The sequence below is a fragment of the Saccostrea echinata genome, unplaced genomic scaffold (assembly GCF_033153115.1).
Source record: "Saccostrea echinata isolate AGI-Se365-2 ecotype Australia unplaced genomic scaffold, CSIRO_AGI_Sech_v1 ptg000001l, whole genome shotgun sequence".
Lineage (NCBI taxonomy): Eukaryota > Metazoa > Mollusca > Bivalvia > Ostreida > Ostreidae > Saccostrea > Saccostrea echinata.
The window spans coordinates 36,259,474-36,403,652 of NW_026889750.1; the positions used below are offsets into that span (position 1 = coordinate 36,259,474).

General features: G+C 32.7%; 11 protein-coding genes and 1 long non-coding RNA gene across 14 annotated transcripts; 6 read left to right on the plus strand and 6 right to left on the minus strand.

Moving 5' to 3' along the window:
* Nucleotides 1-5,146: 5,146 nt before the first annotated feature.
* Nucleotides 5,147-6,463, minus strand: LOC133197157 (adenylate cyclase, terminal-differentiation specific-like). The gene has a single exon (XM_061333033.1). The coding sequence runs from the start codon at nt 6,461-6,463 to the stop codon at nt 5,147-5,149; it is 1,317 nt and encodes a 438-aa protein (XP_061189017.1).
* Nucleotides 6,464-21,253: 14,790 nt separating this feature from the next.
* Nucleotides 21,254-25,766, minus strand: LOC133190716 (tyrosinase-like protein 1). Its single transcript, XM_061326406.1, has 5 exons — nt 25,706-25,766; nt 24,382-24,810; nt 23,198-23,316; nt 22,855-23,045; nt 21,254-22,640 (listed from the first exon to the last, which is right to left on the minus strand). Exons 2-5 carry the CDS (start codon nt 24,808-24,810, stop codon nt 21,307-21,309), a joined length of 2,073 nt encoding a protein of 690 aa, XP_061182390.1. The 5' UTR covers nt 25,706-25,766; the 3' UTR covers nt 21,254-21,306.
* A 27,319-nt stretch (nt 25,767-53,085) lies between these two features.
* Nucleotides 53,086-54,415, minus strand: LOC133197170 (perlucin-like protein). The gene is made up of 5 exons (XM_061333059.1): nt 54,360-54,415; nt 53,815-53,969; nt 53,534-53,624; nt 53,202-53,431; nt 53,086-53,112 (listed from the first exon to the last, which is right to left on the minus strand). The coding sequence occupies exons 1-5, from the start codon at nt 54,406-54,408 to the stop codon at nt 53,086-53,088; spliced, it is 552 nt and encodes a 183-aa protein (XP_061189043.1). The 5' UTR covers nt 54,409-54,415.
* Nucleotides 54,416-54,790: 375 nt separating this feature from the next.
* Nucleotides 54,791-56,370, plus strand: LOC133197178 (perlucin-like protein). Its single transcript, XM_061333071.1, has 5 exons — nt 54,791-54,836; nt 54,928-55,079; nt 55,252-55,342; nt 55,970-56,199; nt 56,304-56,370. The coding sequence occupies exons 1-5, from the start codon at nt 54,791-54,793 to the stop codon at nt 56,328-56,330; spliced, it is 546 nt and encodes a 181-aa protein (XP_061189055.1). The 3' UTR covers nt 56,331-56,370.
* Nucleotides 56,371-61,904: 5,534 nt separating this feature from the next.
* On the minus strand, nt 61,905-62,565 carry LOC133190946 (uncharacterized). Its single transcript, XR_009721638.1, has 3 exons — nt 62,488-62,565; nt 62,148-62,377; nt 61,905-61,978 (listed from the first exon to the last, which is right to left on the minus strand). It is a non-coding gene; the product is annotated as an uncharacterized LOC133190946 (long non-coding RNA).
* A 979-nt stretch (nt 62,566-63,544) lies between these two features.
* LOC133197184 (perlucin-like protein) lies at nt 63,545-66,554 on the plus strand. Its single transcript, XM_061333085.1, has 5 exons — nt 63,545-63,593; nt 63,844-63,998; nt 64,173-64,263; nt 64,375-64,604; nt 66,381-66,554. The coding sequence occupies exons 1-5, from the start codon at nt 63,545-63,547 to the stop codon at nt 66,552-66,554; spliced, it is 699 nt and encodes a 232-aa protein (XP_061189069.1).
* Nucleotides 66,555-69,145: 2,591 nt separating this feature from the next.
* LOC133190925 (perlucin-like protein) lies at nt 69,146-71,706 on the minus strand. The gene is made up of 5 exons (XM_061326611.1): nt 71,661-71,706; nt 70,348-70,499; nt 69,936-70,026; nt 69,475-69,704; nt 69,146-69,298 (listed from the first exon to the last, which is right to left on the minus strand). The coding sequence occupies exons 1-5, from the start codon at nt 71,704-71,706 to the stop codon at nt 69,272-69,274; spliced, it is 546 nt and encodes a 181-aa protein (XP_061182595.1). The 3' UTR covers nt 69,146-69,271.
* Nucleotides 71,707-71,894: 188 nt separating this feature from the next.
* Nucleotides 71,895-84,147, plus strand: LOC133197192 (hepatic lectin-like). Its single transcript, XM_061333097.1, has 7 exons — nt 71,895-71,901; nt 72,291-72,445; nt 72,570-72,660; nt 82,677-82,831; nt 83,200-83,290; nt 83,755-83,984; nt 84,082-84,147. Exons 1-7 carry the CDS (start codon nt 71,895-71,897, stop codon nt 84,106-84,108), a joined length of 756 nt encoding a protein of 251 aa, XP_061189081.1. The 3' UTR covers nt 84,109-84,147.
* A 4,517-nt stretch (nt 84,148-88,664) lies between these two features.
* LOC133197200 (perlucin-like protein) lies at nt 88,665-90,147 on the minus strand. Its single transcript, XM_061333110.1, has 5 exons — nt 90,099-90,147; nt 89,548-89,699; nt 89,230-89,320; nt 88,902-89,131; nt 88,665-88,691 (listed from the first exon to the last, which is right to left on the minus strand). The coding sequence occupies exons 1-5, from the start codon at nt 90,145-90,147 to the stop codon at nt 88,665-88,667; spliced, it is 549 nt and encodes a 182-aa protein (XP_061189094.1).
* A 309-nt stretch (nt 90,148-90,456) lies between these two features.
* LOC133178850 (perlucin-like protein) lies at nt 90,457-92,486 on the plus strand. Its single transcript, XM_061313527.1, has 5 exons — nt 90,457-90,502; nt 90,678-90,832; nt 90,997-91,087; nt 92,094-92,323; nt 92,425-92,486. The coding sequence occupies exons 1-5, from the start codon at nt 90,457-90,459 to the stop codon at nt 92,449-92,451; spliced, it is 549 nt and encodes a 182-aa protein (XP_061169511.1). The 3' UTR covers nt 92,452-92,486.
* Nucleotides 92,487-95,473: 2,987 nt separating this feature from the next.
* Nucleotides 95,474-101,211, plus strand: LOC133190727 (WD repeat-containing protein 37-like). Of its 2 annotated transcripts, XM_061326417.1 has the most exons (13): nt 95,474-95,530; nt 96,634-96,832; nt 97,488-97,558; nt 97,789-97,896; nt 98,150-98,179; nt 98,285-98,479; nt 98,645-98,832; nt 99,082-99,139; nt 99,287-99,475; nt 99,605-99,743; nt 99,943-100,077; nt 100,459-100,573; nt 100,807-101,211. In XM_061326417.1, the coding sequence occupies exons 2-13, from the start codon at nt 96,699-96,701 to the stop codon at nt 100,927-100,929; spliced, it is 1,485 nt and encodes a 494-aa protein (XP_061182401.1). In that variant the 5' UTR covers nt 95,474-95,530; nt 96,634-96,698; the 3' UTR covers nt 100,930-101,211. The 2 variants fall into 2 exon arrangements, with proteins under 2 accessions (XP_061182401.1, XP_061182409.1); XM_061326425.1 differs by lacking the exon at nt 98,150-98,179.
* A 27,423-nt stretch (nt 101,212-128,634) lies between these two features.
* LOC133190745 (uncharacterized) lies at nt 128,635-141,142 on the plus strand. Of its 2 annotated transcripts, none has more exons than XM_061326436.1 (2): nt 128,635-128,709; nt 138,460-141,142. In XM_061326436.1, the coding sequence occupies exon 2, from the start codon at nt 138,904-138,906 to the stop codon at nt 139,954-139,956; it is 1,053 nt and encodes a 350-aa protein (XP_061182420.1). In that variant the 5' UTR covers nt 128,635-128,709; nt 138,460-138,903; the 3' UTR covers nt 139,957-141,142. The 2 variants fall into 2 exon arrangements, with proteins under 2 accessions (XP_061182420.1, XP_061182428.1); XM_061326444.1 differs by lacking the exon at nt 128,635-128,709 and adding an exon at nt 136,361-136,375.
* The last annotated feature ends 3,037 nt before the right edge of the window (nt 141,143-144,179 follow it).

Here is a 144,179-nt window from a genome sequence, read left to right on the forward strand (position 1 = left end):
CCCTAGTATTTTGTAGCTGCGGCCTGTAACGGGGCTGTTAAAACTGTCTGTGTCAGAGCTGTACTTACAGAGAAGACATCTTCTGTCAGAGCAAGTTTTAAAGCCCCCGTTAGGTAATGGATTGTCCAATCTGGTTCTTACTACCATGTCCTTTAGGTTCCTCGGGCGTCTGTATGCAGCCAATGGGGGCTCCTTAAAGACCTCTGCCATTCGTTTATTTGAGTGGAGAATTGGCAGATTCTTTTGAAGGATACCGCTGAGGTTCTTAAGGACAGGATGGTATGTGGTTACCAGAGGGACCCTGCCGCTATTGTCTTTTTCCTTGTAGCGTAATAGGTTTTGCCTGTCATGTCCCGCCATCTCATCAATAGCAGTTTGTACGGTGCGGGCATTGTAGCCTCTCTTGCATAAGTGGGACTTAAGGAGACCGCTTTGTTCTTGATATAAGGCAGGGGATGAACAGATGCGCCGAATTCTGGTGGCTAGACCCTTAGGCACACCCTTAAATGTGTGTGAGGGATGACAGCTAGTTGGCATAAGATACAGATGGGAATCTGTGGGTTTCGTGTGGAGACTGAACTCGATTTCACCATCAGTCAGGGTAGATGTAGTATCTAGGAATATGTTTTTCGAATTAGATACGTCTACTGTAAATTTGATAGACTGATGAAAGGTGTTGGCAAACGAAATGAATGCCTCGAGGCTCTCGCGACATTCCACTCACTTTATCTCTATATCGTCAATGATACGCAACCAGCTAAGGGGCCTAAATGGTGCTTGAAGTAGCAAGTTGCGTTCCAGTCTGCCCATGAAAATATTGGCATAAGATGGTGCCATTTTCGTACCCATAGCAGTGCCATTAACCTGCAGATAATGTTCTCCATTAAACATGAAGTTGTTATACTTGAGAACATGTTCAAGGAGCTTGGCAAGGGACTCGGTAGAAGGAATTTGTATGGATCTACTATCCCAGACTTCTCTACAGGCTTCGATACCCTCATCGTGCGGAATATTGGTGTACAAAGATGTGACGTCCATAGTCACGAGAAGGGTATGATCTGGAAGGCCAGTAGAGGGTGTCTTGTTAATGTAGTCCGTGGTGTCCTTGAGATAGGATGGCAAATTCTCTACGTGTGGACGGAGATGTAAATCGATGTATTCAGAAATTTTCTCCGTGGGGTGTCCAATAGCGCTAACTATAGGGCGACCTGGCATACCTTCTTTGTGTATCTTAGGAAGCAGATAAAATTGTCCTGGTCTACAGTCAATAGGATTGAGTGTCTCATAGACGTTGATACCAATCTCGTTTTTCTCAAACATTTCGTCAAGAGTTTTGGTGATGGCGGTGGAGAATTCTTTAGTAGGGTTAGAGTCCAGTTTCTTATAGAAACGTTCGTCTGAGAGTTGAACATGTTCTCAAGTATAACAACTTCATGTTTAATGGAGAACATTACCTGCAGGTTAATGGCACTGCTATGGGTACGAAAATGGCACCATCTTATGCCAATATTTTCATGGGCAGACTGGAACGCAACTTGCTACTTCAAGCACCATTTAGGCCCCTTAGCTGGTTGCGTATCATTGACGATATAGAGATAAAGTGGGTGGAATGTCGCGAGAGCCTCGAGGCATTCATTTCGTTTGCCAACACCTTTCATCAGTCTATCAAATTTACAGTAGACGTATCTAATTCGAAAAACATATTCCTAGATACTACATCTACCCTGACTGATGGTGAAATCGAGTTCAGTCTCCACACGAAACCCACAGATTCCCATCTGTATCTTATGCCAACTAGCTGTCATCCTTCACACACATTTAAGGGTGTGCCTAAGGGTCTAGCCACCAGAATTCGGCGCATCTGTTCATCCCCTGCCTTATATCAAGAACAAAGCGGTCTCCTTAAGTCCCACTTATGCAAGAGAGGCTACAATGCCCGCACCGTACAAACTGCTATTGATGAGATGGCGGGACATGACAGGCAAAACCTATTACGCTACAAGGAAAAAGACAATAGCGGCAGGGTCCCTCTGGTAACCACATACCATCCTGTCCTTAAGAACCTCAGCGGTATCCTTCAAAAGAATCTGCCAATTCTCCACTCAAATAAACGAATGGCAGAGGTCTTTAAGGAGCCCCCATTGGCTGCATACAGACGCCCGAGGAACCTAAAGGATATGGTAGTAAGAACCAGATTGGACAATCCATTACCTAACGGGGGCTTTAAAACTTGCTCTGACAGAAGATGTCTTCTCTGTAAGTACAGCTCTGACACAGACAGTTTTAACAGCCCCGTTACAGGCCGCAGCTACAAAATACTAGGGAATTTGTCCTGTCAAACAGACAATTGCATTTATCTCATCAGTTGCAAAGTTTGCTCCAAACAGTATGTTGGTGAAACAGGAGATCTCCGCAGGAGAGTCAATAATCACCGTTCTACCATTAGGACCAAAAAACTCAATGAACCCGTTGGGGAACATTTCAACCTTGAAGGTCACAAATGGGAGGACATGACAGTAGTGGTTATTGACCATAATCCAAGATGGACAGACGCTCAGAGAAAAGGCAAGGAAAAGTTCTGGATGCACAGGCTGAAGTCATTCCGCCCTAATGGTATTAACAAACTTAATGACTTCACCAGGATGAACGTGAACTAGACCCAATCCCGGATTGTAACAAACAAGTTCATTCTCTCTATATAGTGTAAACTTTACCGTTAATTCGTATTAGCAATCCTGGAACAACCTACCCAAATATTTACAGCTTACATTTTTGTTTATTTCTTTTTATTCCGATTTCCAAATTTATAATATATCCAAATTCATATTTCAAAATTGTCCTTCCATATTATCTTTCTTTAATTTCTTTTTATCATGTAGAGTTGCGCTATTTTGAGAGAATAAGACAATGTACGATTTACTGTTGGTCGTAATTAATTAGCGATAATTAATTCGTTCAATTATGTAAATCACACTTCACCAGAGTACACCCGATAGACCGGACGCAATTCATAGCGCTCCGGATTTCTTTGTTCACAACTGTTTATAAACTCCAAATTAAACATGTAACATTGTAAATATTTAGTGTTTGGTAGTTTAGTAGTAGTGCTAGTTGTTTTTGCTTCTCTATTTCCTTTGTTTTTATGACTACTTAACTTTTTCTTTGTCCTGAGGAAGGTACAGGTCGTCCCGAAAATTTGACAATTATTATTGTTCGTGTCGTTGGTCATTTTTAGTGCTTTATATAAATTTCCATCCGTGACCTTGTATCTACTTAGTAGATCCGACACTTAGGATATACAGTGTTGTTGGTTTTTAGTGCTTTATATATATATATATATATATATATATATATATATATATATATATATATATATATATATATATATATATATATATATATATATATATATATTAGGGATGTCAATTCGGTCAATTTATGATAGTCGGTTATTCGGACGTTTTTCCGATATAAATGATGTTCACTGAAAACAATCATTGAAGCCATCCAAAAATTAAGGACCACGACAGGTGCGAACAGTTGTGTACCAGGTGATTACCAGATGACGACACGCTAATTACCGTATGCATATTTAAGTTATTTTTTGATACGTTTTTGATAAAAATATGTACTTTGAAATAAGAAAAAATACACATCCGAGTAACCGAGTACCATTTTTAGTATTCGATACTCGTACGTTCGATCGAGTACCCGGTTAACCGGGTACTCGTTGATATATATATATATATATATATATATATATATATATATATATATATATATATATATATATATATATATATATATATATATATATATATGTAGCGGGTATTCCCGGCAATGATGGAAAACACACTTGTAACTTTTTTTAAATTTTACATTTTATTATGGTGACATGTCTAGTTGATGATAAATGGATAATGGAAAATGGACTAATGGAATATATGGAATAATGGAAAATGGATAATGGATATGTCCTGCAATATACAAATTGCGTCATAAAAATATGTACAAACAATATATCAATTATCTAATATTCTGATCATAAAAATATAACAAATTATCTGTCTTCCCTTTTAACAATTATTTATCATATTTATCAATTTCACTCGATATGATAAAATAGAGAAATTCTATATAAGGGAGTTAACTCTTACAACATAATTACTCTTAACAGTCTTGTGAAGAGTTATCTTTCTTTTATGTTTCTGTACAAATCATAAAAAATATATATACAGATAGACATACCAATTTATGGAATTGAACTTTCTCCAAAGCAATAATTTAATTCTTTACTTATGGTGTTACCTATGTACAATAAATAAAATAATCAGGATTTGTTCTTTACAAATACCTTTCTCATAATCAATAGATATTCAAATTAGTTTGACTATCAAAATATTCACATCAAAATATTTCTAGGTATATATACAAATTAATTAATGAGAAAACTCCATCAGATTTATCTACATCTGATTATACAGACAGATAATTCAATATGTTAACATTTAAAAGTAAAATATTCTGTTTTCCACCTATTTCACATAAGTTATGGAAAACATATCTTAAGGCATAAAAAAAAAGGTAAAACTTACATTTTCAGGAACTGTCTTAGGTCTTTGAATAAATAAAGTCAGCAGCTTATATAAATTATGTCTTATCCATTTGAAATCTTGAGCTAATTCTGAATAAAACTCAGTACCCCACAAAGACTAAACTTTCAACCAATGAAATCTAACCATTTCAAAATCTGACCAATAGATATGTGTGTGGTCATGTAAAAGTATATGTACAGGTGTGGATCCAAAAGGGGTGTATATCTATGTCACTAAATACCCATGTTAGTACAGAATGAACAGAATGAAACTTTAATAGAAAACTTATCATTTATGCATTTATAACATATTTAATAGTTTATTTAATTTATTTAATTTATATCTAATATTTATTTTATTTCATTTAAAATCATTTCAACTTTTATAATTCTTAATAAAAGTACCTCTACTACAAACTCCCCCCCATTAGAAAATGACGTCCCCGTCATTTCTCTAATGGACTTACTGACTGTATTCTGTTCTATTCCTGCTATTCTTCTCGTTTACTGGAATATCTGAAATAAAAATAAATATGTACAATTAAAATCAGATTAGCTTTTCTTTAAAATATCCAGCATGGTTTGAACTATGTCATTCTCATATGACTTCATTTCTGATGCTGCTTTCAAACGATGTAGATAATCGCATTTCTTCATCCATTCATCTTGATGCTGTTGCTGCGCTAAGACATATTCCTGGGGGTTTAACCAATCTGGTTTCCTTCTCTCCCTAGTACTCCTCCTCGGTAACATTGGTTCAGGTTCTTGTTCTTTATCTTCAGATCTGGGACTTGTATCAGCTACAGCATGTTCTTGCTGTTGCTCTGCCTCTATCTGGACTGGCTGTTGTTGTGTTGCATTCTCCTCTGCATCATGATGCTGTATTTCTTCCTCTGCTTTTCTTTCCTGTCTCTGTTCTCTCTGGTCCACAGTCTGCTCTCTAGGGCTCTGTACAGTCTGCTCTATAGGGCTCTGTACTCTCTGCTCTCTAGGGCTCTGTACTGTCTGGTCTTTTGATCTCTGTACTCTCTGCTTTCCTGAGTGCTTACCAACATCTTCTGGGACGTTAACCTCAGGAATCCTTGGTACCGGTACTGGGATAAATTCTATTACTGACTCTTCATCAGAACTTACATCTCTTTCATCTTCTAATTCTTTAGTCTCTGGTGTTTTCTCTTGAACCTGTTCTTGTTTTTTCCACGTTTGCCTTGTCCTGGGTTTAGGAGTAGGTTTGGAAAGTGATGTAGATGATTCTTCTAAATTGGCTTCATATGAATCTAGATGTCCAATAGGGAGTAGTAGGTTTCTGTGTAATGTCCGGGTTTTTCCTTTTGATGTTTCTTTTTGTACTTTATAAACTGGAATTTCTAAGTTTGGTTGGTCAATAACTAGGTAAGGTTCTTCTTCCCACTTATCTGCTATTTTGTGTTTCCCATCAAACGCTACAATCTTTACTAATACTCTGTCTCCTATCTGTATTTCTGCATTTGTAGTTTTCCTATCATAACTTTCTTTCTGTCTTTCCTGCGATTTCTTTGTTATCTTGCTTACTAGTTCATAGGCTGCTTTCATGTTTTCTTTCAAGTTACTGATGTACTTAGATACTGATTTCTTTTCTTCTTTCTTCAAGCCAAACTCTATGTCTATAGGTAATTTTGGTTCACGTCCAAACATAAGGAAATATGGGGAAACTCCTGTTGACTCATTCTTGATGCAGTTGTATGCATGTACTAATGGGTTAATGTACAGCTTCCAGTTCTGTTTCTGTGATGGTTTCAGGGTTCCTAGCATGTTGAGTAAAGTTCTATTATATCTCTCACATTGTCCGTTACCCATAGCATGGTAAGGAGTTGTCCTCGACTTTTTCATTCCTGTGATCTGGCATAATTCTTTTATGATTTGGCTCTCAAAATTAGCTCCCTGGTCTGAGTGTATTCTAGTTGGAATTCCTTAGTAAGTGATGAAATTGTTGTACAATGCCTCTGCTGTTGTCTTTGCAGTCATGTTGCGAGTTGGAACGGCATGCGCAAAACGAGTGAAGTGGTCTGTTATGACGAGCACATGTTGATATCCTCCTTTACTCATCTCTAATGTCAAAAAATCCATGCAGACCAGTTCTAGTGGATAAGATGAATTGATGTTAACCAGTGGTGCTTTTTGATTTGTTGCTTTCCTATGCACACATCTGTTACAGTTCTTTATCCAGTTTTCAATGTCTTGGTGCATTCCTACCCAATAAAATCTGTCTTTGACTAAAGAAGATGTTCTTTCTCTTCCCGGATGTCCAAATTTGTTATGTAATTCCATCAAAACTTTGTCTTTGAATTTTCTTGGTATTACCAATTGCTGATTAGAGTTGTCGAATAAAGTTGTTTCCCTGTAAAGAATATTATTGATTAGTCTAAGTTTGTTGAAATTCCTAACTAATGCTTGTGAGTCAGGCTGAAATGGCAAATCCTCAAGTCTAGGTTTCTTTTTCAGCTTTACATAATGGATCCATGATTTAAGAGTTGGATCATTTCTCTGAACATTGTACCAATCAATCTGCTGGTCGATAACATCCTGTTGAGAAAAATTTTGATCAAAAATTGAGGTATCTAAAGACAAAGATGTTACAAGTGGCTCTGCATGAACTGCTTTACAAACTGCTTTGATGGAATCTGTAGAAATGGATTCAAAATCATTATTAGTAGGTCTTCTTGATAGAGCATCTGCATCTTGGTTCTGATTTCCAGGCCTGTAAATAATATTGAAATCATAAACAGATAAAGCTGCTAGCCACCTATGTCCTGCAGCGTCAAGTCTCGCTGTTGTCAGTACGTATGTCAGAGGATTGTTGTCCGTCAATACTGTAAATTTATGTCCATAAAGATAGTCATGAAATTTTTCACAAATGGACCATTTCAAAGCTAAGAACTCTAATTTGTGTGCTGCATAGTTTTTCTCAGTAGGACTTAGACTGCGACTTGCGTAGCTGATAACTCTTTTTCTTCCTTGTTGTTCCTGATACAACACAGCTCCAAGTCCTAACTTGCTGGCATCTGTGTGCAATTCAAATGGTAGGTTGTAATCTGCAAATCCAAGAATTGGAGGTTCTGTTAAAAGATTTTTAAGGTGTTGGAAGGCTTCTTTCTGTTCTATTCCCCATTTGAATTCCTTTGTTGTATGTTTTCCTTTCTTGTCCTTTTTGATATTGGATTTTGGCATCATCTCTGTCAAGGGTTTTGAGATTTTACTAAAATTTGGAATAAATCTCCTATAATACCCAATGAAACCAATAAACTTTCTTATTTCTTCTGGTGTACTAGGAGTTGGCCAATCTAAGACTTTTTGCACCTTTTCTGGATCCGTTTCTATGCCTTCTTCTGAAACAATGTGGCCTACATACTTAACCTTCTTCATAAATAGGTTGCACTTCTTTGGTGATAGTTTCAGGCCTGATTCTCTAAGTTTATCAAATACTAGTTGTAATCTGTGAATATGCTCTTCATAAGATCTCGAGAAAATGATCAAGTCGTCAAGAAAAATAAAACAAATATTCAGATGCAGGTCTCCTAGACAGCTCTCCATCAACCGTTGGTATGTTGCTGGGCTGTTTGATAGTCCAAATGGAAGTCTGTTAAATTCATAAAAACCGAGAGGTCCCACAGTGAAAGCTGTTCGTTCTTTATGTTCTTCTAAGATCTCAACTTGGTGGTAGCCAGACTTCATGTCCAAAACCGAGAAATACTTATTTCCTGAAAGTGCATTAAGAATTTCTTCAATCCGTGGCAATGCATAGGCATCTTTCTTTGTTCTTTGATTCAGTTGTCTATAATCTACACACATTCTTAGTTTGTTGTCCTTTTTTCTGACTATTACTACATTACTTGAGAATGGTGAACTTGATTTTCTTATGATGTTGGAATTTAGCAGCATCTGTAAATGGTTTCTGATTTCTTCAAACATAGCAGGTGGTATTCGCCTCGTTCTCTGCTTGAAAGGTTGTTCATCTAATAAATCTATTCTGTGCTTCATGGTGTCATTAAACCCGATATCAGTCTCGCCTTTTGAAAATATATCCTTGTAATCTCTGAGTAGTTCATGTACTTCCTGTATCTGACTAGATGATAAGTTGTCAGTAGAAATTTTCACTTCCTGCAAATGAGTTATCTCCTCCTGTTGTAGATGTTGAGGCTGTTCTATGATAGATACTGGGTGAAGTTCACAAAGTATTGCCTTTGGATTAACAGTCACTGTTCTTGTTGTTAAGTTGCTAATATTAACTGGTATGATTTGATTTTCTCTGAAGTTGAAGTTCACCACAGAAGGTTCAATGTCAAGATCAGTTGGAATTCTGGAGTATGTTGTTGATTGCAGTAATGCACAGGTTGTGTGGTATGGGATCTTCTTATCTGCATACCCATTAATGACTACTTGACTATTTGGAAGGATGGTGATTGTCTGTTGTTCAGCTGATTTTACTATGGCTAATCTAAAATTCTGCTTCATCAGTGTTTTTTCTCTCAACTGTAAACTTCTAAAAGCTAAAAACCATGGTGTTTGTAGTGCTGTTTCCTGTAAGAACTTCTCTCCATACTGTTGATGTGTGTTGTTGAGAAATAAATTGATGATGTTGGTTCCTAATAATATTGGAGTTGTTTTGCTGTAATTTGAATCTGGTATAATCAAGAAAAGGCACGGTAAAGGATGACATCTGGGAATTCCTATAGGCTGGATTTCTATTTCAATATACCCTAGGTAAGAGAGAGAATTTCCATCTGCACACTCAATGTTGATGAAATCTTGTATTGGATGGATAGGATTTTCTTGCAGATTGTTATCATAAAATGATTTTGAAATTGTGGATACAGTTGATCCTGTGTCTAGTAAGGCTTTAGCTTTAATCTGTGAAATCAGAATTTCTGTCTCAGTTGATTCACCAATTAATTTTGGCTGGTACATGGGGCTCTGTAGTCTTCGACCTATCGTCGGCCCCTTGCCGAAGGTCGGTATCCGTTTAAATTTCCTCTTGAATGGTCGACTCTAACTCTACATCCAATTTGGAGGTGACCTTGTTGACCGCATCTCCAGCATACAACTTCCTCAGATGCTGTGTGTTGTGAAGTCTGAAATCTATTACTAGTATTTTGCTGGATCTGAGGAGCCTGAAATCTGTAAGACGTTTGACCTCTGAATCTGTTAGGAGCTCTGTATCGTGGAGTGTAATTTCCTCTTGTCATTACTCTGCCTCTGTACTGATCATTTCTCCTTTCTCTCTTCATCTCCTCTAACTCTGTTGATAGTCTGTTGACTATAGATCTTAAATCATTTGTATCCTCCTGTTTTCTTTCCACAGTAACTCTCTTTGATGGTAGAGGCTTTGACTGTTTTTCAGATTCAGTTCTTTTCTCTTTGTCCTGCTCAAGTACTCTCATTGCCATTCGTAACTCATCAAAATCAAGATACTTGTCATGTAAATGGCCTGATATATCTTTAAGACTAGGCTTCATTCCATTCCAGAACATGTTTCTTAACATTTCATTTTCATCACCTTGTTTTACTTGCCCTCGCATGACAGCTTTACTCAATAAATCTTCCAGTCTACATCCCCATGTTGAGATATCCTCACTTTCTCCCTGCTTCGCACTGTAGAAGTTGGCAAGCAATGTTTCCTTTTCCTCAACAATGCCATAAATACTGTCCAGTTTGTTTAAAATTTCCTCCACTGTTGTATTAGGCCCTAGACGCATAAGCACTCTACTTGCTGGAGAACGCAATGATCTCCTGATTGCTAAACAAATAATATTTTCTGAAAAACCATTTGCTTGTAAACACTTTACCTCATATCTCCATTGATCGTATAAAACATCACCCTTTTTGTCACCTGCAAACCCTGATATTTTAGGGACACCACTCAAGGGAATGTGGGTTGAGGAAGTGGTCAGGGTAAGGTCATGGGCAAATGGACCAGGCTTGGGAGGGGTAAGGTCATTGGCAAAGGGGTTAGGACTGGGAGGGACAAGGAATGGGTTAGGACTAGAAGGGGCAAGGTCATGGTCAATACTAGGACTAGCATGAACAGACGGACTGGGTAATTCCTTTTTTAAGGATTCAGCATATTTCAAAACCCAGTTTTTAAATTCTTCAGGAGTACTATATTCAGGCTTGATGTCTAATGCCTGAAATGTAGACGACAAATCAGACATTTCTGTCTCTGTAAGCTCTGCCATAATGGTAATAAATAATAAATACCAAATCATGCAGATATTTGACTAATCAATGCAAAAATTGCAATTGTATAACATGCAAGTAAAAAATGACAACTCAAAGAAACCGACGCGCATCTAACTGACAGATGAAACAAATAAACCGACGCGTTGATTGACTGTCAATAAACTCTTGTTTGATTTAAATTGTTTTAAACAATTTACATTTTGCAATAAACACACAAAATGTTACACGATTTTAAACCATGTTTATATTTTTTTTTTTTTTAATGGAAAGTATCAGAAGCTAATGATGTTAGTAGCTTAACACTAAACTAAGTGGACACCATGACAGACAAACTTCTGATCAGATTCTGTATTTCTAATGTTTGAGATTAATGTGAGAACAAATGTGGTTTTGTATTCACTATATAAACTCAAATTCACTGTATACCTAAACTCTCAACTGCACTAATGTATGACAATCACACCTACCCGAATTTCCTCTATACACTATCCAACACAACCTGCTAACTGTAACTGTGTCAGTCCGTTTTCTCTTGTCTGAGTCAAAATATTTTAAATATTTGTTCTAAATAATTGTTATAATAATGAATGAATAATAATATGGAAAAAAATAAACAATGTGAAACGGCCGAAAAATCCGTCTTTGTTTTTAACAACACGTGTTTTCAAACTCTGAACTCTTTAACTGGCCAGGCAATATTGTATCAAAAGTAAATATTCTCTGCACTTAATATAGTATCTTGTTGAATAAATAAGTAAACAACCACTAAATATAATGTTAATCAAATAAATTTACTTTAATCCAGCGTTGTTATGGTCTGTGGCCTCCACGTGAATGTCAATAGAGAAAATTCGAATGAATTACTCACAGTCACTGATCAGTGTCACAAAAGCGCTTGGTTGATCGGATATTTCCGGAATTAGGCCTACCAGTCTAGTTGCTCATCTATGGAATGGATTTTACGTTGGGCGCCATTTTGTAGCGGGTATTCCCGGCAATGATGGAAAACACACTTGTAACTTTTTTTAAATTTTACATTTTATTATGGTGACATGTCTAGTTGATGATAAATGGATAATGGAAAATGGACTAATGGAATATATGGAATAATGGAAAATGGATAATGGATATGTCCTGCAATATACAAATTGCGTCATAAAAATATGTACAAACAATATATCAATTATCTAATATTCTGATCATAAAAATATAACAAATTATCTGTCTTCCCTTTTAACAATTATTTATCATATTTATCAATTTCACTCGATATGATAAAATAGAGAAATTCTATATAAGGGAGTTAACTCTTACAACATAATTACTCTTAACAGTCTTGTGAAGAGTTATCTTTCTTTTATGTTTCTGTACAAATCATAAAAAATATATATACAGATAGACATACCAATTTATGGAATTGAACTTTCTCCAAAGCAATAATTTAATTCTTTACTTATGGTGTTACCTATGTACAATAAATAAAATAATCAGGATTTGTTCTTTACAAATACCTTTCTCATAATCAATAGATATTCAAATTAGTTTGACTATCAAAATATTCACATCAAAATATTTCTAGGTATATATACAAATTAATTAATGAGAAAACTCCATCAGATTTATCTACATCTGATTATACAGACAGATAATTCAATATGTTAACATTTAAAAGTAAAATATTCTGTTTTCCACCTATTTCACATAAGTTATGGAAAACATATCTTAAGGCATAAAAAAAAAGGTAAAACTTACATTTTCAGGAACTGTCTTAGGTCTTTGAATAAATAAAGTCAGCAGCTTATATAAATTATGTCTTATCCATTTGAAATCTTGAGCTAATTCTGAATAAAACTCAGTACCCCACAAAGACTAAACTTTCAACCAATGAAATCTAACCATTTCAAAATCTGACCAATAGATATGTGTGTGGTCATGTAAAAGTATATGTACAGGTGTGGATCCAAAAGGGGTGTATATCTATGTCACTAAATACCCATGTTAGTACAGAATGAACAGAATGAAACTTTAATAGAAAACTTATCATTTATGCATTTATAACATATTTAATAGTTTATTTAATTTATTTAATTTATATCTAATATTTATTTTATTTCATTTAAAATCATTTCAACTTTTATAATTCTTAATAAAAGTACCTCTACTACATATATATATTAAAAGCATAAAACTCTAGGAGAAAAGACGTACTAGAGTTTCAGACACACACACACAAACCCTTTCAACACATACTACGAAAAACCCCAAGCATTTCTATTTTTTTTAATATGTTTACATATGCTCTCATACCTTAAGATTAAAATCTATTAAAAGAATACATTTTGTAAACAAATTGAAAAAAGTACATGTATTCAAATAAAATATATTTACAATATATGTAGAAAGGTACTTATATAAAATACAGATATCGCAGACCTGCAAAGTACAGTTCCGAGGAAATGCATACTTAACTCCAGCATCAAAAGGAGAGGCGTCTCGAAATTAAAACAATACTTGAAGTGCATTAAAAATCAATCGGACACTGACTTCTTTAAAATCTTCGTTTTAGGTACTTTTTGGTATGGAATGCATTTTCAAAACATAAAAACATACAAAGATAATTTATAGAAAACCCTCTCAAATGACTGGAGTCTTTATCAAAGGAGGAGAGGAAGGGAATTTCCCAGGCACCTGTGATACAGATGCGGTAACATGTCATTGATCCATGGGGGTAATGAGCAGCGTTCGTAATTTTTTTTCGCTGCTTTTCTATAGCTGTATTGTTATCTTTTATAGAAATACCCAGGTCCTGATCAAATCAATAAATATAGAAGCACTTAAAACCTATCAAATTTCAACATGATGTGTCAATCATTCGTGATTCTAATTACGGTTCATTAAAACTGAATTATAAGAGGAAAATATGTCACTTTTCCGCTCTTTCGGTGGCTGCTTGTAATTCTGTAACCTTTACACTCCACAATCAATTAACCCTTCATTATCTAGCCTTATTCGTCGGAATGTATAAAACCACTCTTCTTATTGATGAATAATGGTTTTCATTAAATTGTCAGGTGTGGACTTAAATAGAATTTCCTCGAAATCATGTGACTAATTCATTCTACTAAAGCATATCATTTTTTTTACATTAGATCTAAATTATCAATGGCATCAGAGACAACTCTATCTCTATTTTGTTTATTTCAATAAATCGTTTTTTTTTGTAAAAGATTCTTCAACATTAAAATTTTAACGTTTATAAAAACTACCTTGTACATTATCATACTACTATTCTAGATACACCTATTTTGTAATTTTTCTGTTGAATTGATAATAAATATTTCTTAAGTAACCTTATCTATAATATTTTATAATTTTTTTTTTTCGGGGGGGGGGGGGGGGGGGTTAACTGCTTAGGAGGAAATATATATGTTTTCAAAACCCATCTTCTGAGTTTGATTCTTTTCGATCTACAACTGCACGTATTGCACATTATAATCAAAAAGGAACCTGATATTCATTTTTCTGACGTACATTTAGGTTAAATATTAATAGGAAGTGAATGTGATTAATATTTAGAAAATCATAATTAGAAAATAAGAACAAATATGCCACAAAGTGAACAAAGCACAACCAAACTCATTGAAATAGCGGTGCCTGAGACGTGCATTCTTATTGTTAACCTGTGCACGTCATGTGTCTTACGGTGCTAACAATCGATCATGTTTCGGTGTGGTTCATAAAAGGGACAGTTAAAGACGAGGATAATTAAAAGACACCGCAACTTATCATGGTGACGACCCAGACAGATAAACTGTTTAAAAATGATTTAGCTCATTCAGGAACATAAAATGTTGATAAGTTTTCCAGATCTATTAATCATCTTCAAGAAATATCATCTTGTAAAAAAGCAAAGTTTTTGACATATGAGAGAAAACGTGCAAAAAAAAAAATCTTTTTGGAAAAGACAATCTCGATTTGTAAAATCAAACTCCTAATTACATCCTGAAAGCATATTAATTAAATGTCGAGATGTAAATTGTACAGCAATGTCTATTTGAACTCAACACGGATCAGCAAACTCTTGATTACTCATCAAATAATGCAGGTAGAAAATGAGAAACAGAATGGAATTTTCTTAAAGCTTTTTTCCCGCACAATAAAAATCTGCATTTATGATTTATAGTTCTGTTGATTTTTTACTCTGGAAAATAATATATGTCAGAAAAAAAGTAGGGAAGGAATTTCCAACATTGATTCTTGTGTATATTCGATGATGATTGAACACATTTATCAAAAGTACAATACATGTTATAAATAGGTGAGAAAATTCCTAAAATCTATGATCTATATATTCAGCATTTCCCAAATTCAGTCGTAATAATGGCCTTGTTTGAAGTACAACTTATAGTTTTGTCGTATTTTGACTGACGCATCCCATCAATTCTTAGGCAACTGCTTTTATACAATTTTGAATACGGATTAATCCTTTTATCTGATTAATACAGAGGGCGGAGTAACCGGTGTACAGGGGGCATGTATACTCCTCCTAGGTACCCGATCCCACCTCAGGTGTTAAAAGGGGGTCCAAGTTTATGCACCGGTTACGTTTCTTCAGTGCATTTATGAGATTGATCACTGTTCGTTATCTCCCCTTTTTACATTTTTAGGTTAGATTTTAGGTGCACATTAATTCAGATATACATGTACAAAAATATACTAGTAAGTGGCAATATGATAATGTAGTGGCTTCCAAGTGTTAAGCCTTAAATAACTTTTAGTTGAAATTATCGGATGACAGTTGGGAACCCTTGGTTGGAATGATGTGAAACTTTAGTCTGATTCAAGTGAAAAGACGAATAATACCCGCTATTGTGCAGGCTTTTGAAACTTTAGTATTTTTTTTCTTCTGCTTACTCAAGATTACTCAGAGTATGTGTCTTTATAATTTTCATATATATTACATGTACAACATAAATTTTCATAAATTTTCTCAATTTATTTATTATGACAATCATATTGTATTCATTGTTTGTAGAACAAGGAGAAGATTTATTAAGTTGAAAGAACTTGTATCCAATCCTTTTGTATGTATTATTACAATAAAATATGTTCAAAACAAACAAAACATGTGTCCAGATTTAATCAGGGTCATATCTCAAGATCAAGGCCATGTAATGATAGTCATGAGTAAAAAATAGGAAGGAATTTCCCCCCAAGAGCCATTCCATGCATTAGCAGGGGATATTGAATAAGAGAGGTAGTACCCAAACTCCCTTATCTAATTTTTTATTTATTATTATTACTTGCGTTATTTAAAAATAAATAGTCGGAAAATGAGTTATGTTATACGAGAATTGATCCTGCATAGGACATACCAATTTTTGTTTTTCGGCAGATACATATATATGTTTCTCTTCATTCAATATACTCTTCTTCATAAATCTCTATCCAAATTTTCAATCTGAAAGTTTTTAGCTTTGTATTTTTATTTATTTTTTTTTTTTTTGACGATCCATCATTCAAAAAATATTATAATGAATAATTCTATAAGGAAACAGAAAAAAAAACTAAGCTTACTAAAACTATATTTGTTAATAACCATTGGATGAAATGCAATGAGGTTATTTTAAAATTATGAACTAGTGGACATGTTCGTAAAAGTATCTTAAGACATGTCTGAAGATATATTTTAGGACGCACTAAGATATATCTTAGAATGTAAACCAAAGCAAACTTAGACTATTAAGTAACGACTTCTTATGTTGAGTTATTTATTTCCTTTTCCAAAAATAAGTTAAAAAATATATTCGAAAATGAAATTCTTATATCTTTTAACATAATCTTTTTAAAATGCACACTTAAATACACAATTACATGTCCAAATACGTGTACTGTGTTGATATTTCATTTAATTACTAGTATTTGATTCGCCAGTGATATGGCTTTTGATTCTATTCGCATGCATCGATAGAAACAGCACCGTTCCAATATTCTCTTAGGCAGATAAGCTTCAATATCTATGTAGATTTTGGAGATCAAGTCTTCCAACAATGGGTTCCAAAATGCGCCCCTTTATAAGCAGATCCATTTTTATATTCATATGAAGCAGAATTTATTTTAAAAAAAACTTCTACATGAGAAGAAGAAAACACTTGCTGTCGCCTTCAACTCGATCGACATTAAGATATATCGACGACGTATTTATTTACCAATTAACAATAGTTACTTCCATTCACATGTCGACTCGATATATTCCAGTGAACTTGAAATAAAAAAGAACACAGAATCTGTTTCATATTTGGATAGTTTAATTACTAGAAAAAGATTTTAATGGTAACCTTCCCTTATTTATGTAGCAATATACCATTATCACCAGCATATGGATTTTGTGTCTCCCAGTTGATTCGATACGCAAGAGCATGCTCTACGTACGGACATTTTTTAAAACGAGACAAGCTATTAACCAACAAGTTGATGAAACAAGGATATCAACAGTCTCGTTTGAAGTCAACATTTTCGCAAGTACTATGGTCGATACAATGACCTTGTCAGCAAATACAATCTATCATTAAGTTGAATGCTGACTGACGTTTTATTGTTAGACCATTATTTACACTCTGAATTGTCTACGGATTTTTCCGTTTGCTCGATCATGACAATGAGCACATGGTGGGAGAGACTGGTCGACAGGGGATGCTTACTCGTCCATGACACTGGCCCCACCTCTATAATGCTTTTAGAGGCCTTTGTTTGCTCTGCTCCCGACTTGTATTGTTTCAATGGACTTTTGAGCTTGATTACTGTTCGTTATCTCCATACTTCCTTCAAACACTTCTAAAAGAAGTCGAAAGATGCAAAAGTGTATTTTTTTTCCAAACTCCTGCAATGTCTTAAAATCCTTGCATTATGTACGTATCAATTCGAAAAATTACCTAAAACAAACAAAAATTTCTATCCCATTCAATAATTGTAAAACAACTTATAATAACTTAAATGTAGAGCGAATAGGTCATCAAATATAATTTATGAAAAAAGATAAAGACCCCGGGGTTTTAAGGTGGGTGTCCTCAGGCACTTGTGTTACTTGCAGATGATATCAATGTAATCTAACTATTCTTTGGGTTTATGTATATCCCAAATTACACGTTTGCGATATAGATATCGGTCTTCATCCAAGGCTCTGAAGTTAGGATAAGTGAGGTTATGGCATTTTTAAAAGATATATCGTAAGTTAGGACGACTTTGGGAGACAATCTCAGGACTAAGATGTTCGTAAGATACGTCTGAGACATACCAGTTTTAAAACATGAACATGCCTACAAAGTTAGAGATACACATGTTTTGCTGTTAAAAAAATTGAAGTTGCTCCCCCTGACTTCATTTAAGAAATAAATAACAAGTTTAAAAACTTCAATGGGAATTGAAGTGGGTCGGTCACGTGATCAAATCCTGTGAAGGCCGAAGGCCTTCTCAGAAGATTTGATCACGTACCGACCCACTTCAATTCCCATTGAAGTTTTTAAACTTGTTATTTATTACTTATATATACATTTGAGATGGACAATTGAATGTAATCGAATATAAATATTGCACTAACCGCACGTCGTAGATTTCGACAAATTACGCTAGGTGTAAATCGGCTTGAAAAGCGGTTACGCTTCAAATTCATCTGGCAAAGGATTCTGTTTTGAAGGGAATATTCTGTGAAAGGCTACTTGCGATCAATTATAGTGAGCATATTGGTGTCTGGGAATTTTTGTATTTATGAGAACCCATATTCGATGTTAAAAAACACAAGAAACACGTCCGATGTTTGATAATAAAAAGTTGGAGGAATTTCGGTAGGAAAGGGATGGATGGAGACACTTGTCCGGACCAGATAACTTGAAATCAAGTACAAAATTTGATCAAAACCATAAAATCTACGATTTCAGTAAGGCATATTTACAATGTATATTAATTTATGATGTTGACATGGAGACACTGGTGACAGCTTACATTGTTAAGACAACGTCACAACGATCTCGATGATGGAGGTGTGCCTACCGAACTTCCAAAGTGCAGTGTTTGTCAGCTGTTTGTGGCGTGATTGCATTACATTGATATTTTTCAACAGATTTTCAAATTTATTGTGAGTAAAGTTTAACGAAAAAAAATTATAGCATTCAGAGGTCTGCGAGAAAAATAAGGGTAAACGTTGAGACTATGCAGCTCAGACATGGAACTTATAACATGTAGTTTTCTATTCTCTATGTAAAACCGATCAAAAACTGTATTAAATACTCGTTTACATTGTAAATAAAATGATTATTATAATTTACTAGAGTATTTTGTACATTTTTATGTATGAAAAACATGCTATATTGCTTAGTGGAGTAAGTCTTTTTATGTAGATATTACTGCGCTGTGTGATTGGGTCACGTTATGACCTATGACCTTCGAAAAACTTCATACAGTTATGAAGATATTTGCTCTCTGCATGTTTATATAATAGAGAGATACCACAAATGTATATATTAACTGAAACAGGTGGGAATAGAGTTCTTTTTATATGTTGATAAAATACAGCGATATTTGACGTATTTCATTTTACAACAAATTATGATTAAATAGAATACTGATTAATGACGCTGTATATATTGAATATTTTCATTATATCTCTCGCCAGAAAGTTGTCCCATAACTAAATGCACTAGTATATCTGAGCTCTATACCGATTTTGAACAGCAGCAATAAGATGTCAAACGTGGCTAAAGATGGAGACGAGATCGGAAATACTCTCTGACCCTCTTCCATTTGAATTCTTATATATTATAATATATAGCTGGTAAGATAATGTCCTGTTGTTTTTAATCTTAAGAAAATAATAACACTTCCCTTTAGCAATTTCCCTTCTACATAACTTAACATTTAAAATGACAGTCTGCTGTCCAAAAAGAAAGGACACAGTTCCACAATAGTCGGAAAATCTGCTTGCTTTATAACCACAGAACTGTTACCTCTCATTATTTTTATTTTGTCATGTATGACCTTTAGCATTATTAATTTTCGACACGTATCATAATACACTCAGCTGAAAAAAGGCCACTAAAATATTCACAGTCATCAAATCATTGAGGGAATTCTCGCTCTGTGTAAATCAGGGGAGAAATGTACTTTGTATGCAGAATTATAAGTAGTCTAAATGTTGGAAGGGATTGAACAAAATGTGGACTGTTATGATTTTATCCTCGAAAGAATTCCTTTTTCTTGAGAGAAAGAAAACAAATCAAACAAACAAACAAACAAACAAACAAAAAAAAAAGAAGGACGATTTGACAAATATCAATATCAATACTGTCTCGAATGAAAAGTTTTAATTATTGTATATATACTTATTACTCGCTAAAATTACATGTAAATAAATCAAGTCGTTTTTTCTTATAAATATCTCGGTGTATCCCCGAAATTTTCTAGATAATTACCTTTGTGAACAACGTTTATGATGCCTGGAAATCCACTTTATGAGAATATATATGTCAAGTAAATTATGTAAATGTTTAATTCTTAGTCCGGGTCTGTATCTTTTATGATGAAAGCAGAAATTTATGCAAATATTAAAAAAGCATTGAAAGAAGATGAATACACTTCAGTAGGGTGCAAAATATTTCATTTTATTGCAATTTTATTCAGAAATTTTAAATTTGGTTGTTTTGTCTATATTTATCTAATTTTGGGCATTGACTTCTACTGGATTATAAGCTTACATGTAAATCAGATTCTCAAATCTATTATATACATCATATGGTTTCCCCATATTTATTGATTGATTGTGTGTTTGCATCCATATTGTTCACTGTTATTTTAAGAGGATAACTTGATTTATTCATAAATTATTCCAGGAATATATAAATTGTTCTGTTTGAGAGGATAAAGAAGAAGCTGTTGTCTCTAAACATTGTTGTCCTTAATCTCGTGTAGCCGGGAAATAAACATCCACAACAGAGTCTGCATGTATAAAAATGCAGAACAGAATAACTTGTAATTTTATGTCTCTCAACTAACATATTAAGATTAAAAAGATTTTTATTATGAAAATACAGTGAGATCATTGTACACAAAAACGAAAACAAAAGTAACAAAAATAAATAAAACATATGTATAAAGAAAGGATAAGAACTTCGGGAGGGAATTAAACTTGAATTACATTCAAAATGGCTCAAAACTCGTTGACAGAACACTCAATACTAGTTCAAATCCACGAAGCAATTTACAATTTTGTTCAACACCCAAAATGTAGCACCAAAAGTGTGTTTTCTTGTGGCTTTCATCGATAATTTAGCGATAGATTGAACTCCTCCCCCCCCCCCCCACCTCCCCTTGATTTGCCAAAAGAAATATTTAAAACAATTTGTTCATACTCTCAAAGTCATACAGTTCTTTAAAATCAAAAAATAACAAAAGTACCATTTCCAAATAATTTACTTGTAAGATATAAGGATTTAGCATTGTTTCATTTACTCCCATGGCCACTTATTTTGATGATCACAGACAAATGTTATAGGGTTATTACTAACCCGGTACATCGGGCCTTTGCCTTCTAAGTGGACGCTAAATGCTGCCGATACGGCACTGCCGTACGAGGAACTGTACATAAGCGGATACTCTGTGGTTACCTTGAAGCTACCTGAGCACGACTCGTATGCATTTCCGTTCGTGCCCGCGACAGGACAAGCAACCCGACAAGATCGTCCACAAGTGTCGAAGGCTGTCAAAATGACTTTTGTTGGTTTTTCTGGAGTTGGTTTTCTAATAGCAATGTAACTGACTGATGAATATATGGGTTGTCTTTCATCAACGATAGCATAATCTTTGTATCTTCCAGCATAGTTCAAACCGTCTGACTGAACATAAACCTTTGCGGCACCTGAACCAGAGGAACTACATTTCTTTTTATATTCGACTTGATTATGGATGCCGATTTGCTCGGCAATTTGCCGGAAGTTCTCTATATCGTACATATCTTTGGTGCCGTTCTGGCCAGGAAAAGTGGCATGGAAGTTGAATCCCTTTGGACGTTCAAAAAGAACTTTGATATTTAACCATACCCATTTGTTTAAATCCACTCGTCCATCTATAATAAATGTATTTTGATAAGCCTGGTTCAGAGTAGAGAGGGCTGTCTCACTGGACTGCAGAACGTTCAATGTTTTATTATCGACATTTTCATCAGTTAAAGGTTGTGGACCAGTTGTAGTTTCCACTGGGCTTAATGCTGTTGGAGGAAGTTTTGGGCCGTAAACTGTGCCTTGTGGTTGCTGGCCGACACTTCGCTTTTTCCTCGACATCCAGAAAAAGTTCCTTGTCCTTGGGGCATTAGATCTAGAAACGCACACTTGACTTCGGCAAATCAGATATGGACTTCCATCACAGCTAGGACATCTAGGCATTGGTCTATAGGTGACCATTCTATCATAGGTGTCTGACAGAGCTTCTAAGTTTGAAATGGGGCGGAGGAAGGGTCTGAAATCTGCTCTTTGATAAAATTCGTGGCCATTTGGCACACCATGGCCCATTGGATAATCCCTTTGCGGATCTACTCCCCTTGTTCTCTGAAGACCTTTAAATGCTATCCATATAAGCGTAAAAAATGAATGAATGAAGTAGAAGAGAGGATCAAACCAAGCGGTATTAAGACGAGCCATATGTCCATCTATCCAGTTGTGGACGCCATTATGATGAACCTCCACAGAATAGACAGATAGTCCTCTGACTGGCTCCGATATTTCAACTAGTCTCCTCCTGCTTAACATTGCACGGATTCCCTGTTTTCTTGCCAAAGATTCACCAGCTAAAACGAAACGATTATACTCAGAATATTCATGACTGAAAATTTTTCTTTTGATTTTTCAAAGAAAGAAATATAGGAGGATTAGAGTTCATTAAACAATCACGTTGAGAAACAGGATAATATTTATCCTTAAGGTAAAATATTAACTAAATCATACATTTACAAGTTTACATTCTTCTATTAAAGGTAAACTCATTGAACTCCTATTAAGTACCTGATCCGATATTTCTGATGATCGGAGTGCCGATTACTGTTCTCCAGTGTCCAAATGGGCCATCTCTGACAGCACCATTACCGCTCCCAAAGAACAGAGGAGACCAGAGAATGGAGTTAGTGGGATCGTTCATATCGGCATCCATTGTCATATCCCAGTAAGCCATCGGGGTACGACAGGCTGTTTCCATACTGAAAAAAGTTATAACTGACTCCTTAACAATATGATATATGGGAAGAGAAAATTTGGTTCTGCTAGTCTTGATCCGATTGCATAGTTTGTTAAGGTATGATTTCAGCCAGAGTGGTGGGGTTCTCTTTGGATTTGGAAAAAGTATACTTACATTAACATCATAAGAGCATGTCTTGGAAAGAAACCAGGGCCACCGTGCATATTTCGGGCTGCTCTTCCGGAGTGTAATGAACCAATCAAATCGTAGGTACTCATACTTGAATCAATGGACTGAAAACAGAGAAAGCATAAACAATTAATGGAGAGAGAAAGGGGATTTTTCATGCTGCTGAATTTCTCATATGTGATAGGTGATGCCCTGCACAAGTTCCGTGTCAATGATGTCGTTTTTATGATTGATTAATAAATTGTCAAAATGGGTTCTCCAGCCAAAAAAAAAAAATGATTATAGCTATAAACATTTATCTGATGAGCGATTACGTTTATCTGTTGACACCTGTGGTAAGGTAAAGATGAAATTGAAAATGACAGCTAAATGACTTTTTAAGAAGAACATTAAGTTCCTCATTTGACAATAGTTCAGGCGTTAATGATTGCTATACGATAAGCTATAACTACGATGTATTCTGGGCACTTTATGTCAAAGTGATCTTGACAATTAAAACGTTGATTATAGAGTGACAATTAAAAACAAATTTAAGCTTCAAAAACATGATGTTACCTGGAAATAAAGTTATTGAAATGCGACCCATGTTTCTTTTCTTGAACATATTTTAATATGGGGAATTTGTTAAGTAAAGCTGACACAAAAATTACTTGCTCAATGTAGACAAAATTTGAAAAACTTCTCATTAAATTTGCCATTAAAATTTAGATAATGAAATTAAATTGACTTTGAAAAAAAAATTTACAAACAAAGTTGTGAAGAAGCAAGTTTAAGGAAAAAAACAAGTCTTTTGGTACTATTTTCTGTAACCCATTGTTCTTAGTAATTTAATACTACAGGTTTTACCTTAATCGCTGAACAATTAGTCATCAGAATTAATAACAAATTCCACGACAGAAAAGTTAATAACTTGGATCGGTTTTCGAAGTCAAAATTTTTATTAAAATGACATAAAAAGTTCATCTTCACCCGTTTTGAAATTAAATCTAGAATACTGCTTGGAAGAAAATGAATTAGTTAACACTTCTCATTGTACAGCTGTAAAACTAGGTTTAACATATTCATTTTAAAGATGATTTCAATTGTTTTATTCAGCCACGGTAGATATAATCAGTATGTTTCTATATAATTTTGAATGTAATGAAAAGTTCCTTTTTAGAAAAACTTACATAATCATTCTTAAGTCTATTGAAACAGCCGGTGAGTCTCTGATACTGCGCCCTTGATAGTGTTCTGACTTCCTGTCGAATTCTCCATGTTTGGAAAGTCTGTCGTTTGCTCCTCGGTTGCTCATGGTTCTTCTTAATCTCGTGAATTTCTCCATCCAGTTGTCTGAAAAGGGACTCCAGGTACCTGACGCCTTCTTTTGTGATGTTGTGTTGTAAGACAGGCTCATCCATGTTTAAGGCTAGTTTGGTAAAACAGTAGTTTTGGATGAACTGGCCTGGTGTATCGGACATGCTGACGTTACTGGACTTGTATAAGAAACACTCTTGTAATTCCTTTGGTGTTGGGATCGGTGTAAGTAATCCTGGAACGGTCGGCAGGGCAACGAGTGCCAAAACCATACAAAGCATGGTTGCTCTTCCTCGATTCATCTGGGATTGAGAAGAAAAAAGGGAATAAAGGGAATGTATGTTTGGCATTAGCACGAAGATTAAAATTTTACAAAAAAAATGCAACCTTATATATATATATATATATATATATATATATATATATATATATATATATATATATATATATATATATATATATATATATATAAGCATATGTAAATAGAATAATAGAATGATCATCTTAAATAAAGAGACATCACGTATAAAAAAGTATAGATCACTAAAAAAATGCATTGATTGAATTAGTTAATGGAAAATTCTTTTTGATCAAAGAAGCTCAAATAGCTAAATATGCTAATGTCCTGTTGTGATCGATAGGGAAAAAACTACATGCTTACATAGGAGAATTCGTGACATTCTCTTTTTTTTTTTTTTTAAAGTTCTACTAAAGCTAAAAAAAGAAATCTGATGTAAAACACATTTTCTATTGTTTCTTTAAAAAGCATGTCCGTTACTGCATTACGTTCAATATATTTTTATTAAATTTACTTTACTTGATTATTTAAATAAATAAATGAGAAATATTTACAAAAATCATTATGAAAAGAATTGAAATTTTGCTGCACTCTACGGCAAACGCAACAAAAGTTAACATCTTGACATGCTGAAAAATTGCCCTGAACATTTTTCAAGAGGCGAAAAGTTCAAAATCCAGTGAGGCTTGTATGAGACAATATCTTAATATCCTGTTATCATTCCTTATAAAATGCATCACTTTTAATCTTGACCAAGAATAAGGACACAAAATAAAATCCAGAATGCAACATTCAGATAAAACAAACTTAATTTTAAAGTTTTCTGTTCAAGATCACCATCCATATCACCCTTCTCCAGAAATAAAGATGTAAAATAAAGGTAAGAAAGCAATACTTACCTTCCCCACCGTTCCTTATTTCCAGGTAAAAGTCACGGTCCCTTTCAACTGTTACCTGTAAATATATATAGAATGCCAAGTGAAAATAATGAAATCTGATTGGATTAGGAGATTTGACAAAAAATTTGAATACGAGAATTTAAGAAACATACATTGAAGCTGTCAAAAATTAGAAGTTTAATAAAGTTATTAATAATGAAGGGCGTTTCGTTGTCCTCGCTTGTCGATTGTACAGTACATCTTCCAGGTTACAAACTGACATGCTATTGTTCCGTCATGATTTGATTGCATATTCATTTCATCTTGTATGTTGCAATGATTAGTTTAATTGGAATTCATAGTAATTTTTTTTTATTTTATTATATTATATATATATATATATATATATATATATATATATATATATATATATATATATATATATATATATATATATATATATATATATTAGGGATGTCAATTTTATTCGGACAGCTTAGTCGAATAGTCGGAGGCTTTAGTCGAACGATAGTCGAATATTCGTTGAAATTAAAATTAATTTTTCATGTCATTTTCACTATTTGTCTTTTATAGACTAGTTGTAAAATATTTAACCTACGCTATCACCATTATACAGCGAATTTCTGAATCGTAAACATTTACGTAGTACAATAAATACTGTACATCTACATTTATCCAATGTATTTGATTTCAAAAATTATTATAATATTCACCTCACATTATATCTAAATGCAGGATATCAAACGCTCGCATTTGTCCTTTCATTTCATAACGATTAGTACCCGTAAATTGTAGCCATTTTCTACGTGTCGTTTCAGTGACCTTTGACTGGTAAACAATTAAAGCGTGCCTCTTATAAAAACAGAGAGAGCTTGCGATAAATTTTAATTATGACATTTTGTGCAAATAATCAATACGATCTTTAAATTACTGCATGATATTAATATAAGAAAGAAACACCATTTAATTACGCTCATAACTGTCCCCCAGTTTACATGTATTTACAATTTTGTAACAGCTGTTTAATTATTCTTTATGAATAGTTGCACTACATCAGATCTTATGGAATTTCAGGTGAAACTTTATAATTTGAATCTACAAAACCAAACAATTCTTGAACGTCCTCTCCATTTACAACAATAAGTGGCAGACAATCCTTGATAATAATGTTTGTGATAGCAACATTTTTCTTTCCGGCTCTGCTTTTTTAGCATTTTTTGCGGATAACTTACTTTAGAAAAGTTTCACTTGAAGACTGTGTTTACTACATGTATGTTTGACGGATTCGGCATATGATATTTGATGTTCCACTGCAGAATACAAGTTCAGTTTCACATAACCTTGATAACGTGTTTTTAACTATTTTTCCATCCTGACATCTTTTAAAGTATACAACTGTAGATTTTGGAGGCATATTTGCCGAACATAAATCGTTATACAAATAATTTCCTTTGAACAGTTAAACCATACCCTGAGTTTTACTTACGAGAACACTGATCTGTAAATAGATGAAATGGGCGAATCCAAGTTTATTAACTTGAATTTAAAATTACTTTTAGGTAACACATTTTTAATGAATAACCGACTAAAGAAATTTTAGTCGATAGCCGGTATGATCGAACGATAGTCGAATACTCGAATATTCGTTGACATCCCTAATATATATATATATATATATATATATATATATATATATATATATATATATATATATATATATATATATATATATATATATATATATATATATATATATACACATGTATATGTATATATAAACAAGCATGAAATCTATTTAAATTTATAAATATTGCTTTCATGTTACGTACATGTATATTTGTTCTTATATATGATGTTACATAGTGTATAGTACTGTATCATGGAGAAGAAATATGATCAAATCTTCATTAAAAGGAGTCTAAATTCTATTATAATCGTATATTGTGAAGTTTCTTTTCATACAATTGTTTCTGTTAATTTTTTAACGTTTTTAACGTTACTCTTTCAATATCAATTAGTGCACAAAAATTGATTTGAACAACATTTAGCAGAATGAATTTAAATTAAAGGGAAGTGGTACAAACAATCTACTGTTTTTTTTTCTTTATAAATTCTCATATTAATTGCACTTCGAAGTTTTTTGCCTGCATTCTTCATTAAATTAGTCATTGAATAAGTTACATGTATGATCGATCGTTTTCCAGATTAATCAAGAGTTCCAAAATATTTTGGTTTGACTAAACCCGTATAGCTTTCAGAAGATTTTTTAAGAAAGAAAAAAAAATCGACGTATATTGAATATATTTGGGTCGTATTATTCTTTGATCGGTAAAACATTATCTGAAAAAAAAAAAAAAAACAAAAACAAAAACACTTCTTATTTGAAGTTATTTATATCTACCAGCTTAATAGGGTCATACTGCAAAATCATTCGAAATTCAACAAAAAAGATTTCAGAGTAAGAGAATTGTAGAAAAAAAATCTAAATTTACAAAAGAAATTAACTGTTGGCCAAATCTGGTCAAATTCCCACAAAAATCCATGTAAAATGTTGCTGTATACAACAGTACAATTATTATACATTTAATAAAATCTCGAAATTTAATCCAAATTGTTACAAAAATATGTTTTAAGAATTAAATGACTAAAATTTGGTAATTTATATATTCGAATTCCATTTCAAAAGAAGCAAAATTTTTCTCTGAAATTCTGCGATAAATTATGATATATTAAGTTTGAATATTTCTCACTGTTTTTTAACACAATGTATTTTTAAAAGTCGATTTTAAATCGATACAGTATACAAATTCCTTCAAGTTTTTTTTCTTTTGAAATCCTGTGAAAACCAGTTTGACCTTGGAATCTTTCGTATACAGTTGAACCCTAAATCTCAATGCGGTAAAATTTCATAACAAAGTACTAAAATGCTGTAAAATTTTCAATAATCAAACCTTTTTATCGAAACTTTATTTACTGATACTCTATCTATTTTAACTTTTTCATAACATTTCATTCAGATACATGTATACATGTATATGCAATACTATATAAAATATTAAAATATACATAACGTTAGATTTCGTCTATCGCCGCAGGGCAACAATGTACCGAAGTCGTTATGACTTTTCTATTGGACACTAATTTTGAATCTGATGATACATAAGTTTTGCGGAAAATGGAATGAATTTAGAAATAACAATTGGAATAATTTTAAGATAACAGCTCAGAACAAGAAGGTTAATAGCATTGTGACAGTAAAGATTATTAAAAAGAAGCGCGAGAGAGATTAAAAAGATTTGCTGATGAACTGAAAATGAAAATGAGTACCGAAAAATAACGTCATAACGACGTCGGTAACATTCTTGCCGTGACCTAACGCTGTGTTTATCTTATTATTTTACAAAGTATTTTATATTTTAAATTTTAAGACAATCAGAAAAAAATTGATAGTGGTAATAGTATCTTTTAAATTTGATGATAACTTTCGATTATAAAGATTTTACAGCACTAGTGACACTAGTGGATTAACCCTCGTGTGTGTATATATATATATATATATATATATATATATATATATATATATATATATATATATATATATAGGCAACCTTCAGAATGCTTCATGGTTATAGTTTAAAAGACTAATTTCATCTACATATTTTGTTTTGTTTTGTTTTTTTTTAAATTCGACAAGGACAATTTTTTGTAGAAGTCAATTCAGCATTAAATTTTACAGATCGTTGCTTTAAACATAGCGTTGGGATTCCTTTCAACCAAAGTTACTTATACAGGTAACAGTTTTCTTTCCATTTTAGTATATATTCCATATACCGCTTATTTTTAAAATGGAAATTAATCTAAAACAGATCTGATATATTTTTCTACAAAAGATTATTTGGAAAACCTTATCAAAATAAAACAAATAAAATATTCTTCATTTTAAATAGTTTTATAATATGGCCTTTCAAAAAAAAAACAACATTTGCATATCGTACAGTAAGTTTGCTTTTCATTCGAAGTCAGTTGACGAATACATGAAGTACATCAAATTTGTAAATAGCAAGTACATGTATATAATTCGGATACTCATATACAAATCTTGATTTCATATAATTATTGCTTCAAGAAAAGGGTTAGGTCAATGTTGTAAAATAATTTAGCTTCATTCCAAATGCAAACATTAAATTAAGGGTACATTTATACATACTATGCTTTCATACTTATCATCTAGTTCCATTCATACTACAGACTCGAAAACCACAATAACCATAGGAAATTATAATAAAATTTAAGGACATTCAAGTGATGTTTATTTTACCATATTTTATTCAATACTATGAATATTATATTGAATATGTTTTATAATTATTTCAATATGGCTCTATATGAACAATTTTATTTATTGCCCTACAAAAAAGGAAAAAAAAAACAAAACATTTTTCTATGCATTTATCTTTCATTTATATTGATACGCTTGATAACATTCATGCTAATTTACTGATAGAATTAGGTCAAATTGGTTTCTGAGAATCCATGACTGAACAAAGCCAGACGAGCATTCAAAGCGATGACCAAAAATCTACAGGAAAGAGGAGGAAAACTCAAACAGTAATTATTTTCTTTCTATGTTAGCATTACTTTTTATCCAGTATCCAATATTTTATATCTGTTCTTCGCAAATGTGGTCTTTCTTATATAAAAAATAGTTGATTAAAAAAAATACAATGCATTTAACCACAAAGGCAATCCTAGAAACCAGTAGTTGTGCATATCATTGGTACCTAGATGTTTTCTACGTAACTGCATCTATAAGCACATAACTCAAATGCAACTTAAACTGATTAATTTTACAAGGAACATCCACAAAATTTTCTTCAAAGGCCTTGCAAAATATGCTTAGTATAATTCCCTTTAAAAACATTTACACATTTTTTACCTTGCCAAAACCATGTCTTGACAAATGCTGAATTTCTTATAAGGAAATTTCAAATACTACATTGATGCTTATAAGCAAATATATCGAGGCTTGGAAATTTTACGACAATAATTCTGGACAAAAATATACCATTGAGTTGAATATAAAACCAAAGTTGGGTTGAACACTATTAATATATTCTGATTGATGAAATAAAATAACATTATCCACAATCTACTAAGATAGGTCATGTGTTAATTCTTTGGGGGGGGGGGGGCATCGTCGCAAGCCACGGGTTTTGTGTCCATTCTATTTCCACAAACCCGTGGCTGCCTTCTACCAAATTCTCTCGTTCTCGCGACTGCATCATTGAATATTTATTAAGTGACGCCAGATTTACCTTGACCAATGAAATCACTCTGTAGCAATTTTTGGTACGCTTAAATGGCGGCGCCCATAATGAAATCATGTTTGCTATGCGTGGCAGATTTATTGAAAAAAAATACGATAGATCCTGAAGAACAGAGGTGAGTAACGTATATTCTAAAATACTTAAAAGGTTTTACATTAAAATACAGGGTTTCGAATGTAGACGTTGTGTGAGAACGCTGAATAGCGTTACTCGTTAAGAAAGGAAATTCGAACCGAAGTTGATGTACAACTCGTGGTTATGGTTACATCCAAATACAAGATAGACTGATCATTTTCATTGGTTCTGACTTGATGCGTCAGATGTTATTCCATTGGTTGAATGTATGTTATTAATATTCATCAGAACGAGAGAAATTTGTCGGAGACAGCCACGGGTTGGGCACAAAACCCGTGGCTTGCGACGATGGGGGGGGTATTTTTCTTTTCTTTTTTTTTTTTTGAATCTCTTTTGAGATAAAAGACCATCTCCGGAATTAAACTGATAAGCTCCATTCATTCAACCACAGGAATTAGCAAGAAATAATATGTTCGAATACAATTTAGAAAAGATGGATCTTAGTTTCTCTGTCAATGAGTTTGGCATGTATCCTTTTGTACAATAAAGATTGATTTATTTTCATGTCTGGGTACGAAAGCCCATTTAGGACCTATCAAAAATATTTCTGAATTCGATATAACGAATTGTTGAATTTGTTATAACGAATTAAATTCGTTATAACAATTTTTCTGAATTCTTTTAACAAATTTAATAATTCGTTTCAACGAATTTAATTCGCTATAACAAATTTTATAATTCGTTAAAACGAGTTTAATTCCTTAAAACAATTTTTTGATTTCGTTATAATGAATTCAACAAATATAACAGATTTAAATCGTTATAATGAATTCAAAGACATTGCTATAGCGAATTAAATTCGTTATAACAAATTCGACAATTCGTTATATCGAATTCAGGAATATTTTTTGATGGGTCCTAAATAGGCTTCCGTATCTGGGCATTATTGTTTTACTTATTAAACAAAATGAATCCATGTATTGATAAATATCAGATTATAGGGCCATTTCCCAATACCCAAGTAACTCCTGGATTAAAAAAAAGATTCTCAGCTTATTCGATTTTGATTTTAAAAATACTTTTTTTCGGCTGACATGAGTTGTAGAAATATAATTTTTTCCACTAAGAGAGATATGCGGTGATATATTGAGGACACTCAAATATTTTTTACCTCTTATTTGGGAAAATATTATGTCGTTTGCACGAGAAATTATGTCTTTAACACGGCCTTACAATCTCGTTTGCACGACGTATTATCTCGTTCGCACGAACGAGATAATAAGTTCTGCGATCGAATGAGAATTATGTTGTGCGAACGAGATGATACTTTTCGACATAGGAAGTAAAAAATAATTGAAAGTTCTAAAAAAACACCACCGTAGAGATGTCATATCTAAAACAAAATTGTTCAAGTACAGACATACAGACATTAGTTTAAATGAAGGTTTCTGTGGGCCTAGCTATTCGTTAGACACCCTTCTCCAAAAGATTGGGTGTATAGATGTGAATGAAATTTTCATTTTTAACATTTTAAAATACCCCCACCCCCCCTCTTCCAAAGATTTAAAATACATAAGTCAAGTACTTACAAAACTTGCTAGCAAGGATATTTTCCCGTTGAGGTGAATAGAAGCAGTACTAAACTTATTACATTTTAAGAAAGTTATATACTAGATATACAGGTATAATTTCCATCTTTAAAAATAAACATGTGGAATTTTATTTGGGGAATTCGGAAATGAAATATCACTCGTCATAAATAAAAAGAATACACTTTTTTGAGAACGGAAACTCCATATTTTTATTAAATGCAAATGACAATCACAAATTTCCTACTAAAAAATGTATGAAGATTAATGCATATAAATCAAAAATTAAAAATAGAAACATTATTGAGTTGAACTGAATACAATTAGAAAGAAATCGGTGCTTATATCAAATGATTTTATTGGTATTTTACACTCTACTGCTATACCACACATCCCAGATATCGGACAGCGGGAAAGGAGGAATATATGCCTACGTGCAAATATTAGCGTAATTCTTATTCCATGTGCAAATTTTCACGCATGGACAATTTAACATAATGATTAAAAGGATTTACTTTAATTGTCACATCTCACTTACAATTAAGGAAAAAAAAAGATGTTTAAAAAGCATTTAAAAAGCACCGGTTCTATCAGTACCTATTGATATGAGAAAGTCTCCCCCTCCCCCTAGTATAATAAACCTACGAAGACATGCGTGCAAAATTACTATCCTGTTTCTTTATTAATAAATTTCAATATCTACCTTTTGTATTTCCTGGATGCAGAGTCATCGTATGTACAAAAATTAATTTAAATTACATGGCATAAATTTTCACATTTCTATTGTTGGTAAAAAGTAGTGATCGATCAATATTTGTAAATAGTTTGTTATCCCCCATTAAAATTGAGTGTGATCCTCCTTTGAACCCCTTTTTTGATGTCTTGTAATGTTGCATTGAAACGACCCTTTGGCACTTGAGGAAGAATTTACAAAAAGAAAACAACTATTATACTTTTAATTTTTAAAAGTAATAGTACAGAAATAGAAGGGTATAGCGCTCAATAAGCCAAAAAATATTGAAGGCTTCAGAGCAGAATGCAGAAGTTGACTTTCACAAAGTTCTTTCTCGTGTTGCAGAGAAAAGAGCATGTGTGAACGTAAAATATAAATATTTACTGCAAATAGATTTTAAGTCTACCTACGAACTGTCAAAAGTAAATATCAAAATAATTACTCATTCTTTATTGTGACATGAATAATTATGGGTTTTTGTTGTGAAAATACTTTATAAAAGGTTATAAACAGTGTTGAATATTGGAAAGGCCTACCATATACAAAATGTGAACAAACAGAAATGATATTCAGAAAAAACACATTTCCGTATACTTGTATCTTTTATACATTAACTTTACATTTTGTTTAAAACATATTGATAAATATTTATCTACATTCATACTGTTTGTCGCTAAGGTGAACTCTATAAAAAGAATTACTAATGAGCCAAAAACACCCATCGAGATGCTAAAGTTGCATATTCATGATTTATCTAGCCATGCCCTCTCAGCTGAACTGTATAAAACAGTGCAGGTTTATGTATATTAACATTAACTTTATTGAAAACAACAAACAACAACAACAACAAAAGTAATTTATTGCTTCTCTTTTTGGTTTCATGTGACGATCACTCGGTTTATATAGGAATCTTTATTACACTTCATATTATAAATATGACCAATAAAGTCACATGAAAGACAATCATTTAAATTTGCTGTCAAATAGTTCTATCGATTGTAAATTGTTGAATTGTCATGCAATTTCTTTGTCAAAAAATTAAGGGTTCCAATTTTAAATCTTTCCAGATTTGTAAATTTTCAATGTATAAATCAACCGCTTCTCAGTACAAAGTAGAAATGTTTTGGGACAGTGTGTTAGGACAGATTATGACAGTAATGTACATGTGCGTTTAACGTTTCGTAATGACTGCTGGGTATGTATGGCGTATCCACTTATATATTATGCAAAAATTCATTATTTTATCAAATAAATAGTTCTGTTGTTGTTCGAAACAATATAAAAAATGTTATAAATAAACTATATCGTGTGTAACACTTTTATTTATCCTTTAAAACTGATATTTAATAAATTCTTTATTATAGAAGACATGCTTTAGAAGCTATATTAGCCAGTATATTCGAAAAAATCCAATTTTCATTTATTTCAGCATATTTACACGTTTCAAGGAAGAAAATTTGTTTGAAAGTCTTTAAATTAAAATCAAAAATTTGAATTTAAAATTTTAGTGGGTTTAAACGAAATCAACAAGAGGCAAACATTTTGCTACATGGACGATGTTTAGCTACATCTACTCACGGTCTGCAGAGAAATTTAAGACATGGGATTTATCCATGAAAATTAACGTATACAGTGACAATCATAAAAGAGTCGAGTGTCTTCATAAACCTAATTAATATACCTTAGGTCAAGTTTTGAGTATTTTTGTAATCTATCACATCCTATAATTGTTATTGCTGTAATTACCTTATTTCTGACAAAATGTGATAACTATAAACTAAAAAAGAAACACGAAGTAAAAATAGATCGAACTATAACATGTAAAGAAAATGACATAAGAAAGAAAGAAGAGTAAAAATATTTACATAATTGACTATAAATGTAAGTTGAAAATTTTTAATTAAATAGACTACCAAGAAAGTTTGTCTCTCTGCACGAGAAGACTGTTAACACGCATAAAACCTGAGATTGGGTCATCATTTGTGTTTCTTTAATGCATTCAAACAGTAAAGCCCCCCGACAGCGGTTGTTTCAGTATAAAACATATGTCCTTGCGCCAATTGTCACATGTTTTCGTTTCCTGGAATGTCCTTAACGCTGTAATGAACCTGGAATTTACAAGAAAACGTGATTGAAATAAAAAATATAATTTTCTTGCAGGTGAAATATAACACATTTCGAAAAGTAATAAAATATACACTATAAAACAAATACATATTGATGACATATGCATTACACTTAATTTTTCTTTTTAAAAAGTTATGAAAAGAAAATCAAATTAAGAATATAAACGTGAGAACGATAGGGCACCTTGTCAATTACTCATAACACACCTTAATATGGTATTGTTCTGTGTTTTAAATTTTCATATAAAGATTTTTCACGTTTACCACTATTATTAATTTTTACACGTGACTGACGCAGCAATATGCATTGAGTTATTTTCCAACATAATTAGAAAAAGAGACGATAACGTGTGTAAAATGAAAGTGTAATGAAGGAAGCCTGCATACATAATGTTTGACATTTACATCTATCAGTTAAAGTTAACGCAATTAATAAACAATTGTTTTCAAACCCGGAAGGTTGTACATCTGTAGAAATTACATTACGGTTGACATTAACTCAAACATTGTAACATCTAAGGAACAAAGTCACTATTTTAAGGTAAATATATACTCATACAATAAATCACTTAATGTACTAGAATCCATCTTCATATAACTAAAATGCAAAAAAGCATTCAGATAATGTATTAATCGTTGAATTATTTTTCAAGAGTAGGGTGAATTCAAAAATAATGACCACTAAATTGATCTTTTTTTAAAAACATTCAACTAACCATAACACTTTTTTCACTTCATCATATTGCACATGGATTCTAGTTAAAATTCCTGAACTTGCAATAGAATAAACAACTGGATAAAAGAGTTTCAGAATTTTTATTAGTAAAACTTTATTTGAAAAAAAGAAAACATCACTACATCCTGAAAGACTTTGTAAAATACAAAATGAAAAGAAATTATAGTGTTTTATGCTTCAAAATGGTATCAGGTATATAAATGATTAGATCTAAATCTTGATTGGTTTCTTCTCTTGTATATGTGAAAAAATGGCTTTTTGATTTTTATTTTACACTATATTTTCAATTCTGGTTTGACAAGTTTTAATATGAAAGAAATACATGTATGAAACAACACCCCCCTCTTTATTTTGGTCCATTTAAGTCAATTCTTTAAATGTAAGTCAATAAAGAATTTCGATATATAATTTTTCCTACAAAAATACTAGATTTTGAAGTGACCCTATTTTACATTATTGTGTTGCACCTCTTGACATCTGATATGTATTTTATTTAACATTGTTTAAAAGATTACAACGCACAATAACCCAATTCTTAGTTTGTAAATCTGTTCGTCATTTTGATATTTCTTATCATTTATGGTAAGTTTTTCATATTTTCAAGACTTCAAAGCATGCTTATTTGTAATGTATAACATACATACTTTGTATTTAAAAATATGTGTTAAGTGATGAAAATTATTCTCTGAATTAACTGTAAAAAGTCTGTAATTAGTTAAAAGCCATGATAATGTTTTCAAATCAAATAGTTTCAAACAATTTTTTTTTTCAATTTATTTTTGAGTAGAGATAGATGAAGATCATTGATAATTATAAAACAGTTTTGTTGCACTCCTGACTGCAGTAAAATTAAAAAAAAATAAAACCATAGAACACAAGAACTCATAAAGTGTTGGCAACATCAAATGGTAACGAAATTGTGCAATATTTATAGTCCATTACTTCATAATTAAAACACATGAAAGTATTTAAACCTGGCTTTATATCTTGAATTATTCCCTATTTATGTCAAAATAATAGCTAAAATATATATTGAAGATAAAATATATTTTGTAGTATATTTTTCTTCACTGGACAAACACTGTACGCAACTGAGGTCAACCAGAAACATTCTACTCATCAATTTTTTTTTTATATTCATTCATATTTGATCAGCAATAATAACAACATTTTTGTTGCACTCCTGACCAAGAGTATGGGGGGTCTTTAAAGTAGAATTGTGACGAGAAAATTAGATCAGAACTTGTTCTGTTTTAGTAAAATTGAGGTGAATTACTTGAGTTAAATAACAATTTTTCAGTGTGTTTAATTATGAGATTCATAAAAAAAACCAAAGAAAAGATGAAAACAATCTAAATTGATAAAATTGAAAAAGAGGATATTTATAATAAAACTGTCAATAATTCAATACTAAATTATTCAAATAGATCAGTGTTTATTAAAGAATATTTCTTAGCATGAATAGAAGTCTTTTCATCATATAACTTGAATCTTAAACAAAAACGTGTTGCATTCCTGGCCATAGAAATATAGATCTGAAACACAGACAGACCCTTTAATTGACAGATCCATTTGGTAAATTTGGTAAATATGTTCTTTGTGTCTTTATTTTCCAAAATAAAAACCAGAAATTCATATATTAATAAACAATTTTTCATGCTGGGGAGCAAAACATCAAATGTTGCACTCCTGACATTATTGGGTATGCACAGATACTCAACTCTCATTAATGCTGCTTGTGATTTATATAACACTTATGAGTTTTAAATTGTATATCAGTTATTGTTTTACACTTTGAAAATTCTTTTTTAACCTAATTGTCTTTCAGTTTTTTTTTTTTAAATTGATGTTTTTTTGGCAACACTGCATTTTTTCTGTTGCACTCCTGACATGGTACAACATTTTTTTCAACATCAGCTATGACCACAACTTGGTAAAACAAAAGTTGCTACAGTCTACATTCAATACTTTGAATATTATTAGGAAAGTCTTTATTTCCAACATAAACCATTATTATTTATTTCACAGTTCTTCAAAAAAAAAAAAATGATCAAGACTTTCCAGCTTATTGACTTTATTTTGATATGATGTAAATATGATGTTAATTTAAGAACAACTGGAATATGAGTTGTTTCACAATATGTACGTCGTATTTTACTTATTTCAGCAGATTGAAACAATTCAAAGAAAAAAATTGAGCTATTTACTGCACAAGCGACAAGCTTGACTTAATATTTGACGTTTTCTCTGAAATAACTAATGGCGTGAGAAATTTTTATGGCGTTTTCTTTAACATATCCATAAAAATAACTTGAAATAAAATAATCGTGAATTTATTCAATTGATGCATATAATCTCCAAAGTGATTGTAGTTTTCCAGAAAGTGAGTACAACTGAAATTAATGACAAATCGATAAAAGATTCGATAAGGAGAATCAATCAAAACCACATACAAAAGAAATTTCTAGCTTATTTGAAGTTCGTGTACCTTTTTTAAAAGGAGGTTTGATAACGTGATGTATTTACCATTCCTAAAAATAAGCTTAATGGCATGTAACGAATTTACTTTGCCCTTAATACTGAAGTTGATTTACTCGAAGAACTGTTTAAAATTATCCAAAAAGGAACACAGGAATTGACATTAAAAGTTTGTACAGGCTTAATTTTTGCATAAACAAATATTCATCCCATAGGCTTTTTATTTCTATTACCATGTCAAACCTGATTCCTTGGGGTGGAGGTTGGGGTGTTTGAATCTGTTGTATATGGTGATAACTGTATATCAGATGTGGTCCTGATGTTCTTCAGAAGATTATTTGAGATGTTCTCTAGATTGTATCTCCATGTAAACGTCTATCACCCTAATGAGATCCCAAACTAGCCCAGTGGAGCCCCTTCCCTAGGGAATATGAATTGAAAAAATGAATCTACTTTGCAAGGGGATGCTGGCATATCGATATGACTAACTGTGGCCCTTCTGTCCTTGAGAATAAAATGAAAAAAAAAATTCCCTGTGTATTCCAACGAATACAAGTCTGAGGTCTATGATCTTAACTGAAGTGCTTTATTTACAATATTAACATTCTCTTGATTGACATTGACAATGTTCTTTATATAAACACCCTGACCTTTTTTGAAAGAGTTGAGACATGTTCCTTGTTCAGGGACATTATAAAGTATTTATGGATGTTAAATTAGAAAGTTTGTCACACATAGATTTTTCAATGTATAATGATATAAAGTAAAGGAATTTTAAAACATAGAATATTAAGAAGGAGAAGTACATGAATACGCAATTTTCTTGAAGAGGAAAAAAGTTTTACAAAAAATATTGACCATTGCACTTTTTTGACATTGGTTTCTAGATTTCCTATACAGAATAATAATAAAAAGTCTTTTAAAATTGCATCTGATATTGCTGAAAAATACAATCAATTTGCAGCGAGGAAAAGAAAAGTACCAAAAAAAACATTATTACTGAAACATGATTCTAATAATTATGAGAAAGAGAGTTTGAGGTATAGTGGGAGCAAACTTTGGTCTACTGTTGTTTTCACCCTCACGCTCTTGTTTTCTCGCCTTAGGCAGACGCAGCAATTTGTCATATCAACAATAAGAAATAAATTTCAAAGTTTACAATTGCAATACAATAGGTGTTCTCAAATGTTTCTTCTGTTTCGTAGATCGTATTGTTTATAAACTGTAATGGCTTGAAAGAAGGAAATGGACAATTAAGGCGATATTTTATTGTTATTAATACTACTGTTCATATAATTTTCTCAGTACAAGTGATTCTATTTTAAAAAATTTATAATCAACTCACGTACAGCACCATATATACCTTTCGCAATAAATATATAATGGCACCCTATGGAAAAGGTGTTCACAAACCTTTTCAAGAATCATAAAGCTCACGTATTGTGATATATGGACATTTGTAAGCTTGTTCAGTAGGTCATGTTTATCAAACTTCACACATAAAAAATTAACATGTAGGCATTCCAAATAATTGTTCTTTAAATTATACATGATTTATGTTTAGTACTGTTATATGGTGATATTCTTATTCTTAATTAATATACAGATAATAGTTAGTAAATGACGAGAAAACAGTTAGAGCCACAACCTTGTATATCAAACAAATATGCATTTTTTTCCTTCTGTTACTATAATTTGTTTTTAAATTACACTGATACAAATGATTACATTTTCGAAAAACAAAGCGTGCTATTAAAAGAACATTGCAGATATCTGAACTATCCCCCCACACAAAAGAAACATTTTACATAACCGGCTTCTCTGAAAGAAAATTCCTGTTTTACATTTTCGCGAGTTTCTGTCATACAATATTGGTGACACACGACGAATTTGTATATAATTAATTCATTGCAAATAGAATACAACATTCAGGTTACCTGTGGGTAAATGTTTTACATGTTAAAAATGGTTATCTTTGTCATTCAGGTGTGTTTTAAAATATCTTAATATTAACTGATATGCGAATAAAAGTACAATGTACGTATTAACAAAGTATTTGATTTACATCAGGCATTGCATTTGAATAATGATAGGATAAAGACAAGCTAACCATTTCATATGATTTAATCATCGTCTAGTTGTGCGCCTTATTTCATGAGTAACCCCGATCTGTCAAACTTGGTTTGAAGGTGAAGATTTCACCTGGCCAACAAAGTTAAGTCAGCAGTGCATCAGGACAAATAACTTGTGTTCTACAAAGGTAAATGACGTTTAAAGGCTATTTATTTACATTATTGCCATAATGGTTACTAGTATTGATAAAAAGATTGATTTTTTTCTAAATAGTGGTTATATACTAGTATATCTATAAGAAACAAAAAAATCAATATTCTATAAAGGTAACGTTATAAAATTGAAAAGAAAAGATGAATATTTATTTCACTTCATTAGACAATAGAATTTAAAAAAAATGCCTAGAATTTGTTTTTCATATATACTCGTACATTATGAAAAAAAATAGATTAATTGGCATTAATATCATTTGGGTCTTGCTGGTACTTTTCGCCGAATTTTTGAGTAATTCATCCTTATTTAATGTTTAGAAGCCTGTGAAATTGAAATTTCCAGGAAAGCAATCGCTGTAGAGACAGTGGACAAAGAAAAATAATTTTTGGCTCTCCAGTGATGAACTTTCAGTCATACCTGTATATAAAATTCTTGAAGTAAAATTGAAGGCCAACAATTTTTTTTCTTTGGATAAGGTTATTGAACCTTTATAAAGATCACAAACTCAAACGAATTTGTCTTGTGACAAAAAGAAGGCTTTTAAGGTTTTCCATCCCTACTAGGACCTAATTCTCTATCCTTAAATATCCAGCACGTATATAAAACTCTGATATTAATTCAAAGCATTTTATTTTACATGTACAGTAGAAAAAGATTAACCAAGAGAAAGTTTTAAAAATTTAATTAACTAAGCAGTAATTAATTAACAGAAATTGCATTGAAGTCTATGAAGACAAGCAATTTTTTTTCTTTTAAATTAAAAATTCAGATAGTATGAATATCAAAAATACTGTGGTGGAAAGATGTATTAAATCATTAGAAATAGAATGACAATTAAAAACAATTTTTTACCGTATAGATTTTTTAAAATTGATTTTTATCATTTAAAAAAAGAGGAAGTTAACTCTTCAACAAATGTCAAGGTCATAAATTAGGACACGTTACATTCTTACATGCTAATAGTAATAAATGGGAATTATGTCTTAATATACTGAGTATTCCACCCGTACAAATCTGTTATGTATTCAAATTTTGAATCAGAGGTTATTGAACCTTTACAAAGATGATTAGCATTCTCGCCTACTCTAGTAGTGATTTCTGAGATACACTTTTTCACCAAAATTTTGTCACACAACCTAAGTTTATACACGTGTAATCTTAAATTACACAATAATGATATTTAAACGTAAATAGCACCTTTATATGATAATTATGAAAATCATCGAGTTTGTATGGAGTATATAGTAAATATAAGGTATATAACTAAGCGATGAAAAATGTTGACAAAGACTACACATAACCTGAAAAACAACAAACAAAACAAAACAAACAAAATTTGAAAAAATTATTTGGATATGATTGCACTTCGTTACATTTAAATAATTTTTGTTAAAAGTGGTCTTCATATTGACAATCATGAAAATATATTGTTTTAATTCGTTGATTGTACTATTGCAAAAACTCGCTTTATATAATAAATCAAGGCGTCTGAATACAACTGGCAACAACAACAAAAATCCAATGATATTGGGGTTATAATGTAATATTTGCATTTCACTAAATACTTCAAATTGCATTTTTTATAATGACCTAAAATGTACTAATACATCATGTCAGTATTTTTTGTAATGTAAGATATTTCAAATTCAATTTACATGTACCTATAATATGTACCCACTTACCACGTAAGATAATGGACTCTGTGCACATATACCCCTATCCATGAAACTGAATCGGTACAAGAGTCAATATTTAAACCAAGGCAGGCTACTAGCATATAAGTTGATGTTACAAATTCTATGATCGATATAATGACCTTGTATGCAAATAATCGTTGTGTCGTATTTTGACTTACATATTTCATATCAATTATCAGGCCTATTAAGTCTATGGATCACTCCGTTTACTTGATCAACACGGAGGACTCACGGCGTGTGTGAACGGTCGACAGGGGATGCTTACTCCTCCCAGGCACCTAATTCAACCCTTAGTGTATTCTGGATCCGTGGTTCTTTACTCAATTTAGGAGATTGATCATTATTCCTTATCTTTAACTTTTATATTGTAGATATAATAATATTACAAGGATTCCTGAATGTTTCAGGTGTTCTCTTTTCGATTTTTTTGGTGATATTATACACAAGTCTAGCTTTCATGGTTAACATAACAGTGCAAAGGTATTCAGATCAATCAGTATTTTTATCTACTTGATAAATATTACTCGAAAGACAAGATAACAGCATTTTCAAAATATTTGAAGATATAACATTCCTGAATCTTATAACATTTAAACCTTTGCTTTTGGTTAATTTGACTGACAAGACAAAAGAAAATTTGATTTCAGGTAATGATATTTGGTTGTTTATTGAGGTCATCGGTCGAAGTATTTAGATTTATGTTTTTTATTAAGAATACACAATCTTTTTCTGCGAATATAAAATTTATGGTTTAATGAGACATATGACATTAAAAGAAAACAGAGATTGATAGGCTTGCCAGTTTGCTTTTATTGTAAATTGCACAACAGATTATTTTTATCAAGTGTAGTATATGCGCTCTCTTGTTCACACCAAATAATCTTGTGAGGGTAGGGTGGGGGTTATACTGCTTATGATTTCTTGCAGATTGCAAAAGTAATGATTTAATCAAAAATATAAAATGAATAATGATATATGACAACTCTTAGAATTTGGTGATGATGAGATGAAAAAAAAATCTTTTATTGACCATTGCATTCGATTGATTATTTAAACAAATAAAATTTCTTAGAATAGGAAATGTCAAGGTTACCAAGCTGAACAGAGAGCATATGTCGGCAATGATACCTGTATCTTCCTCAGCTTAAACTTGTATAGATAAATATATGGAATTTGAGAGGGGCTGCATCTATCGATACTTTTAGAATGCATTTATATTACGATTTTACTTTAGAAAAACGATGAATTTAGTAAAAAGATCTCCTTAATCAGCGAAGGACATATGGTTTGTTCAGAAATCCTGAAAGAAAAATATAATCAAAACTTGGTAGTATGATTCTGTTATAACTAGTTATCTAAACATCTTTATGTAGGCGTAATTATGTATCAGGATAAATGACCATATATACTATTTTAATGTCAATTGCGTGATGCTTGGAGTTACTTGAATTAATATTACTTTAAAATAATCTTATACATGTATGCTTACAGAAGTAAAATGTCATTGAAATGTGTCTAAGATTGAAGGGGAATGCTTCATAAGGAAGACTTTAAAAGCGATTCAAAATTAAATGGATCCAGGATTTGTATCAATCTAATTATAATCATACTTCTTAATTTAATTTCTGCAAAGAAAGTTGAAATTAATAAAAATGGGGATTGTAGTAAACGTGATTTTACCTTTAAAAAATGGAATGCAAAGGTCTTTTTCGGTTTGTTCCATTTTTTGACGTTTATTTTCACCATCTTTAAAAGAACCTTTTAACGTTCCATTCAAACTTAATGAAATGGGGAAAAATACAAATATAATAGTCAGATAGTGATATTTACTGAGGTCAACGGTCGAAGTATTAAGTTTTTTAGAATTGACAAACATTGCACTCTTAAAATGTAAGGCCAAATTTTTATGAGACATATGCTATTCATCAAGAACAGAAATTAATCAAGCAAAATGTTAAAAAAGTGTTGGAAAGATGGATGTTACTAGCATCACATGTAATTAAAAAAACATCTCAAGCTACTGGTAAATACTCACCTTTTCATTATATGGATTGCATCGGTATTTCAGGGACTTGATTGCATCGGTATTTCAGGGACTTGCATACATGATTCTATATGCCGAGTGTTCTTTTTTAAAATGAAATGATCTCGATTCTTCTGAAACATTAGTGATTACACCGTGTTACTGCCTCCCATTCAATGGGTCAATTGATAATTATATTATTGTAGAAGCATTTCATTTGCAGTCAATAATATTTTGTCAATTTTTTTTTCAAGAGAAACCCCCCCCCCCCCCCGATGCTACTGTAGTGAGGACCAGATATCATTTAATCAATGCCAAGTTCTTGTTATAACCAAGCCTACCGGTCGTAATTATAATTAATCTCGGACATCCAGATTATTTTTTTTTTTTATCTGGATATAATATATGACTCATACAATACTGCATATTAGAAATTAAAGGAAAAATATATTTGATACAACTTAGCTAAAGCTAATTAGATTGGCTTCATTAATGTCGTGCAATCAGGTTACTAATTATAAAATATTTATTACGTGTACTTAAATTACATTAATTTCCATTATTTGTAGATTAAAATGATAGACTAGATAAACATTTGTTTTAGACGCTGCCACGTAAGGATCGACATTTTTCTTATTTCATTTTATCAGCTTCATCAATTCATTTTTCAATCCATGATTTCCAGGTTGCGCTTTTTATACATTTATCATTAAGGATAGATATAACACTCCATGATATGATTTTGTTTTTCATTATTTATGAAAGAAACTGACATAGAATCTACTCAGATGTATACAGATCTTGGAAAGAAACTCACATCAAATTTTAGCATTTTGCTAGATTATGTTTTTAAAAAAATTTTGATAGGAAAAGGATGTAAGAGGACTAAAATTATGTTGTAAAATCAGTAAAATGTGGCATGCAATCTTTTTAAATTAAATATGGAGATAACAAACAGTATTCAAGCTCATAGTCCATTTAAACAATACAAATCGGGAGCAGTGCAAACACGGATCTAAAAAAAAAAAATTAGGCGGGATCAGGTGCCATGGAGCAGAAGCATCCCTTGTCAACCATAGAACATGCCAAATGATGACTTTAAACGAGACTGTTGATATCCTTGTTTCATCAACTTGCATATGCAGGTGATAAGGGTATATTGCTACATAAGTAAGGGAAGTTGACGATGGAAAAGTTGAAGTCATCACGTTTATCATAAAGTTGTTTTTTTTTTTTTTTTTTTTTTTAAATTTAATTTTATTAACTAATGTCTGGCACGAAAAATATCCTTCAGTGCTCAATGGCTAAAAGTGCCGAGTACAAGTCTAAGTTTGGAGCCCTTCAAATGTTTAAATGTTGTCGTTCCAACAATTCTCAAAGGAATTTTAAGCAAAGAAACACCCAATTTTCAAGGGCCTAGTTAAAGAAAAAAAAACCTGGACGTCTCAGAAAGCTGTATCATTTTAAAACTATTTGGAAAAAGTATGTAAACAATATTTGATTTGAACCTAACCATATCAAAAAATGATAAAATGTATACACAATATCATAGTCACGAAGTTTAACCCATGAGTAAAAGGCATGAAGGAAAGACATCTGAATTCTATTCATCATGATGAAATAAGCAGACATATTTACAATGACTCCTATGGTCCAATATAGTAAACATAGAAACAGACGCACTGTTTATCAGATCAAAACACAAATGAAATAAAATCGGTAAAATTGATTGATGTGTTCACAAGGTGCCCCCCCCCCCTCATTAGGCGGGCCTTGCCATGCTTATTATGTACCTTAATTTTATAAGACAGGTTTGTAAATACCACAGAAACACTCAATTAGCAATGGTATATTTTATTTACGAAATGTTTCAAGAGTGTAGGATTCTCATAAGCTAAAGGCATAAGGTTAATATACGTCGCCCTTGTTTTATAACACGAACTAACCCTACGTGATCACATCTTGTGGGGGCGCCATTTTGTTTCAATCAAACGCTTGAAAATATCGGCCGTTCTGAAAAATAAAACGAATTTTGATAATTTTTTTAAAATGAAAAGTGATGAACAAAAATAAATATTTGAATAATTTTATTTAAAAAAAATTGCTGTCGGGGCGATTTAATTGGGTCGGTGGCTTTAGAGGAAACAAAGGTATTTTTTATTTTGGCCTGGGATATATTTAATCGATATATGATTGAAAGTAACAACTGTTAATTGATAAAACATCGTCGATGTCGAGTTGAACACCACAGCAAACGTTTTCTTCTTTTCATGTACAAGTTTTTGAATAAGTTCTGCTTCAAATGAATTCAAAAATAGGTCTGCTTATAAAGGGGCGCAATCGGTACCTATGGAAATTCCAACAGGTCGTTGGAAGACCTGATCTCCAAACCTACATAGATATTGTCAATCAGAAACTCAAGCATCTTTCTAATATCAACTTCAGAGTACATGTGTGTTCAATCAGAATTTTTAAAAAAAATGAAAATGACTAATGACAAGATATGTTTTATTAACGAGTTTCATTTTTATTGGAAAAGCAGTTGTCTGTGATGTCAAAAAGTCTTGACTTTTATTTATCGTGGGGAATGGCTGTATAAAGTGTTGAAAAGTCGTACATTTTGATGTTATTGATTTTGGTAAAATTTTGTGATTTAAAATTTTCTAAAAGTTCCTTGGAGTTTTTAAGTTTCCACATCTGATGTACACCACTTCTCGAATATGCTGTTGTTCAGTACCCCTGAAGTTTCTCCACTGCTGTAAATAGTTTAGTGAGGAGTAAAGAAAGAGGCTTGAAAGAACATTTACCGGAACCCGTTATGAATCTTTGTTTGTAAAGATTTTTATGGAGTTTTGAAATCCAGTATATAGGTATGGTAATTGGAATTCATTTTGATTGTTGGGAATATAAAAAAATATTTTTAATTGACTTATGGATTTGAAGAAATTTTCTCCTTAGAAAGGGAGTTATGGGTATAAGTTGGATTACCACTTGCAGAATTAAATCATAGTTCTTCTAAAATACAATGCAATATGGAGATAACAAACAGTAGTCAAGCTCAACATTACAAATCGGGAGCAGAGCAAACACGTCTATCGTAAGTAAAACATCAAAATATGAAACAGATGTGGCAAACTATGTGATGTCTTCTTTTTCGAGTTAACTGGGATATATCGAGTTGACATACTCGTATGAAGGAAAATAACTAATGTAAATTGATAAAATGTCGTCGGTATATCTAAATGCTGAAAGTCACAAAAGCGTTTTCTTCTTTTCATGTAGAAGATTTTGAATAGATTCTGCTTCATAGGAATATAAAAACAGGTCAGCTACTAAAGAAGCACAATTAGTGCCCGTCGTTGTTTGATGACCTGGTCTTCAAAGACAACAAAGACGTTGTCAATGAGGAACACCAGCATCTTTTAATACCAACCTCAGAGTACTTAAGTGTAACATTAGAGTGATTTACAATGTAATATTGTAGATGACTAATCAAAAACTTTCCGGGTACCATTTTTTATGAAGAAGCAGTTGTTTATGATATCTTAAAGCCTGACAATGCATCTTTATAAGGAAATTTTATGAATTAAGGAATCCAGGAAAGGTAGGGTAGATATCACTCACTTAAGTTGACTGGAATGTTAAAAGTCTTAAAGACTGAAATATAATCTGAAGAATTTTATCCTTAGAAAGTGAACTATGAGTATAAGTTGCAGATCTAGATGTAAAAACCATGTTCTTCTAAAATACAGTTGTACTAATGGGCCTTGCAAACAGAGACGATATTGTTAAAAGCCTTGTCTGTTAGAACTATAACATATTCTTCATGTAGTCTTTCTAGTTCTTTAATCACTTCCGATTTAGTGAAAAAGAAAGGATATATGGTTCTCATATTGTCTTTTAACTTTCTGACACGATTCTTTCATATTATATTTCCAAAAGATGTAATCCAGTCTGACAAAGTGTTCAGGTCTTCTACCTCATATTTCGTCCATCGCCTCTGGCATAATCCTCGACAGAATTCATAATAGAAATGAATTTCTGTCGCCAATTTAAAGACTTGTATTTAGGATCTATTAAAAATGCTTTTAGGTCGTCATTTTCAACTATATTTACATCACCAGTAATGAAAGGTGTCTCCGTTATATGAGCGAAAAATTCTCAAGAAGGACTGAAACAATAAAGAAACCAGAAATATCGTGTCCAGCGCGACTTTAGTTGAAAGAAGAGAGAGAGCAAAAACACTTTAGAGGATTTTGTATTATGCGGTCGATATCAAGGCACTGTAAAGTTTTTTCTGATTGAAAAGTTTGGAATCATCTGTTGGAAATGCAGGGTGTAGACTTTAACTTTAAATGTGATGGAATGCAAGGCTTAACATTTTTATGATTAAGAATATTACTGATATTCAAGCATCTATCCCTTTGTTGGGAAATTTAGGTTTAAGGAACTGGCGGGTTGAATCGGAATTATTATCTCCCAACTCTCGCGGTGGTTAAAAAAGCCTGTGCTGAGCAATTCCCATAATCGCAAACACTAGCTAGTATTCTGCAGGTGAAGAATTCAAGTATAAACTTGCTTAAGCTTCTTCGCATACTAATCATTCAAAGATTTCAAGGGTAGCGAGTAAATTTTTGTGCGAATTTGATGAAGACTTAATTGAATTTATAGTTCAAATTATTGACCTAACAAGATTTATGTTGTAATTTCAACAAATGATCTGGGGATAAGGCCATGACATACATGTACATTTTAGGGAGCTCTTTACACCACTTTTTGATGACGTACTAATCAAACAAGATGTGTTTGTGAAACACTGATGCCCCCGTATGGCAGCTTATGGCTAAGAATGTTGGTATCCAAAGAAAGGTTTTGTCTCGTGGAATATACCTGTGAAATTTGAAAGACCTAGCTGCAACTGTTCAAAAGTTAAGGTGAAGGTTAATGTCTTTTAAAAGTAAGTAAAACGTCAAGGTTAAGGTCAAAGTTGTTGGTATCCAAAGGAAGGTCTAGTCACAAGGATTACATATGTGTATGAAAGTATGAAAGCCCTAGCTCCAACCGTTCAAAAGTTATGGCCAAGGTTAACGTTTTCCAAAACTAGGTCAAACTCCTAGGTCAAGGTCAAAGGGTCAAAGAGATTGATATCCAGAAGAAGGTCTTGTCACAAGGATAACATATGTAAAGTATGAAAGCACTAGCTCCAACCGTTCAAAAGTTATGGCCAAGGTTAAAGTTTTTCAAAAGTAGGTCAAACCCCTAGGTCAAGGTCAAAGGGTCAAAGAGGTTGACATCCAGAGGAAGGTCTTGCTATAAGGAATATCATGTGAAGTTTGAAACCCCAAGCACCAATTGTACAAAAGTTATGGCCAATGTTAAAGTTTTTCAAAAATGTTGGTCAAACTCCAAGGTTAAGTTCAAAGGTCAAAGTTGGTGGTATCCAAAGAAGGCCTTGTCACAAGGAATACACATGTGAAGTTTGAAATCCTAAGCACCAACTGTTCAGAAGTTATGGCCAAGGTAAAGTCTCATAAAATTTTGAAAAAGTGGGTCAAACTCCAAGGTCAAAAGGTCAAATATGATGGTATCTAAAGAAAGGTTTTGTCACGAGGAATACACATGTGAAATATGAAAGTCATGGCTCCAACCAATCAAAAGTTATGGGCAAGGTTAAAGTTGACAACAGACAGACAGACAAACATACAAACGAACAAACAGACAAGCAGACAGACAGGACAAAAACAATATACCCCCGGGATCTTTCGATTCGGGGGCATAAAAATCAACTTCCATTATTTCGTTTGTTTTCCTGTGGGGACGAATTGTAGAGGTTCCCTCTAGATGATCTATTTAAATCTTTAAAAAGCTTTTAAAAAGAAGACTACTCAACGAGACTACTTCGCAATCTCATAACATTGATAACAAAATAACGGATTCATCATGAATCATAAAAGAAGGTGGATTGTTTTGAAGCAGAGTCCTAAGAGAAGTACTGATCAATGTCATAGCGAACGCGTCGAGATCTACCATTGATCAATGGCCATTGACGGCATGTACTAATGGAGAAAATTCGAGTTGAATTCTGCAATTCTGAAAAAAATAAAAATGGACTCGCGTAATATACAGTATTTTGCTGATTTATGCACTTTCTTTAATTTTTATGCCCCCGGATCGAAAGATCCCGAGGGTATATTGTTTTTGTCCTGTCTGTCTGTTTGTCTGTTTGTCCGTTTGTCTGTTTGTCTGTCTATCTTTTGTGAACTTTAACCTTGCCCATAACTTTTGATTGGTTGGAGCTATGATTTTCATATTTCACATGTATATTCCTTGTGACCTTTCTTTGGGTACCATATTTGACCTTTTGACCTTGACCTTGGAGTTTGACCCACTTTTGCAAAGTTTTATGAGACTTTAACCTTGGCCATATCTTCTGAACAGTTGTTGCTTGGGGTTTCATACTTCACATGTATATTCTTTGTGACAAGGCCTTCCTTTGGATATCAACAATTTTGACCTTTTGACCTTGACCTTGGAGTTTGACCTACTTTTGAAAAACTTTAACCTTGGCCATAACTTTTGGAGCTAGGGCTTTCATACTTCACATATGTAATCCTTGTGACAAGACCTCCCTTTGGACACCAACCACTATGACCCTTTGACCTTGGAGTTTGACCTACTTTTGAAAAACTTTAACATTGGCCATAACTTTTGAATGGTTAGAGCTAGGGCTTTCATGCTTCACATATTTAATCCTTGTGACAAGACCTTTTTTGGGATACCAACCACTTTGACCTTTTGACCTTGACCTAGGTGTTTGACCTACATTTGAAAAACCTTAACCTTGGCCATAACTTTTGAATGGTTGATGCTGGGGCTTTGTTACTTCATATATGTAATCCTTGTGACATAACCTTCCTTTCGATACCAACCACTTTGACCTTGATGTTTTACTTACTTTTAAAAAACTTTAACATTCGCCCTTACTTTTGAACAGTTGCAGCTAGGTCTTTCAATTTTCACAGGTATATTCCTTGAGACAAGACCTTTCTTTAGGTACCAACATTTTTTATCTTTTGGCCTGGATTTTGACTTGCATTTGAGAAACTTTAACCTTTGCCATAAGCTGCCATACGGGGGCATCAGTGTTTCACAAACACATCTTGTTAAGTTATATTTTTAAGAAATTTTAGCTTTAATCTGCTTCTGAGGGTATTGGGAAAGATAACTCCTGCAAGTGGACTTTTTAAACCTTTTTTTAAATTGAAATTTTCATTTTATTAAAACTTCTTTAATTCATTTTTGTCACTTTTTATTCATTCACATACAATTCTTGTTTATTTATAACTGATATTCGAAATTATTTATATGCTTATTAAGATGAAAAGTGCATAAGTTTCTTTGGAGAAAAATACTTTTCTAATAAAACTAATATTGAATATGATGAATATTTGTCATTTTCTTTACATATGTGAACAAGGTGCCCATCACTTTACACTGTGACCTCTGCAATTCTATTGATTTGAAACTTGAAATAAAACATTTAATAAAAAGAAATTGGCAAAATAATTTGAAAATCACGGAAAATAATTCTGATATCGTGATCGTCATTTGGATTTTTGAAATCTACATAATAAGTGGTGCTGTAATGAAATTTGAAATAAACTGTGAGTGTAATGAGCCTCCTTAAGCAATCAGAAGAAACGTTTTTGCAAATTTCTGTCATATTTCCTAACGACCTTAATCTTTTTATAAACCTTAACAAACATAATGACACCATTAGTTCCAAAATCATTGCTTACGCCACATCATAATCTCGTTGGCTAGTGGCCCTTATCTTCAAAAAACACCCAGAACCAAATTTTTTATCACACGTGTAGGTCATTGGTAACACCTCAGTAGGATTTAAATCCATTTTAATTAAGGATTGGAAGCTTTTGAGCTGACACGTTTTAAAATCGTGACATATGTGCGTTTTAACTGGTAAATCTCTTTCATACAGACATAATTCTGCATCAACTTGATTTCTGCTACTTTGTAAAACAGATGGATTCCCCCTAAAAGGCTTTCAAACTCAGTAGATATTGTCTGGGCTATCAAAAATTGAACTTGAACGGGAATACAAAACGATTCATTGACAGTAGAATTATAAAATTCTATATCGCACCTCAGGGTTATATGATTCATATATAGAAGTGCTTCAAATTTACTTGCATTTATTATGATGACAGTACATAGATGAAATATTGGCTGACTTAAATAACACATGGAACGTCGTATCAAATAGAACAAATCTTTATTTCAGAAATATTGCTAATAAGAACAAAGGCATGGTTTTCCCTGCAAAATAAAAAATTTCCATTCAGTTAATAAAATATTAAAAATTGATTTTTTGTCAGTTCAATTCCAAGTATTTTCACGAGACTTACCAGTGGTCTCTCGCAGACGTAATTGTTAACCTGTCCACAGCTGTCAACGTGCCAGTGATATTTGTATGATCTCCAGAAGATACCGCAATTGTAGTCCCCATGTTCATGATAAATTGGTTCCTGACTGTACCAATCAAATTTGTGGCATGGCTTGACGGTGAATCCCCAGCACCACCTATGTTTGTTTGGTCTCAAAACGTCATTTAAAGCCAACCAGGCTCCTCTCCTGTCTGCATTGCATACGTGTAAATAATTATAGATTATTATAGATTTAATAAGTGATCATAGAGATTTCGTATTTGAAATATTCTATTTATGACGTAACGACTTACATCCATAGATACTGCACATGTGTCTGACGTAGGTGTTTTCGTGGGATTGGTCAATGGATACCAGGTATCCTCCCATGGCAACACATCTCATCTGCGATAAAATAAACAAAACTTGAAACCGCCGGTTAGACTAAAATCTGTTAGATTGTGCATGATGTAAAATAAAAAGAATACGGTTTAAATATACATGATCTAGACTTTACATGTTATATGTGTCTTTGAAAAAGATTATTGAGATTCTCCATAGAACAATTGACAAGAATAAGGTACAATTTACTTACAGAAGCCCTGTACCAGTTAAGTTTGTCCCTGCTGAACCAGTAACAACGTTTGTTGTACTGATGCCATCCATAAGGACAACCACCAGAAACAACTCTGGCTGCAGCGTACTTAAAGGCCCTATACCTTGGTGCATTGCCGTAACTGGCCTCAGATACTTTAAAAAGTGAAAAAATAATGTCACAAATAATAATGTTTTTGTAAATAATTGTATAGTAGGGTTTTAAGTAGAAATAATTGTTGTTACTCAAGCTGTAATTTTCATGTGTATTTTTTGAGTGACGTATGGTGAGAATTATCTAGTTTTTTAATTTTAAATAACCATTGCATTCTGAACCTTTGACTTTTTCCCAAAATCAGGATGATATAAAACTTTCAATGTTTTCTCTATTTATCTCTTTTTATTTAGACTGTACATAAGAAAGGGATTTTGAAATAAATAAATAAAAAAAAAAAAGCACAATTCATTGTTTGATCATATTTTTTTCAACTTCGGCAATAATCGATTATGATATTTTTTCAAGAAATCTGGCAGATGAATACATACCAGCTAGGAATGTGGAAACCAGCAAAAGCAAGGCGATAAGTGTGTTCATGATTGAAGCTTTTCTCAATGTCCAATCACACTTCTCATCGTGTATATATACTGAATACAAAAAGAATCAATATCTCATCATTTATTCATACGAACAGTTGCTTAACACAGTGAGACGAACGCCTCTTTCCAGCTTCTTCATTATGAACATTAGTTTCCATGTTTGCTTTTCTATACAGTCATCATACGTTTATAACATCTAATCGTCTTAAGATACAAAAAACAGATGTCAGAATTGTTTTATACATCAGTAATGCATAAAATACCCAAAATCGGACAACTAAAGGGTGTTCCAAAAATACTTAAGGAATGTGCTGAGCATTCAGAAGAATTTTATATATAGGAAGGATTGTTGACTTTGTTTGGAGTACTCTCAAGTCACCATGAACGCCTTCCTTGCACTCTGTCTTCTCGTTAGTGTAATTGCTGGTAAATTATTTCTCAAAATTGCTTCGTTCGATAGTTGAATACATTCAATAATTTTACCGTTTGCCCAAGCTTTATTTTAATTTCTTTTCAGTTGAAGGCAGCTATGACTATGCTCCCAAATACAGCAGTTTTGGATATGTTGCCGCCAAGATCGCTAAAGGGACCTGTCCTTATGGTTGGAGTTTGTATCATGGGAGCTGTTATTATTTTAGCAGAGATAGACTGTCATGGTGGCAGGCTTCTGTAATTATAGCTGATCATTACTTACATTATTTTAAAACGATAGAATTGTTTTAATATTAATTAATACATAGGACTTGGGAGTATGCTGAACAGAGGATATATAACGTGAGATAATCAGCATTTGATAAGAATTCTTGATACGCTTTTTCCTTTTTTCTCTGAAATGTTTCAGATGAAATGTGCTTCTATGGGAGGATTTTTATGCAATGTTGACGAAGCCCATGAAAACACATATATCAGACATCACCTTGCTATGTACGGAGGTACGTTCACAATGACACACCAAAACGGTGTTTTACATTTTAAAAAAAAATGCTTATAATGAAGATAAAGTATTGAATTTTAACAGCAATGTGACAAATTTTGTACTTTTTATTTTCTAAAGGAAATCGATTTATTCTAAAATGCTGATATCTATTTCTCTCAATTTTTCAATAGTTCTGAAGAAATTAGCATATTGTTTCCATGAATCCTAGAAAACGTTCTTATCTAGTGCATAAATAAGAACGATTAATATAACCTGTTTTGTTTTATTGTATCTATTTTGTTTCATAAACAAAACAATTTAGTCGCCCGCGTGGCGCAGTGGTTTGAGAGTTTGCTCTAGAGTCGCGGTGTAAAGAGTTGATCTTTACGTCGCAGGTTCGAATCCCATTACGGGACGAGGAGACCGGTGGTTCTTCGGATGAGACCGTATAAACTGAGGTCCCAGAAGATGCTGACACGAAAAAGATCCCTCACTGCTCAATGGCCCTGAGTGCCGAATATAGGTCTAAATTTGCTACCCTCCACCAGCAATTGGTGGCATCTCCACCAATTCTCGATAGGGACGTTAAACAACAAAGAAACAATTGAGTAACTCGAGTATTTAAACTATTATATACTTACAGTAACTCCTGGAGCATGGATGGCCCTGAACGACTGTCTTTACCCCAACGCTCACAGATGGAGCTGGGGATTCACAAAGAGGCGATGTCACAAGTTTGATTGGTACGGTAACGAGCCCGTGTACCATAAAAAGGGAGACTGGAATTGTGGAGCTTTCTGGTCCAGTTACAAATATCACTGGCATGTCGATAGCTGTGCTCAGAGAAACTACTACGTCTGTGAAATGAAATTGGTAATTTCTTCATTATTTATAGAAGCCGGAGATGATTTAATAGTAATTGCATGAAGGATTCAATATTGAGTAACATCTATTTATACATTATTTTTTTTGTACAGGGAAAACCATGCAGATGCCAGTATTAATTCATTGTGGATTTCTTAATAAATGTTTAAACAAGAATTATTTCTCATTGTTAATTAATGCTGTGTTTATTTTACTGAGTCTTTTGACAAACAACCATGAATATGTTAAAGAATATAGTTAATAAGAGAAGATTCATTTATTTCAATACAACTCAAATTCAATGATAAAGGAAATGCTGAGAACGTTCTTTATCAAGAGCTTGTTTCAAAATGCACCAGGCCAGTCTTGAATATTCCGATGGGAAAAAAAACATCAATGCATCAGACCAGTTGGGATATCTCAGTGGAAAACCATTAAGAATCTCCTTGTTTAAAATGGATCACAGACCAATAAGATTGGGATTGGTTTTAGTCTTTATAAAAAAAAGCTCATCGATATCATTTCTGGTCAATGAATTTAGGTTGAATGTAATTCACTACTCATACTTAGATCATTTAATTTCTATTACAATACAATGATCTTGTCAGCACATACAAGCTATCATTGAGTCAAATGCTGACTGACGTTTTTCATACTAATTGTTGAGCCATTCCATTATTTATGCACTGAACTGTCTACGGATTTTCCTGTTTTTTTCCCGATCATGACAAGGAGCACACGGCGGGTGTGACCGGTCGGCAGGGGATGCTCACTCCTCCATGGCACCTGATCCCACCTCTAAATTTTGAGGTCCGTGTTTGCTCTACTCCAAATTTGTATCATTTCATTGGACTGTTCATTATCTTCATATTTCATTCTAGTCAATGCATGTAGTATGTAAGAATGGGAATCTTTTCATAGACTTCAACAATGTAGCTTTATATTGTTAACGCATTTTGAGTTTATCTCGAAATTTTTTTTATATATTTTTCTTTATTTTTCATTGTAATGATAATGTCTATAGTATTAATTCTCTTCTTAATGCGCGAGTATATTACAACACACTTCCTAGGAAATGATAAAAAAAAATGTCATTGATGTATACCAATTATATACTGTAAACTAACTTTTATTCGCGTGCGAGAAGTATCCGCGAGTTCTGCGACCTTCTTTTACTCGGGAATAACACTAAATCCACTGAATTGATACAATTCTAAGGTATCAAATTAATCAAAAGTATATAAAACACAAATCCATCCCAGCTCATTGCAGACAAAAATACCTGTTTCGAGTAAAATAGAGGGAATAATTCTTGTCCTCGAAGAAAGTATGCTACACTGAGGTATAGTTTCGCTTGACTGCGTTTTAGTTACAAAAAAATACGATTTGCCTTTTCTTTTGAATTAATGTCTTTATATAAAAAAATTAATATGCATCAAACAGAGTTAATTGAAGGAAAATACACAAATCCGATAAGAAAAAATTAAGCAATTAAAACAGATTTTGAAAGGCGAGAATTTAAAACTGGAAAAGTGTGACACCAAGTGGATTCGAACCACGACTCTAAAAGTAACTTCGGCACCATGAGCCAGCGGTCTTTTATTTTTAACATCTTTTAAGAGCCAGCGGTCAAACTTTCTGAGCTAATCTGATCATATAACAAATGGTTACATATATAAATACGAACCAAGTTTCCTTATTTTTTATAGGTTTCTTTTCTTGTTATTTTCGACCCAACGACAGGTGTGCCCTTTAGAAAAAAATCCATTTCAAATTATTTCTTACATCCTACCAAAATATCATAATTTTATTTGGGGACAGGCCTGCCTTAAGGATGCTCCTTATGGTCAATTCTTTTGAATTTCCGAATACATTCTTTCTGCAGTAGAAAACCAGGGATTAATGAACTAGAGGCTGTGTTGACATACATTTTGTAGATCATACATAACTGTCTATTTTCATTTTAGTTCATTTATTTTCACTAAAAGTAAGTTTATTTAATGTCTTGTATATATAAGATAGATGTAAAATGGATCTGTAATATTATTTAAGAATAAGCATTTGAAACAATGTCCTTAATAAAAGATGTATGTATTGAATATTATTTTGTACAAATGTGCCTTGTTTACACTACATTCTGGACTCAATCTGTCAACTGTTAGAGCGACACAAACTGATAACACCTTCATATACAATTACATCAGAATAAATTGGAAGTAAACATGAAACGAAATTTCCTGTTATCAAATAGATACAAAATATTGAAAAGATTGAGTTCACACAATAGTCACTTCTAGTCAATTCTATTATAAGTATACAATGCGATAAGAAATTTTCTTTATGAATTAATATTGATAGTGGTCGATGGTCGGGGGAGGGGGTGTGGCTAGAATATGATAAATCTGTTGTTTTTCTGTACCACAGTGTAGGTATTAGTATACTCTTGTATTAATTTCTTTCGTGTTAGAGTAGTTAAGTGTGTTCTTGAAAACTTCTATACTTCAATCACAGTCCAGATACTCCTATACCTTTTTCTTGTATTATCACCAAAACATAATAGGTGGTTATATCAATAGCAATCTAACTATAAAATTGATAAAAGTCTGAAAAGCTTATGGCAGTGTGTTAAAGTTAAAAAAATATTTTTCTGTCATCCTTGAGCATTGATTCATTTATTTTCCACACAATCACATCCATAACATGCGAAAGCCTGTAAGTATCAAACAAAAAAAAATAAACGCCCATTATCTCGTAATAACGAGATAATTATCTCGTGACTACGAGGAAATTATCTCGTAATTTCGATATCAGGTTCCGGGGCCATGAAACTTAGACGAGCTCATTTTTGATCTCAGTCTCACTTTTCCACTATTAATTAATTCCTTTGGTAAAAGTGAGACTGAGATCAAAAGTGAACTCGTCTAAGTTTTATGGCCCCGGAGCCTGATCTCGAAATTAAGAGAAAAGATCTCGTTATTATGAGAAAATTATCTCTTAGTTACAATGTACAGAAAAATATACACGTACGTAAGCTTTTCTCTTTCCGTCCTTCTTTTTCAATTTTTTTTTTTTTTTTTTTTTTTTTTTTTTTTTTTTTTTTTTTTTTTTGATAATTGCAGGTCGAGGAAATCAAGATTTATTGAAGCAATCTTTTCTACAATGACTTCCACTGGCAGATAAAACGGAATGTTGGAATGAGTGTCCTCCTAAAATAATTTTATATACTAAGAAAGGCACGAGCAAGGACTTAATGCTTTAGGTGTAGGTAGATTAAATTCTAAATGAATTCCTCAGGGTAGGAATCTCTAACCTACCCAAGTAACCGTTTATCAAGTCGTAAAAAATAATTTAAAAGCCTTGATTTGCATGAGTGAGTACAAAAATACTGTTCTACTATACTACATTTTGCAATTAAAATACTTCTTAAAGAACGAAGAGAAAATACTTTTTAAAGAACCGGACGTTATTTTTATTTTTTTTTTTACTTGATACTAATACACATGTAGTTAATAATAACAGCTACATGTATATAACGACGTCCATTTTGATAATAAAACTAAGAATCATTTTTAAGAATCTTCAGACAGGTCAAGTTTACCTTGCTGTGACAAAATATCATAAGATTATGGTCTAGTAATATTTTGACTGAAATTAAACGTAACTTAATAATGTAACCGATAGAAGTAAATTAATAATTGCTGCAGAATATACAGTAAGTGGCACCTCCAATGTTTATTTCGCCTGCGTGCTCACTTATATGACAACAGTTTGATCAACAATGGCTTCTACAATTTATGCATTTTCACTATATGATCAGAGCCCCAACCTAACTCCAGAACCCCTGACCCTGAGGCCTTAAATTTTCAACTAAATTTTATCAGCAGACCAGTGTTCAGAACTGTTCAACAGAAATACTGACAAATCTAATGTAACAATTTTCAGTAGAATCTCCCCTTGGATGGCATTTGGGGATCGAACATGTAAACCTACAAGTAGTATATCCTCGTGTGTAAAATTGTAAATATAACCACCTTTGTTTGATAAATAAAATTTTCATTCGTCTCTAGGAATGTTCATTTGAACAACTTCTCAAAAATTTATTGCAGTGAGCCCGTCCAGTAAAAGAAGACAAACCTATCTTTTTAAAATTTCGTGTTGATACTTATATGTTGATATTTTATGTTCTATCCTCAAAGCTTTCTTTATAAATTAAAAACAAATTGTTCAGACAAAACTGAATAAATGATTACCTCCTATTATATAATAATATGATTATTTCGTTTCCTTTACGTCTGCTGTAATTAAAACAGCATTAGCATTTTGTCATTATTTCTTTTTCCTTTGCTTAGTTAACACCTGCTTTAAAAAGGTGAACGAAACATGCATTTTTCAAAAGTAGGAAACCATTTGACCTCCATAAAATTTTTAGGAATAGCTGTTCCACTAAAAACATTTCTTTTAAAAAATGACAGAAATTTGCTTTTTATCAATATACACTGTGTACTTGTGTACTGTAAAAGAAACAAATTGTAAGTAATTAACCTATAAAATAAAAGAAGTTTTACGTGATTGCAGTCATGAGAAAAATTGTTTGTTGACGATATTTTTGTTTTAATCTCTACCTGGGACCTGTAATTCATTTTCTTTAAAATGATATTTCCAGATAATGTATCAAATGAAAACATCTGGCGAGTAAATTTTTATATTTTAAGTATATTATCAATTTTCTCCTTCAGTGTTATTAATCTTATTTGAAGAGAACTTTTTAAACAATATAGATACAAAAATTTAGTGACAAACGTATGGAAAATTATGAAGCCCATAAAATCACGTATGTGGGGCTTAGATAACATTACATTAATTCCACAAGATATGTTGAATAAAAAGTTACTATTATTCTGTATACCCTGATCAGGAAACACCAATGTACATGTACATATATTTTCTTTCAATGTCAATAGACAAGAAAAAATAAGGAAACCCATGAAACATGCCCGAGAAATCAGACATTGCTAATTTTGCAGAGCAGATGTCACACAAGTTCTTCATGCATCGTCACCATAATCAAAACTGAAGTCGAAATAATTATTAACTTTCACCTAATTTACAATGTTTCTTTAATGCTATAATTTGATAGATAACGGCAAAAGATAGACATACCAACTCACAGTGCTCAACGATGATTTATTTAATATCATTAAAGAATTACAGGACAATTGTGATAACTACATGGTATTTAAACTGTGATTAACACTTCAAATCTGACCAATTACCCCGCGATCTCAATAAGGAGAGTCATAATTACCGCCAAATCAGCTTATATAGATATGTGAAAAAAACGTTACATTATCAACGTTTATGCAGAAGTTTCTTTTTTAAAATGAATTTATATATTATACATATATTTTATTTTTTCCGACTAACCGATTACAGATTTTCTAACCGATTTCTGTCCTTCCGACCAAGTAACCGGTTACAAATTGACATCCCTAATATATATATATATATATATATATATATATATATATATATATATATATATATATATATATAGAGAGAGAGAGAGAGAGAGAGAGAGAGAGAGAGAGATTTGAAAATTAAATGATAAATGTATTTGATTGGACTCCGAAGAGTGTAGCAGTTATCTCGAATTTCACGTAAGTATTAAAAAATCCTGATTTTGGTAAATAGAAATGTATAAGCGTAAGCGTTAGTTAGCAAACATTTTTATTCAATACCTACATTTATATATCTATAAAAATCAGTACTGGCATTTACAAGGTTTTCCCTGAAACAAAAATTTAAAAAAATATTAACTTTCTTTATTCAATTAAAAGCCAATATCAATTCAGAATACTCAAGATAACTAAATACTCGAACAATGAAATTACCTTCAGTTTAAAGAAAGTCCTCTTTAAATCAAACACTGGTATTTAACATATTAAATAAAAATTTACCAATTTCATTTCACAGACGTAGTAGTTTCTCTGAGCACAACTATCGACATGCCAGTGATATTTGTAACTGGACCAAAAAGCTCCACAATTCCAGTCTCCTGTTTTATGGTACACAGGCTCGTTTCCGTACCAATCAAACTTGTGACATCGCCTCTTTGTGAATCCCCAGCTCCATCTGTGAGCGTTAGGGTAGAGACAGTCGTTCAGAGCCATCCAAGCTCCAGGAGTTACTGTAATTATAATTAGTTAAAAGACTCGTATATGGTATCTGTAGAATGGCATGCATATCAACAACATGAGGTTAAAGACAACAGCTTGAAACAATTCCCAGTTGCATTACATGAAAAGTTGAACAGAAATGTGAACTTTTGTTGGAGATCCAAATCTTTTGGTATTATTTGGAACAATGCGCCCTCGTAAAACAAATCCCTAATAGCTAATTTTGTCCTCGACCTACCTCCATACATAGCAAGGTGATGTCTGATATATGTGTTTTCATGGGCCTCGTCAACATTGCATAAAAATCCTCCCATAGAAGCACATTTCATCTGAAATGTTAAGTAAAATTCCGTGACTTGTAATAACTGTAGAAAATCAACAAAACTCTTACGTAAATATAATTCACATATGACTTTTTGGGAATATATCAAGATGATCAAGATTAAACTTTAATAAGACTAGAAGGAAGAGGGTATATTTTTCTATTTCTAAGGCTTGATAATTGTGCTAGTATAATCAAGCTGATATTTACGGAGGCCTGCCACCATGACAGTCTATCTCTGCTAAAATAATAACAGCTCCCATGATACAAACTCCAGCCATAAGGACAAGTCCCTTTAGCGATCTTGGCAGCAACATATCCAAAACTGCTGTATTTGGGAGCATAGTCATAACTGCTTTCAACTGTAACTAAAAAATAATAATGAAAAAAAAATTAAAATAAAAAATAATTAAATTATTTGAATAAATAAAAACTCATTTTCTATTCCCCTTTGTCACTATTATTACCTATCGTTACAGAAACCACGAGTGTTAAGATAAGTAAACAATTCATGACTGTAGCTAGCAGCATATTGCTAATTGTTCATATTATGTTCTTTTTATAAGTTTGTATCCTTTTCCTACATATGTGAAATGTAAATATTCACGCCTTTTTCGTGTCAAAAACATGCCAGAAAACTGCATTTGTGCTGATCCAAGGGAAAGTAATCAAGCACATTGCATGTATTGAACTACGAACAGATATGTATGATATCAGGGCGGGAAATGATCCCTTGTTAATGTGATATTATAACGTAGAACACAAATATTATTGTACTTGTTCAAATATGATTGTATAGAGTATATATACCGAGGACAGTTTTGGAAACCAGTAGATTACTAAAATCAGCCCCAGCATGAATGCAGTGGTTTTTGCTTGTCTTTTGCTCTCAGCAACACTCGCTGGTAAGTTAAGCATCACATTAATTCCAGTATTTACTTTAAAAGTTCATATTAGTTAATCAATACCAATGTGTGATATCATGACATTTTTATAAGAAAATGTATTAATTCAATGCTACTGAACTCGCTACAAAATATTCCAAAATCTTAAGTTAGCTTAAATAACAAATAAAGAATTATTTTATTTTATAAATATTTCAAATAAAAATAATCTCTCAGTATATATATTTCAACAAAATTTTCAACCTTGCAGTCTCACAAGCCAGCTATAATATAAGGCCAAGGTACAGGGCCTTTAAGTACGCTGCTGCCAGAGTTGTTGCTGGTGGTTGTCCTTATGGATGGCATCAGTACAACAAACGTTGTTACTGGTTCAGCAGGGACAAACTTAACTGGTACAGGGCTTCTGTAAGTAAATTGTACCTAACTATTGCCCTTTGTTTAAACCGAGAATCCCCTTTAAAGACAACTTAAACAAGAAGAAAATAGAAATTGTATATTTAAACTTATTTTTTTGAATTAAATGCAATCCAGTACCCCTCGGATTAACAAGCGAGTTTAAGTTTTGTTTACTTAATGTAGATGAGATGTGTTGCCATGGGAGGATACCTGGTATCCATTGACCAATCCCACGAAAACACCTACGTAAGACACATGTGCAGTATCTATGGATGTAAGTCGTTACGTCATAAGAAGACTATTTCAAATACGAAATCTCTTTGATCACGATGAGTACTTATTAAATCTATAATAATCTATAATTATTTACACGTATGCAATGCAGACAGGAGAGGAGCCTGGTTGGCTTTAAATGACGTTCTGAGACCAAACAAACATAGGTGGTGCTGGGGATTCACCGTCAAGCCATGCCACAAATTTGACTGGTACGGTCAGGAACCAATTTATCATGAACATGGGGACTACAATTGCGGTATCTTCTGGAGATCATACAAATACCACTGGCACGTTGACAGTTGTGGACAGGTTAACAATTACATCTGCGAGAGACCACTGGTAAGTTTCATGAATATACCTGGAATTAAACTGACAAAAAATATCAAATGTGAATATTTTATTTACTGAATGGAAATTTTCTATTTTGCAGGGAAAACCATGCCACTGTTCTTATTAGCAATATTTCTAAAATAAAGATTTGTTCTACTTGATACCGTGTTCTGTGGATATGTCAGTCAGCAAATATGTCAATTATATATTTTCATCATAATAACAACGTGTAAAGAAAGATTTTTGGGGACATTACTTATGAAGTTACTTCAACTTCAAACTGTTTCTCTAGATTTAAAATTATTTCAAGAATACCAGCCCATATAAAGCCTACTGATAGCGATTCAAGAAATTCTGTCGTAGTTATAACCTCACGGTGCTATAGAAATACTACAATTCTATTCTAGAAATTTATTGTTTATTTTTATATTTCCGTCTATTCCAAAGTTTGTTTGACATTATCTTTTATGTCCAGTAAAAAATATGTTGTCTCTCCCCCACCCCCCTTTCCCCGATGGGAAAAAAGTCTTACTGGTATCAGCATTGATATACATGTACATGTATGTCATAAATGAAATATGGAGATAACGAACAGTAATCAAGCTCAAAAGTCCACTGAAATAAAACAAATAGGGAGCAGAGCAAGCACGGACCTCTAAAAGCATCAGAGGTGAGATCAGGTGCCAATCGACATTTTTCGCTTTAATCAATGCGAAATAGATATTTTTTTTGCTCGAGATAATTAAGCTTTTTAATCTGAAGAGTTTTCTAACAAAGAGTCATAAAAACCAATTCTTCAATTCTATGGGTGTATTGAAATCATTTCTACTGAAAAAGAGTGGTTTTTCGAATAATTGTATTTTAATTGAATTGAATCTACAAATATTTTTGTATTTGATTGGTATATAGTATGTCAATGTTGCACCATTAATTTACGATAGTTTGTCTTTTTTTCTTGCATTTACAGAGTATTCAAAAATAAATAAATAAAAAAAAATGAAAGAAAGAAAGAGCTGGCTATGACTTTACGATGAAATGCATCGGTCGAAAAGGAAGAAACAGTTTTATTTTGATTTAGACCTGCTAGTATTTTTTCACAGCAGATTCAGCACGAACGAAGAGAGATAAGTCAAGTGTGCAAACCTATTTTAAAATAGAAATTAAATGACGAATTCTATGGAATGGTTGTTTCTATGTTGTTTAACGTCCCATTCGAGGATCTTTCACTCATATAGAGACGTTACCTGTTTGCCGGTGAAGAGCTTCATATTTAGACTTATACTCGGCACTGTACACGGGCCATTGAACAGTGAGGGAGCTTTATCATGCCAATGCCCACCGTGAAACGGGACCTCGGGTTTTAAGGTCTCATCCGAACGACCCGTGACTTTCATTTCTAGTGCCGAGCGCTTGGCGAAGGAACTATCTATGTTTACGTCTTAGGTTTGACGCGAACGAGAATCGAACTCGGGTCTCCCAATCACGAAGCGAGCGCCCTACCACTAGGCTACCGTGAACGGTGCAAATTCTATGGAAGAAGCAGACAGACCTTGGGCGACAACCGGTATTCTCAAGTATCGTACAGGCAAACCTCCATCCCGATATCTTGTTATTGTCATATAAAAGCAAGAAGATCATGATGGTGAAACTTACTGTTAACTCGGAAGAAAGATGTGAGGATGCCTACGAGAGAAAGAAAACAAATACATGTACTGGGATCTGACAGATGAAATACACAGAAAAGGATGGAGCGCATGGGTATTTCTCTATGGGGATTGGCTGTAGAGGATTCCCAGCACAACCAATCTAGAGAGCCATTACAGTCCTGGGAATCACAGGAAGGGACAAAAGATGAGGAATACAAAGACCAACAAACACAGCATAGAAGCCATCATACTGGCTGTGGAGAAAAAGAGCAGACTAGAACTGGAAACCATTCATAGATGGACAGTAATTTAGCCAATCACAGGTTATAGATCGAAGCAACCGATGACGAGTGGAGCTGAGGTTTTTTCTGTCTTTCTCTCTGAAAGCTCAATTTGAAATAGGTAGCACCTGTTCCTTCGCCAAGCACTCGCACTTTGAAGTGAAATTGCAGGTCTTTCGGATGAGGTCTAAAAAAACCAAGGCAACGTGTCATGGCAATCTAAAGAACCCTCACTCCTCAAATGCTACATGTGCCAAGTAAAAGCCTAAACATAATCCCTTTAACAGTATTTGGTGACGTCTTATACGAGTGAAATAATCTATATATATATATATATATATATATATATATATATATATATATATATATATATATATATATATATATATATATATATATATATATTTAAGAATAAGTTCAGGTTTGGAGCAAAACCAAAACTAAAGGCTGTTGAAATTTAAAAAAAAAACTTTTTAAAACAAGGAATTACATGTAACACTTAAGGGACAGGACAGCTTGAGGAGGGGGGGGGGGGTTAGTACCCTCATTTCTTGGTAGTTGTACCAGATATAATCGCAATGTTTCAAATTCACAAAATAAATGCTACAAAATAAACATACATTTTTCCCAGTACAATTATATTCTAATTAGTTTTGTAGTAGTTTTAAAGTAAAATATAATTGGTTTACCTGATTTTTTTTCTAAATATACTCAAGTATTTTTCTGGAAGAAAAATAATTAGTATTACGTATGATTGCGTATATCTATTATTTTATTGGACTTTTGCGAGAAGCACTGACTTTTACACTCGACGGCTTACTTTGACATTTAAACATGTGTCATGTACGGAGGTACGGACTTGATATTAGATCAGAAAACCTTAGTAGTAGTCATAGGTATGGTGTTAGGGGCACTTACATGATTTACTTGTATGCAATCAACACAAGAGATGATGGGAGGAAGAATAACATAACTTAAAATACCTTATTCGTGAGGGATAGTATTTCCTTTCAATCTCATTTTATGAAAGAATCAAATAAGGAAAAAATACAATCGAAATGAAAACTTGGCAGTAGTTGGTCAAATGGGGAAGGAGGGGGGTTAGTATAGGGTGTTTCTCTTTCCCCTCCCTAGAAAAACGTAGTATGTTCTTTGAAATGAATTATTATCGTTTAATTATTTGATAAGCTAAATATTTATATCGAAAAGAGTTGCTGTATATTGTCCCAGTGTAAAAGTAAGCCGTCGAATGTAAAAGTCAGCGCTTCTCGCAGAAGTCCATTATGAAATTAAAGTGTGGATAGAGATATGATAATTACATGCAGTTTCGAAATTGGAATTATTGAAATCTCATGTAGTTAAATTGAATGGTTATAGAAAATATATCGATAGAAACTATCCCGGACAATGTAGACGTGTAATTTCTTTTAGTTCCCATTCTCGCCTTTGCATGTTACTTCTTATTTTGAAACTATGAGTGGATAAGGCACAATGTTTTATGCGAAATATAAGCGTTCAATAATGGAAAAGGAATACCTGGTATATTTTGTTTTGAAAATTTGCTTTTCAATGAAAATTTTCCAAATTATATCCTAATTATAACGAAGCATTGTTTTTATTGTTTACTTTAAAGATAATATTTATCAGAGAATGATATGATGTGCAAATATATTTGGCACGACACAAATTTGCCTCTCTTTGAGAAATGTTTCTTTATAGTTTACAGGATTTATCCATTGTCATTTGCTATCTTTACATTTGGCAGATTGTTATCGATAACATTAATATTAATATATTCAGATGTGTTTGACAATGTGCTTTAAATTCGAATACTTTATAGAAATAACATGTGCAAATTCCCAGAGTAATTACTAATACTTAGAGAACCTTTTTAAAATTTTAATAGAGGAATACTTTGAAGACTGAAAGCACAGTTGATTAGAGGACATTTTAAATCCGGAATGACATTTAAAAAATACAGAAAAATTCATATTTATCTTTTGTTTTATTTCATAAGGATCAAAGAAGACACGTGTAAATATTTCTCTTACGGTTATAATGAAGCACTGAATTCATATTTTTCGAGATGCATTGTTTCATAACATGCTAAGACACATTATTCAATTTTTCAGGACAGTCGTCCAAGTTATGAAGCAAAGCATGTTAAAAATTTTAATTTAATGCTTATATTTATATTATCTGATCACATTTTAATGGATAAAATTTACCTTTATTTTTTTTAATTACATTAAACAGCCAATCTGTTTTGTATGCAAATAGTATAGAATCGTGAGGAATGGTGTTTTAAATCTCCCACTCATATGACATTGTTTTTTAACAAATGTTTCTCGACGAATTAGATTCAACTTATTTATATGAAAGTATGATATAATAAAATATGACCTCAAGGCACTGCGAACTTGAGCTTGTACAGGAACATATAGTACAATTTTTAATTTAAAATAGAGGAAAAATTTAATTTTTTTTTATTTCACATTTACCATAGTGATAAGAAAGAAAAAACAAATTTGGATGAAAGCTTAAAAACTGAAAAATTCCATCAATTGGGATTTATTAAAGATAACTCCAACATGGTTAATATTTTGTTCACTGATTGCTTTATAATGATTCTTTTTTTTTTACATTAATAACAAATACTTCCTATGTAGCTGAATAGTAAACTTCAAAACCAAATGAAATCGAGAATAAAATATTGATGCAAAAGTTTATTTAAAATAGTTAGTGATGATTAATATTGGCACCTGCAAGGTTTTCCCTGAAAAATAAAGAGAAAATGCAGTTACTCTTTGTAAACAATTTCAGTTTGATATTTAAAAGGTTTTTACATTTAAATTTCAATAAGCGGAAAAAGAATTCTCTTCCTGTTGATTTTGAGATGTTAGATAATTGTTTGTGTTTCAAATAAAAAAAAAGCATTAAGATGCATTTTACCAATTTCATTTCACAGACGTAGTAGTTTCTCTGAGCACAGCTATCGACATGCCAGTGATATTTGTAACTGGACCAGAAAGCTCCGCAATTCCAGTCTCCCTTTTTATGGTACACGGGCTCGTTACCGTACCAATCAAACTTGTGGCATCGCCTCTTTGTGAATCCCCAGCTCCATCTGTGAGCATTAGGGTAAAGGCAGTCGTTCAGGGCCATCCAAGCTCCAGGGGTGACTACCATTGGAATGATATACAATTTAAGTAAAACAAAAAGAATTCCAATGCTTGGTAAATATAACATTTCAATTGCTTCTTCACACTCTAAAAAGATAGATATATGCATTCTCTTTCAAATAAAAAAAAGATACAATAAAAGGAAAATTTGCTAATTACATTTTTTTGTTTCGCTTATCATTTGTGAAAGGTTATCTTACTTTTAAAATTGTGAGTAATTTGTTATCTTACCTCCATACATAGCAAGGTGGTGCCTGATATATGTGTTTTCGTGAGCCTCGTCAACATTGCATAAAAATCCTCCCATAGAAGCACATTTCATCTGAAAGAATACATGGCTCCGATATTTACAAATCAAATACTTTCTCTAATTGCAATGCAAAAAAAGAATACAGTGAACTGTTATGATATAAAATTACACTACGGTAATTTTCAAAACAATAAAATCTCGACATGTAATTTCGAAACCTGTGCTACTACTGATATAATTATATGACAAATTCATCTCTTTATTCATAACAAATTGCTGATCCAATTACTGCAGGTAAACATCAAATATAGTATATCCTCTGATAAAACATAAACTAAAACAAGTTTTCTACCACTTGACCAATAATTTAGCTAAAATAACATAATTATTTACCGACGCTTGCCACCATGACAGTCTATCTCTGCTGAAATAATAACAGCTCCCATGATACAAACTCCAGCCGTATGGACAGGTCCCTTTAGCGATCTTGGCGGCAACATATCCAAAACTGCTGTACTTAGGAGCATAGTCATAGCTGCCTTCAACTGTAATTGAAAAAAAAAATAAAATTATACCTTTATATATTCAAATGCTACTGAATACTAGTATAGTACCGGAAACTATCTCCGAGTACGAAAATAAGCATCAGTATTAAAGTAGATGTTTTGGAGGAAAAAATTCTTCCTCTTTCCCTAATTATGACTCAAACGACAGACGACCAATATTATATAAATGCTATGCCATGATTAAAAATATCAGGAACTGAATATTCTTAGTAATGTTAAAGATTTGTATCTTTATTACAAAGATCCTCGCCTACTGACTTAGGCTATTGAGATATAAGTAGACTCAAGGGTACAAATACTTTAAGCTTTAATTGATGGAAAACTGCAAAATAATGTTTAAATCTCGTACTTATAAGAAATCAAGAAACGATATATCGTAATTTGAATCAAGGTTATATTCTTTCAAAAGTCAAAGTCAGTGGGCGATGAGATAATGAAGGTATAAAGTAATTCATTCTCAAATTTTGGGGTTTATATGATTTTGATAACGATGATGATGATTGAATAATTAATTGTATGTTGTTTAACGTCCCATTCGAGAATTTTTCACTCATATAGAGACGTCACCATATACCGGTGAAGGGCTTCAAATTTTGACCTTTACTCGGCACTTAGGGCCATTGAGCAGTGAGAGATCTTTAGCGTGCCAACGCCTGCCGTGACATGGGGCCTCGGTTTTTAAGGTCTCATCCGAAGGACCCGCAACACTTTCACTTCAAAGCGGCGAGCGCATGGCGAGGGAACAGTTGCTACCCATTTTTTATCGACTTAGGTCAGTCGCGGCCGAACTCACGACCTCCCGATCAAGACGATGATAATGAAAGTATAATGCAATAATTCTTTATTCAATCTTTTTACTTTAATAATTCTGTTACTAATGATTAAAATGCTAATGAAAATATTCCGTCTCTTATATGCAGGAAACTATTGAATTTATCATATTTTAGATTTATTTTAGGACTGGTAGAATACGGCATTGAATAACAAAGTTAATTGGTAACATAACAATCACTTGTTCTTATTACTTGTTTTTAATATGGAAATCTAAATTCTAAATTCAGTCTAAAGTCTAAATTTGAATTATGAAGAGTTCGAATCAGAGATAGACAGGTCCTTATCCTGTATTTTCTTTTTTCTTACCTGATGCTACAGCCACCAACACTGATATAGCAAGGAAGCAGTTCATGATTGATTCCTACGGTATATATTAAATGAATGCAAAGTCATCCCTTATATAAAGTCTTATTTGGATTTGTACGTGAATATACGAGAAGATATTCACGCCCTTTTCATTTCAAAAAGAAAAACATGTATGCTTTCGCAAACAACATATTTGCTGATAAAGATGTATGCAAAGCCCTAATAATAATCGAAATGGGAGGTAACAGGGCGGGAATTAAGCTCTTGTTAAGTTGAAAATTTATTGTAGTACATGACATTTCTTACAAGGGGTGAGAAGTATATATACATCATCAAAGTTCGAAATACCTGTGAGTTACCACGATAAATTTAAAATGAACTCAATCGTTCTACTATGTCTTCTGGTCTCATCTATCCTTGCTGGTGGGTAAAGTGTGAGAACGTATTCAAAATCTTTTTTTTCTGTTAATAATTTCAATCGTTTAAATGTTTATTCTTATTTAGCTCTAGGAACAAGTCTCAAAAGTGTATTAGGGTCAGGAATTGCAGGGGAAATGTTTAAAACATTTTACTTATAATACCAATAAAAACAGTTGATTTAAATGAAATAATAAATACACTCTTTTGCAGTCTCACAAGCCAGCTATAACATAAAGCCAAGGTACAGTGCCTTTAAGTACGCTGCTGCCAGAGTTGTTTCTGGTGGTTGTCCTTACGGATGGCATCAGTACAACAAACGTTGTTACTGGTTCAGCAGGGACCGGTTGACTTGGTATAGAGCTTCTGTAAGTGTACTTTCACGTGCTTTAAAATACATCGTCACTGATTAATGCTTGCAAAAGAGTGTCCCTGCTCAAGCTAAAGTATACCAACATTAGGATAAAATGCTTAAAAATAAACACATTTTAGATGAGATGTGCTGCCATGGGAGGATACCTCGTCTCAATTGACCAGTCCCACGAAAACACATATGTCAGACACATGTTGAGCGTCTATGGATGTAAGTTTTCCTTTATTTTTTGTTTGATATAACCCAGTGAAATCGAAATAAAAGAAACCACAGAGTCTGCCACATCTGTTTCATGTTTGTATGTTTAACTGACAAAAGACGATAAGGAACAACTAACAACTTTTTGCATTACAAGCGAGATGACTTCACATTTTCCTCCGTCAACTTTCCTTATCCTGTGGTAATATCCCGCTATCACCTGCATATGGTGTTTACATCTCCCAACTTATTCGATACACAAGGGCATGCTCTGAGTACGATCAATTTTTAAACCGAGGCAGGCTACTTACAGATAAGTTGATGTTACAGGGATTTCAGCAACCTTGTTCAAAGTCAGCATTTCTTAAATTCCATTTTCTTTATAATGGCCTTGTTAGCAAATATAACCTAACAGTGGGAGGTATTTTGTATTATGTGTTTCATACCAATTGTTAGGCCTCTGTTTTTATACTGAATTTGACTACGGATTGTTCCGTCGACCTCATCAATACATAGGGCTTATGGTGGCTATGACCGGTCGACAGGGGATTCTTACTCCTTCTTGGCACCCTGATCCCAATTCTGGAATTCTGGAAATCTGGGGTCCGTGTTTTATGGCCTGTTCACAGATTTGTATTGTTTTTAGATTTTTTTGAGATCGATCACTGTTCGTTATCTTCATTTCCTTTGATATACAATAGCAATTCCAACTTTAAAATGTGCTAAAAAGCAGCTTAAATCTAAGTTTTAAAATCGAGAAAAAATTATTTCTGAGATCTTCTTTAGACAGAAGAGGAGCATGGCTGGCTTTAAATGATATTCTGCGACCAAACAAACATAGATGGTGCTGGGGATTCATTGCAAAACCATGTCACAAATTTGACTGGTACGGCCAGGAACCAGTTTACCATACTACTGGTGACTATAATTGTGGTGCATTTTGGAGATCATACAAATACCACTGGCATGTTGATAGCTGTCAACAGAAAAACTATTACGTATGCGAGAAATCTTTGGTAAGTAATTTAATGGAGTTTAAGACAGTTGATTAAAAGCAAAAGTATATTTAGCTTAATCAGGATATATTGTGTTGTTCAAATAAAACTAATATTGATACACCTTTAAAACATTTGTTTACTACTATAATTATGTAAATTAACATGATTTTCTAATATATAAATGCCTAATATACACGTTATTTACTGATAAATTAAAGAAGATTTTCATCTACTTTTTGCAGGGAAAACCATGTCGTTGTGCATACTAAATATTTAATAAATAAATTTTGAAGCAAAATGCAAATTATTGTTTTGTCTTTAAATGATTAGTTGGTCATTTGTACAAAACGTATATAAAACTCCCTCTTGTATTTGAGACATTTAAAACTGATTTAATTACGCACTTGAAACATTTCTTTTGATAACCTAATTATACATTATACATTATAATTTTGCAAATTAACAGGATATTTTATAATATCTGTGTTTAACACACATGTTATTTTCTGATAACCCAAAACAAGATTTTAATCCACTTTTTTTCAGGGAAAATCTTGCCATTGTGCCTACTGAATACCGGTATTAAAAAAAAATTTTGAAGCAAAATGCAAACTTTAATTTTGCCGTTTTCATGATAAGATGACTATTTGTACAAAACGTATAAAAAAAATTAAGACTGATTTAAATACGTACTCGAAACATTTCTAATTCAGGTATTACATGTATATTTTATTCATTTTGATTGGTTTGGAAATACTATGTTTCGTGTGGTTTATTTTTTGGGTTCTTCTTGTACATGAATTTATATTGAATTTATAAAATCAATAAATATTGATATATTTGCGAATTCTTTCAAATTAAGACATTCGTCCACGGAATAATATTCCCACGAACTTACAAATTTTACAGAGGCTACCCCAAATTTAAAAAGACTAAATAACCCATTTATTGTAGCAAAAAATTACCTATGTCTGATTAAATTCTTATCTTTAGTTTAAAAGTTAAAAAACAGATTCATTCATTAAAATCTTGAAAATATGTAATGATTTTTACTGTCCAGTCATAGAATACATGGAACAATTTTTTGACGCTAGGTGACTTGACTCCTGATTCCAAACTTGTTAATTTTTTCACAGTTCTTAATATCTTTTTTATAGACTTTTCATGTCTTTTGCTACTTAAAAATTTATTAGTATATAGCAAGACAAGTTTTTTTTAAATCTAAAATTCTTCTGTGGTATTCGGATATTAATGAGATCCTTAAATCAATATCTACGCAGTTAAGCTATCAGGTATGGAATCAATACAAAATCTATAGACGCATTGTCCATGCAATAAGCGGGGCATTGCAGGAGTTGCTCATCAAAATGTCAATCCTGCCATTCTTAGAAAGCTACTATTGTTTGAAAACTTTGGTCCTAGATATGTGAAGGTAATCCCAGCAGCATCTAAAATCATTTTCGGGCATTCTCCTGTCTCCACATATAATTTTTTAAAAGTTTGGTGCTCAAAGTATTGATCACCTACAATTACATGTAGCGATAAAACGGTCATAACCCTTCCAATCAAATTGAATTGTTTGCTAAATGTCGCTTCATGAATATTGTAGCGACAGGTGAAACATAATAAATCTTTAAATGCGCTACAATTGTGCAATTTTCAATTTCACAAAAATGTTTATGTAATGTGAACGTGGAGAAAAGTGACATGCGCTGTGAAGCATGTTTTATCTAAATAAGATAGCTGTAAAAGGTAAAGAAAACGAACAGTGATTGATCTTTAAAAAATCCACAAACAATACAAATATGTGAAGAGAGCATAAAACACGGACCCCTGGAAATGGTAGAGTAGGGATCAGAAGCCTAGGAGGAGTCAGCATCCCCTGTTGACCGGTCACACCCGCCGTAAGCCCTATATATATGTACTGATCAGGTAGACGGAACTATCCGATCGTCGGAAAACATCAAATTTATGCATATTCACTGGAAAATACGTATAGTTTTTTTTATCTGCAAAGTTCTACTGGTTTCATGCAAACAGAGCGCTCACAACAGAATTTGTCAACAAACTTTTCTTCAACCCTCGCATAGAGGCATCAAGTCTTCATAACTCCCAGAACAAGTAATAGATACTGCACCTAATGGAAAATTGACATATTAGGAAAAAAGCAAGAAAACAACAAGATGTGTTTGTGAAACACCCGCCCCCGTATGACAACTTATAGCAAAGGTTAAACTTTCTCAAATGCAAATCAAATATGTTGGTACCCAAAGTTAGGTCTTGCCTCGAGAAATAAACCTGTGAAATATGAAAGCCATAGAAGCAACCATTGAATAGATATGAAAAAGGTTAAAGTTTTTTTCAAAAGTATGTCAAACATCAAGGTCAAGGTCAAATGGTCAAAATTAATGGTGCCCAAGGAAAGGCCTTCTCCCAAGAAATACACAGGTGAAATATGAAAGCCGAAGCACCAAATCGTTCCAAAGTTATGACCAAGGTTAAAGTTTTCCAAAAGTAGGTCAAACTTCAAGGTCAAGGTCAAAGTTCAAAGGTATTGATATCCAAAGAAATGTCTTGTCACAAGGATTACATATGTGAAATATGAAAGCCCTAGCATCAACCATTCAAAAGTTATCGCCAAGGTTAAAGTTTTCCAAAAGAAGGTCAAACTCCTAGGTCAAGGTCAAAAGGTCAAAGGTATTGGTATCCAAAGAAAGTTTTTGTCACAAGGATTACACATGTGAAGTATGAAAGCCCTAGCACCAATTGTTCAAAAGTTATGGCCAAGGATAAGGTTTGGTAAAATTTTGCGAAACTGGGTCAAACTCCAAGGTCAAGGTCAAAAGGTCAAATATTGTAGTACCGAAAGAAAGGTCTTGTCACAAGAAATACACATGTGAAATATAAAAGCCATAGCTATGGGCAAGGTTAAAGTTTTTGCGGACAAACAGACACACAGACAGACAGACGGACGGACAGGGCAAAAACTATATACCCCCGAATCTTCGATACGGGGGCATAAAAACGGAATCAATGACGATAATCAGATATCCTTTCATACGGTAGTATAGCTCATCAGATGATGCTGGACTTCTCCAGTAACATGCATGTTTTGTTTTAGGCACTCTAGGTAGCGATTTCTATGAGAAATCTGGCATAACCATCGAAGTACAAGCATCCAGGAAGACAAACATCGTTAAGTTTTCCATATTTGAAGCCAAAGTGTTCCGTATTACGTCATTTATTTTTGGTATGTTTAAAGCGAAAAATTAATCTTGTAATTGTACACATAAATACACTGAAGTTGATATTAAAAAGATGCTTGAGTTTCTGAATGACAATATATATGTGGTTTTTGGAGACCAGGTCTTTCAACAATCTGTTGGAATTCCCATGGGTACCAATTGCGCCCCGTTGTTAGCATACCTATTTTTGTATTCATATGAAGCAGAATTTATTCAAAATCTTATACTAGAAAAAGAAATTTCTTGCTGTGGCCTTCAACTCGACATTTAGATATATCGACGACGTATTATCAATTAACAATAGTTATTTCCATTCATATCGCAGCACAGTTAAGGCTGCAGTAAGGAGGCGGGGCCTAATTTGTACGGGAAATGCTTACTATGACATCACACAAAAATATAAGTTCTTCAAACTACCACAAAATGAAATGTTTTGCTAATTTAAACTGGTGGATAGCTTTAAACTACATAAATACTAATTATTGCATGTATTTTTGTCGTTGGTTAAACCCCACAAAGCAATATATCAACAATTCACTGATCGCAATGCACTTGTCAATGTGACGTCATATCGTAAAAGTTGACGCAGTTCGTATGCAGTGAGAGGCGGATCAAGTTATATTTTATACAATGAAAAATGTATTTTGTAATTAAATAAAATATTATTTGCAGATATATAAGAGGCCTTTAACTTGGATGCGATGTCTATTTTATGATTTTATTCTTATACTTCCCGTACATTCCCTAGACAAGCGATACTGCCGTATATTTGTATGCAGATTCATTGAAGGATAATAGAAGGGTCGAAATAAAACGATATATTGCAAGGGCATACCCTCAATGAATTATGACAAGCTTTTACACATAAACTCAAGAAGTATGAAGATATTTGAAAAGTGCTGCGAACCTGTTGAAATCTTGCAAATGAATTAATTATATCTATATTTAATGTACTTGGCCAGCAAAATATTCAACATACGGTCTACCAAACGTAATTTTAACAATTAGATATTAGAATCTAAATAGGTTCGCAGCACTTTTAACAAACTACAAAGAGTGTTGAAAATAATTATATATTAAACTTAGATTTTTAACTTGGTTATGCCCTTGCAATATTGGAATTTAAAGATGACCTCAAAACTTGAGGTATATTTGCTAAAATCACGTGACTGCCACATCACGTGAGAAGTCTAAATAAGAAATCTAATCATCCTCAACATGTAGTTTTCAACCACATTGCATTTGTCCGATAATAGTAAAGTCCTAAAAAGAATCGCCCATCCTTGTAAAGAATGTATTTTCTATCTAAAAAATTCGCCGACATTTCCATTTGGCACCTTAACTGTACTGCGATGTCGACACGATATATCCCGGTGAGCTTGAAATAAAAGATACCACAGAGTCTGACACATCTGTTTCATATTTGGATATTTTACTAGAAAAAGGCGTTAATGGTTATCTAACAACAAAGCTTTATGATAAACGTGATGACTTCAACTTTTCAATCGTCAATATCGCTTACTTATGCAGCAATATACCCTTTTCATCTGCATATCGGGTGTATATCTCTCAGTTGATTCGATACGCAAGAACATTATGTATGAACAATTTCTAAAACGAGGTAGATTATTGACAAAGAAGTTGATGAATCAAGAATATCAACAGTCTCGTTTAAAGTCGTAATTTTGTAAGTTCTGTGGTCGATATATAATGACCTTGTCATTAAATACTATCTAACATTAAGTCATATGCTGACTGAAGTTTTTCATACTAATTTTTAGGCCATTATTTACACACTGAATTGTCTACGGATTTGTCCGTTATTTCCCGATCATGACAGGAGCATACGGCGGGTGTGACCGGTCAGCAGGGGATGCTCACTCCTCCATGGCACCTGATCCCACATCTGAAATTTTTGGAGGTCTGTGTTTGCTCTGCTCCAGATTTGAATTGTTTCAATGGACTTTGAGCTTGAATGCTGTTCGTTATCTCCATATTTCATCTTAAAAGATATTTTATGTCGTTTTAGCATGTGCAGAAATGGCTTACAGAATTTGCAAAAAAAAAAAAAAAAAAAAAAAAATTACATTGAAATCGTTATGCATATATTTGTTCTTTATTTACACGAACCTATTGATATAAAATCTTTTTTTATACGACATGGTGTAACTTTAGACCTCATAAAGTGCATAGAGAAAATTTACATTATTGCTGAGGGAGTTGGCCGGGTCCAAAAATGCCTAGAGAATACGAGCAATTTAAGGTGAATAGGTATTGAGGTTATTTGCTGGGTCCAAGAATGCTTAGGGAGTACGAGCAAAGGTGAAACAATGTCACAAATTTGTGTGGTGTAGCATGCAATGGGTGATGTCAATCGTTTCATTTTCTCTGGATCAGACAAATATCATTGGTAAGTTGTAAGCTTCAAAACGTCATATTTCCTTTGCGAAAGACCATTGGTATGATTTAAAAACAGTTTTCTCTTTTGATGCATTGAAAGTAAATGAGATTTTACCCCACTCTAGCTACTAAGTATGTCTTTACATTTCAGTTTAATCTCCTTTTGTGCAAATAAAATTTTCTTATCGATGAATACAAAAAAAAAATTAAACTTTTTTTCCCTAAATTCAAAATACTTGCAAACTTTATTATGTACGTCTAAAGAATGAGAAGTGCAATTTTTTTTGCTTGCAAAATTCTTTATAAATGTTGAGTGTATAGAAGGGAAGACTTATTCTAAGCTTAATTATGCGTAAGACATAAAGACCATGAAATCGCAAAGTGAAGCAAAACTGTTATATCGAGATCACATAGAACAAGACTTGTCAAAGAAATAGACTAAAAAAAAAACAACAAAATCTATTTGATTTTTTAAGACCAAGGTTACCTTTGTTTAGTTTTTAAGCAATATTTTAAAAATATGCAGTTGATGGAGGTATTCATATACGCAAACAACAAAAGAATGACTACTGGCAATATGAATTTGAAACGTAATAAGACCAATTATAGAAATTAAAATAATCTTTTTAGATAACTATAATTGCATCATTTTACCTTTTTTCTTCATATTTTACCAAGGTCAGTAAATCTTTGGACATAAATATAAATATATAATACTCAATTACGAATAACAGTGATTGTGTAACTAGGTTAATATCAGCATATGCCAAATGATACATTCTTTGTTTCAATCTGCTCACCTGAAGGGTAACATTTGTGAGATTCAAAATAAACATTTGTTGACAAACAAAACAAAATTAGAATTTTAAAACGAATCAATTAAATATTTTTAATTTAATGTTTATATATGTAATCAATTAGAAGTATTTCCTAAATAGGGAAATATTATTTAAATAAACACATGTATATTAAAAGTTTCCCTTTATTTAGATCAGTCTAATAAGAACAACGACATGGCTTGCCCTGCAAATTCAAGAAAGAATAATGAGAACTATAGATATAATAAATAAGATAGATAGTAAGAATTAATAATCAAATGAATTTATTTATCAATACATATTTGTATTTTAAAAAATCTTTATTTCAACCAGTGTATATTTACAAATTAGTCGGGGCTAGATAAAATGAGTTATCACAGGGAGATTGATGATATATTTGAAATTTTAAAAAATGTATACTTGTGAAATAATGTAGTACTTACCATGGGTTTCTCACAAACGAAATGGTTAACCTGTCCACAGCTGTCAACGTGCCAGTGGTATTTGTAAGACTTCCAGAAGATACCGCAATTGTAGTCCCCATGTTCATGATAAACTGGTTCCTGACCGTACCAGTCAAATTTGTGGCATGGCTTGACGGTGAATCCCCAGCACCATCTATGTTTGTTTGGTCTGAGAACGTCATTCAAAGCTAGCCAGGCTCCTCTTCTGACTGCACAAGAAATGAATAATTTTTTATAATTCATAAATAGATGAATTTCAAAATATAATTCTTAATTCTGAAATTTTCATTGGTTACTTGTGACTTACATCCATAGACGCTCAACATGTGTCTGACATAGGTGTTTTCGTGGGACTGGTCAACAGAGACGAGGTATCCTCCCATAGCGACACACCTCATCTACAGATAAAAGAAGCAAGCTATAAACTATATTTCAACTTTTTTTTTACTTTATTACATGTAAGCATTATACTTTACCGACTGCAATATTGTTTGTTTTCTACCGTATCTTCTTTATATTTTTGTATTTATTATACTTATAATAAGAACAAAAATAAATGTTATGAGTATTTTGTATGGATGTTATGAAATTTGGGATAAAAATTTCAAGGATATACTTACAGATGCTCTGTACCAGTTGAGTTTGGTTCTGCTGAACCAGTAACAATGTTTATTGTACTGGTGCCACCCGTGTGGACATCCACCTGAGCTGAGAGCGGCAGCATACTTGAAGGCGTGGTATCTAGGTTTGTTTCCATAGCTAGCCTCAGAAACTGAGAGTAGGCATTGAATTCTGTTAGACTTGGCTTTTAAATTTTTTTATGGAATATCAGAGTCTCTTAGCTCATTTAGATCAAAAGAAAAATACAAAAGCCTCTTTTGTAAAGAAATAGATTAAACAAGTATTCGAAGAATTTAACATGCTAACTGTAACTTGTTCCTTAAAAAGATAATTTGATTTTGTATTATTCGGTTGACTTTTGTCAATATTACTATTTACAGAAATCGCTTAAATGTTCTTGGAATGCTTCAAAATTCTATATACGTACATGAATGAGGATATTTTAATGCATATATAGACTCGCCAGTGCTGACATATTATAAGTATAATGTAAAGTTGCTAAAAATCAAACAGGAGTTAATGTATATGTAAATTACTTGTAGGTGCCTAATTATGAATAAAATTTAATTCATTGTGTGAATCTCTCTTCAAAATTATGTAAGGAAATAGCATAAATATTTCTGTTCTGATTTTTTTTTTAAATTTCATATGTTTTTACTTTAAAAATTAAAATATTTAATGTATTAAACTTATTACATAATAACATATGACAGGTGATAAAACATTCAAAATTACGCCATAAACAGTAGTGTAGAGGACCAAGGAAAAAACTTTAAGATTTTTTTGTCCAGAAAATACTACTCACCAGCAACAATGGCAGCTACGACCAGGGCGGCTAAAATGACTTGATTCATCGTTATGGAATCAGAGAGTGTTGCTGGGAAAGAAGCATAGAACATTTATATATTGTAAGGGATACAGGCGACAAACGATTACAGACACACCAAAGCCATGCTAGTTTAATCAAATGTAATTTAGGCGTGCTACAGTAACACCTTTGCTTGGCAAATTCAGCAAATATTTTAATGTTTGGTAACACTACCATTAGTAACTGCTTAATCACCTTAAAAGTTTTGACATATTTTGCTAAATGCACCATAACGCAACAAGTATATATATTTGGGGGTTGAAGGTGGATAAGGCACAGCTCAGTCTGACACTGAAACAATATGAATTCATTTATTGTGGTCGCTCTTCTAGTATGCGTCCTTTCAGGTAAATCATGATCTGCCTTTAGATATTATACCATTTTTAGTTGTTTGAATTAACATAAAAAAAAATTAAACAATGTTATCCTAGCAATATATGTAAGTTCTGTAGAGGTTAATTGGTAGCGTTGTGTTTCATTTCGAAGACATGTTTTTAGCCTACTGATTTCTCAGTCTTAAGGAATGCAACAAGTTTTATACTCAGACGGCTTCTATTATAGTCTATAATTTAATTGGATTTGCAATATTAATTGATTTTTTTCTCTTTATATAGTCGTTGAGGCAAGCTACAATTATGCCCCTAAATATAACAAATTCGGATACGTCGCCGCCAAGATTGCTGCTGGCACCTGCCCATACGGGTGGGCACTATACCATGGGAGCTGTTATTATTTCAGCCGTGACAGACTTTCATGGTGGCAGGCAGAGGTACTCTTATTTTCAAAAAAATAAATAAATAAATAAATAAATTAGTTTTTATCTTAAATCCTAAAAGAGTAATAATTCTTACACCGTATTTTGATGTTCACGTCATTCCTTATGTTTATGAAGGCGTATTCAAAATGTTTTTTATGATTTATACATGTATGATACAGCTTCACATTATAAAGAAAAAATACATGTGGTCCTTAAAGTAGTTTTTTTTTTCAAGATATTTTTTTTTTCTGTCACCAAGTGGGGTTCACCAAGTGTACCCCGTCGCTTCTTTTTCGTGCAACTATACCTCTTTTGCAATTTTGTAATATTATAACACACTGTTTAAATTTATCATTTTATTTCATTATGGTAAATTGTAGATGAAATGTGCTTCCATGGGAGGATTCCTGTGTAATGTGGATGAAGCTCATGAAAATACATATGTCAGGCATCATCTGGCAATGTATGGAGGTAAATGAACCCATCTTATACAGTGTATGAATATGGGTTTCCTCGTTAGTTTTGTGTTACTATATATGATGTTCATGTACATGTATGTATGTTTGGTATTATGTGTACTTAGAAGCTGCATTACTATCTTTCAAATGAAAACGAAGAGGCACTCAATATTTAAGTGTTTCATTCATAGCTATCGACAAGAATGAGATTTTCAAATCCAAATGTTTATTTCTAATTTAGATGTATGAATATGTTTTAAGATGTATGAATATGTTTAAGCATTCTTCATTCTTCTTTGCATGATGAGATTTAAAAAAAACGGCAAAATAATAAACATTAAGGTATAAAACTACTGTATGACAAGAAGCAAGACGGGAATTTTGTCTGGAATTGAACTGCAGACAATATTGCAGTCATAGTTTATGCCCTTTGAGTGGAATATAAACTCTGATGGTTTTGGTATATATCTTTTCAAGTGTCCCCTGGAGCATGGATGGCCCTGAACGACTGTCTCTATCCTAACGCTCACAGATGGAGCTGGGGATTCTCAAAGAGGCGATGCCACAAGTTTGATTGGTATGGTAGCGAGCCCGTGTACCATAAAAAGGGAGACTGGAATTGTGGAGTTTTCTGGCAGCATTACAAATATCATTGGCATGTGGACAGCTGTGCTCATAGGAACTACTACGTCTGTGAAATGAAACTGGTATAGACATGATTTTTCCATATTTTTAAACAATTTCATTTTTTTTAAAGTATGTAGAAAGATTTCACCACTAATTTATTTCTTTTTAAATCCACAGGGGAAACCATGCAAGTGCCAATATTAAATGTAAAGTTTTGCTCACTACATTAAAGATAGAATTGGGATAGAAATATTTTCTTTTTTGTAATACTGGATGGACACCTTAAATGAATGCAACAAGGACAATGTACGCACGCATTGAGAAACGTAAACAACAGTATCATCGGTATCATCAGTACCAATAAAGAGATGCACTTGATATGGAAAAGCCTTTCTAATGTATTTTCTTCCACAAATATTTTAGCTTTTCAAGAAAAAATTGCATAAAAATGTATTACTGGAACATTTTCATATTTTTCTTATAAAATACTTAGGAGAATGTTAATTCAAGACGCATATATATTTTATCTTGATTAACAATATTGAAAGAATTGCAAAGATAACTTTCACATCGCTATTCACCACCTTATTACATTTTCAACAGTGAAATACTATGATTTATTTATTGAATAAAAGTGCTATTCTCTCACAGTGTGAAAGGATACCAATGTGATATTCTCTCACAGTGTGAAAGGATGTCAAAGTAAGTAAAAAATTATTTCTGGCCTGTCATAAGATATAGTAACTAAACCGTCTTTATAGATACTAAAACTGCCAATTTCTTCCCAAATATTTTGCTAAAATCCATGTTACAATGTTTTCAATCTCACAACTGCTAAGCTATGACGTCTCTATCGCTCAACTATGACGTAACAGTCCTGTGACACTGTGTTAAGAAAAGAGAGAGGTAAAGGGAAAATCAAAGAAAAATGTAATAAACAGAAAATTCAATGTTTTGTAGTTGGATATGGAATTTATTTCACTCGTGAGACAGGATTTTCTTATATTTTCACTCGTGCTTCGCACTCGTGAAAATATCAAAAAAGCCTGCCCCACTCGTGAAATAAATTCCATACCCAACTACAAAACATTGAATATCCTCTGTATATTTCCCTTTGATACCGGTGCCATAAAGAGGCTTATACCCAGTAATGCTTATACCAGCACCCCCATATGAAATTTAGCTGTATAGTGGAAGGGGTGAACCGACTATAGCCTTCATAGGAAGAAACTAAGCTTTATTATTGGTACTGCTTTTGATTTTATAATATGGATCATGGAAAGATAGATAAATCCAACTTATTCAACCATTCTGAAATATATGAAGTATGTAAAAGATAGACAGTATTTACATGCACTTGTACAATGTTTGGACATGTATGGACGGATATTGCTTACACTTGTTAAAAACAGGTACGAGTAATTCAGTATTTTTCCTATTCAAAAAAATTAACTGTTTACATTCTCCCTTCTGTTCAGCGTTCAGTTTGTGATCTCTCGAATTTTGTGCCTTAATTTATATATAATAAATAGTAATTCGGAAAAAAAAACATGTGGTCCTCCGCTCTCATATTTTACAGTATTGAACCTTAAGGCTTTGATGATTGTAAAAAAAATCTTTGTATCGAGTCATTTCAAAGGAACTGCTCTAAAACAGCATATAAGACAGAAATTGTTTCATTTTTGATCCCATTAATCTCGAATTCTTCAGAAAGGGAAAGGTTCTTTATAGTTTACACTGGTTGGAGAAGCGCCAAGGAGACTTTTCTGAATACATTAAAAAGTGAATTATTTTTCCAGCTACTTAAATACACTTTTTAGGCGTTCAGAAAACTGTCCTTTTACAAATCTCAATCTAGATCCACGAGAAATCTTGATTCATCTCTTGTAAAAGAAAAAATTGAAAATAAACTGCGCATGTGCGACTGGTAACTCTCTTTGATAATTAGTCCCCTACCGGTGAAACCGGAGGGGACTATAGGTTTCCTCTGAGTCTGTCCGTCCGTCTGTCTGTCTGTCTGTCCGTCTGTCTGTCTGTCCCTCTGTCTGTCTGTCAGTCTGTCCCACTTGGTTTTCCGCACTTTTTTCCTAAACGCTTGCAGATATTGAGCTGATTTTTGGTATGTGAGTGTATCTTGATGAGTTACAGATCAAGTTTGCATTTCGTTCCGCTTCATTGATTTTTGACGGAATTACGGCCTTTTCAATTTTTACGGGTTTTCCGCAATTTTCTTCTAAACGCTTGTAGATATTGAGCTGATTTTTGGTATGTGGCTTTACCTTGATTAGTTACAGATCAAGTTTGCATTTCGTCCCGCTTCATTAATTTTTGACGCAATTATGGCATTTTCAATTCTTAACGGGAACGGAACCAGATTACACTTGCCGGTAGGGGACTAGTATTGCTAATGCAATACTCTCAGAATGCTTGTTACATTTGTTAATCATTGAAGGGAGCTTGAGCCGACTGGGGGTTTAAAATAGAAAAACACTTTAATTTTATATCATATGCAACTTACAATGACTTCAGTGCACGTGCTAAGTTTAGGGAAAATCTATCATCTGGGTATTTTAGGGACCGTCTCAAAATACAGGTACATTTACTATTGGATTATATGGGAAAGTGCTAGTTTTCGCACTTCAAAGCAAGTTTTACAAATACTACAATAGACTTTTTGTTCAAATTATAATATATGATGAGTTATACTAAATTGTGCATTCTATGTACATGTAAGAAATACAAAATTCTATAGTCTGGTTTCCAGAAGCGTCATATCAAAATGTGAAAAAAATTACGAATTTTTCCTGTTTTCATGGATACTATAAAATATGACAGATATGAGCAATCTGTCGGAATTTCTATGGGTACCAATTACGCCCCAGTATAAGCAGACCTATTTTTGTTTTCATTTGAAACATTTTATTCCGTTATCTCCCAATCATGACGCGGAGCACACAACGGGAGTGACCGGTCGGCAGGGTATGCTCACATTTCCATGGCACCTGATCTCACCTCTGATTTTTTTTTTTTTTTTTTTTTTTTTGAGGTCCGTGATTGCTCTGAACCCGATTTGTATTGTTTTAATGAACTTTGAGCTTGAATGATCTTCGTTATTTCCATATTTCATTTAAAATCTCATACATGAGAAGAAGAAAACACTTGCTGTTGCCTTCAAGTCGACATTTCGATATATCGACGACATATTATCATTTAACAATAGTTACTTTCATTCATATATCGACTCGATATATCCCAGAGAACTTGAAATAAAAGATTCCACAGAGTCTGGCACATTTGTTTCATATTTGGATATTTTACTAGAAAAGTAAAAGGTTATTATTAATGGTACTCTAACAACAAAGCTTTATGATAAACGTGATGACTTCAAAATTTCAATCTTCAGCTTCCCTTACTCGTGTAGCAATATACCCTTATATCACCTGCATATGGGGTTTATGTCTCTCAGTTGATTCGATACGCATGTGCTCTACGCACGAACGATTTCTAAAACGAGGTAAGCTATTGATAAACAAACAAACAAAAATATCAACGGTCTCGCTTAAAGTTATCATTTTCCAAGTTTTATGGTCAATACAATGACCTTGTAAGCAAATACAATCTATCATTAAGCCAAATGCTGACTGACGTTTTTCATAGTAATTGTTAGGCCATTATTACACACTGAATTTTCTACGGCTTTTTTTCGTTTTACCCGATCATGGTAAGGAGCACACGGCGGATGTGACTGGTCAGCAGGGGATGCTCAATCCTCCATGGCATCTGATCCCACCTCTGATGTTTTAAAGGTCTGTGTATGTCCCAGCTCCAGATTTGTATTGTTTGAATGGACTTATGAGCTTGAATACTGTTCATTATCTCCATATTTCATTATACAAAAAATATCAGAAAATAATTTTGAAATTTTTAAATTCCTGTGATTAAAATTTTAAAAGCATATATTTTATACGTTTTCTTTTATAAAATTATTTATGACCCTTTTTTAAAGAACTTCATTTTATCATAACCTTACAAACACACTATTACAACGTCCATCTTCCTATCAGTTGAAAAATCGTTAAAAAATCTGTTTTAATTTGATAAATTGTATGAAAATACATTGTACTGTTAACAAGTTTTATTGAGGTAGTTATTTGGATTCTGGGCACCCGGTGAATCTATTCAAAGGAAAAAATAAATGTCGAAATGCAAATTTTTGATACTGATATTCCAAGGCCATATAGGGTTGTTTGAAACGTTTTAAGTTTAAAAAAGAAACAAGATTCGAAGTGACATATATGATTAATCAATGGATACCATGCTTTTCGCGAGGGAACGCATGTAATACAAGAAATAATGCCCGATAAAAAAAGCGTGCCGTAAATCAAGGTCTTCACAATATTTGAATCTGTAGAATTTTTACAGAGGAAAATTAGTAAAGGTATGATAATGTGAATTATAAACAGAATTAAACTATATCTTTTTATATTCTTCATTTAATTGTCACCAAAAGCATTAGTCTGTGCCAATTTTCTTTGTTTCTAAAAAAAGTGAATATTATTTAAAAAAAAAAAAAAAGCACTGTAGTCTATCCTCTACTCCAGTAAATGGCTTATATATTGTTCACTTGCGAATTTGTTAAAGAAATATTCGTCCTCGTGAACTTCTCAAATGTGGCTGAAATTGAACTTCTGAAGAGATATTTCGATGAATAAAAGAAGTAGAACGACTCATGGAAAACAACTCTTTATTTGAAACACACTCTAGTAAGAACAATGACATGGCTTTCCCTAAAAGTTGAAGAAAAAAAAATGTCTATTTTATATGCTTTAAATAGATTTTGTAAAAGTATTGATGATTAAAAACTCTTTCGCATTACATCGATACTTAAATACAAGCACAAAACAATGTATGAATTATTATACACAAGAACGACATTCTACAATCTTAAAGAGTATTACTTGAACTTTAGTTGTTCATTAGTGAATTTATTGACTTACCATTGGTTTCTCGCAAACGAAATGGTTAACCTGTCCACAGCTGTCAACGTGCCAGTGGTATTTGTAAGACTTCCAGAAGATACCGCAATTGTAGTCCCCATGTTCATGATAAACTGGTTCCTGACCGTACCAGTCAAATTTGTGGCATGGCTTGACGGTGAATCCCCAGCACCATCTATGTTTGTTTGGTCTGAGAACGTCATTCAAAGCTAGCCAGGCTCCTCTTCTGACTGCACAAGAAATAAATAATTTTTTACAATTCATAAAGAGATGAATTTCAAAACATAATTCTTACGGTTGAAATTTTCATTGGTTACTTGTGACTTACATCCATAGACGCTCAACATGTGTCGGACATATGTGTTTTCGTGGGACTGGTCAACAGAGACGAGGTATCCTCCCATAGCGACACATCTCATCTACAGATAAAAGAAGCAAGCTACAAACTATGCTTCAACTGTTTGTTTTTTTTACTTTATTACATGTAAGCATTATACTTTACCGACTGCAATATTGTTTGTTTTCTACCGTCTCTTCTTTATATCTTTGTATTTATTATACTTATAATAAGAACAATAGTGAATGTTATGAGTAATTTGTATGGATGTTATGAAATTTGGGATAAAAAATTCAAGGATATACTTACAGATGCTCTGTACCAGTTGAGTTTGGTTCTGCTGAACCAGTAACAATGTTTATTGTACTGGTGCCACCCATGTGGACATCCACCTGAGCTGAGAGCGGCAGCATACTTGAAGGCGTGGTATTTAGGTCTGTTTCCATAGCTAGCCTCAGAAACTGAATTTCAAAAAGGTTTGATCTCGGAAATTCAACCAAACGTTTTATCACAAATAAATGTTGTCATCAAAAGGTAAAAAAAAGAATCCAGTTTATCAAAATTGTCTTCTACTAACCATAATTATAATTTTAAAATTCCCATGACGATCATTTTTTCATTATTAGAGTCCATTAGTTGTAAGTTGCAAAAAGAAATGACCAGATACATTTCATCTTTTACTCTTTGCTTTACATATTTTCAACAACTTAACATAGGACATGTCGATTGTACAATATTAAAAAAAATATTTCTTGCAATATAATTGAAAAATTTATCCGAGATTACACACGTACAATAGTATCCTACTGATGTTCCTTACTTTTATAATAAAGGATATACTTATTGGCAATTCTACTCACCTGCTACTATGGCACTTAGGATCAAACTGATTAGAATAACTTGATTCATTTTACAGATTCAGTTAGTGATTCTTTAGAAGAAAGACGACGAACTTATATAGTGTTTGGGCTATAATTAACCTTTCACGAGCCGGCCAGAATCATGTGAGTTCAGCCGTCTGTAAGCCTTAAGTAGAAGACAACAACACTTTGATCGTGCAAATTCAGCAAATATGTGTGTGTTAGCTCATATCTCAATTATTAATCATTACAATAAAATCTTAATCGTTTTACATGTTTTGCTAAATGCACCATAAACCGACAGGTATATATGTTGATGTTGAACTGGTAATATACAGTTACTATTGAGACTGAAACCATGAACGCCTTTATTGCGGTCGTTCTTCTGATAAGCCTTTGTGCAGGTAGAACTGTAATGTTTATAATTTTTAATAGTTTAACTTATTTTTAATTGCTTTTTCATACTATTATTGAACATTTATATTGCAGTATTCATCACAATTCTAAATATACCTTGGTTAAGACAGTTCTCTTTTACTTTGTCCTAAGAGACATGTAACTATATTTCATTTAATTTAGTAGTCAACGCGAGTTACGACTATGCCCCTAAATACAACAAATTTGGGTATGTTGCTGCAAAAGTCGCCACGGGAAGTTGCCCGTATGGTTGGTCACTGTACCACGGGAGCTGTTATTATTTCAGTCGAGACAGACTTTCATGGTGGCAGGCAGAGGTATACAGTCTTACATTATAATAGCTAGTAATTGGCTGAATTAGCTGACTTCAATTGTGAAGGAGTAACTAATTTCAGAGAAAAACACAAGCTCGCCAGTCAGTTATTCAATTTTCATACAGCACAATGAAATAAATAGCATTGTAATTTTTGGTAAATTGTAGATGAAATGTGCTTCCATGGGAGGATTCCTGTGTAATGTGGATGAAGCTCATGAAAATACATATGTCAGGCATCATCTGGCCATGTATGGAGGTAGGAATGTTAATAACTGAATAGAACCAAGAAATCGTCTCTATCTAAGAGATTCATTGTTCTTATAAGAATGAATGAAATATGAAGATAACGAACAGTAATCAAGCTCAGAACTTCAATACAAATTGTGAGCAGAGCAAACTCGGGCCTATAAACACATCAGAGATCGATGGGATCAGATGGCAATGAGGAGTAAGCATTCCCTGTCCACTTGTCACACCCGCCGTGTGCTCCTTGTCGTGATCGGGTAAACAGAAAAATCCACAGACAATTCAGTGTGAAAATAATGGCCTAATAATTTATATGGAAAAAAAGTAAGTCAGTATTCGACTTAACAACCGACTGTATTTGCTAACAAGGCCATTAGAATTTGCGAAATGTAATAAATGTATTTGAGTGGGTTTTTTTTAAGTATTTAATGCAAATGAGTATCTTGCATATGAGATATTAATAATTTACATATTAATGTTCAAAAATATAAAATCCAAAAACTAACGCCAAAAGTTGTATTCATAAAAAGCTTTGCTATAACGTGATTCCTATACGTCACAGAGTGGATTATGAAGGCTATTATTGAGAGCTGGATAAGTTAAAATCATTTCTTTGTGGTTTCCAGGCAAAGAGACACCAATTATTGAAACAGTTTTTAAATCTACACTAAGTATGACTATATATGATTTTGTTATACTTGTAATAAAGTTGCAAAATTTAACCTGAGCAAGACAATTTTCTGTTTACTCTGGAATAAAATACATGTGTCTTGAATTGTGTACACATATGTCTTTAAATTATTTTTCATATATTTAGTTATTCAACTTCTATTTCATTTGAATAAACCTAGATTATTTTGTTATCCTTTTGAAAAGAGCAATGATTCCTCTCAGAGAAAGGAAAGTTATTTTGTCAGAGAAAGAATGTTGAATATATTTTTCATACTGTAAATCATAAAAAGTCTTAATTACAAAAAAAAGAAAATTTTCAATACATTTGGTATGACTTTTTAAAGTGTCCCCTGGAGCATGGATGGCCCTAAACGACTGTCTTTACCCTAACGCTCACAGATGGAGCTGGGGATTCACAAAGAGGCGATGCCACAAGTTTGACTGGTATGGTAGCGAGCCCGTGTACCATAAAAAGGGAGACTGGAATTGTGGAGTTTTCTGGCAGCATTACAAATACCATTGGCATGTGGACAGCTGTGCTCATAGGAACTACTATGTCTGTGAAATGAAATTGGTAAGGACTTGTATCATTTACCTAACTGCACATCTTTCCAATATATGAAAATCGTTATGATGTCTTTAATAATATGCGTTGTTTTTTCTTTGTTTTAACAGGGAAAGCCTTGCAAGTGCCAATACTAGATGTTATATATTACATAAATTAACAAATAAATCCACGTCAACATATTTTGATATGTTCCTACCTTATTTATTATCGATCATAATTATTTCTCTAAAAAGGCATGTCACAGATAAATAAATCATTGATCAGCTCGTGCTTGGAACATTTTCGTCTGGCTTGAACAGTAGATCAATCAAGATACAAATCATTCATAACCTCGCACTTTCTGATAAAAGACGGTATATACATCCGTCTACATTTTTATTGTTTTTGGAAACATATGAATAGATGCTCCGAACATACGTAACACTTTCAATCATAAAAAAGATCAATTCTGCACCACATTTCGAGTTGAAGTCTACACTCTGCATTTTCTACAGATGTCTTCAAACTGTTGCTTTCAGACTTTTCAATTATAAACAAACCTTACAATACTTAAATATTGAACATCTATTATTGTTCTTGCTTTTATTCTTTTTTTCAACTACATTCCCGCTGGAGATGTCATTACCTATATGTTGATATAGTTGATAATGACGACCTAAGAGCTATCATCTTAAAGTGTTCCAAATAAAGGGAGTCCTGATATTTCCATTTCTATTATGAATTTTGTCGAAGATTATGCCTGACGTTGGGTTAAATATGAAGAAGGGACCTGAATACTTTGTCAGAATGGATGTAACATAGTAGAATTTTACATGTATTAAAAAAATCGTGTTAGAAAGTTAAAAGGCAATATGCGAACCATCTATCCTTCCGTTTTCATAAAAATTATGAGGTGCTAAAAGAATCAGAGAGACTACATGAACAATATGTTATGGTTTCAGCAGACAAGGCTTGTAACAAGCGTGTTGCCTTTGTTTATAAGGCTAGTTATTTTAACTGTATTTTGGAAAAACTTGGTTTAAATTCTACTTATACTCACAGTTCATGATCACTTTCTAAAGGTGAAATTCTTTAAAATCACAAATCAGTCCTAAATGCTTTTAGCATTCCATCTAACCAAGGTGAGTTCGATCTACCCTACCTATGGATTCCTAAACTTCTTAAAATTCCTTTTAAACAAGCATTCTGAGAGTATTGCATTAGCAATACTAGTCCCCTACCGGCAAGTGTAATCTGGTTCCCGTTAAGAATTGAAAATACCATAATTCCGTCAAAAATCAATGAAGCGGGACGAAATGCAAACTTGATCTATAACTAATCAAAGTTAAGTCACATACCAAAAAACAGCTCAATATCTGAAAGCGTTAAGAAGAAAATTGCGGAAAACCCCTAAAAATTGAAAAGGCCGTAATTCCGTCAAAATTCAATGAAGCGGAACAAAATGCAAACTTGATCTGTAAGTCATCAAGATACACTCACATACCAAAAATCAGCTCAATATCTGCAAGCGTTTAGGAAAAAAGTGCGGAAAACCAAGTGGGACAGACTGACAGACAGACAGACAGACAGACAGACGGACGGACAGACTCAGAGGAAACCTATAGTCTCCTCCGGTTTCACCGGTAGGGGACTAACAAAGAAACATTGCCGGGTTTAGCAAATGCTCTACTGGCCGTCTTGCTTTTCCGCGATTTTATTTTCACGACCTGTCTGCTTTTCCGCGACTGATATATACTTCACATGTTATGTGTTATCCCCTCTTATTTTGATACCTCCTTTCCGTGATTTTTAAATGGTCAAGATTAGCGCTTAGCATCGAACATGGTTGTTGTTGTTGTTGCCGATATTAACCAGCTGTTATATATGGAGCTCGCATCGAAATGTGATTAAAACAATAAACCCGAGGGAGCGCCTATGCATACAGAACCAAATTACCTATGGATAAAAGGCGCTCGGGTCATGAATGTACGTATGATTGAAAATCAAAGAAAAATCGAAAACGGTTTAAATTAGCAGTTTTAACATATATAGTGTTTCTCTGTAGATAAAAAGACCCTTTTTATGTACGATCACTGTTCTGATATTATTAAGGGCAGATGATACAAACAAACAAAAATGGATGCCTGGATTGGTATATATCTTTGGACCTATTTTGGTTAATTGTAAATCATGCAAATATCAAATTTCTAAAATATCAAGAAATTTTAAAACTTTCTTTAATGATCAAAATACTACCTTTATAAACTCTATACAAATTTCTATCACTATACAGGATATTAGGCCATTCCATGTGTTTTCTCTGTTTAGCGTCCGCCCATCTTTCGTATTAAAAAAAATAAAACAAAAACAACACACACACACACACCCTCCCTCCCTCACACACACACGGCACACACGCACACACTCACCCTCACACACACACACACACACACACACAAGCCAAAATATAAAACACAGACTTTATAGCCATAAAATTTACGTCATTTAAAGGATTTAATTTCATCAATCTAATTTTCTCGTAGGAAGATCTATTCTTTAGTAAAATCAAGGTATTGAATGCTTAAAATATACCTACTATGACATATTGTTGACAAATGTTTACAGAAATTGACAAAATTCAAAGATATTGACCAGAATAATCAATTTCAGGACTCTTGATTTTTTTTTTTTCTGATATGTGATGTCAAAAACCAAGGCGCACGCGGACGCTAACATAGAAAAAAAACTTGGATTGGCCTTATTGTAAAATTTTAAATGAAAAATTAAAAATCTATGCGGTTTAACTTATTCATTTTACTTATATAAACATGACTAAAATTGTTATTCGCATGGTTTTTGAAAAATCTATAAAAAAAAAAAAAAAAAAAAAAAAAAAAAAAAAAAAAAAAAAAAAAAAACTGCTAATTTCAGCGATTTCATTCAGTGTAATTTAGAGAGACATTGAAAAACACACATGCTGAAACCGAGCACACTGTTCCGTCAGTTCTTAAATCTTTTTTTTTTTTTTTTTTTAATTTTGAATGTGTTGGCTAATGCAATATGGGCTCGAACCCAGGTTGTGCCGAGTAAGAGCATCTGCTCTAAGAAATCCGGAAATAACAATTCTGGTTTTTTCGGTTTTTCTTTTTATCTACATATCTTTTATTTCCGGGTAAAATTTTATTTATTCTTTTTTTTAACGATGTTTTCCTAGACCTACCACTGTATTTTCTGGTAGGTAAATGCATTTCTTATGGAAATATCGAACTCTCATATTTTTGTTCCATTTATTTATCTAGGGCATAAAACAGTAGACATGGTAGAGGCTGCTCTGCCAGTTCATTTATGTTTATAAACTTCTTCAGCACAATGGTATGCTACTTAAACATTAAATATCATATGCGTAAGTTATAGACATGTTAAATATATCATTATCATCGCAGATTAAATCTTCATAATGTGTAGATATAGAAAACCGTCTACATCTCCTAAAAGACGCCGGAAGCTCCCTCCCTAGATGTGTACACCCCACCTTTTGCTGCTGTAACCAGGTCCAGTCCAAAGACTATTTCTACCTACTTAGCTATTAATAGTTACCTAGGTATTTAAACCTACTTGATGTACCTACTTCTACCTACTTTTACCTGTCTTTGAAAATAAAATGAATAATAATTTAGGCACATCTTTAAAACAGGTCAAACTTGTTGTTTATCATCTTGTGCACTTGAACAACAAATCCTGGGTGTTAATTTGCATGAAAACTCTACAAGATTGGAGAATGGAGAGGAATACATGAAAAAATTATCCCCAAACCATTATGGACTATTTAGTTGGGAGATATAAAAGAATATCAGATCTGAGTGGGGTTATCACCAGAGGGTGTAGTCACTGTGAGAATTCATTGTTTACCAATCCCATATACATGTATATATTAATTATATCAGAGTTATTTCATTTTCAACATATTTTAATCCAAATGGAAACAACACAGTTGTCACCCTGCATGCTTGCTTGCACTATTTTATTGTCATCCATAGGGAGACAACACAGGTGTCACCCTGCATGTGAGGGAGACATCACGAATTGTCTCCCTACACGTGACATGCTCTAGATCAATCAGATTTACTGGTATTATTCTGATGTATAATAATACTATTTGTGAAATTTTACTGAATTTATGAATACATGTTTTACTTAATTTCAACTCTTGAAAATTTATTTTTTTTTTATTTATATATGCCTGCATGATTACTTTTATAGTTTCTAAAGAATGCTTGGATAGAATACTTGCATAATTGATTACATATCAGTTTTTTGATATTATTTGAAATTTTCAGGCAAGATGCTGATGTGAGGAAAAATGTACAATTAACCCCAGTCAGAATATCCCCCACTATTGACAATGCCAGTAGACAGTAATAAACCAGTGTCAAAGTTAAAGGGCAGTCGAAGGAGGGCCCAGACCAGTGAGGAGGTTCACTCCCCTCCCATGCTGAGGTTTGACTCTGATGTGGATATGATGCCCCCTCATGTCAGGTAAGATACAGTGTCTTCCTGTTTGGTATAGAGGTGGAAATTTTGCATCAAATGCACTGATGGTTACAATTTGTCAATCAACATATGAATTGATGATTTTTTTATTGCAACATACAAGATGATTGGAAAAAAATGCAGATGATAAAGTTCGTCATGTATTTTTAAACAAGGGATGACAATAAAATACATGTTGATTGGTTAACCAGGAGATGTTGCAACCTATTAACATGATTAAGCAGTTAACTATCAAATACAATCTACATATTTTCTTGACATATACCTTTTCAAGTATAAAATTCTTTTCATATGTGGTACACAAGAAAACTATAAGAAAGACATTAGAAATATTCTCTTCAGTTTGAACTGAACACTACATATAATTTATATTTCATTTTATCATGCAAGGAAAATTAAGAAGTCCATAAAACAGGGACACTAAAAACATTTCAGACCAGATGTCACACAAGTTTATTTTGTATTAATTGTCACTGTTACCAACTTACTGGTTACAAATTGCGATCCCTAATTTAAACAAATCATTCCACTTTAGAATTTCAATCATTATCAATGTACTTTTTTCATATTTTATATAAACTTCATGAACATAAGATAAGTCAATGTAAAACTAATATTTATATTTCAATTTGTATTGTAGAAAGAGACTGCATGATCTTTTTTCACAGATTGAGAAGGAATTTGAAACTCTTTATGCTGAAAATCTTGCATGTAAGTATTTATGTCTGTATGTATGTATATATCTAACAAACTTTTAAAAGACACCGTTGATGCAGATATTTTAAAGGTGTCTTGTATTAAGAAATCTGTGAATGATATTTTTTTTAAAAATATGCATTTTTGCTGTGAATTTATGTAATTATGCATGATCAGATTTTAACCATATTTCATACTTACAGCTATTTTTTTTTTTTTTTTTTTTTTGCTGATCATTTCTTTAGTGCAAGAGAGATTAGATGCCCAGACAGAGAGAGTAGAGGCTACCCACAGAGAGGCTAGTTCTATAGATAATACAGATAATTCTGATATCAGCCTCAAGCCAAAACGATGTAAGTGTATTCAATTTTCCATTTATAATGCATGATGTTGGGCATGTGTGTTTGTTATGTTTACATTGTATACAAAGTATCCAGAAAAGGAAAGTAAATATCAAAGCAATGATTTGTATTTTGTTTATTAAAAACACCTTGATGTTTAGGGTCATTTTATTCACTTGCAGTTCACCTCCTTTCACTACCCTAATTCTGTTGAATAGTCTTAGTCCAGACAAAAATTTAATTTGTAAAATTTCTTAACTTGCAGCAGGACATGATATCACCCGACAATCTTCTGGTAAAGCCTACTTTTACTGCTCAGTTAACATGTATAACCCTGACATTACTGTCCATAACATGGTAAAGTTACCTGTTTAGTTGAATATTTTTCTTCTGCTTGCAGCAGCTAGTCAGATTTCCCAGAAGATTAAAACTACATACAAGGCTTCCACTAGTAAACTAGTCTCCAGTTTCCGGAACTCGTCGCTCTTATTTTCTGTGGTGCGGAAGTTTGAAGGTCACAGAGATGGGATTTGGGAGGTAATGGTGTCTCGTGCGAACCAGCCAGGACAACAGGTGCTTGGGACAGCTTCTGCTGGTAAGGATGACCAATTGGGTACCTGAAGAATAAAGTTAGACAGACAATTGTATTTACTGGTATATGATTATTATCACCTAGACATACTTGTTTCTTTTAAATAACACAAACACATTGATTAATTGCATCATTAATTGTCTTGACAATCTGATTTATTTCTATAAGACCATACAGCAAGGATCTGGTCCATACAGACCCAGCAGTGTTTGCTTCAGTACTTAGGACACCAAGGATCAGTCAACTCAATCAGGTTTCACCCAGACCGAGAGCTAGCCTTGACATCATCTGGTGATCATACTGCCCACATCTGGGGGGCACATGTCACCCTCCCAGAGGCAAGCAAGAGATTTGGAGTAAGTCTGCAATCTTTCAGTCTATCAAAATTAAAATTCTTCAAATTCATTTTTGATACTGTATCACTTTGCATCTGGTATATACATATTCTTTCATCATAACTGATAGAATTTGACATTAATAAACCAATTTATCTTTTTTTTTTTTTTATCTCTGAAGTATGTAAAAAAAAAACAAGAAAAAGACATCTATTAGGACAGCAAACTCATAACTATATGTAAACGTATAATTTTTGCCTGTCTAAACAGCGAGCCGTGTCTGTTGATGATGATGTAGACAACTCAGAAAAAGAGGAGCAACCAGAAGGTACTTACAAGTTACAAACCTGTTTTGTTTGATAGTGAAATTAACTATTATGTGCTTTACCATCGAAGCTATCCCACCTTTTGAGTTTAAATATTTCAAACAATCCCATGTTTTACATACTGGTTTTGTTCTATTTTTCATCTCTATCTGAGAGTGTAGAGCAGGCCTGGGAGGCTGCCATTCTAAGGACACCATCAATGGAACTTGTCGGACACTCTGGAGTGGTGGTAGCAGCTGATTGGATGTTGGAAGGAAACCAGGTCATCACGGCATCATGGGATAGAACAGCTCTTTTGTTTGATGCTGAAACTGGAGAACAGATCAATTCCTTAACTGGTGGGTCTAAATAATGATGACATCTCAGATTTTGTTGGAAGCAGATCATTTTCATTTGAATCAACTTTAGTGTGATGGTGTGCAGATTAGCTCTAATTGACAAGTTAGAATATTTTTTTGTAATTCTAGGGCATGACCAGGAATTGACAGATGTACGAACACATCATTCACAGAAACTAGTGGTGACCTCCTCGAAGGACACAACCTTCAGACTGTGGGACTTCCGCAGTCCAAGCATGCAGGTCAATGTATGTCAAGGCCACAACCAGTATGTACCTAATAATTCATTATATGTTACAAATTTAAACAAGATTATTACACCAATCTTTAAAGCTAAAAATTGCATGGAACATCCAAACTACTTTGAAATTCAGGGTTGCAGCTTTTTGATTGTGTATTTATGTGAAGCTAATCTACATATATTGAATATAAGTTACTTTTACACAAAAATAAATGTTTGACTACAGACCAGTGACCAGTGCATTGTTTGCTGGCTCAGATAAAGTTGTATCAGGAAGTGATGATCGGACAGTCAAAGTATGGGACGTCAAAAACATGAGATCTCCTTTGGCTGCCATTAGGATAGACTCTTCTGTAAACAGGTAAAAGGTTTCTTTTTGTACAGATGCCTTTTACAACATTCTAGATAAAATTTGCATTTAGGTTGCCATTTGGCATCAGTTTACAAATCAGTTTTCTTATCCATTTATGCTAATTAGACTGTGTAAAGTATTCACAAATTGCTCTGAAATTTAATTGTATAAATAACAAAATGGTCCACATAAAATGCAGTTAGTTAGAGAAAATGGGCAGTTCAAAATCAACACTGTCTTGCAATGTGCTTCATATCTATACACAAAAATTCATAGGAACTTTTCAAGACTTACCTTTCTTTACAACCCACTCTTTCCTGGTGGTACAGTGCAAAAGAGTTATCTTTCTTGACTCACCACACATTTATTTTATTTATTTGGCATTTTCAGGTTGTCTGTTTCTTCAAGCCAGAGTTTGATTGCGATACCACATGACAACAGACACATCAGAATCTATGACATCAACGGAAACAGAATAGGACGACTTCCTAGAAGTAATAGACAGGTACATAAATATAATAGAGTGTGATGACTGCTGTCACATACGCACACAAATATAAGAAGAGAAGTATCAATGTTCTGTTCGCAAAGCTCAGACATAACGGTATTAATAAAACTGTACGCTCATTTTCCTTCACCTGATAATGCTCGTCTTGTATAGCAGTAGATGAAATATGCGTGTAATTTAATTAGTGTATGTTATGGACCATATTTATTCCGAACTTTAAACTTTGACAGGGTCATAGTAAGATGGTGACCTCCGTAGCCTGGACAGAGGATCATCCAGTGTGTAACCTGTTCTCCTGTGGATTTGACAGAAAAGTCTTGGGCTGGAACATCAACCTCCGAGAAAAGGACTGAATAGACTGGGGAGTTCTGTTAATTTTCAGTAGAAACCCTTCTGTACTGGTATATATAAAGTATTATGTAAATAAGTATACATAAAAATATAGCAGCTCAAGTTCAAACACATAAATAGTACTCCTATAAAAGAGGTTATTTTTTAAGAAGTGATGTTGAATTAGTGCAATATTTATTACTTTAAAGTCTATTGAATTTTATCCTTGAACATCAAAAGGTTAATTTTTCGTATGTAATAGCATTTTGACTCAAAGACTGTTCAACAAATAAGTGTTTATGTCAGTTTTGTGTTTGTTTTGTCCTGACTTTTTTAGTTCAGTATTGAGATTAATGCATACAGATGCCTAATTAGTCAGAACATCATAAAAAACAAAAATATCTTAATTTTGTGTTACTTCAAATTAAGATGTTCTCATAGTATTGACTATTGAGTGTTTGAACACCTTTTGTGTTTTTCTTAAACTTTGTCTCATTTACCTTTCTTTATTGAAGAAAAATGTTTTCAACCGAGTCTTGAGTGAGGTTTGTATTTAAAATGGGTGTGTTCCCTGTGAATTCCATTTCAAAGAACTACATGTCAAGTGAAATGGAGAATTTTGATATAGGTGAAATTGGAACAAAACTTTTGTAAATAAATCAAAAATTTAGGAATTACTACAACTTAAGCAAAATCTAAAGTAATAAAATAAAATTTTACTTTAACCATGATATTTTTTCAGCTTCAATGATATAGGAGTGAATATAGTAAATCTTCAAATATATATATTAATCCAATTACCATATTTGATTTTATTTTAAATTCAAATATCATTGTAAAATGGGAATAAAATTTACCATGGTACATAAGTCAAGTTTTCAAAGGATACATATTATATAAATATATTATTGGTTTCAATTATTTAAAAATTCCATTCTTTTGCTTTCATTATGGATTTATCATTATTAATTCCACATAAAAAAGATTAAATTCAAATCCACTACCTTTTAAAGCATAAGCTAAATATATATTAATTTTATATGTATCTAAAACAATTTTTCTTAAACCTGCAAATACATGTATCATATTTCTGAGATTTTTTTCCTTGCTGCCTTTTGAACAACATAAAAATAGTACTAAGTACATGTAATTGTTGTAAGATAATAATTAGCATTTGCTATGTTTATACAACACAAGTTCCCATTTCTCATACTTGGTGTCTGAAAATTAACTAAGGTGGAATGGGAATTTACTTTAGTAATAAATCTTTGCAATCGAGTCCAGTGAGAAGGAATTTGAAGTACACGAAAAATGGCTTCATAATGTTTGGTATTGTAGGATTCGTTATGTATTGGGTTCAGAGTTCGTACTTGCAAAGAAACTTTAGTACATTAATTCATCCTAATGCTTTTAAAAATAGTAAAAGCATTTCAATTGTATTGAAATTATTAACATGTATATAGTTATTTAAGAGAAGTTATGAATAGTCTACATGTATATTGCTATTTAAAATAGAGTTTCTATGTTGTTGGTAGTATTTTGTTCAGTAAAACTGAAGTAGAGATTCCTATTTGTATAATTGAATTGACTGTTGTCCTAAATCATACTGCACTCTAATGAAAGCATAATTTATTCACATTAAAGTGTATTGTATTGTCAGTCGAGTTGTCCTTCATGGCAGAATTGCTGATCAATACTTGACTCTCTGCACGAAGTGACATTGAAGATTGAATGTCTGGTCTTGTGTGTAAGGAGACTCTGCTTAAGAAGACAGAGAAGTACAAATCTGCTGGTGAAGATTTAATTGGTATGCTGATGAGCATGTGTTCAGTGCATGTTTCATGAGCACTAGTAGATATTTACACGAGTGACATTTAAACCATAAGCCCTAAGCTCTCTGCAGGAAAAAATAATAAACTTTAGGGAATGAGTTTATGAAGCATTTCAGTGAAAACTGTTTGCGAACTACTAGTAATTGTTACATTCGACATGGTCATGTAAGATGGCTAACATAGAATTTTTTGGTTTGTCGGTTTATTATTTTTTTTTCAATGAAGATCCTCTTAGTGGTAGCTAAATGGAATCTAGCAATATAATGTACTCACGTTATAGCATTCAATTTCTAGTTGGTTTTTAAAAATTGTTCTTTAATTATTATGATATACGTTTATAAATATGACTTCCTTGGTTTTTAGTATAACGATGACCCCCCCCCCCCCCCCGCTCCTCCCAGTAATATTATCTTTTTAGACCTGAATCTTATCCACTCTTTTTTTAACCTGCATGGTATTACAATTACAAACCAGATAAAACATTTTTACTCCATTTTAAGATGACAAATGTCCTATGACAGAGAGATATATTGCGATAAAATTTGAAGTGGAAAAAGACTGATCATGAACACATCAAATACCTTTTTTTTAAGTGAAGTCTTTTACCTATATATTTATCAATGTATTAGTAGGTATAAATTGTCCAAATGATGATTGCATTTTCTTAGAAGTCGCCAACGCTGGCTATTTCTGCTGATTCATGAAAATAAATTAATGTTGAGTTAAACAGTAAACAGGAATATCCTGTATTTCGTTATAACGTGCACTTAAAAGTTCTTGTTTTTACCTGCTTGTGTGCAGAATTCTACCTGAAATATTTTTTTTTCAATTAAATTTCCAAGTAGGAGATATAAACAGATATAGTTTAACAACATGAAAAACATGTTTTTGCTGATATTTTTTACTTGTTTTTTTTTAATCGGCAGGAGGTCTAATTGCCTTGTCGAGATAAAAAAAAAATAAATATTCTAGGTATCAATGATCGTATTTTTCAAACCGTTTTCTGTGAAATCTCTATGGCTCTTATTTTAGTTTTTTTTTTTTCTTAGTGATAAAATATGTATCATTTGAATACGTGACGGGACTTGCAATGCAGGTTTTCACCACCGATTCAATATTGTGGAATTTTCTATCATAGAAAAATGCCAAATACATGTTAACTTTGTTTGGAACTCTCATTCTTTTTAAAATAGTGGCTATAGCCTATATGTTATATTTTCCTAATTTGTAATCTTTATTTTTACTATCTTTGAAAATGAAAATAATACGATTTCATTATTCTTTTCAATGTGTAGAAAAACTATACACAAAAATTTTAATAGTTTCATAGTTTACAGAAAAAAATATTTTTTGAAAGTAAAACATATTCAAAGAAAAGGAGAAAATCTCCTTTACTGAACAATTAAGACTTAAATGTGCAAGAAGTTTGAGCGATCATGATAGAATATTCTACTTCAGCTATTTTAGTGCAGATTTAATTTCGATAAGGATAATTTAACTTTCAAAGGTAAAAATAGTATAATTAGTTGCAACTTGAAGAAAACATTTAAATTCTCCTACTCAAACGAAAATTAGCCTACTACATATATTTATTTATGGATGTACAACAAAAAAGAAATCGTTCAGCACCCTATAAATCCATCGTAGCTGATCACATTTTATAACTGTTCAGCAGTCAAATTTTTTGTAATCTAATTTACATTTTATTGTTATCTGATATACCAAACATTTTCCTAAAAGATACCACTTTAACAGGTGTAAGTGACCCATGGACAGTAAAATTGATGAATGTCTCGTTTGTCCATAATAAGTGAAGAATTAATTGACCTTGTCCACGTTTTAAGTGGTATTGGAAATAAAACAAAAATTTCCTTGTGAACAAAAAAGGGATACCTTACATTGATCTTTTTATATTGCTAATTTATGTCTAATCAACATGCACCTGATATATTCAACGGAGGTTAAAGTTGGTTCAAGGTTTTTTTTTCTCACTAAGGTGTCGCAGATCCTATTTAACGTCCATGCTCGATATTGACGTCAAAAGTTTAATTGTAGTTTCAAAGGTCGTAAAATATTATACAACCGGTTTATAAGCTCTTAAAGCCACAGAATCCTTAAAACATTTAATGGGATGTCTTTTGTAATAAAGTCGAAGGTCGATATATAGTTTTATGTATTTTGAGTATTGCCACTACCTTAAAGATACAATGTAGGCAGGTACTTAAACTGTAAGGAAGATCAAATGAAAGAAACCAATTTTGGGTAAGAGTTCGGGAAGAGTTGGAAGTCCGGTGTCCATGTAAACATTATATTAATTAAATTCTAATAGAACAAACCGGACATAAGATTGTATTCTACAGATATATTCGTATTGGCGTGAAATCCTTGAACTTATCTGACGGAAGGATTACAATTGTAACAATAGAAATCCATTTAATAAAACTTTCTCCAAATCAATTTTTAAAGTTGCTCTTTAAAGAGTCTCTTCTTATATTTTACTTTAAATTTATCACATTATTTCAATCTAATACCAACCGATCACTTGATTACAAGGATGATTAAAAGTATAGGCCATCATACTGTACAATGTTATCGGTCAATTTCCACCTGGATAGTAACTCTTTTTACACTTTAAGGCCAGAAGTAATACCAAGTTACCAAATTTATAAAGATTTTATCGCCATACCTCCTACCCCGAACTATCAGACACCACGAAAAATAGCTTGTCAATTCGACACTCGCCATTCACTAACTTATTTAGATAGCATCCCGCGATGGTCTATACAAATTATTTCTTTCGGCGAAAGACTAAGCTTTTGCCAAACGAAACCTAGGCATTTCTCATATTTTTTTTCTTCTATTCTTGGTCCTTTAAAATTTCTGTTTAAGAGATCAGGCATAATTTCCAAAAAGTTGAAAAAAAGTATTTTATAGCCTATGATTCCACTGTCATTCTTAATTCATCAAGCACCAATACTAATAGGTAAAGTATCTATATGCTACAGATATGGTCTTTTTCTTTCCTTTCTTTTATACTTGAATTATCAATCTCTTCAGAAGAAAATACTCCCACAATTGGCCCAAATTTTTCTCCTGGGGAAACGTGCGAAAGGACAAGTTCAAAGAAAAACTATAGTGTGATACATTATGAAAATAAATCTCTGGGGCGAACTTGACTTTTGTGTCTTCCTCCTTTTTCCCCATTATGTCTGTAACATGATAAAAGTGCCAAAGAACTCGGAGTGCTTGTATCAGGTGTTATATATTTATCCTTAATTGGTCTCCATACAATGCTTCTGTACACTAGCTTAATCCTAAACCTGTTTGCTTTCTATTTGTTGAAATAACTTTATTGCAATCTTCATGGATATACAAATATTTATTTAAGGGATACCTGTTGGGAAGCATGTAAAGAATGTTTATTAATAAATTATGAAAACCTCTCTGATTGAATAGTACGGAAATAGACTATCAAAATAATGTCTATTAACCTTCAGATTGAAACAGTTCAATCCTAGTCTTGATAGGTCATATGAAGATTATATATATATATATATATGGGAAAGATAATATTTTGTAACCGGTTGATCGTAAAATTTTCCGACCAAGTAAATGGTTACTAGTAATCGAACAGATAAGTAATAAGTATTGCTCTTATAATTTTATTATGATTAATTCAAGTTACATCTAACCAATTAATACGTAAAAACTGCTAAACTATGACTACCAAATTCTCTATACTTTTAAACAAAGTAGATAGAATTATCAACATGAACTTTTATTGTGTAGATTACTGGAATCTGAATCAGGTTTCATTTTCACCGACATTTTTGCCGCTTTCGCTTTTCCGCTGTATTCTTTTTTTTCTTCTTCTTCTTTAAAAATAATTTTATCAACCACTGATCATAACTGGCGACTTCACAACTTTTTTATCGCTTTGACGGCACAGACGTTCAGGGGATAAGAAGAATTGAAGAGTTGTGTGAATTTGAAGGGATCGTCGGATGTAAAAAAAAAAAAAAATAAATAAATAAATAAAATGAAAAAAAAATAAAGAAACAAAATAAGGAAGTGTAAAGATTGGTCTAAAAGTTTTGAACTCGTGATTATAAATTTTTTTTCCCGCTCCCTCTTAAGGGGGACCGACCCTCTGATAAGAGAAATAACTGTCGATGGCTGTGGTGGCATTTCCCCGAATGAATTGCAAAGCTCAAGTTTCGTAGTGATATATACAGTTACCCTGTAAAACAATGTTGAGTAGAAATTAAGTTGTTGTTTTTGACGCAAGAAATGGAACAAAAACAGGATTTTTTTTTTTAATCGAGGGTTCTGAAACTTTATAACAAGGTTATAAATACTAAATTATGGGACACGTTTTGATAGCGGAGGTGTCTTGTATCTTGAATTGGTTGATTACAGATTATTACAGATTTATATCCTGATATTATATTTTACTCCTGTAACAAATAATTTTAAAAAAAAACATCAGGCAGTGATAAAAACAGAACTTGACATTCACCAGAAACCCACTTTCTGAAAGTATGATCTACAACGACGGGTCGAATAAAGCATGGTCGTAAAATGTTTCTTTTCAGTTTGGTTAGTAGATTAAAGAAGGCTAATCAATAAAAGAAAGTTTTGAGTATGGAATGATATAGATCAGGCATGCAATCTCGGGGTAACTGTAGGTATTTTGGGATATGTAAACAGTGTTTTGAGGGGATATCGACAGGTCCTGATAGTGAAATAAGGGCAGGAACGATCACTGATCTCCGAATCAATACGCCTGGAGACCCTGTCTTAGTGCTGACACAGTAATGGATATTAACCCACACTCATTATTGCTTTTGTAAATTACCAAAAATTACTCATACCATGTTCAACAGGACGTTATGTACAATGTTGTAAAACCTTATCTTGGAGAGACTTAAATTGAAGTAGAAAGAAAAAAATACGAAATGGAATAAATGTTTCAAAAACGAGCTTACTGAAGTCTTTAATTTACGAGGTCATATGTTTAACAATCACAACATTTTCCTTGCAAAGCTGAGTCAGAAGTTTCGATGAATTCGATAATGTAAAGATTCGCTGCTTGATTTATATTGACTTATACGAGGGCTGTTCGGAAAGTTCGTGGACTACGTACCGTCATAACTTTTTTACTTTACGTCATATTATATCCAAATTTGGAAGAGATATTTCTACAGTAAATTCAAATGATGTGTATTAATTTTTTTCTTAGATATCGTGGTTTATTTTAAACTAATTTAGACTTGAAAAATGCAAAAATCGGACCCCGGAGCAGGTCAAAATTTTGTAATATACAATCAAGACACTAAATAATGTCTGAAGTCATATCTTCTGTAAAATGACACAAAAACGGAAAAATCCAACATGTTCAAATTAAGAATTGTTTCGTCGTTTCCGATTCCAAATTATGACATAGTATTTTGCTTCGTTGAAAAGAAACCAGTTTCAGAAGATAGGTAGTCCTCATTGAAGAAGGCAAAAAAGATGAGGTCGTAGAACGTCACGGAGCAGCAGTTAACCATACAATTTTGTGTTGTACGAAGACTGGCATAGTCCGCGAACTTTCCGAACAACCCTCGTATCACTGTATTCATTGATCACTTCAGCGGTCTAATGTTTTTAATTTTCCGAAGTCATTGAAGTAATTCATATATGATTGCGCCCATGGGAAAAGGGCCCTTATGGCAATTTTTACACATTTTAAGTTTTTCATGGATATTAATAGAGCAAGGTTAGAAGTTGCCAAATCTGAATTTTTATGGCCCTAAGTCAACTCTAAGTAGGTTTTTTCTTCATTTATATCAATGATACTTTAACAGGTAAACAATGACGTCATGTTACTTTCGCACCAACGTCAAAAGTTTTCAGAGTGAACATGACTTTCACTTTGCATTGTAATGTTACTACGGTAATAAATGTATGTTATTGAGCATTTCCAGAAACATTTTTGAGTCATTGTCTCTTTTAATAATTGTATAATGTAATAATAAATAGTTGTATTAACTATTATCCATCATGCAGTGGTGTATAGAATTATGAGTGTTTGTTCGTTTGATTGTTTTACAATTCACTATACTGGAATGTCAGGAAAACCCGAGAAGCAAGCGGCTTCTGTTCAATATCAATTTATTCTCTCAAAACCAAAGTATTTATCTCATGTAATAATCTTTTGAGAAACCTGCAATACTTGTAGTTAACATGAGTTTAATAGCATACGAGGGTTGTTAAAATCTTCCTACATTTTAGGTGTGCAGGAGGGATGCCTTCCCACCACCAACCCCATAACCTCAAAATACGTCATTTGGTTAGGTTTGAAATAATATTGAAATAATTCCTCAATTTATTTTTGCACCCTGAACTCTCTCCTTACGTACATGTATATGAGCAGGGTAATTTTCAAAACAAACAGCGATCATGAGCTCCACATGCCTGGAACTGGAAACTTAACTGCTATCAAATCTAGTTAATCATGAGAAAAATTTTTGTTTGATTTTGTAAAATTAAATGGTTTTAGAAGAACATGTATACACTGGGTATTAATAGATATCGGGTATTTTATTGTCATTTCAACAAATTTTATCCGAACTTTGAATGAAATCAATTTGTCATTTTTTTAAAAATTAATATCAAATAGATTTTTCTAAGAAATAAATCATAATTGTGACATGACCCGGCGAGTTTTCCTTTGAAGTCAGCCGTACAATAACTGCGATACAGAACACTTTTAGTGGGCATTTCTTATGCAAATGAGCAGAAACTGTACTGTATCTGCAAAATATCAACGATACAGTACGGTTTATTTTTAGTGATGACGGAAAACTGAATCTGTATATTAAATAATATAGATAAGAATCAATCAAATCGCATGATAGCGCTGTTAGTATTTATTCAAAATTTGAAATGAATTAAGAATAGAATTTTACAACCTAAAGTTGCCAGTGGAGGATTCAAAAATTTTAGAAAGGAGGGAGTGGGGGCAGTACACAAAATGGTTTTCTCCCCCCCCCCAAAAAAATGTCCAAACTGCAAAATCGGGGGTTTCGTGGGGGGGGGGGGGTCATAATCAGGCCTGACACTATATGTGCGTGATCGTTTCGTGTTGATAAATTAAAAGTGTATACAAGTTAAGCAAACATAATTTACGAAAGTGAAAAAGAAAAAAATCAAAAGGGGGAGGGGATACCGACGCGCGCGAGTGAGTGCTGGATCTGCCTTTGGTTCCTCAATACTTTGTTTCAAACATGAAGGTAATATGCACCCTTTCTTACATCTGTTTATTTCAATTTGGAGCCAAGGATACAACCTCCCCGGAACATTTTTGCTTCAAATACATTCCCATATATGATTCTTATGTAATCAAAATTTTTTGCACTAAATTCGTAGCTTAGATTTAAAAAAAAAATCAGCAACAGCTTAATAGAAAGGAAAAAACCTACGCAATCAAATATAAATTAAATTTTGCGAAAACATATTATATAATGCATCTCATAATTATAATTATTCAAATTGATAGATACCTGCACGTCCACCTCTCTCGGCATTTCAGTTGCGATTGCTTAAAATGGGGTACTAAATCAACTTTCTGCAAAATCATCTGATTGGTTGAGAGATATATACCTAAATACACATGTAAATTAGCGAGGTCATAAGAAAGGTCATGTCACAAGTCATTTAGAATACTCGTTTCCTACTGTATCGGAGATACAGGGCGGGGCCCGCTCTCGGCTTAAGCCCCGCCCTGTGTCTCCGATACAGTAGGAAACTCGTACTTTAAATATAACATAATTATATATATGTTGTCGTTATGAATCAATGACATGCAGATTAATTAATAGAATTTTTTCGGCGGGGGGGGGGGGTGTAAAAATTAATTGAAAGTTTTTAGATCCAGTCAGTTAAATGCGACTGGTTCATAATATTCCTTGACCGGCTGAGTTTTTAAATGACAAATTTTTACGATGTGGCACACATTTAGGTACATGTAAATATTGTTATGTGATGGTGTGTGTAGAATCCCCCCTCCCCCCCCCCCCCCATTTCTCGCGGCTTCTTTATCGTATGAAATTCTAATGTTATTGTTTTCAAATGTTATTGTATATGAAGTTTTACAATATAAAAATTCCATTCTGGCCCCATGCCAGAGACTTGGATATGCTTATCCTTATAAAGCTTTACAGATACACTGTAAAGTAGTTAGGTCCCGGTAATATAAAATGACCCTGACCCTCTACCCCGGTCTCCTTGCACTGCCACAAAAATAAAAACTTGCAAACATAGTCTTTTGTGCAGTATATTTTTAGCATTTAATTTAATTTGTACAATGCATGTTTAAATACAATTTTATCTTAACAAGATTTATTTCAAGAAATCCAAATAACAAAATCAGCCCGTTTACATAATTCAACGACAAGTTAAGCAATATCATACTAACCCGATAACTGAGATTATTATTTCAATAAGAAACGAGTTTTATATTGATAATAGAAATGTAATGACATTCTATGAATGACAAGGATTACATATATTTGACTTTTAAGTGACTAAAAACTGCAGATAAAGCTAAAACCTTTGAACTTTTTTTTATGCACAACACGAGTACCAAAATGTTATATTTTCGAGTTACTGAAAATAAACAGACAGCAAAAGAAAAAAAAAGAGATAGAGATTTCTTTTCATAATACGATATTGTTGTGTTTTTGAAAATTCGCCTTTTCATTAAAGTTTCACATTTCACATTGTGTAAATAAACTTGATTTAATGTAACATCTCTCTCTCTCTCTTTCTCTCTCACATCAAGTATACATACATGTAAACTTTTTTTTAAGCTAGAACAATTAGAACAATGCTATTTCATTCGGTAGTTTTTGTTTGTTTTCAAGTACTTACATCGGAAGTGGCAACAACAAAAATAAGACGAAACATTTTTTTTTTTAATTTCATTTTATTTTATTTAAATTTATGATCATTATTACTGGAAAAAATTAAAATTCAAGTTATTTTAAAAAATAATTTCATGTTAGAATAAATAGAAGCACATGTAACAGATTTAAAAAAAAAATGAAAGTCTGGTTCAATGTAGCATCTATTTCTTATTCTATATATTTTTTTCTCTTTCACTTTGACAGCAGCTAGTTCCATGAGCTTTCAAAAATACTTTTGAAGAAAATATAAATATAATACTTACAATTAAAACGTTTTTTAACTGATGATAAGTAAGATTTTTAAAAAATATTTTTTATACTACGGTAGCAAATTTGTATGAGTATGTTGATTTTGAATGGTGTTAAAAAAAAAAGAAAGTCCCTCTCTGGTCCCACTCTAGTATCTTGCTTGTCAGAGTTACCTCTCCTGTTTTTATTTATAGTTCTTAAAAATAATATCACGTCTGTCATTCGTTCGTACTTTTGCTAGATTTGTGAAAACTTACAAGAATACTTTTCTTTTCTGTTGGAAGAAGTGTGATCAGTTTCAAATTTTTGGCAATTAAAGCATTTTACAACAAAAATTTATGCACGATGTACCAATGCTTCAATGTTTACATGATCGATGTGTTGAGAATGGTGGGGCGGATCTTATACAGGAAAACGATTTCCTCTGCAATATTTTGATAATATACCCGTGTCTAACAAATAACTTCAATTTGTCTATATATCAAAATCGCATTCGTTCATCCATATTCAATTATCCAGAAAATCACCTAGTCTGAAGCTTCTATACATGTATAGGAAATGCATAGCCCAGATCAGAGACGTATAAAGCTACAATAACATGTAGTAAAGAAACGGGTCTCGAATAAAATTCTAGATATTTTAATTAATATCAGTGGACTAGAAGATCAAGACCTGAATTAAAGATATAAATGAAAATAAATAATTATTTCAATGTTGAGAACAAGACGTGAGCTAGACGTGTCAAAACGTAAATAAACACGTGGATAAAAAAATCTGCGTCGACGCTCACCGTCTGCAACGTCATATCTTTATGACGTTATTTCTCTGTTTTAACAAAATTGCCATAAGGCCCTTTTGTCATGGGCGCAATCATATAAAAAATGAAAACATACTAAAACCTGCAAGTTTGCTACAATATACATTGTACAGTACAATAGACAACATCTGGGGAAAAACGGTTATAGAGATTAAGTAAAATTGCACAGTGCTGCCAAGCCTTCCGCATTTACGCAAGGAATGAAAAACTTGTGAGTTATTGAAGTAGGTTCTTTTATTTTTTGTTGAGCAATACCGCATCTTATTGAAAGTATAAAAGGTATAGAATATGGACCCAAACAATAAAAATGAGTTCAGGTGTACGGTGTCGATCTGCAATAATCTTTGCAATTTGCACCTTGCACTTCAATATTAATACCAAATTGAATGAAATATATAGCTCTACTGAATGGTAACATAACAAATTTGCAACTGTACCAGGGTATTTTTTCTTTCATTTACAACGTTAGGGTATTTAATCTCAAAGTCTGTGAAGTGAACACTCGCCAGCCAATTCCTCTGTACAAATTTCCAGAATTACCCAGACATGGAGTTCAATATAATTAACTTGCTATATATTGTATCAAGGAACTGCCAGATGGACAAGACGACGTTGGAATGTTTGTTTTTAGAACTATTGACAATCAAACTTGAATTGGTTCCAGCCGGTAGGTAGCACTCGATCATGTCATCGGCAAAAACTTCTAAATTAAGGACAAGGACATCTGTGTCTTTACCCGATGCCTGTCACGTGATTAACATGGCGTTTGTATACTCAATTTTTGCAAAAAAAAAAAAAAAGTTTACCTTTGCTTTCACAGAAAAATATTGTATAGTGAGTTGTGGAATTAAGATCTTTGCAGCTTCAGGTGAAGGAGAGGGCTAAAATATACTATAGCTATGCCTGCTGCCAATTCCCATTCACTTACGTGAAAAAAATGTTTAAAATTAAAGAAATGGAGCTGCAAGTCGAACTGCATATCACAATCCATAGGATGTATGGGTCAACCATTCAACGTTTCTGATCGACGAATTGTATTTCTTAACCTAACGTATTTTATTATATGATTGAATAATTCCTATCCGTCTGATTGGCTGAGTTCCAACAATATAGAAAAAATACGTTGTATTCACCTGCACGTGACCTTCCAGGTTAATATAAGGATTTATTTTCGCTACATTGGTCTAAAAATAGATCGGGAAATTCCAAATTGATACAAATAGTGTTGAAAAAGCTATTTCACTTGCTACCGATTTCTACTCAGGTGAACATAACACTAGGGAAAATATAATTTGGGGTGGGGTAGTTGTGGGGGGAGGTGCAGGGGACCTCCCACCCCACCCCCAAACAATTTTTTTTTCTGAACGTCAATTCTTACTTCTAATTTAAACTAAAAATATTGATTGAAAGACTGACCCCCCACTAATGGACCTTAATCCCCTACCTCTAACCAACCCCAGCTCAACCATAAAACAAAAGAATTCTCTTTTTGTGGGGGCTCATCAAAGATTTTTTTATCCGTCATTTTTGCCTTATAATGCCCCCCCCCCTTCAATATCTATTGTATAAAAGAATCTGACATTATTTCTTTTTTTTTCTAAAGTTGATTTTAAAAAAATTCCAAATTAATACGACTGGTAATGTTTATTTAACCCCTCTTCTCTCATTGTATTTAGCAAGGACTTCAGCAAATGAAAACAAGTAAGATGGCATGAACTGCGTATCATTTATTATTGAATCATATAATAAAAAAAATTATTATTAACCATCGTATTGACCTCAAAAGCAGCAATAATTGTACATGTATGATATACAATGAACATACACAATCATGTACGTCGTTGCTGCATTTAGTCGTCACATCCAATGTCAAGTTTAATCAACCCCAACACTGAATCTGAATTATAGTAAATCTTACTATAATTGTAAAAGTGTAAAGTTCTTGTATCTTACTATATATACCTCACATTCTAATAAGATGTATAATCACCAAATCTTGATATAGTGGAGATATAGCTTGTAATATTGCATACATCCTTGGTGTAATATTTCCAGAGGCCAGAATTATCCCGAGTTCATGGTTCAATACCTGGCCTCTATCATTTTATATGATATAAATTGGACATTAAAAATATCCTCCGATATTGTGAAAATGTCTGATGGAATCATCTTTAACCGTAAGCGAAAAATTGATATAATACCTGTACATGAAATGTAGACATAGTCACATACAGATAGATAAAAAAAGATTTATATACATATGGTATTTCAGGAAAATACAGGAGGATTTCCAAAAGAAGGAATGAAAATTCTATACTAAATCTTTCTCTAAAGTCTAAACTTAAGAATTTTTTTTCACAATTGATATGTATCAAATTATACTATTTCTTTGTATAGAGAGAGTAAATTAAAGATAAAAAGATTAGCGTTTTGCATTGAGAGCAGAATGACACACTCTTTAAGTAACAGACAGTGCCAACAAAGAAGTTGAACACTAGTTACACTTCCAATGTATTATCGCAAATTGGATATAATTTCTTTTGTGTAGGTAAATTCTTGAGAATCATAGGAACCATAGATAGAAACAGAATGAAGAGAAAAAAGCTAATGTCAATAATGAGCATGGGTAATGAACACATGTTTTATTTGAGTAGGACAAACAATCCCCGTTTGTTTTATTATATGTGTTTGCTCACTTGGGGATAGCTAAATGCAGCGAGGATCGCTGACACAGGTCGATCGTGGTCTCAACAAAAGACATCTTTGTTAGACAGGACAGGGGGGAAATCTGGCGCTTCATTTGGAGAGTTCTTCAAATTGTGTCTAACACTGTACAAACATCAAAGACAGGATGTACTCTGATATACACAGAACGCTATTGCAAGAGGTACATTACTTGCAACATAATAGTTTCAACATACCCTGCGAATCTCTGAAAGACCAATTAAACATGAAAGTGCAATTTGCATTGATTTACAACTTTTCTATAAGAGGTAGTAAAATTTGGATTTTTTCTCATGCTAAGGGCTATGGTTGGTTATCGGAAGTCATTCAGGACAAATATTGTGGGGTAATTGAGTGAGGACAACAGCATATAACTGCCAATATTTCATGCTACTTCACTTGCAAAAAAGATAATACAGAATCTTTCTCTTTCTTAATAGACCTCTTCAGACCAATAAATCAAAAAGGTTGAAGTATTTTTCATCACATGACCTTAGAAGTATCGGAGCTAGGAATGTGCACCCCTCCAATAATGATATTTTGAATTGTCAGTGTTATTTATGTTGGGGGTCATGCAGTACTCATTCCACTTTGACATCTTATCGGACAAAAATACAAATACAAAAAATATATATCAAGTGTTCTCTTTTGAAGTTATAAAGTAATATAATACTGTTCTTTGTCATCACTTCCTGCATGAAAAAAGCTGTTCACGACTTGGAAATTCACCTATCGATCCATTCACTACGAACAAAGTCGCGAATGATTATCATCACGAATATTTAACTCACAAACATTTCTCTTTTTAAAATAACTAGCAGTAATTAAGGTATTCTCAACAAAATCTTTTTCTTTTTTTCTTTTTCTTTTTTTTTTATACAATTTATAAACCTAAAGAAGATTTCACTCTTGATCTCTAAGTTACCATTAATTTCCTTATATTACCTACAATCAGTATATAGAAAAAGACAGGATTACAATTTAAATGATGTCTTTTGATTAATTTTGAAAGGAGATAAAAAGTAGTGTCAAATACCAGTTTTACTTCAAATCATTTTTTTTATTTCAGGCACTCGATGCTGTTTATTTAATAATATATTTCCCCTAATAATGAATAACTGTTTTCTCATATTTTTTTCCATATTTCATTTTTTTTTCTGATTCCAGAATAACAGACTCTTTCACATCTTGAGCAAAAAATGTATAACAAAATTTTGCTACATCACTGTTGTAGATTCCCATATGATGATTCAGTTATCCCCTTGTATAAGTTACAGATTTGGTGCATTAGGTATCAAATTAAAAAAAATGCATTTACCAACAAAAGTTCAATTTTCTTGAAAGCAAATAATTCTTGTACACTAAATGAAAAATATTTAGTGAAATCTAAAGCAGTCTCTTGATCAATAAATTATATGTACACGATAAAGGAAAATAGATTTTCATTTGATACTTTAAAAAAGATTATATTTTTTTAATATATTATATTGTTCCTATCATATGACATGTTTTTAAATGCCAAACCAGGAAGATTTAAAAAAAAAAGGTATAATGAGTAATTATATTTACACGTTTCATTAAAAAGGTACACGATTGTACTTCATATCAGTGACCGTTGATCCAAGTTTGATTACTTTGATGTTGAAGTATAAAACAATGTTATCAGTCTCTTCTCAATGTGAACTTTACAACTGAGCAAATAACTAAACTTGATAACAGATGATATGTTAGAGAGAAAGAGTTAGTGGATGAATTTGGACTGCCATGCTAGCCGCAAGGAACATATATATCGTCTACCGCAAATTTTATTTCATAGATCTTCAAGACATCTCTGTTAGGGTCAGACGACACGTTCCTCAAATATTTTTTTTTGTATACCTTGGTATTAAAACAAAAATTATTCATAATTGTCATTCTCTTGTGATTTCTAAATTATTTTCAATATGTTTTTTAAAAAAATAAGTACACCAAAAATTGTGACATTGGCAATTCAAAAGATTACCCATATGAATTATATAAGAAATATCGCCCTCTGATATCTTGCCCAAATGTCTGGTAAGGTACATGTACCTCAATTTTTGGTGAGGAAACTTGTTTAGGAAGTTAAACTTCAATGAAAAATTCTTGGGAAAAATTTACATATTTTCTAGGAACGTGTCGTCTGACCTTAAGTTATGGTTTCAGCATTAAAAGGCCGATATTAGCTCTTAAGTACTTAATAAAATAATGTTTTCTAATTTTTCATAGAAAATGAAAAAAATAATATGTTTTATATGCAATGTAAATAATATTCGGTACCAATTTTGATGCACCAGATGCTCATTTCGACAAGTTATGTCTCTTCAGTGATGCTCATGCCGAAACGTTGGAAATCCGAAATATTTAATTAAAAAAAAAAATTAAAGACCTGAAAAAGGGGATGCCAAAGAGTGGAGCGAAATACGTCGAAGGATCAGAGATATGCATTAGGGAGATGATCCTAAATTTTGAAATAGATTTCTAAATTCTACCACAGCAATTAAATGTTTATCCGTATTTTCAAGCTAGTACCGAATTACTTAGCTTCTGGGCTGTAGAGACCCTCGGGGACGTACACTTGTACTAACAGTCCTCCAGCAGAGGCCTCAACCCAGGGGTCATAATGTAAATAATATACGGTACCAATTTTTATGCACCAGATGCACATTTCGATATATGATGTCTCTTCAGTGATAGTCATGCCGAAACGTTGGAAATAAGACCAAAAAAAATCGTATAAAATAATTAAGTATTAATATAAGTCTTTCAGTGCTGAAGCCATAGTTTAAAAGTGATGTCTTAAAGATCTATTAAATAAAATTCTGATGTGTCATTCCTCCTTAATTTGGAAAAACGGAACGAACCTTTAAACGGACAGTTTCATTGGACGATGAGCCAGATAACCATTTTGGTGTAAATCTTCATCTAACTTTAAATTTTAAAACATATGCAGGAATATTACACAGATTTTGCATTCAGACTCCAAATTTTGAGTTGATATCTTCGCATAAATAAACATGTGTTCTAGTGGGCCGTTCAATATCCAGGATTTCAGGTTACGTTTTGGAGTGGGTAATCAAAATCAGATACCCTGCGTCGCTTTGGGGGACAAGGATCTCTCGATGAAGAGCTAAGTAACCACCGGAATTAGGGTGCTTAAACCCGCGGTCACTCAATGCCAGGACGATATCACTGTTAAGTGACCTTAAATCAGACAGAATTTATCTTCCCAGCCCATAGGTATTGAAATATTGAACAATTCAGATTGCCATCAGATTGCGAACTACAAAATACAGTGATATTTTTGTATGAAGATCTCTCTGATAATGAAAACAGTAAACTTAATATCCATTTGGATAATTATTTTAAGGTCTTTTGCTGCTCTAAATATGTATAGAGAGAGAGAAAGAGAGAGAGAGAGATAATAGATCTCTATCAAGCAGGTGGACGCGGTTAGGCCCTTCCCAGAAAACAACACTAAAAATCTTAATCCCAACACAAAGACCTAGAATTAAATAATCAGCAGGCCTGAAGGACTTACTGACTCGGATAAGAGTGTCCTATTGTAGCATTAATGCCGTACAGTTATACATTGTAAATGAAAAGTTATACCTATTAACCTTTAATCTTTGTAGAATAATTAAGGCTCATTGTAATAAGATTAATAATTTTTCCATTACATGTATATACAATGTACGAGTTATTTATTAGTTGACGTAGGTCTTGGAAAACATTAAAAAATAATATTCATATTCAATTCGATAGTGTGAAAATGTTAAAAGAAATGCTTCATCATGTGTGCATTGATTGCGCATGGCCGTTGGAACCGGGGGGGGGGGGCGTACCCCCCCCCCCCAATAATTTTGCAGATATATAGTACACTATAGAAAGCATAGCTTCTATATGCTCGTGCCCCCTCATTTAAAAACGACTGATGCCTTTTTTTTTGGCTTGTCAAGGAATTTTTCGTAGTTGATAGTGCCCCCAACTGAAAATATATGGATGTCCCCCCCCCCCCCCCCCAAAAAAAAAAAAACTGAAATAGCTTCCTACGGGCCTGTTGCGATGTTCATTGTTACACTAAAACTGCCTTAATATTAAATCAAAAGATTCAGATTCCCATTTCAAATATGACAACTTTACGTGTAAAGACTGATCAAGTATGTCTTATTCTTTTCTTTTTATTAAGACATATGATACAGCAGACAACACAGAAAGTTTAGCTTGTTTCAAAATGCTTGGAGTCGTGCAGGGGACTATAATTGCAGACCACTGATACACTAATGTTTCAAACATAGACAATATCCAATGCTTATGAAATGGAGAATGTCAGGGAACATGTGTCAATTTTATATGAATTTGTTTCTCATCAGAGAGACGGACGGACTATCTACGAAGTTATTCCTTACATCAATAACACTGTGTTCTAGTCTTATAATTATCAAACTCAATGCCCTTTTTTTTTTTTTAAATATTATGGATACGGATAATAAATAAAAAATTTATATAATTAATTTTCTCCATTTATAACCATTTTTATTGAATTTCACCAATTAAGTTGTAGAATATTATCTAATTAACAATGAAATCTGATACTCGAGTTCAACTATGTGAGCTGAAAAAAAGTGTACCAAGAATACGTACTTTTCATATTCTGTGCAAAGGATCGTATCAATTTTCTGGTATGATTAGGTAACATGTACCCACAAACGATTTAAAGTCTTTGTAATTAATGATGTATGTTTCCCACTACGTTTGTGCACTCCAAACATTTAAGGCAAAAAATGTTTCCAAACAGCTTGGATTACCAGTTATTGAAAGAACGATATAATTAGAGAATTCTTAAAACGATATCGGCAAACCACCCCATTGGAAGAAGTATGACTTTTTAAGAGTGAAGTTATCGGTGGAAATTAAATACACTCGCTTATGTGTCAGACTATATTGTAAGACTTTTTGACACAAAATTTAAATTCCATATAAAGAAGAAATTTCAAAGAGATACATGGGGAGTTTTCGAAATTCTTCAAAAAGACCGAGAAAAATTATTACCATGGTTTTGTTCATAGCCTATTTTTATGAAGAAAAAAAAAATGAAAGCACGTGTTTCATTACCAACAATTTAAAACATACATGAATAATATTTTTTTTTAAAAAATGCGTAGTTTATGCTGGTTGAGAATTTTGCCTCATTATAACATTAAATACCTCACATTATTTACATGTTGCGGACTTTAAAGTAAACTAATTGATATTCAGAAAAACAAGCGAATAATGTCGGTAAATCGGATTATTTCCTCATAAACAAATAAATAGTCTTAGAGATGTCGGTCGTACAGTTCAATGTTTTGTCCGCATGTTTACAAACAAATCCGAAAATTATGTCCAATCTCAACTGGACGAGGACGTCTTAGTGCTAAATATTAAATTTTATAGAATTAGATAGCAACGGGTCCTACATGGTAACCACACATGGTGTGCTATGGATGGGCTTGCCATCACCTATCAAAAATATAAAATGTCGCATGGTTTCTAAACTTAGTGATAATGGATTTTCTATGGTTCAGTTTAATCATACTTCAATATGCTTCAAGTTTAAATAAGATGTATAAATATTGACAGTGCTTAATTGTGTTAATAGTGATAATGATTAATTTTGTATCTGATGAATTTGATCGTATTATATGGTCAGGTTATTAGAAAATTAAATGAATCCCTGTACTAATCCATAAAATATGGTTTAAAAACTAATGCTGAGTAAAGTGTGGAAAATATGCTTTTGTCTTATACGGTACTTGTTACTAAACGTCACACCAGAGAGGCGTTGCATTTTTTAAATAAATTTATTTGATTTAATTTATTTTGACAAAAACCACATGTGGCGCAAGTCAAATAAATAGTCACAGATAGTTTCCAATGACTCCATCCCCCTATTTAAACAAATTGAATTGAAACCATGGCCTGGAATTTTAAAAAAAATTATCTTTTTAATGAAAAAAAGGCATAGGAAATTTTTCATCTTATATTTCATTCAGAGATGTTATTTGAGGATGGGTTAGTGGCAACGAACTGTGTTGGTTACCGGTCTATTATTATCAAACGGAGTGGAGTGTATAGTTATCAAAAATAATAATTATGTTACTCTTATAAAAGTACCTTGTTTTCTTTTTGTAAACATTTATAATAGCTATTTGAGTTGATGACTCAGTCCACTTCCTTTAGTGAATGAAATTCCATAATGTACTCAGTTTTAAGAGTTAAAGGGACGGGTTCTGGTCAACGGGAATTTTTCCTCCGTCAGTGTTTGGTTTATGTCATAGAAACTACCCAAATTAGCTAAATGACCACAACTGACTCGTCGTGGGGGAGGATTAACGGGTCATCATACTTCCCACAGACGAGATTGAAGTGATTTGTTTTGGTGATAATAATATTTTATTTATTTTATCAACAAAGTTTAAAATAAAAATAGTTCTTATGAATGAAAAGAATTACCAAGCATGATTAGGAAATACGACGGAAGCACTCGTAATAAATGTTCTCCTTTGTGTCATTTATTCCCAGGTATATTTTAAAAAATTGATGAATCATTGACTTACTAGAATTAGCGGAATATTTTAATGTCGAATACTTCTGTGTAAATATATGGGACCACCATTACTTATATTGGACATCCCAGAATGAATCCAAAAAACACACGTAAATACACTGTAAAACTGGATTTACCAATTAAGGGCTGGGGGGGGGGGGGCAGTATGAAGGTGCGATAGGTAAACATGGCGCTGAAATTGATGCAACATGCTTAGGAATACATTGATCTGTTTATTTTGGTTCCTTGTTTAGTATTTCACTACACTGGATTCAACATTAAATACCATTGGCTAAGGTGGAAATAACACGCGCCGCACATGAGGTCTTCCTTCTTTCTAAACACTCAGATGGAGAAGGAAAAACCCTAATTTCCCCGCATGCTATCATCAGTTCGCTCTATTTCTTGTAACAATGTTTTAAACTTTTATGTAAATATATTCTCTTTAAATTAAAAAAAAAAAAGAATTCTGAATTCTTTGAATTGTTTTGTTTTCGCGTTTGATCAATATAGAGATCTATATTTATATTTTTTCTTTTGGCTAAAATTTTAATATAAGATTTAAAAAAATTAGTGTAAAGATCATTATTATATTTTTGAACTTGGATCGATTTCTGATTTTTCAAAATAATTCAAAAAGTCATGGAATTATAATTATCACATTTATAACATTGCAATGCATTTAACTAACGCCTTTTACTGCGTATGCTTATGGTAAGTTTATGAATATTTTTTTTTAATTAACCAATCGATTTGGAACTCACTGATGATCGCCTCGTGATTTTTTTTTTTTGGCCCGATGTTTAAAGCTAGTAATTCGTAAGTCTTGAACTTCAAAGCAAAGTTTAAAAATATTTTCAAAACAGATTATTCATAATTGTATAGAATAAACGTTATGCGATTTTATAACTCTTCTTTCTTCAAGTGCTTAAAAAAATATATCAACAACTTTCTAAAAATGATTCAGAATTTAATTTACAATACTACTAACCTTACAAGAGGTTAAACATTACATATGTTCAATAAAGAACCTTTTACGTACAGTACAAGTGCTATAACAAACAACTACCCTCGGAGTGTTACAAGTCAAGTCACCCCTGTAAACGCGCGATCGGCAACTTGGATTGTTTACTCCATCTACACGATAAAGATGCTGATCAAGAACACGTACATGTATGGCTAAAAACGCTTAGAAATATTCCCCCTTTCCCAAAATGCTATTAATTAATGGGACAGAGAATGGGGAGCAATTCCAGTATGTATACGTATTTATATCGACCTATTACTTTTTAGTTATACATATACATGCATTTGTTTTATTGGAAATTTATGTTTACCGGGTGCTTTATAAAAATTGAAATTATCAATCATTTCTATATCAATTTATATATTTTAGGATAGTGTAAATGTTCTGACCGGATGTAAAATCTTTACTATGTCAGCTTTTACTGTCATTTTCTGATTTTAAATACCTCAAATACAAATAATTGAAAATTCTACAAAATGCAAAATTTAACAAAAAAAAAAATGCAGTTTAAAGACAAGGCAGAAATGCTAAGCTATCACAGAATATCATTTCTTCATTTTCTATTTCAATCTAATTGATAACCTTTACGAAGGCAAACACTTTTCCAAGACCAATTTACTAAATCTAAACGATATAACGGTGCAATCTATAGAAAAAAAGGCTCATTAACGTTTGCCTTCATCATTTATAAGGAGTGTCCCAATTTCAGTCTTTGACAAAATGACTTTGAAAAAACACACTTACGAAATTGATTTTTTTAAAAAAAAATCTCGTGTGATACTACAGGGACAATAGGAACGCTTAAAATTATAGGATTTCTCCAAATTATGGAAGTCTTCTAATTGAAATGAAAGTTTTACGATCGTAAAAAAAGTTGCCTTTTTCCAAAGATCAAACAGACCCTTAACAATGGTTCTTTAAATCCATCAAGCAATATATCTAACATCAGCATAAAATACACATCGCTGAATAAAAAGATTCCTAAAAGGTAGAACAGTGCTAGAACAGACAGATGCCAAATAGTTGGTAAATCTATTCATCGCAGAATCCTGCTTTCACTAATTCGTTTGGTCATAAAGATAATTTTATATCCATGTTACCGGGCTTCCTCGAATGTTGCTTAATCTCTTCTTCATTTACATTTTCCAATTAAATAAAAATCTAAACAAGAATGACGACTATGTACCCAGTCTGGCAAAGCATTTAAAATCTAGGATGATTTTTATTGGAAAACGGGAGACAGGTACGAGAATTAATTATTCATAAACATCCTGATTCCTTTGTCACGAAGATTTAGCAGATTTGACAAAATACAAAATTCTCTTTCTTCCTACTTTCAGACGTTTATTGTCTTGAATTATAGGTTAAAGAAGAAATTTAGTTTTAGTGTCATGCATAAACATTAATACTCATTATTATAGATCTTTTCTTTTAATATAACATTCATATCTTAGGAAATGCCTTGCATAACTTTGTTTGCTTTGGTACATGTATGTATACAGTTGTCTTTCAATGGGCATTGAACTGAAATGTGACAAGAATCAATGGACGGTTTCTTGTAGAAGAGAGAACTCATAGTTTGTTTTGTGAATTGTGAATTCTTTATGTAACCAAATAAAAGCTTTGGAACTTTCCCATAAATAATGATTTTGACTAAGTAAATGCAGGTACAAATAGGCAAAGTTTGTTCTAGAAGGACAAGTATTGGCAGGTATTCTATCGGAACCCTGAATGACCTCTATATATTAATGTTCATTGTGTTTTATTCTTTTTTAATACTTTTATTTAGTGATAATATGCCTGTTATACCCAATTATTGTAGGACGCAGAATCGGAACTATGTCTCAAAATTCTATTTACAACTTTAACAATGGTATTGTTATTTAACATCTTTGAGAAAGGTAAACATATTAATTTTGTTAAAAGATTTCGCACAAAGTCGCGAGGTTCAATCGCTGGAGATGACATTTGTGCCCCAATACTAATGGTTGTATGACATTATTCGAACAATTCAATATTTATTTTTTGTAGATTTGTACATTAAACAGTTTAAAGAAAATGCTCAGTTCGTATAAACATGTATTCTACAGTTCGTATAAACATGTATTCTACAGTTCGTATAAACATGTATTCTACAGTTCGTATAAACATGTATTCTACAGTTCACAAATCTGAGATTGTCCTATTTCTGAGACAAGTATTTAAGCACTATTTTTTCCTTCATATGTAAGACAAACCAATCCATTTTTCTACCTATTCAATAGAAAACTCTAGAAAATACTTACCAGTATTATTATAACTTATCAGACCCTGTAAGCTAATTCAAAATCAATTTACGTAACTTTTTGAAGAAAAAACAAACTGTAATTCCGTGTAGTTTTTCGTCATACATGCACATGTATTTCCTGTTGCTTAAACTTATAATGTAAAAAAAATCGACCATTACACGTGGCCTTATCGTCTCTGCGATGCATGAAATATATGAAGATAACGAACAGTATTCAAGCTCAAAAGCCGATTAAACAATACAAATTTCGGAGCAGAGCAAACACGGACCTCTTAAACATCAGAGGTGGGATCAGGTGCCATGGAGAAGTGAGCATCCCCTGCCGACCGGTCACACCCGCCGTGCGCTCCTTGTCATGATCGGGAAATAACGGAAAAATCCGTCGACAATTCAGTGTGTAAATAATGGCTTAACAATTAGTATGAAAAACGTCAGTCAGCATTTGATTTAATATGTTGCATTTGCTGACAAGGTCATTGTATCAACCATAGAACTTAAGAAATGACGACTTTAAATGAGACTGCTGATATTCTTTTTTCATCAACTTATTTGTCAATAACCTACCTCGTTTTAGAAATTGTTCATAGGTAGAGCATATGCTCTTGTGTATCGAATCAACTGAGAGATATAAACCCCGTATGCAGGTGATGAAGGTACCAGTATATTTTTGCATAAATAAGGGAAGTTGACGATTGAAAACTTAAAGTTATTATAAAGCTTAGTTGTTAGATTACCATTAACGTCTTTTTCTAGTAAAATATCCAAATATAAAACAGATGTGTCAGACTCTGTGGTTTATAATGTACCGACAGCTGTAATTGTGGTTATTTTCAGGATAATGATATAACTTTTTTTCTAAGTAACCCCACGTACAACATAACGTACATATATTGAGAAATAAGACATGAAAGCATAATTATTTTCATTTTATTTACAATGAACTGCATTTGAATAAGTACACGTGTCTAATAACAATATACTTGTATATCCTTGAAAAGATAAACGATGTTCAGAATTACATTGACATCACAATAATTGTGAACTCGCTTAACTTAACATTTTCACATAAATCTCATATTTCTTTCGCTAAACTTAACATTTTCACATAAATCTCCTATTTCTTATTTTACTTCCTCTTTTATAATGTCCAATGAAGATTGGAATTCTTGATGTCACTTATCAAGTTGAACAATGATAATCTTGCGATGCATAATATATTTAAATTCTGGTCATTTTAAAGGTTTAGAGACGCTGAATGTCATTTTACATGTCAACGGGTACTCAGTGCGGACTTAACGAAATAACCTTTATCGTTTTAAAGCCTATTCCATTGACTATCGTATTGAAGATTTATTCCATTGACCACCCATTTTCTGAGTGGTGCTTATTGTCAAAGTAGAAAACCACCTTTAGAAAACAACGATTCATAATGTACTTTTATTGAGTTCCTTTCTTTCCATGCACTCTTATTCCTACAGATATCGTGTTTATGCTTTAAAACATCCTTCATTTTCTCTTTAATGGCAATGTTTAAGATTTTTACATAGAGATGGGAACAAGAAACGGAAAACTGTTTGCTTTTGTAAAGGTAAACACATTTTTTGACTTCCATTAATTTCTTATTCGATCTAACTTTAAGCTAGATGGTGTTCTTATCAAACATGACGTCAAATAAAACAATTACACTTTAAAGATGTACTTTCCTGTTAAATAAGTATGATGCACGTTGGATATATTTGCCTTTCACAAAATCCCCCCCCCCCCCTCTCTGAAAATTAAAAGCCAAAACATACAAGAAAGCTTACATTGTACAGCTGTATTTACTTATTAATTTTCTCCGTTTCGCAGTTTTTCTAGAATGTTGACTACTTGAAGCTTTAAGCTATAGATGTTTTTATTTAAAAATAAATATCACAATGATTGAAAGTGTTTCCATTTTTTGAGGACAAATAAATTAGATAAAGACATCCATATGAGGACAAAAAAACATCTTCTTAGTAACGAAAATCTATGAAGCCAATTAATTAGCCTATAAAAGACAAAGTTTCCTTGCAATATTGATAAAAGAAATATAAAAGGACGCAGTTAAACGAATTTTCGGAAGTACGAAATAGGTGAGTCTTTAAATTTTTAGTGGAGGGGGGATGGGGGATTTTTTTTTTTTTGAACAAGAAAATGATTCTCGATGGCAATGAATTCCAAACACCAAAGTGCGCCTCTGTTTGGTAGCTCTGGAGCAAATTAAACTCATTTTCATGATTTATTCATCATATTTTGTTCATATTTCCTCAATGTTGACACGAATCTCTTATCCTTGCTTATTTATTTTCTTTTTTATACCAACATCAACTGGGTTTTTTTTTCTTTGTAACAATTTTAACCAAATAACATACACTAGAAAATTTGAATACTAATTTAATGAAGTCTTTCTTGTGATGAGCGCACATACTATGTTTCCTCTCTATATAGATTCAGATTCGTGAAATTTGGCAACTTTTGTCATGGCCGTAGGAACCGGGGGGGGGGGGGCACGGGGGGCTGTGCCCCCCCCCCAATAATTTTGCCAATATATAGAATACTATAGAAAACTTAGCTACTGTATGCTTGTGCCCCCTCAATAAAAACGGCTGATGACCTTTTTTTTTTTTTCTTTTTTTCTTTTCTTTTTTGCTTGTCAAGGAATTTTTGTAGTTAATAGTGCTCCCCCAACTGAAAATGTTTGGCTGTGCCCCCCCCCCCCCCAAACTGAAATTGCTTCCTACGGGCCTGTTTGTACTATATCTGGAAGTTGGAAGGTTGGGTTTTATCTAATCCCAATATAGTATACTAAACCGAATATATATGCCGAATACGAATATTCTTGTAATGAAGGTTATTTCTGGCGCAGACAAAGGCAATATCATGAGATAAAGTCCGTCTCAATAACTCTGGTGTAAAATTATGTACATACAATCTAATAGAAAATGCACGTATTGGGAATTCTAATCAGACTAGGTATACAGGTATGCAAGCATTTTAAGCGCGATTAACTAGGCTGGGTTATCAGTTCACGGGGCAGCGAGAAATCTTTTTATTACATGTTTAAACTTCAGCAATATGTTAATGCACTTTGTGATACTCTGATATCATTTTCTCTCTTCGCCGTTTAAAATCAATAAACTGTGTTTTACCTGCATTATAAACCAATCTCGTTACGTAACTAAGATAGAGACCAGGATGGAAAAATAATCAGTCTGCTGCACCATCGCCTGATGTCAGAAGTTTGGTGATTTGAGGGGCTTTTCTTTCATTACAGTGGATAATATTTTGGTAAGTTAAAAGGAAAGATTCTAATTCAAATTACAAACTGCATGCTGTATATTAAGGGAAATTTTATCCCTAAAGGACCTTCTTTTGACGGCAGATTTTCGAAAGAATGTTGATTAGTTTGTCCGCAAGGATGCTTGGTAAAATTAATAGAAAGTCTTTATGAATAACTAAGTAGCTTTAAGAATACAAGAGTGATAAATTGATAAAACTTGGAAAAAAATATCTTAACATATTTCCAGAAGAGAAACTGTTTGTTTAATTATTAATGATTATATCAAGAGTAATAGATGTTGTATCGTCTCAGGGACTATTATGTCCGTGCAATCGTGTGCTCTCCGGAAAAAAAACTTAATGTCCTTCTATCTTTGTTTTATACTTTGTACTGAGAAGACAAATAGGTGGGGGAAAATGTTACTCGTAAATATGCGGCAAAGATGCTTCGAAGTTAGAAAAAATGAACAGATGGGTTTTTGGTTATAGATATTGTAAAAATGATGATTATTCCGATACAAGATCGATATTGGTCATGTTACTGTCCTGTGCCTGTAAAACATACAAGTACTATTTACTTCTAAGTATATTAAAGGAATTTTGCGTGAAAAGTTCTGAATATCATTAATACATGCACATGTATACGAAAAGGGGTATATTGCGACTTTATATATTAAATTGTGACGTGTTCAGTTGGTTTAAATCATCGTTGTTACTATATAAGGAGTTAATGGAACTCGAGTATAAATTAAATTTGCCAATTAAAAAAAAATTAGAATTATTAAAAGTTCATCTACCTGCTTATTTTTTTCTGATAAGTAATGCTATGGTCCATTAGTTTTTTGCGTCTTGGTAGCTCGACCCAGTATCAGGTATCATGTTTCTTACATATCAGTCGTGTTTAGCTGAGCAGAAAATTGTTATGTTTGTAAGATCTGACAGTTTTATTAAATATTTTTGATTTTAAATCAATCGGGACATTACCTCACCGCGGGGGAGTTTCCAGTGCTTTGATGAAAACCATTTAGCTGCTTGCAAGTTAAGACATCTTCCTTCGTGTGCAAAACTTAAAAAAATTGAATAGTCTTAGTATCAATGCAGATTTAAAATCAAATTAACTGTAGAGGACTGTTTAATCTATATACCAGGAACTTGGAAGTCTGTCAGCTAATAATGCATTAAATTTAATCCTTGATCGGTCGTTCAACTTTCCAGTTAATTATAAGGGATATATATATATATATATATATATATATATATATATATATATATATATATATATATATATATATATATATATATATATATATATATATATATATATATTAGGGATGGCAATCGAATACAGAATTGCTAATCTGTTAACTGCAAGACGTTCCGACCGATTAACCGGTTAACCGTATCAAAATACGCATTTTCTTGATGTACATACTTTTTTCCTAGGTAGCTCTATTCATGTATACAAGAAGACTGAAAGAGTCTAGATGTTAAATCATTTTATTTGTCTTGATTCTTGATTAAAAATAACCACATGCTTCTATATTTTATTTTAAAACTGGGAAAAAAAAAAAAAGAAAACCACAAATCATGACTGAGAAATCATTGATATTTTTCCAAAACAGATTTCACATACGTTCATTCAGCATTGTCACCATAATCAAAACTAAGTCTGAAATACATCATTTAATTTACAAAGTTTGTGTAGTAATTTTTTCGATAGATAACTGCAAAAAACAAACATACTAATTCGCAGTTCTCAACGGTGATTTAATTAGCATTAAAGAAATACACGGACAGTCAGGGTAACGGCACGGTGTTTTAACAGTAATTAACACTTGAAACACAAAATGACCAATTACCCTACAATCTCAATCCGGAGAACCATAATTTCATCGAAGTCAGCTTGGATATGTGAAAACGCTCAATTATCAACGTTTATGCAAAGATCTCTTTTTTTTCAAAAAATAAATTTTAACAAAATTAGGTTGAAATTTATACATACATACATACATACATACATACATACATACATATATATATATATATATATATATATATATATATATATATATATATATATTACACTATTTCCCTCTGCATATTGATAGTCCGTCGGTTAATTCTTCCTTCCACACATTTTATTTCTCTTTCGGGTTATATTTCATTTATGCCAAATATGTAGACAACATATTTGTTATTTATTTATGGTATAATTCTAGATATTGTAAATGAGTGTAAAATATATGTAATGTATACTACGAAGTTTTATATTTAGAAAAGACAGTAATACTTTATCATATACTACCCGGTAGTATAGAAATCTGCAGTGGTAAAAGATTCAGTAGATACGTAGCAAACAATATAAAGGCCTGCAACATAAAATATGGAGATAACGAACAGTAATCAAGGTCAGAATCCATTTAGACAATACAAATCGGGAGTAGAGCAAACACGGACCTCCAAAACATCAGATGTGGGATCAGGTGCCATGGAGAAGTGAGCATCCCCTGCCGACTGGTCACACCCGCCGTGTGCTCCTTGTCCTAATCAGGGAAAACGGAAAAATCCGTAGACAATTCAGTGTGTTAGTAATAGCCTAACAATTAGTATGAAAAACGATAGTCAGCATTTGATTTAATGATATGTTGCATTTGCTGACAAGGTCATTGTATCGCCCATAAAACTTCCAAAATGATGACTCAAAAAGAAGACTGTTGATATCCTTGTTTCATCAACTTGTTTGTCAATTGCTTGCCCTGTTTTAGAAATTGTTCACACATATGTACATGTACCTAGAGCATGTTCTCGCGTATCGAATCAACTGGGAAAGAACCCCATATGCAGGTAATACGGGTATATTGCTACATAAGGAAGTGAAGATGACGATTAAAAAATTGAAGTCATCATATTTAACATATAAGGAATGTATTTCGTTCTTTATGCTACTTCACCACATTATTAAGGGACGCCCACGTGCAGAAAAAAGTAGAAATACAACGTACATATACTTTGTAATTTAGGTGACATTGAATATTTGTTCCACTTTATATTGAAATGTCTAATATATAGAGATAAATGAATCATTATTTGAAGAAATATAATTGTTAGACCTAAGATGTTTAAACTGATCAAACGTTAAAGTGTCCAAAGTGTCAAGGATCAAATTGTCAAAAGTTGGACTTTTTTTTACCTTTCAAATTAATTCTGTATTTTATGTATGAATATGTTAATATTCACTTGGAGAACATATATGTATCTTTGTAGGTAAGTTTTCCCTTGTTTATTTGTTTGTTTGTGCATTTATTTACATGTGTATTTGAATGTGCTTTGATTGTCTGTTGTGCCAAAAAGGCACAAAGAAATAAAACCTTTTCTATAAGTTAAAGTGAAAACAAAACGAGAAGTTATTTAAGATTTTCTTTGAAGAGAAAGTCCTGAATGGTCATTACCAATAGTTAAATAGTTAAAGGTCTTATGATATAAGGAAATCAACACCCACTTTATCAAGATAATATTACATAATTATTCAAACAATAAGTAAAAATTAGATAGGCATTTGAAAAAGGTGAATAGTCTAATTGATATTTATACATGTAGTACATATGTACATATGCTACGTGGATATGTATTTGGCTAAATATTCCGCTGTCTTCAATCTGTGTATACTATCGCTTTATACATGTACAAGTAGTTTTGTTATTTTTTCGTAACTATCTAACATTTACCTATAGCTACATGTATATATGCATATATCCAACCGTTGTAATGTTACACACCATAGTGACATACTAATAATTAAAATAATAATGTTCTTTTCCGATTTGTGCAAATAGGGGAAGAAATAAAGTTGTCTTTTGATTAATTTATTATTATTTACTTCGTTCATTTTTACCGCTATATGAGTGAACTAATCTTACAAGGGACGTGATACTACAGCAATATCTCCGTCAATCATTTCATTTCTTGGTTTTGTTTTGTCTTTCTTTTTCTTGTTTCTGTTTTGCACTTTCTTCGTTATGTTCCTTTGTCTCTGTTTTGTTTAATGTTTTTGTTTTGTTTTATGTTTGTTGGATTTTTTGGGGGTGGGGATGGAAGTGAGAGTGCGGGTGATTTAAGTGTTATAAGCCGGCATACGCGTATGGTTTTTTCCGCTTTTAGAGTTTAACAAATGAGGAGATCTTAAAATCATTTTACTGTTCTGCATGTAGACAAAATAATGAATTGGCAGAATGGTCTATTATATATGCACATCTATACGAGATAGACAGCATTACTATAAAAAAAAAGGTGTCATTTCCTCTGAATATATTTTCTTTATTTTGTCATTTTATCTGGGAAATAAGTTTGGGATATGTAAATAATTCAGCTGCTATGTATAAAAAGTGACCTCTCTCTTACTTTATATTGAAATGTTCAATATAATAAGCTTAACGGAATAAGTTTTTGCAGAAAATTAATTCTTATAGACCTAAAATGCTTGAACAAATCCACCTTTAATGTCCAAAAATATCAAGGAATTGTCAAAAATATTGACTTTGCATTAAAAAAACAAGTTCTTTTTATTATTATATATCACCCATGTCACCATGTGTGACATTTTAAGTTTAATTCAACATATTACATAAGATCAGCACATTATTTATCCTTGTGCATAAGTTTTGTTTTTGTTTGTTGTTTGTTTATATGTACTCTGTCAGTGTCTATTGTGGAACAAGGGAATAAAGAACCCAAAGTTTAGTGTACAACAGATCGCAAATTACTCTAGCTTAAGCTCTGAATTATACCGATAGAAAAAGGTTTAATGACATAAGAAATCAACACCCACATTATCAATGAATAACCGAGAATACTGATACATAATTATTTTACAATCAGCAAAAATAAGATAAGCAAGTTGAGGTGAATAGTTTAATCCATATTCAATAGTATATTTAAGGAATGTTTTTAAGCTTTGTGTGAGTTATTGGTGTGTAAATTACACAGACTTGTCATAGGCATATCTCATGAGGCGCGCAAAAAATACCCAATGTTTGAATTTCTCGCTGCCCTATATCGTCATATTTTTATAACGTCTCTGTAGCCTCGTTGTGACGTCACTTTAGCGCGACTTTCTCCGTGTATATTTCTACTCGTGAGTATACACAAAAATGGCTTTCAAATCAATTTCACAGTTGGCTAAGTAGAAAAACACAGCAAATATAAATATATATATACATACATGTACAGCGTAGATAGGAATGCTTTGCCTCGATCAATATTAATATTTTTTTGATGAATACTATAGTAACAAACCATATCCACCATCGAAAGTATACAGAGAATAAAACATACCTTATTTCATATCACATCCAGTATCAGTCCGAAACACCAATATCAACCAGAGGGCCGAAGGACCGAGGGCTGATACAGGGTGTGGTATGGAAAAGGGTATATTTTATTTGTTTGTTTTTTTTAAATTACATACTTGGTAATAACATGCAAAAATTTACAGAGAATGTAAACAAATAATAGGTCAAATATCACAAGTGCTGTTTTTTTTTTTAAAGGTTAATCTGCAAGGATCGTGATATAAATCTGTATCAATCCTGCAAATCCATATCAGTCCTGCAGGACCTGTATCAGCCCTGGAAGCTGATACGGATATTGCTGTATCCGCGTATCACTATACCAGTAAAGTTAATAAATATGCCATTGTATTATATCCGCGTATATCAATGTAAAGTAAGTTCTCATTGATCTCATTTGTTAAATTTCTTATTATTCATACAAAATAGGCAACATACATCCATACGAAATAGGCAACATGCAATCTAGATAGCTATTTTTCAAAAAATCATTTGAAAACGTAATAAAGTAACTGTTTCAGTCTATATACAAGTAATGTGATCCCTATCCAGGAAATGCAAGAAAATATACTGATCGATTGTATGTTGTTTTACATCCTATTCGAGAATTTTTCACTCATATAGAGACGTTACTGTATACCGGTGAAGGGCTTCAAATTTAGACCTATACTTTGGACTCTGGGCCATTCAGCAGAGAGGGTTCTTTATCGTGCCAACGCCAACTGTGACCTCGGTTTTTAAGATCTCATCTAAAAGATCCGTGACTTTCACATCTAATGACGGGCGCTCGGCGAAGGAACAATCACTTCTTAGGTTTGTCCGGCGCGGCAAACGAGAATCGATCCCAGGCCTCCCGATTTCAAAACAAATTACAAAGCACTAAGCTACCGTGACCGGCCCAATAAAGTATAAAATAATCAAGCAATGAAAAAACCTCCGATAAATTAAGGAAAGAAAAAAAGCAGACCATTACTAGGAAATAAGGTCAGAAATCAGAATTTACATGCATTATAGATAAGAATCCCATATGAAGTATCGTGCCTATATCCTAGTTTCTAATTAGTCCGATATTTGCTAGGCCAGTTGAGGTCGCTTACCCTCTAAAACAGAAAATCGACCGAAAGAGTTTGCCGATGGTAATGCATTCTTTTACAAAATAAGGATTTAATATCTAAACCAAAGTCTCCATTACAATAATCAAAATTGAAAATTATAGTAATTTTTGCCACATTTCGTTTAGAGATTCTCAATGGGTATTCGTTTTTATATGAGAAAACACACACAGATAACTTTTAAATAATGTTAACAGGACTTAAATAACGATTTCATACAGGATGGAACTGCCATGATTATCTCTGATTGAACATGGCCCATGTGAAATCAGACACGCTCTGTCTGTTGACACTTCCGGGAGTGCATCCTGTAACCCAAAGAGATAAAATAACAGGACATGTTTACCGGCGTATAAATAATACTTCCTTTGCGCGGGTACATGTAAGTTTTCAATGCACTTGGAATTAATTATTGTAGGTAAAAAAAAAAAGACAAACAAAGGACAATGAAGAAAAAGAAAAAATAAAATCTACTTCAAAATGTCCATTCCCAGGAACCATTAGCTTTGAACAGAAGTGTTAATTAGGTCTATTAGGTCTCGACACAGATGTTGATGATGTATGAACAAGATGCATGAAGAGACTTCATTTTCTCATCCAAATTAATATTCTTTTTTATTATCTTGTTGAGTGTACATTCATCATTCCCTCTCGTCTTGATGGGTGCTTTGAGACAGCACCTAATGAGATTCTATTGATTATAAGGAAAGAAGAAATAATTAGGTACGAATTGTGTTCTATATTTTCTGAAAGTTTCCCGAATAAAATGGTGTACATGAAAAGGGAAAAAATCGTATTTTCCAATACAATATTTCCATGATTGCTTTTTCTTTGATGGAATCCCGTTGAATTGTCTTTACTTCATTATCTCAGACATTCTACCTTGACCCCCTATCATACCTGGCCTCTCTCTCATGCTAAGCTTTTTTGGTAATCAATCAAGGCACTGCACGCTAAAACGATAAAATACACACTGATAACTGATTGCTATAAAACCCAATGACTTTCAAGTTTTCCATCCATAATCTGTAAAGTCATTTCAGTTCAGACCGCAAAAGTCTTAATCTATTAGCAGAACTAGGGTCTGCTAAGGTACTTGTTACATTAGATTGGTTAGCAAATGGACATTTTAAGTTTTGTTTCTTTACTTTAGTTTTTTTTGTGTCTGGGATTAAATGCGAAAATCGTCATAAATTTGAACCTTTCGTCTGTCCTAGGGTGAGTATACCTATCATAAATTTTCTCTTCATTGATTGAAACTTAGCTGTGGTTCTGTACCTTGTGGTTAAATATTGAGGCGTATATTTCTTGGAACCTCTGATCATGCTGAGGCTTTAATCTAACTACTATAAGTAGTTAAAAAAATTAGATGTTGTTTTTTCTCGCCTCCTGCTAAATATAGTACATGTATCATTTAAATAGAGTTATGGTACTTCAAATGGACTTGTTAGTTTTTGAAAACTCCTTTGCCTACAAAGGTTCTAGCTAGCCAATTATTATACTGTCATTGTAATCAATTTTAATAAATACTGAAAGTGTTTGTCCAAGATCTTAACGGTTTTATCAACTTATTTGTCATAAATTAAAAATGGGAAAATTTGAAATATTTTGATTTTAAAATTGTCTCCAATCTTCCTTTCACTATATATTTGTTATTAGTCCCCTACCGGTGAAACCGGAGGGGACTATAGGTTTCCTCTGAGTCTGTCCGTCCGTCTGTCTGTCCGTCTGTCTGTCTAGCTGTCTGTCCGTCTGTCTGTCTGTTTGTCCCTCTGTCTGTCCCACTTGGTTTTCCGCACTTTTTTCTTAAACGCTTGCAGATATTGAGCTGATTTTTGGTATGTGAGTGTATCCTGATGAGTTACAGATCAAGTTTGCATTTCGTTCCGCTTCATTGATTTTTGACGGAATTACAGCCTTTTCAATTTTTAAGGGTTTTCCGCAATTTTCTTCTAAACGCTTGTAGATATTGAGCTGATTTTTGGTATGTGGCTTTACCTTGATTAGTTATAGATCAAGTTTGCATTTCGTCCCACTTCTTTAATTTTTTACGGAATTATGGTATTTTTAATTCTTAACGGGAACCAGATTACACTTGCCGGTAGGGGACTAGTATTGCTAATGCAATACTCTCAGAATGCTTGTTAAGATTGTCTTCTTTGTCTTCATTTTTCTCTGAGGTGGCAATTAAAAAATTTACCGAAGGATAAGAATGTGGAAAGTAACACTTGGGCCTAGTAGAATTTGGATCGTATTTCACCGGGACTCATCTTAAATCATTCTTAAGCAAAAATAGACTGCAGAATAAGAGATAAGTCTGAATACCTTGTTTTATATGTATAAAGACCAATACATAAATCTACAAGTGCTGTGTCAATATTGGTTCAATGACGCGGCTCTTAAAGGTTTCACTGGGACATTTTAAGTTCAGGCCAATGGTCTCTTGCATAGATAGGCTACAAACTACAGGTAATAAATCTTAGGAAACGAACTAAAAAGTAAGTAGTTCTAATTGTATACTGTGAACATTCGCTTCCAGTCGTATATACATGTATTTGTATCGGAAAATATCGCTTTCGGTACAATGTGCAGGTCATTTAATTTGAAGTCGGTGCAGATGTTCTTATTGAAAAAAATTTAGAAGTGGGGAAAATTGCTTTGTGGAAAAACCAAAATGTTGTATAAATATATCTGTATGATGAAATTTATAATCACAGGGAATGTATGTAAAGTTTTATTCCATTATTTTAATGATGAGTAGAGGATTAATGTTCTTACCAGTCAGGGACTCTCATCTGGCAGGAGATAAATTATAATGCATGCGCTGTCTGCAATCTGCACCAAGTGGGGGAACATTGACAGAATAATTTGAGACAGGGTTGATTCTACCAAAGCAAATAGTTTCAACTAATTCCACCCGTCTCTTCTAAAGCCACGAGTTTTTAGTTCCAAGAAATGAAAGCACTCCTCAGGAATTCTTAGCACAGGAGCTCCTCTCTTTGATTCTGTTACATAATTATATCATTTTAAAGTTCTCTTTGAGAAATTAGACCAAAAAAGTATGCTTGATTTCTTTTAAAGTATACTGAAAAATATTTTCATCAGCACAATCTGATGATACTTTTTTCTTTAATTTTGGGATAAAAAGGAGAGAGAGAGAAAGTGTATGAGCAACAAATTATTAATAATAATGATTAAATGGGAACGATATCACAAGATTAATTGATGCATCAAATTGTACTTTATCATAAAATTAATAGCTGTTTATTGATATCAAAACTTCCATTATGTTTCTTTTTCAGATATTCGAGGTTCTCAGCAGTCATTGACATTTGATTAAAGCGAAAAAAGGGACTGTAGTCTGGAAATTGAGCGGAAAATATTGAAATTTGGATCAAAGACAGTTAAAAGTCAGCGGGAAGTTTGGAGGATCAATAAACTTTGTGTATTGGATAAACACTGGTTCTATACTCGGTAGCAGACCCGCCTTCCTTGGCGGTAAATTATCTTGTCCTTGACCGAGGTTTGGCCACACGCTATTTCCACGTCACAGTGCATGTTCAAGGTCTGATGGACTCCATAGCCCCCTTCTTATCAATAGCCGATCACTTAAAGTATAATAGCTCACATAGACCTACTGAATAGGAATAGGAATGAATTTAAATGCTCTACCTGTGCAGATATGATACGTTGAATAGATTATCATAATAAACTCTTTATGACATACCGACGCATGCGCCTGTAAGATGAAATCGGAATCCAATCCAATGACGCGAAATAATCGTTTTGAGTCAGTATTGAAAATACCGGCAAACGGCACGGAAGGGAGATTTAACTCGAGACCGACGACAACATTTAATTTCCGTCGAAGAGCAAGTGTTACTTTTGATATTGAATCGATAAGAGAAATTGAATTTAGCAATGAAAACTCCTATCACGGAAAAAAGAACAGTGACACTCATTTAAGGAGGATGAGCGCTCCCGAATTGCCGCCAATACAGGATAGAGCCAGGAATTCTCCCCTTCCCGCATACCATAGCAGTCGTTACATTCGAAGTAGAAGTAGCAAGCCAAGTACTAACGCTAGTGACAGTTCTCACAGACATCGCTTTACAAAGTCACCTTTCAGTCAGGAATCGTCTGAATCCGCCAACAGTAATGGCAGAAAGTTGACCAACGGATATATTCAGAGATCAAAGACGTGGGTTCCTTCAGAACAGACCAATACTTCATCAACTGTGAGTACTTTGAAATTAGAGTCCATAGATAAAAAAGCAAAAATGAGTACGCCAAGGTCTGTCAAAAACGGATACCGGACCCGGTTATCCTCCAAGGATAATTCCATTTCTAGTGGAAACAACAATACCGCACAACTTAAAAAGAAAAGCCTTACGCACTGTCAAAGTGAACCTAAGATTTCCCCTATTTCTGACTACACAACGAACCGACAAAAAACGACGATGCGGCAAAAATCTCGAACGAACAATTCTGTGAACAATAAAGTACTCTCTATAGATAAAACAGACAATTTGACCAAAAACAGATACAATAGTGGTACTGTCAACGGCATGAGGCGCTACAGTTCAACCATCCAGTTGATACCGCAGAAGCATGTCGGTTACGATGATTATGAAGACGATTCGGGCGAGGATTCTGATAAAGATCACATGATCATCAACTGGTTAATCGGAGTGGACAACGAAGACCCAGAAGATATTCCTGAACCTGAAATTGAATATCCGGAAGAACCACCTCAAACAGACACTGCTCTACACATAGTGTATAATGGAGACTCGTGATAACAGTGCCAACTTCCTACACAGGAAGTCTGCTTCACTATGTGGCATTTAGAACCACGAACGGTTGTCCGAAAGACAGGAATGTTGTCGGGTTTAAGAAGCCTATCTGTGATATGATACTGTGATTGGTTCATGGGTTTATATGGTGCTTTGTATTGAAGAGTATAATGGATGAAGATTTCGCTTGTGCAATATATTTGTATGGGAGACAATTGGTCTATTGTGGAATCGTACATGATGCTTTTTGTATTCATTTTCTTTTGAAATGGTTACATTGACTTGTGTAATGATGAAATGTCGGCCTATTAAGCCATATATTCTATTCACAAGAATTCAATTTTTGGTATCTAATATTCCTTTGCATAGCTGTTGATATACATTGACATAAATACGTCGAAAGCCTATTTCTACAAGCTAGGACCATTTAAATGTAAATTTACTGACTGCTTTACATAGATTTAATCTAAATATTTTAATTGTAAAAGCTAACTATGGAAAATTATTTGTATTGAAACTAAAAAAAAGTTAAAGGATTTTTTTTTATGAAGAGCGTGTCGAAAATAAGAAACGATTAACGTTTATAAGAAAAATAATTCTTGTCCGATTTGTAAGATATTGTAAAAGGTTATTTTAATTGATATTAATTTTTTACTGTTCCATATTAAAGTACAAATTTAATTATTTAACAGTTTAAAATCAAAGTTGATTAGTGGCCATTTTTGACAGACAATAAAACCTTAGCATGAATGGTGTGACCTACCAGGGGGTAATTAAAACGATTCATTCAAAACTAATTAGTGGACACATTGTTGCCTATTAAATCTATTGTCCATATTCTCAGTCTGTCAGTCGACAGATTTCTTCACGTACAAATCGCCCAGTAAGCTCATTATATTTAAACCTAGCTAATAAAAATTTTTGAATTCTGGAAACAACTTTCTTTAGAAATCAAATGAAAATCTGCTCAATTGTATGACCATTTGTTCTTGAGAGTATTAAGATCAGGGTTTTCCAAATTCAGTGCACGTCAATATAACACTTAACAAAGTATAGCACGGCAAATTTCCATAAGAAGGTATTATGGGTATACGTAATTGAGTTCACAAACTCTGAAGTTTTTGGTCATTCCTTTAAAGTGTTACACTGACATTCCAGTTCTTGACATTCAGATCTCTGTAATTTTTAATTAAAACAATAAAGAGAATTCCATCCAAATTTCTGGAGTGTCTGCATAATATTGAAAGTAATCTTTGTTTATTATAGTACTTCCATCCATGCGTTCCCTGTTAAACAGGGTTAGAAAAATCCCATTTTTTCTGAATACTATATGTGTGAATTCATGTGTAATTTATTAATATTTAATTATTGTCCTGTATACAGTTTATGTATATGTATTATTCCACCGTGCCAATTTATTTTTATCAGCTTGCATTTACAACTACAATGTACATTTATTTCAGAAAAAATATATATCAATTGAAATCCTCTGTTGCTTTGATTAATTAATTCTGGCTTCTATATAGTATAGATTTCTTGGAGTTTTAGTGCGCAATATCTTTTTTCTGGATTTTGTAACCAGCTCTCTCTCTCTCTCTCTCTCTCTCTCTCTATATATATATATATATATATATATATATATATATATATATATATATATATATATTCTTTTAACACGAAGCGTTCATTTCAATAAATAACAACCACTAATTAACAAATCACGATCCGTTATGACTGCGGAGAAATAGAACTTAATCACTACAATCTTCTGTTTTAGTTCTGTTTGAGTCTATCAATTATATATTAGCTAATTAACTAAAAGACTGTGGGAAAATATTTTCCCATAAATGAAAACAACATTCCTTAAATCTAGTCTTGTTTTATTCATTCTTTCTTGCCAGATCTCGGCTGGCCGAGAATTTCTTGGAACTTTTTTCTTTCTTTATTATCATTAAGAATATTTATAGATCTCTGCAACAAAAATTAAATATATATATTTTTTCATTATAGTTCATCAAAGGTTTTTTTTCCTATTTGAAATATTAAGCGTTGGTAATCTTGGTTTTTATTAATGTTTGTCAATCATAAATTTTTTTTGATTGGATTACTGTATGATACGTTATTTATGTCCCATAATTATCGTATTACATTGTGAATAAATGAATTTAAATGTCTGGTATGATATCAGATGAAAAGCATCAGTAAAATTGTGAAGATGGATTCTTTGTACTGCATAAATTGTATTTCTGCGAACTTAAAACACTCGAAGAGAAAAATAAAAACATGAAAACCTTAAACACAAATACGTCATCATTTTTTTTTCTCTTCTCATTTTTATTTTTGAATGGCTCTGGTTCAATGACTGGATAAAATCTGCTAAGTCACAGGCTGGATATTTGTAAACAACGAATAGTTGGAATTAAAATGTTAAATCGAGTCCAGAGTTTTGACAGCAATTTTACAATCCCTGAATACACTTTTCATTTGGTGCTGAATTGGAATTTCTGCTTGATTGTGTGCCTCGTAAAAGAAGAAAAACTGAATTGAGATTCCAAGGGGCACTTATGAAAAAAAAGGATCATCGTACAAAATAACAAGTTTGCTTTCTACTATACTGTAAGTTTGGTAACTTGCGTGTATATGATTGTCGAAAAATATATAAGAACATTTTCTATATAATATATTATTTTAGAGAGACAAGAAATTAGCTTTCTTCCAAAATTGCGGCGTTGATTTCAAGATGACTAAGCCCGATCGAATGCTTCCAAACTTTTAATATCCATAGTGTAATGTTTCTATAGACTATTATAAAATAACATGACAAAAACATCGCAACAAAATGACGTCTCAATTCATTTTGTCTTGCATAAGTCCTTTTTTACGAACACATTTGAAGAAATGAGAAAAAATTTACATAGAATTGTCATATTCATAGTCTATCTACAGAGATCGAACGCAAATAAGAATTTACACACATCACCAGTTCTTTAAAATTTATGTAATTAAAAGATAATGACATTTCTCAAAATGTGATTTCTTTGATAAAATCCTTTGCTATCTGATAAATACCTAAAGAAATCTACTCTCAAAACATTTTACTAGCTGGTTACGAATTCTGAGTAGTACAAAAGGCCTTTAATTAAATCTGGTCAAGAAATGCAGGGAAATAGAGGGTCATGGAACTCAAAGCACAGGAGGCTCGGAATCATGCGATTCGGTGATTAAATATTGGAGGTGACCTATTAGCTGAGTGTAAAGTCGGCGTATAACATCTGTTTTCTGTCCTGTATACTTATTATATTGATATACAAAATACCTTATTAGTTTATGTGTTTTGCTTTTTGTATAACCCGTAAATTTAGAGCTTCGAAACAGAAATTTCATTTTCAATTGCACATGATAAATATTTTATAATTTTCTCCACCCCTCGTTTAAAAGTTTTTTTTTACTCGCTTTAGCTATTATTTTCATTTGCTTAATCACCATTATTAAAAAAGGAATTAAACAATTGGAAATAATAATTATCTAAGGAACTAAGACAATCGTGTGGACCATGCATTTAGACTGGAAAATAAATAACAAATCCTCAAACTCGTGATGAGAATACATGTATTTCTATTCATAAAATCGGAACGACGAGAGTAAAACAAGATCAGTAGAACTGATACACAAATTAAGATTAAGTGACAGAAGTGCGACTTATTTGACAAGAAGGTTTATGCATCATAATTGCAACATTTTTGCAAAATGTTTTACATCACAATAGAAACTCGAGATACTGCGAGCACTGAACTTACAAAATGATACCCCCCCCCCCCCCCTTCCGCGCTCCCAATTGAGTATAATGGGAAAGTCTATTTTTTGACATGGGAAACTCCGAATAACTGTCCGATCAGAACAAAAAATAGGAGTTGCACAATATTTGGCTCTATGCAATGAAGAGTCCGTAAAAGTCTCTATTAAATTTTATTCAGTGGTATAGGAAGAGCTGCAGATAAGAGATGGCTACCCCCAAATTTTATGGAATAAATGACTGTGTCCATGTTTTGCTATGGTAAACCCGAAATGTCTTTCTCATTCAGTGTTACGGCGTACAGACGGACAGACTGACATTCCCATTACCGTGTTACCCCAGCCCTTACCCCCCCCCCCCCGCTTTTCAAGCGAGGGTATAAAAAAGACGAAAATGCTTAGTAAGTGCTTTTCTCGTAGAATAACCATCACAA

Coding starts and splice junctions, on each gene's coding strand:
- LOC133178850 (XM_061313527.1), top strand. CDS start 90,457: ATGAACGCCTTTATTGCGGTCGTTCTTCTGATAAGCCTTTGTGCAG. Junction 90,503..90,677: donor TCTGATAAGCCTTTGTGCAG/GTAGAACTGTAA, acceptor CATTTAATTTAG/TAGTCAACGCGAGTTACGAC. Junction 90,833..90,996: donor TTTCATGGTGGCAGGCAGAG/GTATACAGTCTT, acceptor GGTAAATTGTAG/ATGAAATGTGCTTCCATGGG.
- LOC133197178 (XM_061333071.1), top strand. CDS start 54,791: ATGAACGCCTTCCTTGCACTCTGTCTTCTCGTTAGTGTAATTGCTG. Junction 54,837..54,927: donor TCTCGTTAGTGTAATTGCTG/GTAAATTATTTC, acceptor ATTTCTTTTCAG/TTGAAGGCAGCTATGACTAT. Junction 56,200..56,303: donor ACGTCTGTGAAATGAAATTG/GTAATTTCTTCA, acceptor TTTTTTGTACAG/GGAAAACCATGCAGATGCCA.
- LOC133197192 (XM_061333097.1), top strand. Junction 72,446..72,569: donor TGACTTGGTATAGAGCTTCT/GTAAGTGTACTT, acceptor AACACATTTTAG/ATGAGATGTGCTGCCATGGG. Junction 83,985..84,081: donor ACGTCTGTGAAATGAAACTG/GTATAGACATGA, acceptor TTAAATCCACAG/GGGAAACCATGCAAGTGCCA.
- LOC133197184 (XM_061333085.1), top strand. CDS start 63,545: ATGAATGCAGTGGTTTTTGCTTGTCTTTTGCTCTCAGCAACACTCGCT. Junction 63,594..63,843: donor GCTCTCAGCAACACTCGCTG/GTAAGTTAAGCA, acceptor TCAACCTTGCAG/TCTCACAAGCCAGCTATAAT. Junction 63,999..64,172: donor TTAACTGGTACAGGGCTTCT/GTAAGTAAATTG, acceptor TACTTAATGTAG/ATGAGATGTGTTGCCATGGG.
- LOC133197157 (XM_061333033.1), bottom strand. CDS start 6,463: ATGAAAAAGTCGAGGACAACTCCTTACCATGCTATGGGTAACGGACAA.
- LOC133190727 (XM_061326417.1), top strand. CDS start 96,699: ATGCCAGTAGACAGTAATAAACCAGTGTCAAAGTTAAAGGGCAGTCGA. Junction 97,897..98,149: donor CAGCCTCAAGCCAAAACGAT/GTAAGTGTATTC, acceptor CTTAACTTGCAG/CAGGACATGATATCACCCGA. Junction 99,140..99,286: donor AAAAGAGGAGCAACCAGAAG/GTACTTACAAGT, acceptor TTTCATCTCTAT/CTGAGAGTGTAGAGCAGGCC.
- LOC133190716 (XM_061326406.1), bottom strand. CDS start 24,810: ATGAATCGAGGAAGAGCAACCATGCTTTGTATGGTTTTGGCACTCGTT. Junction 23,046..23,197: donor CATGCTCTTATGATGTTAAT/GTAAGTATACTT, acceptor AACTTTTTTCAG/TATGGAAACAGCCTGTCGTA. Junction 22,641..22,854: donor CATCAGAAATATCGGATCAG/GTACTTAATAGG, acceptor GTTTCGTTTTAG/CTGGTGAATCTTTGGCAAGA.
- LOC133197200 (XM_061333110.1), bottom strand. CDS start 90,147: ATGAATCAAGTTATTCTAATCAGTTTGATCCTAAGTGCCATAGTAGCA. Junction 89,132..89,229: donor CATGTTGAGCGTCTATGGAT/GTAAGTCACAAG, acceptor TTTCTTGTGCAG/TCAGAAGAGGAGCCTGGCTA. Junction 88,692..88,901: donor TCGTTTGCGAGAAACCAATG/GTAAGTCAATAA, acceptor TTCAACTTTTAG/GGAAAGCCATGTCATTGTTC.
- LOC133197170 (XM_061333059.1), bottom strand. CDS start 54,408: ATGAACACACTTATCGCCTTGCTTTTGCTGGTTTCCACATTCCTAGCT. Junction 53,970..54,359: donor GGTTTCCACATTCCTAGCTG/GTATGTATTCAT, acceptor CACTTTTTAAAG/TATCTGAGGCCAGTTACGGC. Junction 53,432..53,533: donor CATGTGCAGTATCTATGGAT/GTAAGTCGTTAC, acceptor TATGCAATGCAG/ACAGGAGAGGAGCCTGGTTG.
- LOC133190925 (XM_061326611.1), bottom strand. CDS start 71,706: ATGAACTGCTTCCTTGCTATATCAGTGTTGGTGGCTGTAGCATCAG. Junction 70,500..71,660: donor GTTGGTGGCTGTAGCATCAG/GTAAGAAAAAAG, acceptor TTTCAATTACAG/TTGAAGGCAGCTATGACTAT. Junction 69,299..69,474: donor ACGTCTGTGAAATGAAATTG/GTAAAATGCATC, acceptor TTTATTTTTCAG/GGAAAACCTTGCAGGTGCCA.
- LOC133190745 (XM_061326436.1), top strand. CDS start 138,904: ATGAAATCGGAATCCAATCCAATGACGCGAAATAATCGTTTTGAGTCA.